This window comes from Pantherophis guttatus, chromosome 3, assembly GCF_059756535.1.
Source record: "Pantherophis guttatus breed Tessera chromosome 3, ASM5975653v1, whole genome shotgun sequence".
Taxonomy (NCBI): domain Eukaryota; kingdom Metazoa; phylum Chordata; class Lepidosauria; order Squamata; family Colubridae; genus Pantherophis; species Pantherophis guttatus.
The window spans coordinates 48,535,410-48,666,955 of record NC_142065.1 but is presented as its reverse complement, the minus strand read 5'-3'; the positions used below and the strand labels follow the sequence as shown (position 1 = coordinate 48,666,955).

The 131,546-nt window shown below is 39.2% G+C and overlaps 3 protein-coding genes across 7 annotated transcripts; 1 reads left to right on the top strand and 2 right to left on the bottom strand.

The window, feature by feature from the left end:
• Positions 1-16,251: 16,251 nt before the first annotated feature.
• On the bottom strand, positions 16,252-32,072 carry FRS3 (fibroblast growth factor receptor substrate 3). 3 transcript variants are annotated; one of them, XM_034414558.3, is made up of 8 exons: positions 31,957-32,072; positions 28,300-28,414; positions 27,161-27,292; positions 26,539-26,633; positions 25,815-26,001; positions 22,335-22,490; positions 20,669-20,811; positions 16,252-18,966 (listed from the first exon to the last, which is right to left on the bottom strand). In XM_034414558.3, the coding sequence occupies exons 4-8, from the start codon at positions 26,602-26,604 to the stop codon at positions 18,025-18,027; spliced, it is 1,494 nt and encodes a 497-aa protein (XP_034270449.1). In that variant the 5' UTR covers positions 26,605-26,633; positions 27,161-27,292; positions 28,300-28,414; positions 31,957-32,072; the 3' UTR covers positions 16,252-18,024. The 3 variants fall into 3 exon arrangements, with proteins under 3 accessions (XP_034270449.1, XP_034270448.1, XP_087745654.1); XM_034414557.3 differs by lacking the exon at positions 31,957-32,072 and adding an exon at positions 30,501-30,613 and having other exon boundaries at positions 17,593-18,966; XM_087889528.1 differs by lacking the exon at positions 31,957-32,072 and having other exon boundaries at positions 17,593-18,966; positions 26,539-26,627; positions 28,321-29,595.
• A 17,465-nt stretch (positions 32,073-49,537) lies between these two features.
• Positions 49,538-76,589, top strand: PRICKLE4 (prickle planar cell polarity protein 4). The gene is made up of 9 exons (XM_034414556.3): positions 49,538-50,079; positions 63,257-63,347; positions 65,021-65,192; positions 67,006-67,113; positions 68,918-69,055; positions 69,579-69,782; positions 70,853-71,039; positions 72,994-73,317; positions 75,132-76,589. Exons 3-9 carry the CDS (start codon positions 65,037-65,039, stop codon positions 75,695-75,697), a joined length of 1,683 nt encoding a protein of 560 aa, XP_034270447.1. The 5' UTR covers positions 49,538-50,079; positions 63,257-63,347; positions 65,021-65,036; the 3' UTR covers positions 75,698-76,589.
• A 2,632-nt stretch (positions 76,590-79,221) lies between these two features.
• LOC117663936 (uncharacterized) lies at positions 79,222-120,851 on the bottom strand. Of its 3 annotated transcripts, none has more exons than XM_060689815.2 (25): positions 120,648-120,851; positions 119,878-120,071; positions 113,143-113,224; positions 109,017-109,123; positions 106,880-106,980; positions 105,639-105,688; positions 102,254-102,361; positions 101,388-101,531; positions 96,820-96,963; positions 93,438-93,578; positions 93,125-93,268; positions 92,812-92,955; positions 92,499-92,639; positions 92,184-92,327; positions 91,871-92,011; positions 91,559-91,699; positions 91,246-91,386; positions 90,934-91,074; positions 90,435-90,539; positions 89,659-90,128; positions 89,036-89,187; positions 85,574-85,629; positions 83,268-83,372; positions 81,521-81,655; positions 79,222-79,980 (listed from the first exon to the last, which is right to left on the bottom strand). In XM_060689815.2, the coding sequence occupies exons 3-25, from the start codon at positions 113,212-113,214 to the stop codon at positions 79,807-79,809; spliced, it is 3,201 nt and encodes a 1,066-aa protein (XP_060545798.1). In that variant the 5' UTR covers positions 113,215-113,224; positions 119,878-120,071; positions 120,648-120,851; the 3' UTR covers positions 79,222-79,806. The 3 variants fall into 3 exon arrangements, with proteins under 3 accessions (XP_060545798.1, XP_060545799.1, XP_087745653.1); XM_060689816.2 differs by having other exon boundaries at positions 119,743-120,071; positions 120,648-120,833; XM_087889527.1 differs by lacking the exon at positions 119,878-120,071 and having other exon boundaries at positions 120,648-120,837.
• Between the last annotated feature and the right edge of the window lie 10,695 nt (positions 120,852-131,546).

The following is a 131,546-nucleotide window of genomic DNA, read 5'->3' as shown; positions in this document are numbered from 1 at the left end:
GAGGCCAGGCCAGTTGGTGGTCCATCAAAAGAAATAACCTGTATCCTAAGAACCTTCATTTAACCAATGGTGTGGAACAGGAGCTATTTTTTGGCTGTCACCTCGGTTCTAACTTCTGATTTCTGACCTAAGAAAGCTTGTTTGCTGCAACTTGTGGCAAACCCAGTTGGGTTACATCAGTGCCTCCAGACCCAAAAGTGCTTTTTCAAATGACAACTGGACTTTCAAGGACTTTCAAGAAAGTCCAGTCCGGTCATGGGACAACCATGACCTGGATGACTGAGAATCTCCACAGACAGTGCCTCCAGAGGATGGAGAGTTGAGGACTGGATTAATGACTTCAAGTTAAGATGGTTTGGGAAGTGGACCTAGAGGGAGCAGTAATTGCTTTCATTCTTGGGTGGGAAGCTAGGGGTGAGGTGAAGCTTACCTGGCACATTGAAAGTGGAGCTTGTTTTCTTTTGGCTATCCTGGTGAGAGTGGGATGTCCAGGGGACGATGTTGAGTGGGTGATGAATATGTTCCTTATATCACAGCTGCTAAATACTAGGTAGAAGCACTCAAGTTCCGCAGTTTGTTAGCCAAAGGGCTCTTAGTAAAATTGTAGCTGGTCCCTTTGACATGGGCAGAAAGGAAAGTAAGTGATTGTACACTGCTAGGGGGAAGAGAGCAGTAGGAACACCAGGGCAAAGGGAGATATGTCAAGAATGAGAATTCATCAGAATTCCGGAGGGAAATTGGTATAGTTCCTGAAGTGTTTCCTGGCCCAATTGAAAACTTAATTTCAGCTTCTATTGAGTAGGTGATAATGGCCTTGGATCAAATTGTTCCTATGCAGATTTTCTGTTTGTGAATCCCAGGTATTTCCCTGGTTTTCTTCGTAGGATTTGTGTTCTGGCAAAAACAGGCTTATGTCTCCATGCTTAACACATCCATAAATAGCCAGCTGGCAACCATATTTTGGGTGACCATGTCCCTTTTTTGGTGGGGTTCTTTGAGTTTCTTTCTCATACTTCCTTCTATCCCCAGACTATTTAATCTTTTCTGCAAGCACTTCCTCCACTCCCCACTTTTATGGCTTTCTCATATTTCCCCAAGATCAGTTCTACATTCTTTTATACTATGTTCAGGTTTACATGTAAATAAATGATAATGACAAACTGCCTTTGAAAGGAAAGGCTTCAAGTAATGTTTTTGGTTGCCAAATAGGTGGGACAATGCAACATGAATTTAGGAATGGTTTGTGAACCTGGGAAGTCCAAAACATTTCAAGAGAAGACAGTGACAGCCTACTTCCCTAATGCTGATCAAAAAACTGCAATGGGTGAAGACACTAGGAATCAATTGACTTAAGAGTATGTTTGCATAATGTAGTGCTTCTAAGATGGTTTTCATTTGTTTCTCACCTCCAAATGAAGAAAATCTCGGCCTACCTTTTCAGCAGTTGATGACCGGAGCCCTGGAAACCTGAAACAGGACACTAAGGCCTAAAGATTATCTACCTCCAAATAAAGTGAATGTGTAATCATACCACTTTTCTAGAAAGTATTCATGCTCCTAAATGTACCTAGAGAGATCTTTTGTTCTTTAAACCTCTTTCTCTCAGGAAACTATATGTTCCCCTTTTCTGTAGGTAGGACAAAGGCTGTTTATGGCCCAGTTAGGTTCTGCCTTATTTCTGAAAATGTACTTGTCAGTTTTAGTATATGATTAGTTTTTAATTCAGCTATTTGATCAAAGAGCCATTTTCCATCATATACTTAAGTTTTATTAACCTTCATGAAAATTAGAAATCTTATCGTGGTGGATAACAAATCACATTCTGACCATGTAAAGCCAGCCAAAAGCAGGGACTGAGTGATCCGCCAAAAGCAGGGACTGATAAGCAACTAGAGGTACCCAATTCATCTCGACAGAATGTGACATTCAATTCACCAATAAATGTCATGTAGCAAATCAGATGCCCTTTACAGTTTTAATTACATAAAAGAGGGCATTTAACAACTTTTTGCTTAGCAGAGATTTATCAAACTGGATAAACAGTGGAAAGAGGCCCAACAAGGTTCTTAGTTACGGAATATAAAATAGAAATTAAATGGGAAAACTGTCATGTATGCTTTGATTTTATTGACACTTGCAAGATTTTCAGTATAACCAAAGGAACATTCACTCTTTTCTTAAACGTATAAATTGGCCATTTAGGCCATCTGGTCTAATTCCCTTCGGAATGTTTAGCCTTGAATGCATTCAGTGAAGAGGAACTCATTATCTTTCACTGCTTTTACTACTGAGGAATGTTCTTTTTCTAGAAAATGAAATTGGTCTTCCTGTGTTTTAAAACTAATTTGCTTTTTTGTATCTTAAATCATGTATTTATGTGGGTTACACTCTGAAACAATGCAGAATAAATTTAAATCATCTTCTGGGTAACACCATTTCCAGAATGCCTTGGTATCCTCTTTCAGTCAAGGCTAAACATTCTCAACTCCTTCAGTCTCTCTATTTACAACTTAAGGGGTTATCCAAAATGCCCCATTGCTTAGCCACCAGAAGGCATTCATATCTGCAGGGTTTAAATCAGTGGTGAAATCCAATTTTTTCTACTACCAGTTCTGTGGGCTTGGCTTGGTGGGCGTGGTGTGGCTTGCTGGGCGTGGCAGGGGAAGGGTACTGCAAAATCTCCATTTCCACCCCACTCTGGGGCCAGCCAGAGGTGGTATTTGCTGGTTCTCCAGAACCTGTCAGAACCTGCTGGATTTCACCCCTGGTTCAAACAGATGGCACATTTTTCTGCTCTGCTTCAAAAGCACACATTTCCATGTTACGCCACTCTGAGTACTCTTATTCATCTCAGGTAGCACACTTGTTGCAAATTCACCCAGCAATTCCTTTGCTACTTTGCTACTTTGAAGAGGAAGTCAAAGGTTATTATATAATATGTGACAGTCTTTTAAAACTGCCTTTTACCATCAGTGCTATAACACTACAATAAGTAGAATTCTTGCTTTCAAAATAGTAAGTTGTTGGTTTGAAACCTGGCAGAAATGTGTGTGTGTATGTGTGTGTGTGTGTGTGAGAGAGAGAGAGAGAGAGAGAGAGAGCCTCCTTTAACACCCCCCTCCAAAAAACCCTCCAAAACTCTAGCAGTGTACTTTGTTTCTTTTATTTTTCTTTCACCCAAGACACATGTTTTTGTAGGAGAAAAAAAATCGTGTTAGTCTATGGTGACAAGAATCAGAAATCTAGTAACACCTTTTCTGACTAACATATTTTATTAAAAGATTTTGTGAGCTTTAGTTTATTTCATCATAGTGGCAGTGTGGCTAGGCTGATGGGGGATTTAAATTGGAGTAAGGTGGAAAGAAAGGAGGGTGGAAGGAAGGGAAAGATAGATTGGTTAAGTAAGGTAAAGGTTCCCCTCGCACTTATGTGCTAGTTGTTCCCGACTCTAGGGGGCAGTGCTCATCTCCATTTCAAAGCCAAAGAGCCAAAGCTGTCCGAAGATGTCTCCGTCCGCCAAAGGCGCACGGAACGTTGTTACCTTCCCACCAAAGGTGGTCCCTATTTTTCTACTTATTATTAATTAATAATATGTTAAATATCCATCATATATCTTGAGACCTTCAGATATTGCCTGAAATGTTTTGATATGTGTTCAACAATTTTTTTCTGTAATGATGCTGTTAAAGTCATGCTCTTTTGAAACATTCACTCTGAGGTCTGCTCTGAAGTATTCTGGAAAGATGAAATGCTCTGATATTACTTTCTCCTTGATTTGAGTCGTGATATTAAACTTATGTTCATTAAGTCTTTTGTTCAAAGTTTGCCCCATGTGTCCTATATAGAATCCAGTAGGGCACTGACCACAGATGACAGCACAGATCATGTGAAGGTGCATCTTATTTATTTTATTTATTATTTATTATTTCAATTTGTATACCGCCCTACTCCCGAAGGACTCAGGGCAGTGAACAGCCATAGAATAAAACATATGAGTACAAAATTTAAAATAAAATAAAACGAATTAAATAATTTGGCTGAAAATTTAAAACCCCAATAATTTAAGACCAAATTTAAAATTTCCATTTAAAAAGGGGAGAAACTTAGGTCAGGCCAGCTTGATGAAATAAGAACGTCTTGAGTGCACGACAGAAGGTACGCAGATCTGGGATCCTCCGTATCTCCGGGGGGAGCTCGTTCCAGAAAGTAGGTGCCCCCACAGAGAAGGCTCTCCCCCTGGGGGCCGCCAGTCGACATTGTTTGGCCAACGGCACCCGGAGGAGCCCCTCTCTATGGGTGCGTACTGGTCGGTGGGAGGCTATTGGTGGTAGCAGGCGGTCCCGCAAATAACCAGGTCCTAAGCCATGGAGCGCTCTAAAGGTGATAACCAAGACCTTGAAGCTCACTCGGAAGACCACCGGGAGCCAGTGCAGCTCGCGCAGGAGAGGTGTTACATGGGAGCGCCACGTTGCTCCCATTACCACCCGCGCGGCCGCACTCTGCACCAGTTGGAGCCTCCAAGTGCTCCTCAAGGGGAGCCCCATGTAGAGAGCATTACAATAGTCCAGACGGGAGGTGACGAGGGCATGAGTGACCGTGCGTAGGGAGTCCCGATCTAGAAAGGGACGCAACTGGCGGATCAGGCGAACCTGATGAAAAATCCTCCCGGTCAGGGCCGTCAAGTGCTCTTCTAAAGACAGCCGTGAATCCAGGAGGACACCCAAGTTGCGAGCCCTTTCCGTGGGGGCCAATGATTCGCCCCCAATAGTCAGCGATGGCACCAGCTGACTATATCGGGACGTCGGAAACCACAGCCACTCGGTGTTGGATGGGTTGAGTCTGAGCCTGTTTCTCCCCATCCAGATCCGTATGGCCTCCAGGCACCGGGACATCACATCAAGGGCATCGTTGGGGTGGTCTGGGGTGGAGATGTACAGATGGGTGTCGTCAGCGTACTGGTGGTACTCCACCCCAAAACCACGGATGATCTCGCCCAGCGGCTTTACATAAATGTTGAACAAAAGGGGCGAGAGGACCGATCCTTGTGGCACCCCACATATAAGGGGCCTCGGGGTCGACCTCTGCCCCCCTGTCAACACAGACTGCGACCAGTCGGAGAGAAAGGAGAAGAACCACCGTAGTACGGTGCCTCCCACCCCCAACTCATCCAACCAGTGCAGCATGATACCATGTTCGATGGTATCAAAAGCCGCTGAGAGATCTAACCAGGACAGAGGAGCACCCCCTGTCCCGAGCCCTCCAGAGATCATCCACCAACGTGACCAATGCCGTTTCTGTGCTGTACCCAGGCCTGAAGCCCGACTGGAACGGATCTAGATGCGTCGTTTCATCCAGGTACTGGGGAAGCTGTCGCGCAACCACGCTCTCAACAACCTTCGCCACAAAGCGAAGGTTGGAGACTGGACGATAATTAGCCAATACTGCCGGGTCCAGGGAAGGCTTCTTGAGGAGAGGTCTCACCACCACCTCTTTCAAGGTGGCGGGAAAGACACCCTCACCCAATGAAGCATTTATAATCCCCTGGAGCCAGCCTCGCGTCACCTCCCGGGAAGCCAGCACTAATCAGGAGGGGCATGGTTCCAACAAACATGTGGTTGCGTTCAGTCTACCCAGAGTCCTGTCCACGTCCTCAGGGGTCACAGGATCAAACTCATCCCAGATAACATTCCCAGGACCTGCCTCCGTCATCCCCGCTGGATCTATCCAGTCGGAGTCCAAATCTTCCCGAATCTGAGTGATTTTGTCATACAGATACTGAACAAAATCCTCGGCTCTTCCCTCCAAGGGGTCCTCCCTCGCTTCCTGGTGGAGCAGGGAGCGGGTCACCCTAAACAGGGCGGCCGGGCGATTATCTGATGACGCAATAAGAGCAGCGAAATGAGTACATTTTGCTGCTTTTATCGCCACTAGGTAATTCTTAATATGAGATCTTACCAGTGTCCGGTCAGATTCAGCACGACTGGCCCTCCAACTACTCTCTAGGCATCTTTTCCGGCGCTTCATCTCCCTCAGCTCCTCGGTGAACCAAGGAGCCAGGTGAGATCGGCGCCGGGTCAGAGGCCGCAAAGGCACAATTCGATCCAGAGCTCCAGTGGCCGCCCTATCCCAGGCGGCCACTAGGTCCCCAGTCGAGGCGTGAGCCAGAACCTCAGGGATTGGCCCAAGCTCCACCTGGAACCTATCAGGTTCCATCAGGCACCTGGGGCGGTACCATCTTATTGGTTCCGCCTCCCTGCGGCAGGGTGCAGCAGTTCGAAGGTCAAGGCGAAGGAGAGAGTGATCCGACCATGACAAGGGCTCGATGACTATATCCCCTATCTCAAGATCACTCAACCACTGTCCAGAGACAAAAACCAAGTCCAGTGTGTTTCCCCCCATGTGCGTAGGGCCATGAATTAGCTGGGTCAGGTCCATAGCCGTCATGGAAGCCATGAACTCCCGAGCCACCTCAGACGCCTCACCCACGGACGGCAGGTTAAAATCCCCCATGACCATAAGTCTGGGGGTATCAACCGCCACCACGGTGATAACGTTGAGTAGCTCGGGCAGGGCTGCTGCCACGTGGCAGGGAGCCAGGTACGTGATCAGCAAACCCATCTGAACCCCATGACCCCACTTCACAAGGAGGGTCTCACAACCGGCCGTCTGAGGAACAGTGGCCTCCCTCGGCCTAAAACCTTCTCTAATAATAACTGCTACTCCCCCGCCCCTCCCCTGTGACCTCTAATATGTATCACTGTCTGTACTTGTTGTATCCATAATGATTTCACCCTCAGCTTCCAAACAACTGAAAAACTAAGAGTGCTTTGGAACTTGGGGAAAAATATTTAGATAACAGTAACAGAGTTGGAAGGGACCTGGAAGGTCATCTGGTCCAACCCTCTGCTCACGCAGGAGACCTGTACTACGGATTTGAACCGCCAAAGTGCCAACTAGAGGAGATGAAAAGTGGTGCACCACTGTTGTTTTGTTTTGTTTTGTTTTGCTTTTGCTTTTTTAAAGCACAAAGAAAATTAGCAAGTAATGAAAAAATAGTAATATTTTACTATTGGGTTTCAAACCTTCCATTTACAAGGCAGCAGTTATGCTCATGGTAAGGATAAGTGTCAAAGGCATTTCAAAGAAAAAATGCAATAAGAATGAGGTGAATTGTTTTAAAGCAAGATGGGCCTATATATTTGTGCATTTTGACAGTTTAATGTTGCATATATAAATCCAATATAAATTTATATGTGTTTAACTTACAAAGGCATGAAAAGAAAAGTAACTGCTTTCCTGGAACAGAAAAATGGGGAGGGCACAGCATCAGGGGGAAAGTCTAATGGGAGGATTTGGTAGCATACAATTTGAACAGAATACATTGCAAACTGTTGCTAAATTGTCTCGGTCAGAATAGGAATTTTTGAACAGGCTCAGAATCAAGCTGGCATTGGCAGAGGTCAGGAGCAACATACAGTAAGTGGTAAGCACAGATATGCTCTTTCTTTCTAAGTGCTTAATCATCTTTGCTACCCTTCACTGAACCTGTTCTATTTGCCTGAATCCTCCTTAAAATAAGGCACACAGATGTGGATACAACATTCAAAGTATCTCCTGACCACTGCAGGATAAAGTTGAATTGAATAATCTGAAAACTCTACTTCTATTAACAAAGTCTAAATTTGTATTTGTATTTGTCTTTCTTTTTGATTATGTATCACAGTTCTTATAGTCTTCTACCTGAAGTAGCCTATCCTATACAGTTATCCTAAAAGAGTCTAGCAGGTCCTTCCTGTTTCCATGACGAAGGCAGAAAAACCCTTAAACATTGTTTCTTGATTTTGGTCCCAGTGTTATGGAAGTGTCCCTTACAGTGAACCTTTACAAGTAAGATTAGCCCTTTCCTGTTAATGTTAATGTTTCAGAAGATCACAAAGATGAAGTTTTATGGGGCATATATGATGATGAAATTTTGCCATCATAGTTTTATTGTTATGATTGTTATGATTGCTTTGGACTATTTAATCATGTAGTGTTAAATTATTGTAACTATGCTTAGATTTAAATATTTTGTGTTTATGGATATTTTAATTGCAATTATATTGTGAATGTTTCATGGATCAATTATCAACTGTCATTGGTAGATTTTGCAGTTTAGAAATGATAACCAACTGCAGTTCTAAGATTGTTTTCATAAATATTATAGATCAGTCAGCTATCTTCATCCTATCATATCAAGGCACACGTTTAACTGGGTGTATTACTTAGAATACTACGGGCCACTTTATCAACATTAGTTGAAATAAGATATTTTGCTGAGCAATTGGTATACCAGTTATTTTCTCTTCTATTTGTTATGTTGTATGTTTTTTAGAATTTCCAGATTGGGAAAAGTTACTAAAATTGTAAAATAACCAAATAAGTATACCTACAGAAGGCATTTTTGTTGTATGTCACATCTTTCTTCAATCAGAGATTCTGAGCTCTAGTTTTTCTAGCAGTATCTTTATTGAACTGAGCTTCCACTTCAGTACTGTATGTACATTATTCATCCTGGTGACATATCCTTCTTGTATTTCTCACATGAATTCTTGTTTTGAAATGGGTGGAGAGGAATTAAAATTGTTTGCAAAGTTGTTTTTGATGGGGATTTTTCAGGAACTTTTAACTATCTTGAGCTCCTGTTTACATTAGCTTCACCTGCTGTAAAATCCCATTTGCCTCTGCTCAGATTTTTATTTATTAAAATGTGTCTTTTTCAGTTACATTCAGAATAAATTGCAATATGTCACCTTCCTTCAGTGCTCTTACTATCACCACTCCCTCAGCCACATTTTCTTCTTTGATTTCTTTCTATCCAGAAGCTGTTGACAATATTGTCAAATCCATTGGGTTTCCAACTTTGTGGAGATATTTTAACACACAGTGCAATTTCATCTTCCTCTCCGTTGCTTTTCTTAAAAGAATTACCGGTACCTTTCTTACCAAATGCAGTTGTATAGAGTTCTAAGTCAATTCTTTTCATTTCCCTCTTGGACCATAACATTTATTTTTTGGTAATTTCTGAGCTGTGCTAGTTTGCAATTATCTAACTCTGTGCAACAGCCAAAGAACCTAGTAGTTCTTTTCTGATACTTTTAAGCATTCTCATCCAATCTTCCCCCCATAACCCGCCCCCCCCCCACACAAACATTTACTTCTTGCATATTTCTGGACTCATCTAGTATACTGCAAAACAAATATTTTCTTTAGTGGTTCAGAAATATTTTTTACAGTATATAACTATTACTTTAATACTGAAGTAGAGGGATTTTTTAAAAAACAAACAACCTAGTATATGGAGTTTTTCTTTTGCAGCTCATATATCTGTCTGGACCTGTCTCGTTGTTGCTATTATTATTTTATTTTCCTGCCTTCTCTTATATATTTTATCCTTCCTGAATGAAGTGACTGCAGCTATGTTGCCATATAACATACATTATCTTATTATGACAGTTTGGGTTCAATTGAAAAATAGCTTATATAACCAGCAGGTATGCCTGCTCTTAGATTGTAGCAAAGTTCTCAGCTTTCTACCCCAACAAGACTTTGTGTCACTAACAAGTATATGGTAATGGTATTTTCTCCCCATGAGTTCAGTTCAATGTTGATATAGTTGGGCTTTTGTAATTACATTCAAGTTTCATACGTATTGATTTACCATCCCAGTCTTGAGACTCTGGGTGGCTATTAGTATTCGAGGAACTGTTACTAAACTAAATCCAGAATTAAACTAAGAGTTTCTATAAAGTCTAATTTCTGGATTTGGGGATATAGGACTGAAAGAACTCCTTACTTGACCCTTCTCTCTTTAGAAGTGTCTGGTTGCAAAGAGAGCTTTAAGAAATCTTATATATGCAAACACCTATAAATGAGGGCTGGGGATCAATTTAGAGACCAGATGAGAAACCTCAGCAACCTGAATTAGCTTGACAAGTTCTCCATTCCTGTTTCAGAACCAATTTAAATCAGGAAGCAGGAGGGCAGGCTTAGGAAATAAGATCTTGGATGCTAATGCATTGAACTCCATTAGCTAGTCAAAGAACTCATTTGGAACTAACAAGGGCTCAGCTATTCAGATCTTAATCAACATTACTAATGAAGCTTACGCAATTAAAAATATATTAAGGTAACACAAGGTGGTTCCACAGGGCTCAGTCCGCTCCCGCATGTTGTATAATCAACATTGTCTGATTAGAGGCACTGTGTAAAAAAAATGAAGTTTAGACAGGTAAAGAGTATTTCATTGTGGTTCCACACTACTCAGTTCTTTCTCCCAGGTTGATTAATATCTACATGAAGCTGCTGGGGAAACCATCTGTAAATCTGTATTTACATCTGTATCATCAATACAAAAAAAATTAATTGTCTGAAGATTGCAAAGTTCTTCTTCTACCAAGCTTTTGATCATTAATGCTACTTAGGCTGCCTGGTTAGTTTAGGCTGGATGGTTGTTCATTTATTATTATGTTTGGTGACAATCAGCCAGATGTTTAGGCTTAACTTTATTCACCAATCAAGTCCTTCTCAAGGATCTGGGATAGGCAAATGTCGATGGCATAAGAGGAATCATTGCAGAATGTAAACTGTTTCAAGTGAAGTGCCTTTTGGAATTGACTGACAGTGATTATGTCAATGCTGATGGTGTTTTAAAGGTGCTCCAGATGTTTTAGGATTGCACCCAAGGTACCTGTTACTAATCTTTGCTTTCTTTTGCCACAGTGATTCTACTTCTATTCACAGGTCTTTCTATTTTATGATTTTATCTGGCTCTTTAGCTTCTATTCTGCTGTCTCCAGAAACTGCAACATTCACCATCAAGACTTCTGTATTTCTTACTAACAATTAAGTCTGGGGTATTACCAAGCAGGTGTTTGCATGTTTAAGTCTAAAGTCTCAGAGCACCTTAGTTCCTTCATTTTTGATTATTACACTTATTAACAACCTCAAGTTTTTGTAAAGTGTTTGATCAATGTATGCATGTATGAACACAATGTTGTTTTGTTAAAGTCTGGAATCCATTTAGAGGGACCAGAACAGACAAGAGTAGTACTTCAAACTTCAGAGACACTCTGCCAAATTCCCTTCCTTTTTCCCCCCTGATCAAAATAAAATAAAATAAAATACCTTTTGTAGCATGATTTTTTTATAGTCACTTTCATGCATCAGATAAGTAAGCCTAGAGTGTTTTCATTAAATAACAGATAATAGTTGATTCTCACACCTTATCTGATGGGGTTCTAAAAATTTCAAATTGCTTTAATTTAAAGCTAAAAAGCCGATACCTTTTTCAGTAAACTGTTCAACATTGAATAATAGCTTGCCAGAATCAAGACTGAATTTTGTTTTTTATAAACATTTAGCCATTGTCTCCTTCATTACAATGAACTCATGCTCTCTAGGACTATTGTTAACTACTTCTTAATATGGGAAAAAAATCTCCCATTAGAAGTTTCTATTTCTGACTTTAAAAATACTTTTTATATTATTGACACCACCACCCCACCACTATTTTATGAAATAAAACACTAACTTTATGGCCTGGAAAACTTTCTGTGATTTTATCTTGGCATCTTCCAGGTACCTTAATTAATTTCTCAGCATTACCATCAAAATCATGGTAGCTACACATTATGAGGGCTGAAGCTCAAGACATCTGGAGGATCTTACATTGGAAATTAATATAGGTATTATACAGAAAATCCAGGATTGCCAAGCAAACAAAATTGCCCGAGATCAGAGTACCTTGGTAATTATAGTTTTTGTTTACAAGTTACCAAATAAGCCACACTTTCCAAAACATAAGCATCAGAATTAATTTATTTTGGATACATTCTTTGTGCACATTCACGTAAGATATTAGTGCTCCTCAGTCACATGGCACTGCTAATGCTCTTCACTTTGAAGGCTACACAGGATAAGATACAAATAGGAATTAACAGAGATACACAGCAGAAACCACTGAATAAAAATCACAAAGCAACTTCTGTGGCCAGAGCAACTGAGCATCCCCATGCCCTTGTTTTTCTGCCAGGTCAGAAACAATCAGCAAAATCATCAGTACAAATAACGATGAAGAAAACTGCACAATGTAAGACATTGAGATCTACCTAGCTAGAGCCAGGCTTTTCAAAATGAATTACAGAAAGAAAGAAAAAAACAACTACCCACTGAAAGTTGTTGTCTCACAATCCCAGACTCCAATTTGGTTACTTTTTAATATTAATTCAAGAACAGGACCATTTGCAACATTTCAAGTATTTCATATATCTGAGGACTGAAAGTTCCAGGAAAATAAAACTATCATCATAAGCGGGTTACATTTTACTATATAGAGTTCTCTCTTCCCTACCTCCCCTAATGGGAAAATGGGGGCAGATTCACATTCTTCTATCGCTAGGCAAAGAGGCAACCGTTCCCTGCTGTTACAGAATCCAAAATGCTTGAAAAGATGAACTCTCATGGAAGGACTTAAAACTATGAAAACTTTTAAAGAAATATTAAAACATAAATAAAACCTATTATCTTATGTACAACAAGATTCCCCAGAGACCAATCAGAAGATGCAGATAACCATTATGAGATAAGGAATTGGGGAATTGGATTAGAGATAATGCCCTTTCACACAAAACACAATAGCAATTAATATGGGATTCTATTTGATGTGCAAAATAAGTTCAGTACAGTACTAATGTTTCTTGGCATTTATGATACTCAAACCTTAATCTTCATAATGTTCTTGAGAGACGAGTAGGTATTTCATTATCATTATTCCATTCATTGAGTTTACAGTACCTGCTCTAACCTTTAAAAGCTGCTGGTTGCAGTGTAGCTGTAAATAGACATACTCATTGGCAATGTTTTTAAAAGCGGCTATGAAGTACATACTGATCTATTTTACTTTAACTATCCAAGAGAACTAAATACTCCATTTTGACACTGAAGCCTAAAGAAAATTAGGCTACAACAGTCCCTTGGCTGCAAACAAAATATATTTAATGTGCTGATCCTAAAAGATGGCTAACATGGAAATGTTATTAAGGATGCAATGAAACAAGAGTCTTCTTTAAGTTCACATTATTTTTTTTCTCTAGAAAGGCTCAATATGTAGCTACTACTGCAGTAACAGTACAGCTATGCTTAGAAATGTGCTAGATTTTTGACTGTGACGGTCGTTAATGGCTTGGAGTTTTCATGAAGGGAAAAAAGGGTGGTATCCAAATTAGTTTGGAGGTAGTGGTTGTTTTGAATAGCAATTTATTATGGAACTTGTTGAATTATTCTTTCCAATAACACCAGATTCTTTCCAATTGCACAATTAAAAGCAGATAAATAACTTTATGAAGTGCTGAGCACGAATATATTCAGAGATAGGAAAGCATAATGTTTATCAACTCTCCAACTCTGTGAGGCTTGTGACTTATTGCCAGAAAAGTCACATTTTTACTTTTGCTTGCTTGGCCGTGTTAAATATAATGTTACACACGTAGCAGGTGAGAATAAGAGCAAACTTCTATTGAGAATATCAGAAATCGTTTTTGTACACCATCCTCACCCCAAGGAATTCAATGTCCTGAAATTCACTGCCAGCATTCTGGCAATGGTCTTCCTCACCAATAGGAGAGGGCAAAAAAATATATATGTAGCCAGACAATGCACTTACCCCTTCACTCAAACTTTACACTGTTTCTGTTGACATACAAAAATAAAATCAGCTACAAGGACAGCGGCTACAAAACTGCCTCTTTATGTATTTTAAGACTGATTTAAAAGGCACTGTAGTGCCATAGTTCCTTAACCCAAGAAGGGAGAATGGAAAACTCAGGAACCAGGATGAGGCAAGAATTCCCATTAAAGGAAAATTTCCCACCTCTCAGCTCTATCACTTCAGTTTCAGCATCTGCAGCACTTCCTCCTGCCCTGCTGCTGAGCTCAGAATTAATCAGCTCTGTTTCCCCCAGTAATGTCAAGGTGCAATCATATGGGTGCAGAGCTGATGAAGAAACAGCACAAGCACCACCTGTAAAGGAGACACTGGATTGCTGAACGATTATCTATTTATTTAACACTATTAGTATGCTGCCTTATTTTTACAACTCTAGGCATCTTACAACAAACACAATAAAACACCTATAAAATACTCAAAAAAATCCAAGCCATTAAAACGAATAAATACTATTAACAAAATTATTAATTAAAAAACTGTTACTACCATTAGACAGATTTGAACAAATGCCACACAGAGCTAGCTGCCTGTTAGGTCTCTACCCAAACACCATTAGAAACCAAAAAGAGTTCATCAGGTGCTTGCAGCAGACCAATTCAATCAGCCTGTTCCCCTGAAGGTTGATGGAGGCTATCAGTCTGACTCAATGAGAGGCTAGTACACCAACTGCATGTCTGCTTTTCATCTGCCTATTAAGAATGTCTTCTAGTTGGAATTTTTCTAACCTTCACAAAGGCTTGGCAAAAGCACCATTCTTGGCACATAGAAAATGCTCCTTAAAGATCTCTGAAAAATAACAGTAATAAATAGTAATAAAATAAGGTACAGTGCATTGAACATATTTAGCGATTAAATGAGGAATGGATGTAAACTGCAGAAAGACATTAGCAGGCAACCAGTTTCATATGTTTCATCACTTTTCATTCAATGGATAGATCCACATAACACAATAAGTTACTGTTTAAATATGGCTTAGTAACTAAGCCGAAAGTGGTTGAATTCATAAAGTACACTAAGCCATAAACCTGATTTAAAAATCAAAATGGCTATATCCAAAAACTAAACCAAAGTCAAACAGTGAAACCATATAGTGGCTCAATTAGATAAAACACTTATTTTTGGCACTGATTTAATTGTACCATGGTAAACACATTTCTTAGCACTTAAAACTAAACCATACTTCTAGGGCATCAGGGTACAAAAGTGTAATTTTAGCTGACTCTGAGACAATAGCAACCGGAAAGTATTCTAAGTTTTTTAAAAATACCTCTCAGAATAAACATAATCCTTGAACGAGAGCTCCCTATTTTATCCCACATCCTCCTTTCTAATCAATGCTGTTTAATTAATTACCCTTTAAGTTCCATTACACCTAAAAAGTAAACCATTTTTTTCCATTTTAACTGAATGTTTAAGATACATAGCTTTGTGATCAATACTGAGTGATGACAAAAAGCTGCTTGAGTCCTCTGGACTCCAGCCTTCCCATCATCAGTTATATAGAAGCCTTCATTTGATGTTCTAGAATGAACAACATGTGGATTTGTGAAGTAAAACTGATGGCAAGGCAAATGATGACACTGGAAGAATTCTGCATACTGAAACTCCCCATAATGGCTCAAGAGCTAGTCTGGTGTAGTGGTTAAGGTACTGGGCTAGAAAATAGAATTCTAGTCTTCCCTTAGGCATGAATGCCAGCTGGGTGTTTTGGGGCCGGTTACTCCCTCTCAGCCCAATCCACCTCACAGGTGTGTTGTGAGGAAAATTAGAAGCCAGGAGCATCAGTTCACCACCTTGAGCTATATATAAAAATTGAAGAATAAAAATCTGATGATGATGATGATGATGTATTTGGACTGAGTTGATCTAAAGTACAAACAGAGGACAGAGAAACTCTTCTATTAATTCTAACAGATTTTGATTAGACACTGGAACACCACAAAGGTCAATGGTCATAAAAGACCACCTAATTTTAACGTCTACTAATAAATTACAACATATTATGCACAACAATTAAAAAGGCAGTGCTGAATAAGCAAAATGATTTTATAGTAACTGGTTAAAATCAGAAATAGCCCAATTTATACAGCAAGAATACAAAATCACTCATCAAAGCAATGCCTTCATGACAATCCTAACTATATGACAACGGGCCACAGTGAGGAAATCTTGATGTCTACCCAAATCTGTCTATCTTCCCCTTACAGCTATGAATTTTAGAACATGGTCTATAAGACTGCAGTGAAAGGAATAGAGGGAAAAATGCTGAAATTTGACATTTTTATACCTGCTTGTGATACTGAAACCATATAAAATAGCAGCCACTTTCAAAACCTTCCAGATCACATCCTATATACAGTTATCATATAAAAGTCAGTCCTAAATCTAAATGCATTAATTGATAAACTCCTCTTTGACATGAAATATATGTAATGGAAGCAAGATTCTCTATGAAACCATTTCTTCTCTTGTTCCTTTTCTCTCTCTTTTAGTTATGAGTTTACAGTAGAACTGCAGAGGAATAGTGGAAGGTAAGCAGAAGCTGAAAGATAAAGGACATGCTGGAGCATGATATTCATTATTTAAGTCTTCTTACTCCTGCTTAAATCTGGGATATTCTACAAATATCAAAGCATTTGCTTCATGACAATATGGTGAGCAATAATTAATAATAAACATAATTTCAAGCAGTTTTTAAAACTTTTTCTGCACTATGTTGTTTGGGTAAGGTTTTAATGGTGTAAATCTATATGTAAAAGTTAGAATTAATATTTATCCAAATTATGAATACTTTAGATTGGTTTTGCTGAGCTTATCACTTGAAATACTAGTATTAATTTGGACTCGAGATGGAATTACATGAGAAATTCAAAACCAAACAGATAAACATTCTATTTTCCAAAAATAAATAAATAACAAAAAGCATTTTGCAAAACTGTTAGACAAGGACAGTTCTTAAGAGATTTGGAAAGGAAAGCAAAGAAATTATAACTTTCTACCAAATCTTAATCCCCAATTCTATAATGCTTGTTTCGCATACAGTGAATTTTAAAAACGGCTTCAGTGGAACAGGTTTTCAGAATAAACTGACTGAACTTTAGATCAAATACAGTTATTCCTGGAAGGGCCATCTCTGAGAAGGCCAACAGCTGCACAAAATAAATAATGGCCACCAGATGTATACTCCCTATTGTAGGTTTATTACTAACCGTAACATAAATGTGAAAGTCCCAAATAAGCAAAACTTTGCTTGTCCTTAAGGTTGCTCAAAATGTTCCCCCCTCCCCGCCCCCCCAAAATCAATTATTTGCAAATAATGGCCTGGATTTCACTGATATATTGAAGTATGTCTGGGACAATATTAGAGTGTTGGATTTGAGGCAATAAAGTAAAATGGAAGAAGGAAAGCTTTTATGTGATTCTAGCGAACTATTGTAGTACCATAACATCAGAATATTAACTTCTTAGAGACGATCCCAAACTGTTAGGCAAACAGCAACAGTTAAAAACATTCACCAAGGATTTGTTAGGGAAATTTATAGTTCCACGGTTTTTCCTACTCTGAGGGTGGAGAGAGGCATATTATGAGATATACCACCAGTCAGAAATCGGAGCTAGGAAGGTCAGCTTTGTCAGCATGTTGAATCACCCCTGGGACCACAATGGTTTTAGAACCATTCTTGCATGGGTTACTTTTTCTGACAGTCTGAATCTCCTCCTCTGTTCTGCCTTTTGATGGCTAGCCTTGTATTTGTTTTAAAAAATGATACAACTCCTCCCCTCTTAGAGCTTTTCTGATTCTCATGGAGAAAAGAATTAATTGCAAAGCAATTCAATGTTACATTTACTGGGCACTTTAACTTGAATAAATAAACAAACAGACAAACAAATACCAGCATCTCTGAAAAATAAGTTAATGCAAAATTTGAAAATAAATATATTTTGTGTATGTTCAAAAATAAAAATTAAACAAGAGTTTCCTTAGCCTTCACACTCCAACTGTACTATTACCCACCCTGCCATCAGCCCCGTCAAGTAATCAAGCACATGGCAGGGCTTCAGAAAGTACATGGTAGAGGAATAGGAGGCTCGGAAGAGGCACAGATAGGCTACATTTCTTAAATTAGCTTGATGAAACTATTCCAGTGACTCACACTGAGTAACAGGGGGGCACAATGGGAAAATGGCAGTTATGTAACATGATTTGTTGAAGAGCAGATACAAAAGCCACAATGAGGTGCTTGGGTTGAATGTTCTTCTTACAGAGGCAGGTCAGTGCTGTTATGTCGTGTTTTCCTGGAAGTCCCATCATCCTTAGGCAGTGCTCTCTGTAAGCTGGACATGGCTGCTGTCTTTTTATGGTCAATGACCGCATAGGAATTGGTCCTGTGGGCTGGATGGGCAACCGCACATGGGACATGGGGGACTGGTATGCTTTGGCGCCCTTTACAAGGATCATCTTGCAGTTCTACCTGGATATAATTGAGCTGCCTTGGCTGCTCCAAATAGGGCCGGCAGAAGTCGAAATTGAAAACGCTCGGGGTACAACTGCGGCGCCGTTGCAAGCAACCTCCTCTACGCATGCCTCCATGTAGGGCAACCCTTTCTGAGTTCATGTAATTTCGTAAAGGGTCATCTTCTTCAATTTCTGGATAACCAGTGGAGGAAGGTGTCATTGCATCACCAGAGTCCTCATCATCCTGGCCCCGTCTTAGGGGCTGGCACTCCCACACAGGAGGCAGTGACGGTAGGTTCTCATAGTGCAGCAGGGTGGTCCGGCGATGGGAGCAACTGGCAGGATTCAGGTCCTCACGAGGAATTTTCAAGCGCCCGCTACCGTGACGAAGTAAGGTTCCTCGAGAAGGCAGCAGACCGTTGAGGTTTTCATAAACACACTTGGGGGCGAGGCACTCATCTTTGTAATCGTTGTTGTTGTTGTTGTGAGGGGTGCAGAAATGCCTTGAGCACTCCCAGTGGGGTCGACAGTAGCCATCACATTTCATCCTGTGCCTATAACCCAGGTTTGGGCCCAAAACAAACTTCACTTCTCCTGGCTGAAGGTAAACCTGGGGATTCCGATCCTCCAGGGAGCAGCTATGGTTGGAATGAGCAATCGCAGGATGAACTTCAGGTAAGGAGTGCATACAATGGTGGCCCCTTATATCATCTTCACCACTGGCTGTGTTTACATAGGTGTGGGACTGCAAAAAAAAAATATATATATATATATTAGCAGGTGCTGAGAATATATGTTGTCTAGAAATCCTGCACAGGATTAATAAGTATCTGCACAGCATTTAAAAATGCTTAAACAGTTTAACAGTAACAAGAGTTGGAAGGGATCTTGGAGGTCATCTAGTCCAACCCCCTGCTCATGCTAGGGGATTTGAACTGCCGACCTTTCTGATCAACAAGCTCAGTATCTTAGCCACTGAGCCACCTAGTCAGGCCATAAACAGGATGTTCTTTAACAGCAACAATATTAAAAAGAAAGAGTTCCATCTTAACCTTGGGTTCTGTTATTAATAATTCTAACAATGTTCCCGGACTGAAAATACTTTTTAAAATCATTATCAGATCACACCTGTCCTGTCACACGATATTATGTTACCTAATCAAATCTTATACAAGTAGTCCTTGACTTAAAACCATTTGTTTAGTGACTGTTTGAAGTTACAATGGCACTGAAGAAAGTGATTTATGACAGCTTTTCACACAACCATTGGAGCATCCCTGTGGTCACATGATCAAAATTCAGATTGGGGTGGGTTCTACTTACCTTTACTACCGGTTCGCAACGGGATTGCGAACCGATCCGAACCGGGGGCAACCCACCGATTCAGATGCTTGGCAACGGACATGTATTTATGATGGCTGCGGTGTCCCAGGGTCATGTGATCACTTTTGTGACCTCCTGACAAGCAAAATCAATCCAGATTCACTTAACAGCCATGTTCCTAACTTAACAATTGCAGTGATTCATTAAAAACCACACCAAGGTTGTAAAATGGGGCAAAATTCACTTAATAACTGTCTCACTTAGCAGTGGAAGTTTGAGGCTCAATTGTGGCCTTAAAACAAGGACTACCTGTATGCAGGGGGGTGGGGGGAAGACAATATCACCCCAATTCTTGATTAATCAAGAAAACAATGTACACAGTCATGGAAGACCCATCCTAGCTTTTTTTATTTGAGGGTGGATGGAGGTCAAATGATCAATACCCTGTGCAATGAGAAGGTATTATTATTATTGTGACTTTCTCATAACTGGGAATGAATACATCTTCTCAATAAACAATTTTTCCTGAAAATCAAAGTTAGAAACTTAGTGCTGCGTAAGTGAAAAAAGAACAGGTACCTATTTTCCTATACCAGGGGTTGGCAACCTTAAACATTCAAAGAGCCACAGAAGTCCTAACCGGAAGTCCCCTCTTCAATTCTGGAGCTGGCCGGAAGTCCAGCTCCCCCACCATAGAATCTCCTCCTAGTGCGGCGTACTTTATCCTCTGCCGACTGGATGCCTGATTCCCCCACCATGGAGTCTCCTCCTAGCGCGGCATCCTTTTCCCTCTGCCAAACGGAAGTCTGGTTCCCGCACCATAGAGCCTCTTCCTAGTATAGCATCCTTTTTCCCCTGCCAATTGGAAGTCTGTTTCCCCCACCATAGAGTCCCCTACTAGCATTGCTTCCTTTTTCCTCTACCTGTCCTAACCGAAAGCCCTATCAATTGTGGAGCCGACTGGCAACAGGGAGCCGCAGCAGAGGGATGAAAGAGCCACATGCGGCTCCAGAACTGCAGGTTGCTGACCCCTGTCCTATACCAACATTAATTGGCATAGTTAAAATTAATTGGCAGAGTTAGTATTAATTGATGCAGTGTTCTATTTCATATATAATACTTACTTGCCCATCAGGGATAATAAGAGCATGTGTAGCGTCCTCCCCAAGGGAAGAATGCCTTAGACCACTCATGGGGGCATGGCAGGCTGCAGGGTAAGATGAGGGGTCCATAGAGAAGTTGTGGAACCCATTAGGAAAGCCTGGGACTATATATTCAAAAAATGAAGAAATGGGAGCACAATTAGCTTTACACAAAACTCTATACACATTTACCAAAAATACCCCCAAATACTTTGCTAATAGGCCAATGGACCCAGATTGTATGATGAAGTTCTCTACTGTATTGAGACAAAACAATTATAAAAACTAGGCTAAAGTACCTATCTCAAATCTAAGTGCAAAATAAATCAAAGATCAAGATAACCAAGTCAAATAATAATATTTTACTGGAAACTTAAACATATCTGATCATTGTGTTTGGTTGCCTTAGAAATAAAGCAAAAAGCTCACATAAAACTTTAAACCTTACAATAAGCAAAAGACATGAATGAAGAGTAGAGTTGATTTTATGAGACCAGATGATTAAGTAATTAACAATACCTATCTGGAGATGAAACAGGTTGATACAACTGTTGCAAATGTGCTGAGCCTTACAAGTAGCCCCAATTCAGAAAAAATGTATATGAAAACAAGGCATGACTCTCTTGCATAAATTAGAAATGCCCAATACTATAAACATATTACAACTGCATTATAAAAGTGGATTGACATTATGGCTTCAACTGTGAATTGGCAATAGAAAGAATGAGCAACTCAACACTGACTCAAAACAGGGCCAAATCCCTATAACATTTTATATAAAGTAGGGTGTAAATGTTTGGCACATGCTTAAAGAACGGTTTCACCCCATACAAATATCCAAATTCCTATCAAAACAAAATATTCTAACCAAGAAGAAATGTCTGTGGAGATTCTCAGTCATCCAGGTCATAATTATCTCAAAGACGTGTTTTTCTTCAAAAGACAACTGGACTGTTTTTTCCTTGAGGAAGATGTTTGCTTCTCATCCAAGAAGCTTCATCAGTTCTGATGGCAGGGGGATAGAAGGTTCCACAGCCAATTGTACCCTGATTCAGGTGACCCTGAGGGCACACATAAATTCCCAAGTGGCCCCAACAGCTCTCAGAGAGTGCTAAAGACCAGATGACTGCAAAGAAATACAATCCTTCCATCCTCCACCATCCTATCAGAACCTATCCTTCCATCCCCCCGCCATCAGAACTGATGAAGCTTCTTGAATGAAAAGCAAAAGGTTTCTCTTCTTCCACAAGGAAAAAACAGTCCAGTTGTCTTTTGAAGAAAAAAGAACCTTTGAGACACCAAGAAGTAATTGTCTAGAGCAGGGGTGTCAAACTCAATTTCATTGAGGGCCACTTCAGGGCTGTGGTTGACCTCGGGGGGCTGGGGGGCATGGCTGACTGGGTGGGTGTGGCCAGTTTTGACGCCACTCCCCAAACTGCTGACATGTTTCCTCTTTGCACTGGGTAGTCCGGGCCAAAGAGACACAGGCCAGCCCCTTACATTTTCCAGGATGGCCCCATGGGCCGGATCTGACCACATCACAGGCCGGATACAGCCTGCGGGCCTTGAGTTTGACACCTGTGGTCTAGAGTAAAAGTTAACATAGGCCTCATTCCCCTATCTCTTCCAGTTTGTAAGAGGGTCTCACTATCGGGTGTCTGAGGAGTCCGGGATAGTTCCAGTTCAGCTGCATTTCTTGTAATGACAACAGGTTCCTCCACCACACTGATACTATTACACTGCATCAGATCCTGCAGCAGATTAAATATCTCTTCAGCTCTTGAGCACTTGAATGCAAAAATTCCTAGGCGAAGAAGAGAAAGTCTATTTTAATGCTAGCATGTTCACACTATCTAAAACAAGAAATGCATATCAAAAAAACATAAAGCGGTGCTAACAAAATGCACCATTACTCCAGCCATATACTTCTATTCCAAACATTAGCAGATTACTAAATACAATGAAAGCAATATGACTGCATAGACATTTGGACAAATCGAAAAGATAGGATTAAGATGTAACATGTGATTAATGCACACTGAAACTAAAGGTCTGGTCCTGAGATTACAATTTAATTTAGGAGACTCTTAGAAATATGTTGACTACTTGCCAACTTAATTTGTATCTTTGGACATGAAGACAAGTCTTCAAAATTATAAATATTATACAATATTATTTGTATAATTAGTTACACTAATAAAATTACTAATAAGGGAAGCAGCAAAAAATGAATCCGAATATGACATTTTCATGATACACTTATAGAAAGAGATTGCTTCTTTAGAGAAGAGCTTCAGCACTACTGAAATTTCAAGCCCACCATTTGCAAGAAGCTGGGGAGAAGAAACTGATCTGTGAAGCACCCTGAGCTCAAACTATTTAGGACTTCAAAATCAAAACACAGATATCTGGTTATCAAACAAGTCTCTCAGTCAGGCAGCTATCCTCAGCCACTAGGTTATACATAAAATGGAATTATGATTTCATTTGTGCAACATTCTGGCCAAGAATTAAAGTGTTCTATAATTTGAATGCATTTCAACATACCCAGGTGGTATAAATAAAGAGTGTCAAAACATAACTTGTTCTGGTCAGAACTGCTGACCATGAAATAGTACATTTAAATCCATATTCCAGTGAAAGTAAGAAACAGAATAGGAAAGGAAAAAGAAAAAGCACGAAGTTAATATTATTGTTACTAGTATTACTTGGTAAATTTTCAACTGTGCTGCCCATGAAAAATTTGAGCAAAACATTATCTGTACCTTATTTGGGCAAAGTAAGCCTGCAACAGCATGAGCCTGCACAAAGAATCTAACAAGCTGTTTCCATTTAAATTTGCCAGCTCAATGTTGAGGTTAGACCGTTTTTTGCAAATCACCAGTGATTAACAGGATTGTACTGGTACATGTCTGCGAAGCATAGTAACTCGCGTTTGTATTAAACTGCAACACCTGCCCACTACCCATAAATACTTTTATCAATTGACTCTCTATTCTGAACTAACCAATCAGATGCCGGCATGCACAGGCATGAACCAAAAATCCATAGCAACAAGGACAAGAACATGGCAACAACAGCTGCAATTCTGAATAAAAATATTCTAAGACACAGACACACACACACACGTCAATAGATCCTACACATTTTCTGTCTTATCTTCCTGATATTAAGAATGATCATTCAAGTGAAATAAGCTTTAAAATCCAACCATGAGAGAAAGGAATGTGAAAAGAATCAGAGAACATTCATATAATGCAAGGGAAATAATGAATCTCAACCACTGAATATCAAACCTGCCTTTTTTATCCACACTGCTTTGATTCAAGGCCTTTTGGATTTTTTTACTATTTCATCTCTAGCATAAAGATTACACTGCTGGCACAAACTAATGCCAGTGGTGAACAAACCATGGGTTATAAATAGGCAGCCAGCTAGGTACATTCCTACCAAAGTCAAAATATTGCTTAACGCATTGTAAGCCGCCCTGAGTCTCCGGAGAGGGCGGCATATAAATTAAAACAAAAACAAACAAAAAAACCCACATTATAGGTAGTCCTCAACTTATGACCATATGTTCAACAACCATGGCATTACAGTGGCGCTGAACAAATGGTATTTATGCCTGGTTCCTGAAATTATGGCTGTGGCAGCATCCCTGCAGTCACACCAGGGATGAAATGCTCCTGGTTCAGACCGGCTCGGGCGAATAGGTAGCGATGATAGCCGGTGGTTCGGAGAACCGGTAGCAATGGCAGCTGGAGGCTCCGCCCACCCGCCACCCTCCCCATTCCCCAGACTCAGGGAATGCATCATTCCCCGGACTCCTATTGCTCACCTTTCTCCCGCGGCTGGCTGTCAGGGAAGGCAAGCGCCCGAAAGGTACCGGAGTCGCTCACTCTCCTTCTTGAATGAGCCACTCTGGTCCACGCGCCAGCTGCACAAGCGCACACCGTTTATTTAATTCAGCAGCAGGTTGGGTGTGCGCTTGCGCAGCTGGCGCGTGGACCAGAGCGGCTCATTCAAGGAGGAGAGTGAGCGACTCCGGTACCTTTTGGGCGCTTGTCTTCCCTGACAGCCAGCCGCGGGAGAAAGGTGAGCAGTAGGAATCGGGGAATGCACCACTCCCTGACTCCGGGGAATGGGGCGGGTGGGCGGAGCCGCGTGGCAAAGGGCGAGCAGGCAGTGGCTCCGCGGCAAGGCCAGAGTTGAGGAATGATGCATTCCTTGATTGGAAGAACAAAAGGTTGGAGCTGGGAGGGACCAAGCTGGGAATGGCTTGGATTGGGGTAGGCCCTTGGCTAACAAGTGGTTGTTAACAATGACAATAGGGAGTGCTAGAACTGCCATTGCAAAGCAATGGGGCCACACTTTACAGCTCCATTACTTAGAGCTTGAGCTTTACAACTGTATCTCTAGCGAAATAAATTCTGGTCCTAACTGCCATCTTAACTTGAGGACTATCTACACATGTGAAATGATGCATAGCATAGATAATGCAAAAGTGGCATTAAAATGTTGTAAGAGAAAGTTGATGCTACATCGTTCCACAAGATGCAGCAGTACCTAAATTTAATAACAAACAAGAAAATGTAAAATTATCTTGTTATACTGTATCGGTTCAGAGGTCTAGATAGTGCTTTAATTCCAACCCTGCTAGATTTAGATTGGAATTTTAATCTGGATTAGATATACTTGTTTTTTAAAAAATGTTACTATTCTTAATATAGTCTAACTATTCTTAATGTAACAAAGATTTAAATTATCTCAAAGTTATCCCCAACCTTGCACATCTCACCGTTGACAAAATAATATGGATTTTAAAAACTATCAGAGTATTGGCCAGAACATTCCTTCAATGCTGTTAATGTGAGAGGCGCTAGAAACCTGAATACAAGATATTTAGAATTTCCATTAATATATGGTTGGCCTTTATGAAGCAGAATACTAAACTAAATAAGGCTTTTAAAGTGTTCTCTCACCAATATTTATCTGAAAACAAAAATGTGAATTTCCTTAAGTGTCATATTAGAATATTGTTTCTATTTCTGAATCTCCTATGAGGAGAGAAATTAGATGTTATCCCAAGTTAACAGCTGTCCTGCTACTTGGGGAGAAATTTACATACCTTGTCCAGTCAGGCAGCGACGTCCACTTTCAAAGGAGAAGAGGTTGGAATCATAGCCATAACGACGCAAGCAAAGGTATGGCCACCGAACAGCATCACGTTTATGAGTGTGCAAAACAAGCTCCCTCTGTGTCAATTCCATAATCCCTGAGCCCAGCTCATTGCCCTCATCATCAACATTTGTCACCTGTAGAAACCAAAGCCAGCTGTTAGGAGCTACTAGTATAAACACTAAACACCATATAAATAGACACAGTGGAGTTATAAACTAGTAGTGCGGTTTATTCAGGAAGGTACACCAGCCCAACCACATCTCCATGAGGCAGTCATTTTTTTTCAGTGGTGAAATGCTTTGGAGCAATGATATTCAGCCTTGGCAATTTTAACATGTGTGGACATCAGCTCCCAGAATTGCCCAGCCAGTGGACTCAGAGTGGAAGTCCACACATCTTAAAATGCCAAGAGATTGAGAAACATTGCATAACAGAAGTGCTTCCTTACCAGAAAAATATTTCAGGCAGGTATACCTAGAGTCAGTGCTAGTCCATCAACAAGAAGGCCTCAGCTATTCAGGAAATTGCTCCCTCTGGTGACATAAGGAATGTTTTCTTAGCCTTAGCATATAGTAAATACTAAGAATGCATTTATTAATCGTTGTGCTTCTACTTTGGGAATGCTATCTAAGATTCCCTGAATAATAAAAGACAAAAAACATATAACTTACCTTAAACTTGGTAGGGTGGTTATCTGGAACCCTGTCTCGGCATGGGCCACTGCAGCACGTTCCCATGGTGTCAAAACAATAGGCAAACCCTGGAACTTAAGGAAAACCAGAATGCTGAAGACCAAAGTGTAAACTGCATCTTTCTGACAAAGTATTTTCAATGTTTCAGAAACTCAGTGGCAGATGGAGAAAAAAGTCAAAGGTCTACACCATACATTTGTGCAGTACTTCAGATCTGATAGGAAATAGGTGCATGGAAGCAATCATGTATCATCTGTCAGCAACTTTTTAAAGTAGTATTTGTGCTCCAGTGCGAGAGTGTCCTGTGCCAAGAGTACAGAGAGTTACTTGATGTTACAAGTATAACACAGTGACTTGATTTATTTATTTATGATCCCAGACCAATCAACAAGTGTAATAATTTTCAAAATGATATTAGATCATTTTCAGGCAGCACTGTGGAAACATGGTAAGACCAGTATCTTCAAATCCACACTATTAAAAACCCACAATATGGAACAACTATTGTCTGCTGTATTAGAATTACAAACAAAAAACATTTTTTATCATCCCATAAGGACAGGATTTCAGACAAAGCATCATACTCCTGCTTAAACCTTACCTAGCCATGGCTGACAGCAGTTTTTTAAGGGGAGGATTCCCACATTCTTCACATAATCCTGTGCTGGGTGTCATGGCAATCAAGATGCCAAGAAGTCATTTATGGTTTCATAGAAACTATGTCTACTTTCACCTATGAAGAAGAGAGAAAAATAAAAACACTTGAAGCCCCCCAAATTATCGACCTGTATTTGACAGTCTTTTTGTACTCATATAGGTCAAGTATTATGAACAAATCATTTTAAACTTCTTTACTCTCTGACAGAAATATAGCAGAAAGTTTTTTGTTCATCTATGTCGCAAGGAGAATTAGAAATTTACTTTAAAATAAAAGCTTCAATTTATAAAAGTTTAATTAAAATATTATTTTACAGCCTTCTAGGATAATTTGGTACTCCATTTTACAAAATAAGAAAAGTAAAAAAAAGTTAACATAATTCATCAACAAAGAAACAATGTTAATAATTTATATATCCCTATGCTGGATAATAAAGGTTTCTTAACTTAAAATAAATAAGTTTTCTATTTTGGAGAACTGTGGGTACTCCTCTGTTACTTAGTGAGAAAACAAGTTAATGACAACCATCATTGAAAGGCATCTTGCTTACTAGTACTGTATACGTTGGTGTCCAAAAGGGAGATCCAGATGTTTAAGACATGCACTCATTGCACATGAATTTAAATGTGAGGGCTTAAACAGGCATTTCTGAAATTGTTTGTCTTGTAACACATCCAAGGAATCAGTGCAGGGATTCCTTCAGAGAAATTGGTGCAGAAAATGATTGCCCAAGACAGGAATTTTGACAACATCTGTTTTAAAAGGATATTGATTATATTTGAGAGATAGAAAATGTCCACTTCCCAGATTGTTATAGGATTTGGTAATAAAACTAATGAACAATGGAGTTGTATTGAGCTTGTAAAAAGTTAAATGAGGGGATTACTAGAGACTATCTTTAAGAGCTAAATAGTCCTTTAGCTATTTATCAACTATCATTGTTTTAAAACATTCTGAATTCCAGATATTCCTAGAGTAAACTGTTTCTCTCCCTGGCAGTGAATGAAAAATCCTACTTCTCCTGCACAAAGATTAATTTAACCATTTTAATTAATCAAAAAGTTATTAGAAATCTAACATACTTCAGTTCTCAGGAAGTTCACCTGTCTTCCATGTTGTATTTGGCTGTTTTGCTGGCTGTTTCCAGCTTGGCTGTAAATCACACTTAGTTTCTGCAGACCTGGAGTGCCAAACATTCTGCAATTAATCAACAAACAATAATTTACAGGGGGGAAAACTTGCAGTTGCACCCTAATATAGTTTTACAGGCATAACCTATACAAAACAAACTTTGTTCATTGTTAATGCAGAATGAAAAAAGAATCCTACATACGAAAGTCATTTCAATGTATTAGCAATTTTTCTGAATAGGAATATCTCATTCATTTCTATAAACATTATGCTGCTGCAAAATAACCATAAAAGATAATCAAGAGCTATTCAAATGAACTTTTATTTAAGCTTTTAAGGTGCTTCTACACAAAATGTGTACTACCACTAAATTTCCTAAAGTGGGTCTGCTGTTTCTTCTCACAAAAACAGTATAGAAGAAAACTGCAACTGTACCAATGAAGCAATAACTATTAACCTAGGCAACAGGAAGTCTCTCCTTCATGATACAATTCCTGATTCCCTGATATACAATTAAAGAATAGCTTGCCCCAAAGCTGAAAGCCCATTCTAAATTAAATTAAAATAAATGCAATGTATTATTTCTGTAAGGAGCATCAAGACTCAATCAATTCTAAAATAAATTACAACTGTTCCCAATGATAATGTTTCTCATTATTTTGAGCATGTTTCTTGCATGAAGCAATAAATATGACTACAACAAATGAGCAGGCAAAAAAACAGTCAAGACTGATGAAATCCATATTATGATTTCAATATACATATACTATGCATTCCATGGATTTTAACTTGCTGCTTTGTATGAGCAATAATGCATAGTGAAGGTATGGATTAGGGGAAAAGGCTGAATAACATAAGCAAACAGGCCTCAAGCAGAAGATTACAAAACATTTATCCAACACTGATGAATTTTTGTTCTGAGGATACACCACAGATATTGATTGTTTTTGCCTTCAAACACTTCAACCCAATACAATAAGAATTACCGTACTGCAAACCACTGCAGACTGCAAACAACTGTTCGCAAATCAGAAACATTCATTTCAGAACAATTTCTTCTTTTCCTTACATGCATTTAATTATGGTCATTTATCAAACAAAGCAAAAGCACAAGTTCTCTTAACTATTGTTTGTACAGAAATTTCAAACTATGATATTTCTGGAACTAAGACAGTACAGATGCCAGTGCAAAATCATAGCTGATATAGGAAAAGGAAGAAGTCATTCAAAATATAAAGGTGGAAACATACAGTATTTATAACATTAAACATTATTTGCAAACTTTTGTTTCCAGAGAGCTAGCATTATCTGTCCTTCAATTTAGAAAACCTTACTATTGCTTACTAATATTTAATAAACATTGTCTTTTAAGAGTTGTTCTTCATTTGCATCAAACTATCATAAACATTTTTCAAAAACCTTTATCTGGCATTGCCTTTATCTGGTTTCTAAACCTGAAGCAGCCGAGTTGTCCTTAACTTGTATTAAAATAGTTTCCTCTTTATCCCAACATACTGTAGGTTTTGTTGAAGATACAACTGGTACACTCAGGTAATCCCTTGGGGAGGCAGTAGATTAGACTGACCCAACTGGCCCATTGAAAGTAGTACAAATATAGCCCTGGGCATTGTCCTCCAATCCACTTTGGGCAGGAGAGTCTGGTTCTTTACAATCAGACTCTTCTCTTATACTTGACAGATCTCTGAGCTGACAGTAGTGGTGACTGTCAGTAAAGCAAGAGAAAAAGAGCAACTTTCCCCATGCTTTGTCTGTTACTGTCTAATCAGCTTTTGAGCACAAGTTCAGTGCTCTTCTGGAATAGCACTAAACCAATGCCTCAAATGAGTCCATTTACCAACTGACATCAGCTGATAGCCAGACTCCCTCCACAAAACACCTGTGCAAAACCACAGCAAATTCTGCCAGATGGCTAAATCTGCACCAAGCTCACATTAAGAACAGCAGCATTTGTTGCTATCTTGCCTGTAGCAGGGTAAGAAAGGCCACAGAGGAAAGCCAATTTTATTGTGGTATAGTTTTCTGCGAGCTCATGGATCCCTGTATAGCCCTTTAATCCAGGTATTAGGAAGACTCTTCTGAAACATGCTATCCAACATCAGCACCCTCCATTATGATCTATATTATTACATACCTAAAACTGAAGCAATTTCACTTAGGACATCTTCATTTTTCTATCTGGCAGCAAATAATTTCATATATTGTTGGTCTAACATGGCTTAGGCCCGGGGTACTTGCAGGACCATCTCCAGCCGCTCTCCCATCGTCCTGTGCGCTCTCACAGAGTGGGCCTCCTCAGGGTACCGTCGGCCAAACAATGTCGGTTGACGGTCCCCAGGAGGAGAGCGTTCTCTGTGGGAGCCCCGACCCTCTGGAATGGATTGCCCACCGAGGACAGCCCCCGACCTTCTTTCCTTCCGTCGCGAGCTGAAGACGTGGATCTTCCGTCAACTTAACTGATCCGTTTGGGGGTACACTGTTATAATTTTAAATTGTTTTAATAGGGTTGCTGATTTTAATTTTTATTTCATTGTGATTTGTATTGGAAATTGTCATTTTGTAAGCCGCCTTGAGTCCCCAGGGAGAAAGGTGGCATATAAATCGCAATAATAAATAATAAATAAATAACATAATTTTCATTCACTGTGGTTAAAACCAAGATGTTAGGGACTACATCATGCTCAAAATGGTTGAAAAATATTAGGTTCAGAAAAGATGCTCAGTTCTAATATATTCCTATTCTTTCTACACCTCTATTACTGGCCAGCAAAACCCTACACTTAAGGCAAAGATACAAACACTACATAAAACATGAACAAATCCACCAATTTTCTATAAGTGACAAATGAAGAAAATGCAAAATATTCTAATTAAGCATCTGTTTGGACCAAGTAAAGCTCTCACACACAAAAAGGGCTACACTGCAGTTCTGTACAGTATGATTCTTAAGGCATTTACTACTATTCGGAAGACAAGAAGCCTACAGAGAATTAAAGCTAATCATAAAGCATACAAATTATGTTCGCTTACTGACACATGAACAAAATTAGATTTGCCAAAAAGGTGTGTGACAGCACTGTCATCTGGTAGTCACGGCTACCTAATGAAGGTAATAATATCCGAATAAATAATTTTAGTCTTTAGTGCCACCAAAACCCCTTGCAATAGATTCAAACGGCTACTACTTCTGCAAAACTATTGCCAGAAAAGGAAAATCGCGACTTTAATTGCTCTCCCCTCCACCACCACCCGGGAGGGGTTTTGCAGATTAAAATACAAGAAAACAATTTTCAAGTTATACAATAGGAAGGGGACGAAACTGCTGAGGAATCGGATGGGTAACAAGCGAACGACAACGGCAATAAATACGAGGGTGCAAAGGGACTGGGAGAAAAGCGCCGTCCTTGGCCGGGGAAAAGGGTGGGAGCGGGTTGCGCTTGCAAGCGCCGGCGCCACGGGGAGACAGCCAGGAGGAGGAGGAGGAGGCCGGAGGACGGCTTAAAGCACCGTCAGGATAAGAGATAAACTGGCCGCCGTGACTTAGGAAGACGGCGCGGGCTTGGATAGGGGGAAGCCTGAGAGGTCAATACTTGCGGCACCGTCCAGGCGCGGCGCGGGACAGAAATGACGGAAGCCGCCGCCGCCGCGTCCCTTTGCCCAAGTCCAGCCCGGGTCGGAGACCGCCGGGAGCAGCGAGGAGCAACACAAGGCAGCCTAGAGCGTCGCTCGCCTTTCGACGGGCGAGGAGCGAAGTGGCGGCGGACCACAAACCACAGACTTTGCGATTGGTAGATAGTCACCCGGTGGTCGAGCGAGAGGGACTTTCAATGGCTTCCCCCCTCCTCCGCCCCCCCCACCTCGTTAAGCGGCCAAAGGGACTGTTTTTTTTTTTCTTCTTCTTCTTCTTCTTCTTCCGAAGAGGGGTGGTCATTTTAGATTCTAACAGAGTTCTGATTGGGCAGCGGCGGATCCAGCCAGCCAGCCAGCCGTCCCTCGCCTCCAGTAGAATCGTCTAATTCATCCTAATTTTCGTGCCTCTGAAAGGATTTTGAAAACGTTGAGAGGTTTAAAAAAAATCGCCATGCCAACACCAATTCAGTCCACGGATGCAGATGAAGCATGGGCCACAATTTGCTAACGCCAGAGGTCTTCAAACTTGGCCGCTTTAAGACTTGTGGACTTCAACTCCCAGAATTCTCCAGCCAGCTTTGCTGGCTGGAGAATTCTGGGAGTTGAAGTCCACAAGTCTTAAAGCGGCCAAGTTTGAAGACCTCTGTGCTAACCGCTTCCATCGGGGTGGGTATCCTTTTCCAGGCTGGAGACGCCGCAGTTTGTCTTGTGCCCCACCTGTGGGTCGCAGAGACGTTTCCCTGCATCTGCTGAGCTTCTGCAGGTGGCGGAACGTTATGACCGGTGATACGTCAAGCGCTGATGGCTTTTCTAAGACGCCGTTTAGCCTGGGCGCAACTGCGAATGTTATTCTACAACAAATGTCGCAACCTCAATTCCCATCACCACAAGGTCGGGGTTTAGCTGAATGCTTCACATCCTTGCACCTACTAGATGCGTTGTTCCCAGTGTAGGTGCAAAAAACAAAAACAAAACCGCATTAGACGTGGCTGTTCACGGCATAACCACTAGGTGGAGCTACGCGCCTCTGGCTTGGCCCGCTACGGTTCGAGCCGATGGGTCCCGGCGCGCGGGGTGCTTCCCCCCCCCCCAAAAAAAGGAACCCATCCCAACTACTGCAGAACCTCAGCAACGCTTTAAAGGCCAGCGGGTTGCACATCCCATATCCCCAATGCAGGGTTTAATAATTTCAGTGTGGTGTCACCAGCAGAATGACTCAGAATTCCAGAATTTGGTGCTAGAATGGATCAAAGTACTGTAGTAGAACTGGACCAATTCCTCCCATCTAAGCCAGCATTTCCTAATCCAACTGCATAGAAAAATAGATTGCAAACATCTTCCTGAAAACATCAATCCAAAGAATGGGGACAACTAATCTTATTGCATTCTTTGATAAAGTGACAAAATTAGCGGACCAGAAGAATGCTGTCAATATAATTTACTTGGACTTCAGTAAGGCATATGATAAAGTAGACCATAACGTACTACTTGATAAAATAGAAAAATGTGGGTTAGACATTATCACCACCAGATGGATTCATAACTGGCTGACCAACCGCACTCAATGTGTAGTCTTCAATGGAACTGCGCATCTACATGGAGGGAAGTATGCAGTGGAGTACCCCAAGGCTGTTTTAGGCCCAGTACTCTTCAACATCTTCAATGATTTGGATGAGGGGAACTCATCAAATTTACAGATGACACCAAGCTAGCAGAAATAGCCAAAACGCCAGAAGATAGGCTTAAGATACAGAAGGATCTTGACAGACTTAAACATTGGGCATTATCTAACAAAATAAAATTCAATGTGAAAAAAGTAAGGCAAGAAAAACAAAATGCACAGGTACAGTATATGTGGTACCTTGCTCAATAGTACTGGTAGTAACTGTGAGAGGGATCTTGGAATCCTAGTGGACAATCATTTAAATATGAACCAGCAGTGTGCTGCAGCTGCCAAAAAAAGCAGACATAGAGGGATAGAATCAAGATCACGTGAAGTGTTAATACCACTTTATAATGCCTTGGAAAGGCCACACTTGGATTACTGCATCCAGTTTTGGTTGCCACAATGTAAAAAAGATGTTGAGACTCTAGAAAGAATGCAGAGACGAGCAACAAAGATTACTAGGGGACTGGAGGCTAAAACATATGAAGAACAGTTACAAGAACTGAGTATGTCTAGTTTAATGAAAAGAAGGACTAGGGGAGACATGATAGCAATGTTCCAATCTCTCAGGGGCTGCCACGAAGAAGAGGGAGTCAAGCTATTCTCCAAAGCACCTGAGGGCAGGACAAGAAGCAATGGGTGGAAACTAATCAAGGAGAGAAGCAACTTAGAACTAAGGAGAAATTTCCTGACAGAACAATTAATCAGTGGAACGACTTGCCTCCAGAGGTTGTGAATGCTCCAACATTGGACATTTTAAAGAAGAGATTGGATAACTATTTGTCTAGTGGTGTAGGGTTTCCTGCCTAAGCAGGGAGTTAGACTAGAAGGTCTCAACTCTGTTATTCTATTCTATTCTAAGTATCTGCCCATTTTCCTCAAATATCTTCTCTTTTTTCTGCTTTCAGAGTGACCTGTGTATATCTATGTGTATATCTGAAAGATCATACACTCAATTGCATTTAGTTTTCCTTTCTGAGGCCAAAGAATGTCTTTTCCTTTCCCCTTTCATACATGGATACTGAGACCATGCATGACAATCCTCAGAAGATGGGTTAGGGTTAGTATTCTCTCCATATATTATTGAACGGCAGAGCATCTGTGTTAACTGCAAATAAACACACTCTTGCGTTTAGCAATGGCCATCACATTTCAGTGATTATATGAAGATCTGCAAAACACAGATCACCCTATAATGATCTTTTGAATTCCAAACTAGTTTTTCTGGGGTCACACCCTGATATCTTATCATCAAGGAATAAGATTAAACCCTAAACAATCCTTTCTTAAGTGTTTGGCTTTAGATCAAAGAACATTTCTAGAGCAAAACATGTAACATGACATTTATGAGGCAAGTTGTTAAATACATTTGTAGTGTCTCACATTTTCTTGTGTTGAAAACTTTCCACCTAAGCATCCTAGACAGATTGCCTAGGAAAGATACTCTTCTGCTTACATTCCAAAGCACTATCAAATGACTAGTAGGATACCTGACAGAAATGTGTCTTATCCCGGAAGTTGATTGGGCAACCAACACCAGGGAGGAGTACAATGAGGCCCTGCCTACACCAAGCTGGCCCTTCCTGTTACCTCTAAGAAACAACCCCAAATTATTTTGAAGGAAAGTATTGTAATCTTTATGGTTAAAAGACAGCATTAAAGAATGCATTCCTCAGAAAAGAAGAGAGGTTATCAGCAAAAACCTATTGGACTTTAACTCCCAGGTGCATATATAGTCAGTAGATTGGAAGAGATCATTATACTGTATTTGCAAACATCAGTGGCATTTTCTATGTTGCAAGAAAATCTCATTAAGACTCCAAGTTAAAACACCTGTCCCTAGCAAAAACCGGATGGCTCATATGAATACCATTTTAATTCTGTGTGATGACAAAAAGATTCTTGGAAGCTTCATCAGGATTCATAGCATAATACATTTAGTTCCAACCAAAACATTTGTTAAATAATTGACATGAATTCTTCCAACACAGATGGAGCGCCACATGAACACAACACAAACAATACTATTTTGCCAATTGCTACATTGGGCTGTCACTTAAATCAATTTGTCCAGGCAAAATATTTATTTTTCCTTTTAAGGGGGAGGGGGGGCTCCACATCCTTGAATTCTGTTAAAATAAGGTGTGCCCTTGTTTTCCTGCTCCATGTGTGTTTTTAGCACTACTGTAATTAAAGTTACAAGCGATACACAGTGTTTCACTTACATGCTCCAGAAAGTGGCTAGGCAGATTATACAAAACTGTTTCTGAGGCCAACTCTACAGAGACTTTTCCAATGCTCTACATGTGCCAAATGTTACAGATAAATGTGGAGGCCTTTTTAAATAAATAATTCAGATCTCATCATAGCCCAAGAATTAATTTTTTCTCTAAAGTAAGTATACGGCCTCATTTTAGCCCAAACTCACTACACAGAACATGCTTATTATTTTCTTAAATGTAAATTTGAAATAAACTCTTTCAATGTAGCAGGTGCAAGTTAGCCAGACAATTCCCAGTAAGATTTTTTTATAGCTAGAGACCAGGCCAGTGGTGGAATTCAATTTTTTTTTACTACCAGTTCCGTGGGCGTGCCTTGGTAGGCGTGGTGTGGCTTGGTGGGTGTGGCAGGGGAAGGATACTGCAAAATCTCCATTCCCACCCCACTCCAGGGGAAGGATACTGCAAAATCCCCATTCCCTCCCACTCCTGGGGGAAGGATATTGCAAAATCTCCATTCCCATCCCACTCTGGGGCCAGCCAGAGGTGGTATTTGCCAGTTCTCCGAACTACTCAAAAATTCCGCTACTGGTTCTCCAGAACTTGTCAGAAACTGCTGAATAGCACCCCTGGACCAGGCACTCTGATACACTGACAGAAAAATACACACACATAAAAAAAACACCCTTGGATTTGTCAATCCAAGACATTCTGTATATACTTTTGAATTATATAGTTTGGTATCATGACTCTCTCAGCTTAATCTTCACAGTATAGTGATGTTGAACTTATAAAGAAAGAATTTAGAACTTGGTAATATAAATCATAAAAGATAAAACATCTTAATTTCCATGTTTGTGCACTGACTAGTAAAGTGGATTCGAGTTAGTAGTCTTCTGGAGCTGCTAAGCTTATTGTAAATTTTACAAACATTTTGTGGGCATTCAACATAAAAATAAGCAAAGTTATCCCTTGTCACCAACTCCTTTAGACAATCCTTTCAAACTTACCTTTGTCTTCTTTCTAGGTGGTTTGCATACTTCCAAACAAAGCAAGGTGCTACAACTACTTTCTGATGTTATATACTAAAAATGTCTGTGGGCAAGCAGCATCACAATTTCCCACACTTTTAGAAACAATTAAAATATGTTTTTTAAAAATTGATAGATGGGACATGGAGCCTGGCAGTCATCAAACAAATTGTTCATGGGCACTTTGATGCCTGCCGACATTATGTTCCCTTAACCTGACCTTCTGCAACAAGAAAACCTTCTAATATGTGGGTGGAAAGGGGGAGTTTTAAACTCCCCCCCCAAACACATCAACAACCCAATTTTGTCCAAAGATACAAATCCCCACAAATATTAAGTGGACACATCTAAACCTATAGTAATAAGAATATTTCCTTATGGTTGAGTAATGACATGTTCTGTTTGAATGAAGGTAAAATACATACTTTTAGTCTAATAATAATGTTTAGTTAATACACATAATGCAATTTACTGCTTGTATGAAGTAAAAGAATAAAAAGAAAGAAAACTTATCTATAACAAGTACAACAGCCCTACTGATACATAAAATATATTGAGAGAAAGAGGTCCACCAACAGCAAGAGCAAAGTCCATAATTGAGATAATAATGCTGAGTCTCCAGCAGCACATATTATTTAAACAACAAGTAGTAGTTAGTGGGCAAGGCTCTATTAAGAACTTGTCTTTAGAATGCTACCATGGCATCCTTAAAATGACAAGTGATTTTATTGTCCTCAGCATGTTGAGGACTCTATTTAAAGTTTCTGACCTTTTATTTAATGACATACATTCATTAAAGTTGACTGATCATTTAGATTTCTAGCCCTGACTTCCCAAATGAGGCCACCAAGATTCTATCCCAGTGTTTGAAAGCTGTGGGAGTCAGAATGGGGAAGAACTTCACTGAGTGACTGTAGGGTCCCCCCAGTTCCAGAACTGGATATTATATTGTTGAATTTGAGAGAGTTGCACTGCCTCACTCAGATTCTATGTGCAATCTGGGGCCTACTACACATATAATTCCTGCTTGAAGAGCAGGTGAAAACTGTAACAAAGGCAGTCTTTGCACAACATCTTCTTGTGTGCCAGTTGCACATGTTCCTGGATTGGGGCATCCTGCCCATGGCCACTTGTGCCTTACTGTTGATTGGTTATTGTGATGCACTCTTCCTTGGTGACCATAATGAATCTGAAACAATTAATGGATATTGAGGAGTTTTTATTGGTTATTCTTTCATTTTTCCCACAAGCTTTAATAGCTGCTCCTTGAGTACCTTATTAGCAATAAGAATGCTGGTAAACATGAGATAGGAGAGTTTGAAAGTGAGTCGAAGGATGAAAGGATGAATTGCAAATAATAGAAATCTTCATGGCATAGCAGGCATTTGTGTTTCAGATGTACATTACTACTTCAAACTAAAATGAAATGGTTTTTATAGCTTCAGAAAAAAAAAAGAAGGGAATGACATCCATTATCTAGTTACATTCACAGTTGCTGTATATGTAGCTATACGTGTATCAGCAAAATGTAGGATCGACCTCTTCTGCTAAACATGGAGATAACTCACTGCAAAGTTATATTATGGGATGTTCCACAGGTTTACTATGGCATGCAAATATGCTTTTTAGTTTACATCATTTAGAAAATTAAACAATATGTCTACAAATCTAAGTGCCAGGAAAGAGTCATATTGCATGTTGCCCTAACTGATGCAGAGCACTTTCAGAACAGAGTCCCAGTAACAAATCTACATTCACAGTAGTACCAGTGACAATAATATTATACTATCAGGCATACAATGGCTGGTTTGGCAGATAAACATAATTGGAAATTGGAAAGAGAGATCAGTGGAAGAGTATGAATCTAAACAAAGAATTCCAACTTCTGGAGGAGGTATGATGAACAGAAGATGACTCTGAAAGGAGAGTCGACCACATGGCAAAGACCAAGGAATTGAAGAGTAGATCCAAGAGGATGGGAGATTGCCCTCGTGTCCTCTGGACAGCTATTCCTCACGAGGAGATAGTAGGCCAGTGATTTTCTATGGGTTCGAGCACCGTAAAATGACAAGATTAACCATCTTGCAATTGTTACAATTTTTAATAAACTTTTACATATATACATAAGCATGTTTATAAAAGCATATGCATACACATACACATATACATAAATGAAGAGTTTGTAAAAACATGGGAGAGATGCCAGGAACCCTACCCCACTAATACATTTCGGCCCAGGAGCTAAACTACAAAACCTTACTTAATCAGTGTGGTGAAAGGAAAATGCCAGCTTCCTTGGGAGTAAGCTTCATTATCACGGAGGGAGTAGTTTCATACTTTGTATGAATGAGCCTGAACAGCTGAAAGGCTTGGAGAAAAGGGCTTTTGAAGTTGCAGGAAAAGAAAGGATTAGAGAAACAGTAATCTTAAACTGATTACAGAGAGAAAGTAAAAGGCAAGAAGAAACTGCTGCTGGACTTCATACCAAACCCTTCAAGAAATCTGGCCTTGGAAGAGTTCACTTCCATGGCAGAGGTATGAGGAACACCAAGTAAGAAGCAAAAGAACTAGTTACTTAAAAGAAAAGATTCCCAAAACCTTTTCACAGCTTATTTTCTCAGCTGATACTGGCATTTCCAATGTTCCTATTACTGTTGTCACAATGACTTATCTCTTTAGTTGGACATTATAGCTGAACATTACAGTTTGATTAATAGTTTAACAGTAACTGAAGCTTTCAAAGGAGTCAATACTTGCTTTTAAACTCTGACCCTAATAGTTTAAAGAGACAATTGTGGATAAATTAATGAGTTTTCATACTCCTTTGGTGCCTCCAGAGACTCCCAACACTTGTTCTCTGTATGAAGGGGTCAGTCCAGTGGTGGGTTTCAAAAATGTTTGCTACCGGTTCTGTGGGTGTGGCATTGCTTGGTGGGCATGGCTTGGTGGGTGAGGCAGGGGAAGGATACTGTAAAATCTTCATTCCCACCCCACTCCAGGGGAAGATTACTGCAAAATTCCCATTTCCTCCCGATCAACTGGGACTTGGGAGGCAGAGAATTGATGGGTGCGGCGGGGCCAGTCAGAATTTTTACTACCGGTTCTCCGAACTACTCAAAATTTCCGCTGACCAGAACTGGTCAGAACCTGCAGAAACCCACCTCTGGATCAGTCCCACAGACAGCACATCTGAAAAAGGCAATCTGGTTGCCCTTCAAAGCTGTAATATTCTTTGGGAGCCTTATACATATGAGCAGAAGTCCAGGACTTCATGGACTTTGAAAAAAGAGTATAGGAAAAGTATTGATGCTTTTTAACTTTCGTGTTGCAGAAAATTCTTGAGAATATCATCGATGGGCAACAGAACCAACAAATGTATCTGTTGCAATATTTTCAGGATCAGACTCAATAATAATAATAAGAGTTAGAGGTTTAAATATATTTCTCTTTAATTATAATAGGCATTCTATATTCACTGAATATTCACAGATAGAAGCAAAGAAAATGGTGAAGGTGGCTCCTTATATATACAAAGGGTGGAGCCAAGAGTGGGAGTGGTGAATTATGAATACATTAAGAGTCAAAGAATAAGTTAACCCCTGATATCCCATATATACATTATTTACACATTAGGGAATAAGGCATTTACATCTGACAAATCCCCCTCTAAATGCCGGTTCGCTATACAACACCAATTACATTCAGATTCAGGACAATATAAGACATACAATTTGGAAGTTAAGTATTTGTGCTGTTTAGAAGGTAAAGGCTTCGTCAATATGTCAGCTAATTGTTCAGAGGTATCACAATGCACTGCTTTGATAAATCCATCTTGAGACAATTGTCTCACATGCTTAAATTTTATATCTATATGCCTGGATCTTTGTCCAATGGCATCGGATCTAGATATTTCAATGGCTGCTTTGTTGTCTTCATGCATAACAAAAGGCAAAGTAGGTTTTTTCCAAACATCTGAAATTAAATCATTAAACCATACAAGGTTATTTGCAGCTTTGGATAAACAAACATATTCCGCTTCTGTGGTTGAAGTGGCTACCAGTTCTTGTTTACCAGTGTACCAGTAAACTGGACAGTCATTTAACAGAAAAATATAACCAGAAGTGCTTTTTCTGCATGATATATCTCCAGCCCAATCCGCATCTGCGTAACATGTAAGTTTTGGTTCTTTATTATCACTAGGTTCTAATACTAGGCAAAAGTCTAATGTACTTTTCAGATATCTTAAGATTCTTTTGACAGCTTCCCAGTGATACATTGTTGGTTTGCTAACATGCCTTGATAATAAATTAAGTGGTAATGCAATATCTGGCCTAGTCCAATTAGATATATAAAGAAGTGAACCTATGACTGATCTATAAAATGTATTATCCTTGAATTCAGGGGAAGATTCATCAGTATTTCTAAGGAAATCAGTTTGCATAGGAGTGTCACAGGGTTTGGCATTGTTTAAATTGCATTTGTTTAGAAGTTCAATAATCTTATCTTTCTGAGTAAGTTTGAATCCCCTTCTAGTTTTGTTAATTTGTACACCAAGGTATTTGTTTACTTTACCTAGAGATTTCAACGAGAAATGTTCATTTAGCTTGTTTACAAAGATTTCTCTTCTCTCTTTGTGTTTTCCTATATATAAAATATCATCTACATAAATCAATACAAATTCAATGTAATCATCACTCTTTTTGACAAAGAAACAGTTATCAGCAGTGGTAGCGTTGAAATCCATGGTCTTAAGTACTTTTACCAAGCAATCGTACCATCTTTTGCCAGATTGCTTTAATCCGTATAAACTCTTGTTCAATAGCCAAATTTCATTTTTATTAGTGTATTGACTGTGAGGTGCTCTTACATATATTTCCTTATCTAGTTTTGCGTGTAGATACGCAGTCTGTATGTCATATTGAAATACATCAAGATTGAGTGCGGATGCTACTACTAGAGCTGTTTTAACACTCTCTGTTCTTACTGTGGGGGAGTACGTGTCAGTATAGTCCTCCGGATATTTTTGTGCATAACCTTGTGCAACCAATCTAGCTTTGTATAGGGTATTGCCTCCTTCTAGGTTCTTAATTTTATAAATCCACCTGGTACCAATAATTGTTTTATCTTTAGGTGCAATCGCAGGTGTGAATACATTTAATCCTTGTAAACTTTCCATCTCTTTTTTCATAGCTAGTTCCCATTTTTCCTTTTCTTCACGAGGGAGTTTTAATACTTCCTCATATGTATTAGGTGTTATTTGTTCACCATCCATATGCATTATGTAATCTCTGTATTTATTTGGTATTTGATTTCTGTTGTTCCTAATAGCTCTTTCAGGTTTGCTATGGTAGTCATGCAAATATCTTGCTTCCTTTTTTGTTAATGTGTCTGTCTTTATTTTGTGTTGACTATTTGTCCATGTTTTGGTTTTGTTTTTATTCTTGTTGATATTTTGATTTTCTATTGTCCCTTCCTCACGAGATTTTGTATCTTTGCATTTATTTGGAAATATTTCATTAAGATGTAATTTAGACCAGTTGGCCTGTTCATGGAACACAGCTGTTCTGGAAACTATAAATTTGTTATTATTATCAATGAATCTGTACCCTTTGGTGCCAGTTTCATATCCCATAAATCTTAGTCTTCTGGATACGTTTTCTCCCTTTCTTCTCAACTGTTTAGGTATGTGTACGTCTGCAGTGACCCCAAATATGTGCATGTGTGCTAATTTTGGTTTCCTATTATACATCACCTCATATGGTGTCTTATTCACAATACTGGACCAGGTTCTATTTTGAGTGTAATTTGAATAATGTAGGGCTTCTGACCAAAATTGTTTGCCTAAACCAGCATCCTCTAATGTGCACCTAATCATGGTTTGTAATGTGGAATTCTTTCTCTCTGCAATCCCGTTCTGGAACGCAGAAAATGGACTAGACGTGTAATGTAGCATTCCTCTATCCTTTAACCATTGGGAGAATTCTTTAGACATGAATTCACATCCCCTATCTGTCATAATTTGTTTTATTCTGATATTATGTTGTGTTTCTATGCGTTTGTAAAATTCCTTAAATTTTTGAAAGGTTTCATCCTTGTGTTTTAATGTGTAAACAAAACCATAGCGACTGTAATCGTCTACTATTGTTAGGAAGTAACGTTTTCTATAAGTGATTGATGGAGTTAATGGGCCAACTAAGTCCATGTGAACTAAGTCAAAAATTTTGTTAGTTGATCTGGTGGATTTTTTTGGCCTGGGACTAGTTTTTAGTTTAGTAGATTTACATACTGAGCATTCCAAATAATTTTCACAATTTTTTATTTTGACACCTTCTGCGTGTTCAGTCATTTTTTGTACTACAGGAAAACTTGCATGTCCTAACTTCCTATGTAAGATATGAGCACACTCGTCATGAATTGGTTTACCTATTTTTGGTTTCTTCTCATTGTGTGTATCTGTGTGATCATGAGATATTTTACATTCATCATTGTCACTGTTACTAATATTTTCATCATCTGCCTCAATACAATCTTCCATATTTGAATCAATGTTATGTAACCATCTTTCTTTTGTTATCAGATAGGGTAGGCCTCCTTTAATCATCACAGTGCCTACATTTGTTTTATTCTTCTCTAAAGTTGCTTTTCCCTTTGAGAAAACTATATTGATGTCAGAATCTCTGCTTAGTTTTATGGCACTTAGTATGTTATGAGGTATTTCTGGTATTAACAATACCCCCTCTATTTTTCCTAGACCAGGCAAGGTCACATTCCCTCTGCCTAATACTTGAACTTTTTCTTGATTGGCTACCTTTATTACAAACTTATCTTCTGTAAATGAAGACAATATATTTTTGTTATTAGTGGTGTGATTAGTTGCCCCAGAATCAATAAGCCAATTATTGTTCTCATTTTGTTGCGTTTTAGTGCTGTCTTGTTTATTTAGTCCATTCAGTGAACCAGATTTTCTCTCTTTTGAATTTTCTCTGCCCCCTCTACTTTCTCTGTAATTTGGTGGGCTTCTATATTTATGTCTATCTGTGGAAGACTGTCTATAATTGTATTTATTCCTATATTCTGACCTATGTCTTTCCTTTGAAATTTTGGGACAATCTCTTCTATTGTGTTCCCTGGACCCACAATTGTGGCATTTAAAAGTTTCATTATATTTTTCTTGGAAATCTACCTTCCTAAAAGATTTGTGTTCTGTGTGATTGCTATAACGATTTTTTCTTGAATTGTCTTCTGCTATCAATTTGTTAGACAGACTTTCTATTGATAAATATCCTAGATTGATGGTGTCTAAGTGTGACATAAAACTATCCCATGATGAATCAAGTGAGTTGATAATAACACTTTTCATTGTTTGATCTGAAATCACTTCCCCCCTCAAATGCAGTTCAGCTCTTATTTTGTTTAAGGATATTAAATGCTCACTTATGGAAACCCCTGGTTTTACTCTGGAAGAAAAGAAGTCCTTAGACATTCTTGTGGTGGTAGCTACACTATCGCTGTGAAACAAATTAAACATGCATTGAATTATTTCTGAAACAGTTAGATTTGGTTTGATGCTATGATACATTGCAGGAGACACGCTAGATATTATTAAGAAAAATGCCTTATGGTGTAAACAATCTATTTTTAAAGTCCAAGGTCTTCTTGGGGGACTAGTGATAAAAAATAGTAAATTTTCTTTCATAAAGACAACCTGGAGCTGTTGATACCATTCTTGTAAATTAATGCCATCAACCCTAAGTTTTGGGAAGTCACTGGGTAAGTTACCCACATTATTTTGTCCATTACTTACAACCTGAGGTAGTCCGTGGTCTCGCAAGTGTAGGAAATTGCAAAACGGCATGGGGATGCTCGCAACGAGTCTGCGCGGTTCTCTGGCCAGTTCAAGTCTTTCCGGACCGTCTACGTAGTTTCGCACATGCGCGTTGTTCATTTCTTCTTTGGCATCGTCGTGGAAGGTTCTCTCCATTGTAGCTCGCTCGCTCCGCTCCTCTTCAGACGAGTCGATCTCTGGCTCGGTCTTAGGAGTTCTGATGGCGGCGACTGTTCTTCTCTTTCTTTTGGGTGCGTTGGCACTTGCTTCGGTCTGCGGTGTAGGGCGGAATCGACATGGCTCTCTGGGCTCGGGCGTCGTCGCTCTCGAAGTCAGGATGGGAGCGTGCAGGTCTTGAAGTATCGGCTTGTTCGCTTGCTTCTTCGTTGGCGCTTTGGAAATTTTTAATTTTGGCCCAAATGCAGCAAAAAGCGTCTTCATTGCTGACTTTACTTGGGATTTCGTTAAGTCGTCTTCACTTTCTGATTCTGGCTCTTCCGAAGAGTTTGAATCCTCCCTTTTACTTTCGTAGTCTGATAACGTTTTTCGCGCCAGAAATTTTGAACTGAGCATTTTGATTGGCTCTGCTTCGCTCACTTTGGAGGCTTGTTGAAACCAAGATGGCTGCCATTCAAAATTTCGCGCGGGATCACATTTTTTCTTTTTCATAACGACTTTCTCTGTAGTCATATCACTCACAGTTTTTTGGTCTTTGGGTTTCTCTTTAGCGATGTTTTTCTCTCTCGCTGCTCCGCTGTTCTTCAGCATTTCTTGGAGGTTCGCGATGAGGCTTTCATCATTCTTCTGGCTTTTTAATAACTTCAATATCTCTGACCTGAGTTCGTTATTTTCTATTTCGGTTTCCTCCTGGCCATCATTTTCATTTATTAATTCTTCTTCTTCAGTGGTGTATTCTTCGGATTCTCTCGAAATCGCGTTTGTGGATTCGTTGATTATTTCTTGTTCAGTTTCTATTTCTTTGCTGTAGGCCCTGGTGTTGGGCCTATCTTTCTTAGACATTTTTAGGTATTTATTGAGTCAATTAACCATCCTCTGCTACCAGCTTGTTGCAATATTTTCAGGATCAGACTCAATAATAATAATAAGAGTTAGAGGTTTAAATATATTTCTCTTTAATTATAATAGGCATTCTATATTCACTGAATATTCACAGATAGAAGCAAAGAAAATGGTGAAGGTGGCTCCTTATATATACAAAGGGTGGAGCCAAGAGTGGGAGTGGTGAATTATGAATACATTAAGAGTCAAAGAATAAGTTAACCCCTGATATCCCATATATACATTATTTACACATTAGGGAATAAGGCATTTACATCTGACAGTATCATTGAATAAATTGACTCAGGATTCTCACTCAAGGCACAAATGAACAGAAACAAATTACCCTACTTTGGACACATCCTGGGAAGATCTAACTTTCTCCCTTTAGTGCTAGGAAAGGTGAAAAGAAAGAGAAAAGAAGATGATCACCAGCAAGATAGATGGACTCAGTTACAGTGCTGATGGCTACCCCATTAAAAGACCAGATTAGGGAGTGATCATTATAGAGAAAATCTATGTATGTAATTGCTAAGAGAAAGCACCAACTAGATAGCACATAATTGAATAACACCAGGACATCATATTTAGCCAGATAGGGTATGCATTCATAAACTTACTTGCAAATAACTAATATCCCAAGAAAGGAAAATTGTTGAATTCATATACAAGGCCAACATATGAATATGCAAACTTTCATGTTCTGCAGAATTCTTCATTTATCCCAGTGAGCTCTGAAATCTCTGAAACTTGACATGATATACAGTATAATATGATGATCTTAATTCAGCAAAGCAAAAAAATATTTCCACGAACCAGTTCATTGTAGTGGTTAAGACATCAGGCTAGAAATTAGAAGACCATGAATTCTATCCCACCTTAGGCACAAAACCCACTGAGTGACCATGGACCAGTCTCTTCTTAGCCCTAGGAAGGAGGTAATGGCAAACAAAAAAACCTTGCCAAGAAAGCTGCAGAAAATATTCTGATTGTGGATCTTTCTTTATGGCCAACATACCCACACTTGCCTTTATTAAGAAAGTGAAAATATATGATAACTTTTGTACCATCAGGTATTTACTTTTTTCTTTTATTAGTTGCATAAAAGTAGTTATTTTTAAATAAAATGTACACTTCTGTTAATATATATCAAAAATTTATTTTAGCAAGTCTATGTGATGCCAAAATATAACAAATGTTGTATGACAGTAGATCTAATTTGGTAAAAATCACAAGGATAAAAGAAAACACTGGGGGGAGTACATGGATTTAGAAATATACATATTAGTGTTGGTTAGGGAATTTTAATTTAAAAAGTATTTATTTGGCAGAACAATAAGTGCATAGTAACTTCTGCAATCTGCATTCTATAAACACTAAGTCGCTTTGAACTTATTTAACCTCACAGTATTCAGGTGTTCTTACTTGAGAACTCTTACAGTGAGCGATTTCCAGGAATGCCTCAATCTCCATTGATTCCTTATTAGATGAAGATCTCCTTCGGACATTCATACAAATGCCTACAACAGAGAAGCCTTTGTACCAATGACTACACATTTACTCTGTTTGAGCCAAGAGCTTGCAATATCATGGCACTTTTGTCAAGTAGAAGCAACATAGTTTTTCTCCTGCAAACTTTCTTATTGAGTAGAGGAGTTTATAGAGGGGTCAAAAAGTCAATATGATAGCTACCATCATGTAATTGAAGCTCTACCATTTTGCTAAAAAACAGGGACAGGAGTACTTTCCAGAAAGCAATGGTAGACTGAAGATAGAACGCAAATACACACATAGTACAGATTTTGGATCCTTGTTTATGGCCAACATGATTTCATTTGCTTTTACTGGTTGTTGGTTGTCTTCTGAATGCAATTCAAATTGTTGGTTCTCACCTTGCTGGACCAGTTTATTTATGAAACTACTTTCTCCTGAATTCATTGGCCTGTCCAATCAGATCAGACAAGATTACCTCCCTTCAGGTCATGTCTCTTCAAGAGTACCATCTGACAAGACTTAAGAAATGAGTACCGATAGTCCTTGATTTACGACCACAATTGAGCCCAAAATTTCTGTTGCTCAGTGAGACATTTGTTAAGTGAATTTTGCTCTTTTTTACAACTTTCCTTGCTTCGGTTGTTAAGTGAATCACTGCAGTTGATACATTAATTACCCAGTTGTTAAGTGAATCTGCCTTCCCTGTTGATTTTGCTTGTCAGAAGGTCACAAAAGGGGATCACATGACCTTGGGACACAGCAAGGTCATAAGTATGAACCAATTTCCCAAGCCTCTGAATTTTGATCGCATGATCCTGGAGAAAGGTCATAACTGTGAAAAACAGTCATAAGTCACTATATGCCATTGTAACTTTGAATCATCACTAAATGAACTTGTAAATCGAGGATTAGCTGTATTTTCAATCCCACTGTATAGAAATCCTACGTACTCTTTCTCTCATGGGTTTCAGGAAAGCTTTTGAGACTTGGCTTTTCTAACTAGCCCTGAAAGGAGGCATATTATGAACATTGGCCATACATTTTTGATATTTTAATGCTTTTTTTTTTAGAAGGGTCATTTTAATGACTTAAAAAAAATAAGTTATTCCTTCAGAGATTTGGGGATGGACAGCATACAAATAAAGAAATCCACCACTAACTGAACCAGGGGTGAAATCCAAAATTTTTCCCTACCGGTTCTGTAGGCATGGCTTGGTGGGCATGGCAGGGGAAGGATACTACAAAATCTCCATTCCCTCCCCTCCTGGGGAAAGGATATTGCAAAATCTCCATTTCCTCCCCACTCTCGGGCCAGCCAGAGGTGGTATTTGCCGGTTCTCCGAACAACTCATAATTTCCGCTACTGGTCTCCAGAACCTGTTAAAACCTGCTGGATTTCACCCCTGAACTGAACCCAACTGAACCCAATTTTGCCTCATTACGCAAGTCTGTTAGTTACCCAACAGGCTTAAACTAAAATGCCATTGGTCGGATTTAGGTCTCGGTTGTGTGAACTTGCAGCCTTTGTTATTGCACAAGCCCATTTCACATCAGAGAGCGATATTAAGGAGCCAAGCATCTGCTAAAATGGAGCCCACAAAAGCACATGCCGGAATACCATTCCCAGGCTAATTACTGAGCAGTTAATACAGCCTGGCCCCAAACCATCCCTGCGACTAGGGGTCTCCAACCTTGGCAACGTTAAGCCTGGTGGACTTCAACTCCCAGAATTCCCCAGCTAGCAAAGCTTGCTGGGGAGCCTGGATAGCTCTGCAGACTAAGCACAGTAATTTAACACCAGCTGTCTGCAATTAAAGTAAGTTCGAATCTTGCCAGGCTCAAGGTTGACTCAGCCTTCCATCCTTTCTAAGGTAGGTAAATTGAGGACCCAGTTTGTGGGGGCAATAAGCTGACTTCGTATAAAATATACAAAAGTATGAAGGCTATTGCTTAACGCACTGTAAGCCGCCCTGAGTCTCCGGAGAAGGGCGGCATATAAATCAAAATTAAATAAAAATAAAAATAAAAACGTTGCCAAGATTGAAGACCCCTGCCTGCGACGGCATGCCTGGCTTCATTCGTGATGTATTACGGCACCGGCTGGGTGACATTAAACGTTATAACGTCCCTAATGTGGAAACGGCCTTATTCTTTAAGGCGGCCTGAGGCTCCCTACAGTCCCTTCGCGGTTTCCATAACAGCTCGAGATAACAAAAGGGAGGGAAAGGGTCAGCCAGAGCCTCCCCTGCAGGGTTAACCTTCACCTCCCCGCAGCGCCGCGGTTCTCTCCCCTCCCCGCCTTCTCTTTTTGCTTCCCTTCCATTGGCTGCCTGGAGTCTTTAAGGCAAGTAAGCTCTCTAATTAGGACCCGGGCGGACACGGATCCCGTTTCCTGGGCAAAGCAGATAGGTGTGGCGGGGGGAAAAAGACGGGGAGCCAGAAAGCAAAGTCCAAGCGACGACGGTCGCCGCCAGCCTCGCCGCCTCAAAACAGAGCTGATTTGGTTTCGCTTCGCGGGCTTTTTTTCTTCTCGGGCCAGAGCCAGGAGTTTAATTTGCACTCGAGGCAGGTGGTGGAGGACACCGTGGAGGAAGAGAGAAAAGCCCTAGGCAGAGGCGGAAAAAAACGCGCCTCATTGGCTGCAAAGTTTCTCGTTAAGCGAAGGAAAGTTGGCCGCGGAATTCCTGACCGTTCCGCCGCGGGCAGAGCCGGACTCGGGGGGGGAGGCGGGGGGGAAAAAAAGAAGAAGAAGAAGAAGAAAAAAAAAAAGGCAGGAGCACCAACCGCAGGTATGTGACTTTCGGGTGGCTTTCAAGCGAAGGGCGGGGGTGGCTCCTTGAGTGGACGGCTCATCGCAACCCAAAAATGGTGAGGAAAGCTGTGGGTCCCGATGTTTTTTTTTCCGTGCAGCAAGAGGAGGGGAAATATTTTTTAAAAATCACCTTTCCCCTTGCAGTCATCTCAACCCCGCACGTACTTCGCTGTGCAGGAATAAGGTATAAATTAGTTGCGTTCAAATCAGTTGTTGTTGACTTGGCGGAATCTTGAGTCGCTCCAGTCATCTGGAGCAGGGGTCTCCAACTTTGGCAACTTTAAGCCTGGCGGACTTCAACTCCCAGAATTCCCCAGCCAGCTTTGCTTTGCTGGCTGGGGAATTCTGGGAGTTGAAGTCCGCCAGGCTTAAAGTTGCCAAAGTTGGAGACCCCCGCTCTGGAGTTGTTATGGGTACGGAAGAAAGGCAAAGAGAGTGTGATAATCCTTTAAAATAAAATAAAAAAAACCTGCCAGTAGTTCTTAAATTCTACAAGCGATTATCTCTCGCTTTAATTTTGTAGTTGCAATCCCCGATGAGGATAAAACGGCGCTTTCGTGTAGATAACAATAACCTGTTAAAAACGGGAAGCTCCTCTTTAGGTCATAGGATCGATTATACAAGCAGCCTTAGTCCGTTGGCAATCTTTCGTAGATTAAAATAGGGATAGTACATTGCATTAAGGACCTTTCTGACTTGTGAGTTGAGAGAGTGTTTGTCTTAGATGTTTTGCTAAATTGGAATCAGTTAATGATAGTTTGGATGAGAGCAAAATATTTCTTAATGATACATCCTCTGAATAAATAAAAATGTAAAAAAAAAACCCTTCTTTTTCATGTTCCGCTACGTTTCTTCTATGAATTTGCAAAACGGTGCACACCTATTCTAACTGAACTGTATTTGTTTCATCACCTGAACAATTAGGGACCTGCTTCTACATTCATTAGTGAGATGAGTAGTGCCTAAATTTGATAAATAAAAATAAATCTTATATGTAATTCTGTATAGAGACCATCTTTACAATTACAGGCTGTTTAATTGGTAACTTCAAATTATTGCTGCTCTAAACATTTCCTAGGTCATTAATTATGTGAACCATATGTTAGGTTATCAGATCTGGACTGCAAAATCCAGACATTTGCTAGACAATTGCAACAATTAGAATTTTCTATATTTTGTGTTTTTTATATCTATATAGAATTTTCTATATATCTTCTTATCTTATTTGCTGGTGTGTGGGAATTTCCTGAATTTTTGCAGCCCACAACTGGTATCTCTAATATATTTGATTTTTCATGTGAATATTTGTGCTTTGTGAAATTTGCCTACAGCAAGAACACTTTAAAAGAGTGCTGGTGAAAGTTTTTTATGCATTTTCTCTTTCATACCCTCATGGTATGTCTTCTGATGCTTTGGAAAATAAGCTCACCTTCTCCTCTTTGTGGCAACCTCTCAAATACTGGAATACTGCTATCATATCCCCCCTAGTCCTTCTTTTCTCTAGACTAGCCAAACCCAAATCCTAAAACTGTTCTTCATATGTTTTACTCTCCAGGCCTTTAATCATCTTAGTTGCCCTTCTTTGCACTTTTCCCACAGTCTCAACATCTTTTTTGTAATGCGGTAACCAAAATTGGATGCAGTATTTCAGATGTGGCTACTAAAGATTTATAAAGCGGTACTAATACTTCACGTGATTTTGATTCTATGCCTTTGTTTATACAACCAAGGATTGTATTAGCTTTTTTGGATTCCAAGGTCTATCTCACAGTTACTTTTTTTAAGACAGGTTTCACTTAATCTGTACTTATACCTTTGGTTTTTCCTGCCTAAGTGTAAAACCTTGCTTTTCTCCACATTCAATTTCATTTTGTTGTTCAAGTCTGTCAAGATCTTTTTGGATCCTGAGCTTGTCTTCTGGGATGTTGGCTATTCTTGTCAGTTTAGTATCATCTGCAAATTTGATGAGTTCTCCTTCTATGCCCTCATCTAAGTCATTTATGAAGAGTACTGGGCCTAAGACGAAACCTTGTGGTACCCCACTGCTTACTTCTCTCCATGTAGATCACGGGTGTCAAACTCAAGGCCCATGGATCTGGCTCATGGGGTGCTTAGATTTGGCCTGCAGAGCTGCCCTGGAAACAGCAAAGGACCGGCCCATGGTGCCTCTGCCAGTGAAAATGGAGCTTGGAAGGGCTGTGCTCAGCCCGCCTGGGCTCCGTTTTTGGCCACAACGGCCTCCTGCAGCCCTCTGCCAGCGAAAACGGAGCTTGGGGAGGCTGTGTGCTAGTGAAAATGGAACCTCGACGAGTGACGTCAAGCTGGCCACGCCCACCCTAGCCATGCCCACACTGGGCATGCTCTCCGCTCCCCCCCCAGATCAAACACAACCCTGATGTGGCCCTCAATGAAATCGAGTTTGACACCCCTGATGTAGATGTAGTACCGTTAAGAACAACTCGTTGAGTATAGTTTGTCATTCGAGTACAAATCCATCTGGTGATGATGCTGTCTATCCCACATTTTTCTAACTTACGAAGAAGTAAGTTGTGGTCTACTTTGTCGAATGCCTTGCTGAAATCTAAGTATACCATGACCATAGCATTTCGCAGGGCTACTAATTTAGTCACTTTGTCAAAGAATGAAATAAGATTGGTTTGGCATGATCTGTTTTTAACAAATTCATGCTGGCTTTTAGTTATAACTTTATTTGTTTCTTGATGTTCGTAGATTTGTTTGTTTGTTTTTTTATTATCTTTTCCAGTATCTTCCCAGGTATTGATGTCAGGCTGATTGGTCTGTAGTTTCCTGGGTTTGTTTCCCCTCTCCTTTTTTTTTGAAGATGGGAACCACATCAGTTCTTTTCCAGTCCTCAAGTAATTCCCTGGTGTTCCAGGATTTTGAAAGATACCTTATCTCTTGATGTGCTTGCCAATAGGGAGGTTTTAACAAGAAAAAGAGAGACTCTTAGCTCATGTTTTCTGAATCTATTCTCTAAGTCAACTTTTAATAGTACTGTATATTCAAACACTGTGGTTAATTAGTAGCAGACATACAATGCTTCACTATTGGTTGTTAACAGAATTAGAATTAAAAGATAATAATTCCCAGCCTTCCTCATGTTACGTACTTCGGATACAGAATTACAAGTCCATCTGCTTCTGCAGCCTATTTGATTGTTTATTAATTAATTAATTACATTTATTTGCTGCCTATCTCTTCCTGGGGTTACTCTGGGTAGTTTACAACAGTAAAATGTAAAATTACAAAAATATCAACATAACAATAGTAAAACAATGAAACAAATTACATTTCATTTCATTTTCATTTTATTAAATTTGTATACCGCCCTACTCCCGAAGGACTCAGGGTGGTGAACAGGCACGAAATAAAACACATAAATACAAAAGTTAAGACATGATTAAAACCCAATTAAATAATTTTTGCCCGAGACAATTTAAAACTCCCAATAATTTAAAACGAATTAAAATTTGAGTTTAAAAATTTAAAAGAAGGGGAAAAAAATTAGGCCAGGTCGGCCTGCTGGAATAGGAGTGTCTTCAAAGCACGGCGGAAAGTGCGCAGATCCGGGATCCTCCGTATCTCTGGGGGGAGCTCGTTCCAGATAGTAGGTGCCCCCACAGAGAAGGCCCTCCCCCTAGGGGCCGCCAGTCAACATTGTTTGGCTGACGGCACCTGGAGGAGCCCCTCTCTATGAGAGCGTACCAGCCGGCGGGAGGCTGTTTGTGGTAGTAGGCGGTCCCGTAAGTAGCCAGGTCCTAAGCCATGCAGCGCTCTAAAGGTGGTAACCAAAACCTTGAAGCGCACCCGGAAGACCACCGGGAGCCAGTGCAGCTCGCGCAGGAGAGGTGTCACACGGGAGCGCCATGTTGCTCCCATAACCACCCACGCGGCCGCACTCTGCGCCAGTTGGAGCCTCCGGGTGCTCCTCAAGGGGAGCCCCATGTAGAGAGCGTTACAATAGTCCAGGCGGGAGGTAACGAGGGCATGAGTGACTGTGTGTAGGGAGTCCCGATCCAGAAAGGGACGCAACTGGCGAATCAGGCGAACCTGATGAAAGATCCTCCCGGTCACGGCCGTCAAGTGCTCTTCTAAAGACAGCCATGAGTCCAGGAGGACGCCCAAGTTGCGAGCCCTCTCCGTGGGGGCCAGCGATTCGCCCCCAATAGTCAGCGATGGCGTCAACTGACTATATCGGGACGTCGGAAACCACAGCCACTCGGTCTTGGATGGGTTGAGCCTGAGCCTGTTTCTCCCCATCCAGATCCACACGGCCTCCAGACACCAAGACATCACTTCAAGGGCATCGTTGGGGTGAAATGCTGAAAATTCAGTAATATGATTAAAAAATGGGTGGGGAGGGAGAAAGTTGTATGGTGGGAGATTATGTACTGCTATTCAAGGAATAATTTAAAAATTGATATTCCTTTTTTTTGTAACTGTGAGCTCCCAAAAGACATAATCTTGCTTTCTTTTTGTTAGCAGTGGAGTAGATGGTGGGGAAAAAAATCCACTTGAAATGGAAAGGAATCAATAAGCCTTTTATTAGCAGGACTTACATCTTCTCTTTCATCAAAATAATTTCATCTGATCTATTGCCTAAGTAAGTATCCCTCCCCCTGAAAATAAATGTTAGAATGTGGTCAGAGGTTATTCTCACGAAACAGCTGTGAGTGTAGAAAAGTCCCTGAAGGTATAATTATTCTTATAGTCGCAACTTCATAATCTCATGGAAATGTAGATTCCCTCCCCTCCCCTGCCTCATGGCTCCAGTTTCACTCCTTGGTAGCAGATGAGCTGCCAGATGTTGTAGTTTGTTGTGTAAAAAATTTCAACAGCCCTTGTTTGATGTAAATTCCTGTTTCCTTCTACTACAACATCACTCTACTTTTATTTTTAATTGCAGACATCACTGTTTCTGATTTATACAAATATGTTCCATGTGCCTTGGGAAAAGTTCGTTCCTCTTTGAAGAGGTACAGTTTGGCATGAGATAAGACTATCTCAATACCACACCTAGGCTAATTGCAGCTGTAACTGTGTGGATCTTTTTGGAATGATGCATGAGAAATGGGAAAATACAACACTGCTGGTCCTAAGTCAGATGCAGGTTATGGCGGATATTACCTTTGCTTTCCACACTGTCAAGCCAGAAGCTTAATCTTAGGTTCATGATTCCACAAGAATAAAGTTGAAAGCAGCTGTTTCAGCTCTAAAGTACCCTTATTTCATTTAAATGTTTATGTTGCAAGTGACAATGGGCATAACATAAAGCCTCCAGTGCATGTCGTTACAAGTAGTTTCTACTTTTCTTATTTCCCTTGACCCAGCAAATAACAACTCTTATATGGCTCTTCAGTGATCCACAATGAATAAAGACAAGGACAATCCACTCTCATAGTATCTCCAGTAATACAGCATTTTACTGAGCCATCCATGGTTACACAAATGAGGACAGTCATTATATGGCTTCAGTAATAGCCAAAGATGTAGGAAAATGCTACAAACATTCCTGCTTTCTCTGAGGGTTTTCTCTTCATGTTTAAGTCTGAGGTCTCTTCCACCCACGGGTTAGTATCAATCTAACCTTGGAGCTGTTTCCTGCACCCTTACTACAGGGCTTCTACAGGGCTGTAACATCTAATTCAAGTGTGGTTCACAGTTCAACACTGTGGACTTCTGGAACTGTGATATGGACAGATTCCCTAATGGCAGACATGGTTGCCTCATTCTCCCTCCCAGATTTCCAATCTGATGCCAGGAGTCAAGCCATTATGGAGAGCTTTTGTCTCTACCCCTAGATAACTGTCTTCTTTTTCTTTGACTGCTAAAAAAGCAGATGAGGAAATGAGAACAGGACCCTGGCTGGAACACTGACTTTTCCATTTCCCTACTGTCTAACTGCCTGGCCTTTATTCATTTGATATCTACACCATCTTCCCTTCACAGTAGTCCTTTTTTACCAATTTCCTGCAACAATTGTGTTTGGGATACATTGGGCAGAGAGAATGACAGATGTAGTGAATTTTTGAGGCTGAGTCTAGGTCTCCCCAGTCCTATGCACATTGCCATTCTTTGTTCCTCATTCATGGAAGCCCTAGGAAGCAGAATCAGAAACCTGGCACAAGTGTAGCAGATAGTCAGTTGGGTGAGGCTAGTGGCTCTGTAGGAATGTCTTTGTTTGGGGCCTGCCTTCTGATAGGATGTTGGGAAAATACTGTAGAAGAGGCAATGGGGAACTACTTAAAATTGCTAAGAGAACTGCATGGATGCATTCACCGGGAGCCAACTTGACTTGAGGGCACAGTTAGCGATTGGAAGGACAGTGATTTTTATCTCAGCTGCTCTACTCCAGAGACCACAAGTTCCAGAATTCTATACTGATAGCTAGGAATTATGGGAGATGAAACCCCCTGCACATTTAGAGAATAACTAAACTGAGGAGAACTTCCTATATTGTAAAGAATTGATTCTTCATACCTGATGTGGAGGCACAAAAAGCCATCTCTCTTCAAGAGCAAATCATTTGGAAAAGGAGTCTGGCCAGAACAGTATATCGTGGAAGGAAACAGCTAATAGTTTTTGGGGTGGGGCTTTTAAAATGTCTTGTTAATCTAAATAGCTTCATTTTCATAGTGTTTGTATGTGCAGAGTTTTGAGAAAGCTTGTTTTTAAAGAGAGCAGCCATACAGTAGCTAATTTGACAGGGCTGCTGACAGAGTCTTTAATGAAGGCAGTGATATGAACAGATTGCTGCTTTTCATCTGGAAGAGACAGTTTTTGTGTTATTCAATCAACACCTCTGGCTTGAGTCATCTGATGGGTGGTTACCTGTTCTGATGAAATAATTTGTGATATAACTGGCTTCCTGAAAACATGCATTTTTCAGTGCTATAGGTAGGGGTTATGAGGTCCTCTTGCCTGGAAATTTCCATTAAAAATGTTCTAAGGAAACCACAAGTAGATTACTGGATACTGCTATCCAGATTATTGCTTATGGACTGTTGTTTAATTTGTATGTTGGCTTTCGAACCTAAATCTACTGGTGAAAATTAAAGCCAGAGTACTACTGCATGTAGTCTACCTGCCATGTGAAAGTGAAGGCTCGCCATAGAGGTCTCACAGCAACTTGTGTGAAAAGTTATACAGTATGGAATTTTTGACACTCTTGCAACAACTCATTTGAGAAACTGTTTTTCATTACAAACGTTGCTTTAAAAGCAAGACATCTGAAAACTGATTCAAGTCATTTGTATCCAAGTAGGTCTTTTAATTTCATTGAAATAGGTATCTTCAGCATTTCATTTTGATCAAAGTCACTTTTCTATAAAGATTTTGTTTCCAGAGAAAAATGCAATAGATTAGATCCAGTTTACGTGGAATTGGAAATACACTCAATGCAATTTAAATTAGTCTTAACCATGGTTTGTTGAATAGATTACAATTGATTAGGGTTTTGAAAGCCACAAGTTATGATTCGTACAAATTGTTAAGGATTCGCTAGAACCTAGTTAAGATTTACTGCCTTCATTTGGTCTGTGCTAATATGCAAATAAACAATATCAATTATTGTGAAATTCAATTAAAACAGTGATAACATGCGTTTTGACCATATGTATAGTATGAGGTTTCACCTAGTCCTCCTGAATCCCCACTAAATAGAAGTTTTCTGGTGCTGGATTTGTCTCACTTGCATGATCTATTTCATCTGTTTTAAATGATAGTGAGTTTGCTCCAGTTAGATATCACTGATAAAGTTGAACTTAATTCAACTTCTTAATTTGTACAGGCCCTAAAGAAACATTTTTTCCTGCCCACCCCTCTGCTGTTACACAATTAAATATTTTTTTCCACATGGCCATTTGTTCTTTGGAGTCCTCTCCTCCAATGCTTATCTATACTACCCTATTTCCCCCAAAATAAGACACCCCCTGATAATAAGCCCAATCGCGCTTGGCAATAAGGCCAAGCGCTTATTTCAGGGTTCAAAAAAATATAAGATAGGGTCTTATTTTCAGAGAAACAAGGCAGTTATCTATATTAGTCCTGCATTTGGGAGGTAAGATATTGGAATCTGGTAAAATCAACTATAGGTAATTCTCAAATTATGACAGTTCACTTAGTGACCATTCGAAGTTATGACATTACCCTCCCTCCCCCATGTATTTACAACACAGTACTGAAGTTATGAATGTTGCAGCACCACAGCAGTTGTTCACACTTATGAACGACCCACAAAGGCACTGCAATATTTACCCTGCCTACTCCCCCACCCTGTTGGGTCTCCACAGGAACTGGGCCTGTGGAGAGTCATTTATTTTGTGACGATCTAGCGAGCCATCAGTTTCTTTGCCTGTTTTGGTGCATATGCAGAGAACAGAGACCTAAAGTAGTGCGAGATCACTACTCACACAGTAGTGTGAAATCAGTAGTGTGAGATCTTGCGCTACTGATCTTGCATGATCTCGCACTACAGTACTTTAGGCCTCTGTTCTCTCTGCACTGAGGCCTGCAAGAGATCTGTGGCAAAAGGCATTGCAAAGCCTTTTGCCATGGGTCTGCTATAGACCTCTGTAGAGAACAGGGGCCTAAAGTACTATAGTGCGAGATCACGCAAGATTAGTAGCGCAAGATCACGGCCCCCAGAAGCTTCCAGTCTCGGTACGAAAAGCATTTGCAAGCCAATGGGAGGCTTGAAGCAATGCAATTTTGCTGCCCCAAAGTCTTGTCAGTTTGCAAACACTTTTTTGCACCAAGAGTGCAAGCAGGCAAAGAAACGGCAGCAGAGAGGCTGGAGAGGAGACAGCTTGCTAGATCTTCACAAGGTAAATGACCTGGCAGGGCAGGATGGGGGGGGGAGCAATTGTGGGGACTCCAGGGGAGGGATCATGAGGGTGGGTCCTTGGGTGGATCTGAAGCAGGTGGCCCGTTCCATCGCTAGCCCCCCTCCCCATGGCCTTTCCCACCTGGAGATACCTCATGTGCACTTAATGACTAGTGCATTTGATTAGCGAATGCGTGGGTGAAAGCAGGGAGTGATTACGTTTGTTTGATGTGATTCACTCCAATGAATCCTCCGGTTACAAATGTAAGCATTACATTCGTAACTTGAGGATTACTTGTATTATTTTTATTTTTCCTCCTGCTCACCAGTTAATTTGCTCAGTTAATTATTGATCCAGATGCAAATGAAACAATTTGAGCTCTCTTTGCTAATTATATTTAAGAAGAGTGCACTGTACCAAAAATGAGGCATGCTTCTGAAGCACTTGAAAATAATTAGTTGGTTGTTAAACTCTATAGTTGGTTGCTGATCTTTACAGTTTCCAGTTGTCTTGCCTTCTTTCTGCTGAAGATTTTTAATTGTGTAATTGCCATTTTGTAGTGAGGTACCAATAATATCCAACAATGTGTGTTGAAAATCAGAAATCGGGGAAGAGAAAGTTGGATGTGGGGATAGCTGTTTGCAATCTAATGGCAATATATAGAAGTGCCATTCCTTCTCCCAACCTAAAAAATAAGTAGTTGAAGCTAGAGTAATGTATGCTATATTTGTCTTTGACTATATATGTCCCTCTACATTAGTACTATTCTGAGGTGAATTTCAGAAATTGTGAAACGTCCCAAATGAATCAGGTAGAACTTGGTTACTTGCTCTCTGGCTACCTGCCAGTTGGACAGAAAAGCTTTTTATAACTACATGCTTAAACAGCATCTGATCCGATCACCTCCTCACCACTAAAGCTATAACCATTCATGGTTCCTGATAGAGTCAGGCTGTTGCATCTTCATTCTTCCTCAGTCCCATTCTGCCTCTTTTTCTCTGCTCCCTTTGGTATTGGGAAAGGAAAGTTAGCTAGAGAGAGCCGCTCTCTGGGAAAGTATCCAAGTCGTCACAGAAGTTGAACTGAGACATCAAACTGCCATCAAAACCCCTTTTGTTTTGGAAACGGAGAAGAGGAAGGAAGTCAGCAAGCAAGAGCTGGAAAAGGGAGTTATAAAATCAACTTGTTTCTTTCCATAACCATTAACCAGGAAAGTTGCCCAGTATATGAACCCCCTGCCCAAGCATCTGGGAATGATTAACACTGCAGGCTTATGAAGGCATGAAGGGAAAAATCAATTCCCACAGCCAGAGTAGATCGAGTCTAACACCAGAACCAAAAGATTGCCATATCCCTGAAAATAAACTGTTTGAACTTTGAACAGTACCTGCATCCTTGCCATGTAAATATATGGCTGCGTGAATGGAAAACGTTTTTGGAAAATGGAGTTGACTCATAGGTTTTTTAGGAAGTTGGACTCAATACATCAACTCAGTTTGAATTAAGTCTGGGATAGTGTTGATAGGTTTGCCACACACCCAAGTGCCAGCTTATGTATCAGTAACTGTATAACAGTTTGCACACAATGGCAGCGGATTTGCTGCTAATCTGGGCACATGCCAAGCCTATTAATTCAACTAGTCATAGCACGAACAATCCCAGTGTGTTGAATGAAATGTCTGTTCTGCTTTTTAAAGCTGTGAAGCCTAGCAACATTTTTTTAAAAAAAGTTACAAGAAACAGCATTAAACAACATAATTATATTTAAACTCAGTAAAGTATCAAAAATAAAAGGGTGACATTTTGAAAGAAAAATGGCAAATCTCCACAATGCTTTCAGGAGAGTCAAGGAAAGAAATGAAGCCCAAGGCAACTCTATAAGGCCATTGTCAGGGCTTTCTCACAGACAGGATGTGTGAGTCCTCAATTGTGTAGTGGCAAAGTTGGGCATATGCCAGGGTTCCAAGACTAGAAAAGGGCTCCCCTAAAAACAATGCCACCATTTTTGCTTTGCGCAAGGTATTTAAGAGGATCCAATGAATGTTCTGCTTTTTATAGTTTGCAGGCGTGTGTGTGTTGTGTTATAACTGACGAATCCATAGTTAAGACTCCCCAAATCTGAAATTGAAATTCAAGCAACATGCAAGATGGTAGTTTCTGGATTCATTTTTATCAGTTATTTTTATGTTATCAGTTATGTTTATATTTATCAGTTATGTTGATTATATACTTGCACAATTAATCCACCTTTTACATAATGTAGTAATAATACCTACCTTAACTTATAACTAGTACCTGATAAGTGTTTCCCTCCTGGATTGGACTGATTAAAGTTGAAGTTCAACCTATCAGAAGGAACCAAGTTAGGGAGGACTATAACAATGCAGCCATAGAATTTGGAATGTGTGTAGACAGGTCCACGGAATATGGGATGGTATCAGCAGAGCCATTGGATTCTGATTCTGTCCATTTCTCACATAGACATTTACTGTGGTCTCATTCACAGCATAATTTCTGAGAGATTCCCATTGCTACTTTCAATGATACAAAAGATGATTCACTTTTGAATGTGAATGCTTTATCTGAATGAAGCAGTGGTGCAGTGCTACAAGTGCTTTAATTCCATGGTCCATTCTGGTTTTGTGCAACAAGGGAAAGATAGGCCCAAACTGTCCTGTTGCCTCCCAAACAGAACCCAGAGTAATCTGAAAGTTGGTTTTTGGAGGTTGGAGGAATTGTCAATCACACACTGTATTCCATGCATTACACAGAGATAATCAGGACAACATCATTAAGCAGTGATTCAGAACAAATACAGTAGAGCTCTGGCTCTGGCTAGGGGGTCAGAAATTGGGACAGTAGACAGCAGTTTTCTGCCAACTCAAGCTTGGGTAGGTAGCGCTGTGACTTGCCAATGGAGAAAGATCCATATAGTTGTTCATTCTTGAGTGGCCATAGTTGCTATTCAACTTTAAATGCAGGTATGTTTATTTGCATATATAGTAGTATGTGGCCTACAAGGTCATTAACTGAAGCAATGGCCTTCCCCACCCCCACCCTCCCGGAGGTCCTCCGGAGGCCGAAAATGGCCCATTTGAAATTGAAAATGGCCCGTTTGAAATTGCCAAACGGGCTGTTTTCGGCCTCCGGAGGACCTCCAGGAGGGGGGAGGCCGTTTTCGCCCTCTCCAGACTCCTAGAGAGGCCCTGGAAGCTGAGGACAGCAAAAGGGCCTTCCAGTCCCACCGGAAGTTGTCGAACAGACTGTTTTTGACCTCCAGGGGGTGGGGAAGGCTGTTTTTGCCCTCCCCAGACTCCTAGAGAGGCCCTGGAGCCAGATGAGAAAGAAAAATGGGCCTACTGGGCCATCACATGCCAGGAGTGGGGAGAGCAGGGGGGGTCGCATGCGCAGGGGCGGGGCACATAGAATTATGGGTGTGGGCATGCGGGCGTGTGACTCCGCCCCTCCCTCCTGGCATGTGATGGCAAAAGGATTAGCCATCACTGGGTTAGGGTGATCAATTAATAGTTAATAGTTACTGCTGTCAATCTATGTATTCACACCACAATCACAAGAAGTATTATGGATTACACTAGCTGATTATGTTTGTGGCTGGCAAAAACTTTTTGGATATGAGATTTTAATACTAGTGGTAGGCATAAAAGGAACAAGAACCAAAATTTATATTAATAACCATGACTTTAAATCTGTATTATGTCAACCATTTATGAAATAGTCATGGCCTCAAGAAGGAGGAAAAAATGAATGCTCTTCCAGTTAACAAGCACCTGTGGGCAATTTGTAACAAATTAGGGATTATGTGAAATCATCTACTAGTCTCTTTAATAAAGCATATGTCTGGTATGGTTCCTTGTTTATTTGCATATCTTTGCCACTGTGTTTCATCCAAGCTTTATGTGACTCACAATAAAAAATAAAGGCAGTTTGAGTGAATAAATAATATTTATCTGTGTGTCTAGATCTGATGGTAAGGAAAAATGTGGTTTCAATGCATTTTAGTAATAATATTGGAAGGACTGTAGAAGCAGGAAAACGAGAAAAGTAAGACAAAATATCTTTATAAAATACACAACAAGCTTGGAAAGACATGTTTTGTTTGTAAGAATGAACTTTCACATAATATGTATTTCCCCAAATACAAGTATCAAGAGCTTATCAATGAGAAGGCTATTCTATAATTGTGAATTGTTATATTAAATAAATGATCAATGGGTTTCACAGAGCAATTTATTCCATTCAAATTACAATCACTTGTAATCAATGAAATATCCCTTATTTCTTGTTTAGAGGGGATTCTGCCACTCCTTAATCCTGATACCGAGAAGGCCTTCTGGAGAGAAACCATACATCTAACGTGGTTGTGAGAAGATAGGATTCTGTAAGTATAATGGAGCCAAATACAAGGGGGATAAATTCAGTTTAGCCAATAATGAAAATATTGTGATCGAGACCTAACACTTTTGTCTCCAGAAATCCAGGCTCACAAAATAAAGTTAGGAATTAGAAAGACTGCACTTAGATATTTTGAGTGAAGTAATTTCCAGAGGTATAAATTGGGATATATCCCAGTACTATATGGAAGAATTATGCTATGGTTTTCGCTTTAAAAAGTTGGAATACAAATGTGCATCTTTGGAATGAAAGAAAAAAGCTCTCACAAAAAAACTGACTTAGCTATTCACAAAATAGCCATATCAGAAAGGAATTTGGTGTGAGTGTTCCTTGCCATTTCAGCTAACTCCATAGGATGCTACTTATCTTTTCCTGTTTTTTGTTAGAGCAGGAAGACATACCTCAAGTAAAGATTTGGCTACATCAACCATTTTTAAAATAACTTTCTAAGAACACCTTTGGGACCTAGAAGCATTCAGGGAATAAAATTTACACTGGAGGGTTGTGCTTTATTTTGTGACATGTCCATTTTCCATTTACAGTTAACATAGTATTTAAGAAAATTCATTGGAGTAGCAATCTTGATATATTCTAAGGGCATATTGGCTGCCATTTTGGAGACCAAAAGTTAGATCAGAACTTCAGGAATACAGCATTCTTAGACAAATGCTAAAGCCACCATACCCCAGTTTAGCTAAACATTGACGCTTGGGTTAGGTCTCTCTCTATGTGTCATCCTTAGTACAGTGCTTACATTTTTCACCCTAACTTGAATTCATTATAAGAATACCTATAATGGGCAGCCAACTTGTGCTATTGTCATTGAAAGAGAGTAGTCCACCAGCATTCCATCAGGCTTGAAGCTATTCCTGATGAACTGGATAAAAATATACATTGATATGAGAAAATTCAACTATATATAATTGGCTGATTGAGGATTGGGGAGAGTGATAGGTACATTCCAGTACCAAGGGTACTGAATTTCAAATAGTGAAATTCAAATGCAAAAATAGCCAAAGACTAGTGCTACTTCAAACTTGTAATACATCGATTCTTCTGACTATGGCACCAGCATTTGGGGAAAATATCAGCTTTGCAAAAGTTAAAAATTGTAACAGGGTTTCTTGTGAATATAAGGCATTCAATATAAAGAGTGCAATAGGGCAGAATGAAACCTGTACCCCTTAGCCATATGTGAATGAGAAATTAGTCATATTCAAAGTGATTAGCTGTATAACTTATGTCTATAGAACATGACTCTGCTTGTTCTTTTAACAAAAACTCTTAATTTGATTAACTAATATATGTAGGGCCAAAGGAAAATCCCCCACAGTATCCCTTTTGGTTTAAAAGGCTACATGACTACAAGTCTCACTTACCACCCCCCCCCCCAAATTGCAATGATCCTGTGAAATACTTTGCTTCTGTTTCTCCTCTGTCTCACAGATATAATAGAAAATCTTAGTAATCCATGTTAAATATATATATCAGTAATCCTGTATAAGTGAGACATTGATAGCCAAAGGGTATCTCATCTGAGAGGTGTAATGTTGGGAAAGAGTCAAGGTCCCTTCCAACTCTGTTATCCTTATTCTGAGACTGTAAGGGGAAAGGAAATAATTGGTCTTTTTTTATAGACTCTTGTTTTGTTTTTTTCAGCACTTCCTTTCTGCGGATGTCCCAGCCAAGCCATATTTGGTCCCAGAGAGAGAGGTCTCCATGTAGTAGAATTGTAACTTCTCTACCACCTGCTTCATCTTCAGACAGTGATTCTGGCTGTGCCCTGGAAGATTATCCAGGTCCAACCACTGAATTTCCTCCATCAGATCCAGTAAGATGCTTTCAGGTCTACATCTTTGTGTGATATATTATTTTTGGTATAAGGTAAAAATTTTCCTCAGGTCAGACTTCTTGATGACTATACACAGAAGATCATTTTTGTCTTCTTCAAACAATATGGCTTGCCACTGCCTTACTCCAGGATGTTTCCCCCCCTCAATTTCACAGACAAGTTTAAAGTTCTGGGATTTTATTTTGATTTCCTGTTTAAATATTCACAAGGTTTAACCCTGCTGAGATTTTTTTCCCCAGATCGGCTAGTGAACAGTGTTTTCATTTGACAATCACTTGGAGTTGTGACAGTAGCAAGGTTGGCTATTGCCTCTGGATCTGGGACCAAGCCCACATCACATGAATCTGTGTAAATACAAGTACCGCACACATGACCTTTTGTCAAGCTTGATTCCAGGAAAGAAAAGAATTTGAAAACAGGTGGATTGTAATCAGGGGTGGATTCTAATTTTTTTTTACTACCGGTTCTGTGGGCGTGCCTTATTTTGTGGGTGTCGCTTGATGGTCATGTGATAATTATTTAGGATTTAGCAGAGGGACTGGTCTACCAGGCTTTTAACTGCTTGCAGAGCTGTACCGATCTACCCATTTATTTTTGCAGGTACTGATCTACTCATGTATTTTTGCAGGCACTGGTCTACCCATTTATTTTTGCAGGCAACTGTCTACTCATTTGTTTTCTTTTAACACTGATCAGCTGTAGGGCGGCCCTTTGAAGCCCTGTGGCAAGAGTTTAAACAGTTTTTTTTCCCTCTAGCCATCAGCTGGGACACAGGAGGCAGCAATAGATTGGGGGTGGGCCAAAATAAAGGTAAGAATAACGTGGGGGGTGGGTGGGTGGGTGGGTGGGTGGGCCCAGAACCGGTTCGGTGACATCATATTGTCACCGCTACCGGCTTGGTGGAACCAGGCCGAACCGGGAGGAACCCACCACTGATTGTAATCAGTAGATGATTACAACTTGAAAATGTAAAATCACTTGAAGATGTAAACTTTCTGGCAGTTTTGAAGCAGTGGGTTCAAATGGAAAGATCCCGTTTCCATTTTGGGGAGCAAAAACTAATGGGAGGAAATTTGAAATATGTGTAATACTTATGGCTGAGTAAGGCTGAGAAAAACTACTCATAATTTTCAGAATTATGAAATGTTGTTTAATCAGTATTCTATTCTGAATTTGAAATTATCAGTATTTTCTTTGTTTGATCATTTATCATTTTCATACTAAAACTATACTGAGGAAAGCTTCACTCTACCCTTGTATCTTCACTTATTTCTTAATTTACTGTATTTCCAAAAAATGTTTTTCTTCCTTTCTTTATAAATTTATTTCTGTTCATTTCAACAATTTTATTGTATAATATAAATAAATGTATTAGGAAATATATTTTTCAGTATTTTTAATTTTCAGGAAAAAGGCTATGGAAAAGTACAGAAAACAAAGGAACTTTTTTAAAAAATCATTTTTGCCCAACTTTTCTGTTCTTTTGGTGAGGAGACTTCCCATCTCAAGTCTTAACTGCTTGATCAAATTCATATGCAGGAGGATAAGTCTAGCTTTTGCCAAACTCTTTTTTCCTAGTTTATGTGCTATACAATAAATGGAAAGTAAATTAGCTCTCCTCCTTCTGTTGGTTTGTTTTAATTATCCCTTCATCTCTTAATGTGGGAAGGACTTCAGATTCTTTTATCAAGCTTAGAGAAGATGACCTGTAAGACAGAGGATAGTGCAGAAAACTCTTTCCCCAATACATAGAAATATCACTGTTTCATTTCCATCTCATTTACTTTTACAGGTATTACAAAGCAGTAGCTCATTTTCATCAGCTGTGGTACCTGCTGCTATTCACAATCAGCTCCGTATTAAAATTCTCCTCTACCAGCTGCCTCCACAAGACTGTGATGTAAGCTTCTTAAAGCCTTATCCAGGGTTTGCCGGGTCTTTTTTACTCCTGCATCACTTGATTGAAGAGTCCTGCTAAAACTATTTTCTTCTGCCCCTTGTTTGCACTGAAAAAATTATTTGGGCTGTCCTTTCTTTTCAAATTCTAGTCATGCAGCTCCATCATCTTTCTAAAAAACAGCAGTAGGAGCAGTTTTCTTTCTCTTTCTTTATATGGTAACAAGGAGAAAAGGTAACCAAACAAATGTTACAAACAGGCCAGTGTCACTTAGGTGAGATGGGTGGTATAGAAATTTAATAAATAATAATAATGCACTAACTTGGTGATTGAAATGCCTGTGGGGGAAAAGAGGGGACGTGTGATGAATTGTGCACAGTAACACAATTTTATTCTTCATGTTCTTACATGCAATGCAAAGTTGCATTGCAGATCATGACACGGTTTGCCATTTTGACATCACTGTGATTGGGAAGATACGTTTGTACGGCCTCTTGTGCCAGAATCCCACTGCTATATGGATCACCAAACTTACTTGCAACTAATGTTCTCATGAAGATCCTCTAGGACAGTGGTCCCCAACCTTTTGGGGCACCAGGGACCGGTTCCTTGAAGAGAGGTTTTTCCGCAGACCAGACAGGATGTGGTTTCATGTGCTACTTGTAATCCGCGGATGGGGCTTCACTTATTTGTGTGGCCTGGTTTCTGGCATGCTGCGGACTGGTGTCGGTCCACGGACTGGGGGTTGGGAACCCCTGCTCTAGGATATTCCGGTCAGAAAGCTAACTCAGGATTTTATTGCTGTTTCCAAGAACTAAACAACTGAAAGGTTTTTGGCTCACTGAAGTAAAGATAGATTCAGTGTCTCTTTCTGTCTACACGGAATGTGCTATCTTTACAAATAAACTCTTTGGGTTCAAATCCACTAGGTAGTAACCAGCTTTGATTAAAGCTATTGTTGCAATGCTGTTCTAATGACTTAGCCAACCCCTAGCACTTTCTTCTTCAATTTGGTACCCTCCATACAGGCAGGACTGACTCCAACATTAATGTCAAAATTAGCACTCAAATATTAAAGAGATCACTAAATTGGGACATACTGCCCAGTGCCCACCGTGTAAATTTTTTCCTTCCAAATAATGTGTATTGGACAAAAATAGGATATAGAGAAAAGCCAAGATGTAATCCTGTATCTATTAATTTAGGAATAAGTCACATTTGACATAGTAGGATTTCTTCTGAGTAGATATGTATAGAATTTCAGAATCGTGTTAGAGAAAAAGAGCTAAGAGTGTAGAGAAATGAGCTGCCAACTAAATATAGCTTTGGAGTTTATTGTTAACATATACATGATACGTCTTGACTAATAAGATAACTATATGCAGCAAGATCTTCATTTAAATATTTACAAGCCAATTTTTTTTAACCAAGCCGACCAAAGTCATCGAATAAAACACAAATGTGAAAATAAAATTACGTCATTATAATAAATGCCTATGCAGATTCTCAATCATCTAGGCCATGGTTGTTCCAAAGTTGCTTTTCAAAAGGCAACTGGACTTTCTTGGATTTTTTTTTTCCTTCAAAACATTTCACTTCTCATCTAAGAAGCTGAATGAGAAGCAAAATGTTGTCAAGGAAAAAAAAACACAAGTCTGAAAAGAATCTTTGGGTATTACAATAAAACTTCAAAAATATTTGCAACTTGATCAACATATGTCTGTTTTGTTCCTGCATCTCAAATACACATTTTTATCTAAATGCTTTTTTTGGATCTTGGCACCATTTTTGCTTTTTTTAATTTAAGGAGAGATATTGTCCATTCATCGGTGAAGAGGAAAGAAAGCAACTCCGTACCTTTGCTGCATGGCGGCGACAGGAATCGCTGGGACAGGGAGTTTTACGTCATCTGCCTTTCACAGCTCAAGAGTACCTATGCAGAAATGTGAGCTATTCTTACCATGATATTGGACATATTATCAAGTTGTCTGGACTGATCTCTAGCCCTGTTTTCCTTACTTAGTGTGATCTTTGCAGTTACACTAACTTTGGATATGGTAACAGGTGCAGGTGGAAGTTGTAGGTCCTTATGTCAGAGAAGGTATATTTGAAAAAGATATAGGCAGTGTTTACTGAAATCTTAGAAATGCAAGAAATGACTATATAATAATTGTACTGGTTGGAGGAACACTGAGTGGTTGTCTCCTCTGTTATAAAAACCAATATATATTAGACAAAACAGCAAACACTATAGAACTATATGCAGAAAAAACAGCTAGGCAAACAAGTGCAATTTGCTAACATTGCATTATACATGTTCCTTTCACTCACAATTTAAATTGCCTGGGTAAAATAATTTGATTTTAATTGTTGAATGAAAGCATGCATAGCAGTCTTAATAGTTTACAGATGGAAGAAAGTTATAATTAAGGCTAAAGATAAAGAAATTATTTCTGCTTGATTTTTAGTGTGATATGAATATAATCAGAGGAGACCAAGGTGTATTTGCCTCTAAGCTGGGCGAACAGTGCTGGTGGCATCCTACCTGCTTTGTCTGCCACATTTGCCAGCAACCACTCATAGATCTAATTTACTTCCATCGAGATGAGAAGATTTTTTGTGGTCGGCACCATGCAGAATTTTTCCGCCCTCGCTGTGCTTCATGTGATCAGGTAGGTATGTTTGTGCTTTTGTAACTAAATCAACTGATATATCTAGCCTGGCCATTTCCAAATCCAGATTGATAAGACTGGAGCTACAATCCGGTTACCCATAGGAGAGCATTCATGATATAGTGGGATTTTTAATTTTTCCCCATCATAATTGGAGAGATTTTATTTTGGAGATCTAACCATATGTGTGTGTATGTGTGTCAGTGGTGGGTTGCCCCTGGTTCACACCGGTTCTATAGAACCGGTAGTAAAACCAGCGGGAAGCTCCGCCCACCAACCCCAATGTCATCAAAACGCTTCTGCGCATGTGCAGAAGAGCGCATGCGAAGCAAGTGTGTGCTGCCCCCCTGCAAACCGGTAGTAAAGGTAAGTAGAACCCACCCCTGGTGTGTGTGTGTGTGTGTGTGTGTGTATGTATGTATATATATATATATAATAGTATACGTATGTAGAAATTCCTAAATTTGCTTTCCTTAACTTTTTTGATTATATATATAGTCCCCTGTAGAAATTCCTAAATTTGCTTCCCTTAATTTTTTTGATCTTGTAATTAGGAATAGGGAAGAAATTAGAATATACAGAGATCAATGTGTTATTAGTGGAGTTTCAGAATTCTTTATTCTGCTGAGAAACATCAAAACAGGCAAAAGTAAACTAAGTGTACATATTTAACATGGTTTCAAGCCTGATAACTTTGGAGATATATCTAAAGAATAGATTATGACCTATTTGATATATATTAGATATTATATTTTAGCACTTGGATTGTTGTTGTGTTTTTATTTTGTGAGCCGCCCCGAGTCTTACGGGAGAAGTGCGGCATATAAATTTGAAAAATAAATAAATAAATAAATAAATATCAAGAGAACATTATCAATTGGATAAATATGGTGTATTTTTAAGCAGAAAGCTTGATTTATAGGATAGGGTCATTGCAAAGAGTTGAGTAAATAATAGTTCCGTAGCCTGTGCTCTTACCTTAGGAAGATAACTGAACTTGGTACACTGTGTACTTCATCTTAATATGTAGTTCATAGCAATATGAGTTTTCATCTCTTATGTCTCTTCAGCTGATATTCACCTCCGAGTGCGTGGAGGCAGAAGGCATGCGCTGGCATGAAGAACACTTTTGCTGTCTCGAGTGTGACTTGCCCCTGAGCATTCAGCAATATGTGATGAAGGGTGGACAACCCTGCTGTTGTGCTTGCTTTGAGAGTCTTTATGCAGATATCTGTCAAGCCTGTGGAGAGATTGTTGGTAGGTCCAGAATCCTTCTGTAGACTTGAGGAAAGTATGAACCTGCCTCAGATCATCACTCCATCTAGATCAGTGCTGCCTATTAAGGAGTGAATCTGGCATGTTCTTGCAAGCCAAGCATGTGCACAGAATTTACGGCCCTTCCCGTTTTTCAGAAGTATCAACTTGCCTAAAGATTGCCTGAATGTTACTCAAAGGTTACTTGGGACTACGTGATTGTAAAGATACACATGGGCATTTACTGGAGAAGATAATGGGAGGGGGAAGTGACATGATCAAGATACAACATGATACAAAATGTGCTATTTATAGATTTGCACCCCAGCTACCATATGCAAATACGTAACAATATAATTCATTTTATGCCATCACTATTGGCATTTGTGCATGCCCATGACTCAGAGTTTGGTCTGGTATATATTTTAATTATTATGTATTTGGCATCCATAGTGTTATGAGAAAAACGCTCACCTAAAAGGAGAACCAAAGCATTTGAAGATAGAAGCAACAAAGCATACTTTATTGGACATAACTTTTAGTGATCACTGGGCTCCCTGCCAACAAACTGAGGTTCTGCAGTAACCCTACTCTCCAGATTATATCAGTATTGAGATGAGATAAATACATTAATACAATTATACAGCATCTTTTCCTGTGGAATGTTTTGATAAGCTATTAGATTGACCTTACTATTACTTTTCACACGTCTAATATTCTTCATGATGTTATCAATATGTACCATAAACATCAGTGTTTCAATGATGATCTCTTGTGATTTGCCTCTAGGTGTGTAGCATCTGTGTAACATTAGCTGTCTCCATTTTAAGGCCATACCACTAGGTGTTAGGTTCTAAATTCAAATTATTGCTACCAAGCTACACAAAAAGCTAAACGTTTGCAAAGGAAATTGACAACAAGCTTTAATATGCTCTTTATCACCACAATAGATAGTTTGTGTCTAATTTAATAATTAGGCCAACTTCTCCTTACAATTCTTATTGTTGCAAATATAAAAGTCTGTTATACAGTTTACTACAACTAGATCTTCCATTCTGCTATTTGCAACTCAAGGTGTTACCTTCAGTTACAGCTGCTAGGATCAGGTCATATTGTTTAAAAGCAATAACCGTAGTAGTAAGCTAAACAGAATTACATATATATTGTAAGTATTTTACATAATGTGATAGTTGCAATGCTAAATATGTATTTTGCTTTGCTTTGCTTTGCTGAATCAAATGAAAATCTCAGTACAAACTCGTATCACTGAGGAGCTTTCAAATAGTGTAATAGGTGTCAAGCATATAGTAATTTTAGATTTATTATACCTCTGAATAATATGGTTAACTGCTTATGATGACTATAAATTATAGTTCATAAACTAGCTTTCTCTGGCTTTGACAGATGCTGATACTGGGGTTCATTCAGTGGATTTTGTGGCTGTTAGCCATTGGTTTGTGGCTGGAATCCTATATTTACTGTCTAGGAATAAGTTCCATTGAAATCTGTGGTTCTGAGTGAGTGGTTGTTACTGAGTGAGATAGTGTTATAATAGGGATTTAATCTGTTTTCAAAGCCACCTGATAATACAAAATTCTGGAAGTTGTGATTCAACAACAGCTGGAAGGCCAGAGGTTCCTCTCCCAAGATATGAACCAAGAAAAGTAAAAAGCAAAAGAGTAATATAGTGCTGCTATATAGATTTGTGAAGTTTGGACAAGATTCACAATGTTAAAACTTAATTTAGGATGCAATGCCGCTTCATGTTTATAAAACATTCTGATTTAATATTAATCTTGTGTTGTCTTTTGTTTACACATTTTGAAACTTGAATTTTTATTCTATCTTTTAAAAGTCTGCAAAATAATGGATAGATTGTTCTTAACCAAGTTAGGACATAGTTTTCCAGCAACACTGCAGGAGGTAAAATGCTTTGTCAATTACTCTCTTCGCACAGGTGTCAACAGTAAACAGATCGTACTACAAGGTCAACACTGGCACAGCAAAGACTCGTGTTTCTGTTGCAGCCTTTGCCGTAAAGCACTGCTGGGTCAGCCCATCACCATTCACAATGGTCTTCTCTTCTGCTCTGAGGCCTGTAGTTTGGAAAAGGAATCAGCTTTGTCTTCCAGTGGCTCGGATTCCTCTGACTCTGCTTTCATCTCTGCCCCATCCCCGGACTCCACCCCAATTTCAAGAGCTAGAAACAGCAGCCCTGACGGCTCCTCTGAAACTACAAGACCGCAAAGAAATGGCCGTGAAGAAAGGGCAGGTGCAGTTGGTAAGGCTTTTGCATATCATCCTCTAGAATTTTGGGTGGAACAGATGCTATTTGATCCTGCCCAAATGAAGCTTTTCTCTTATTGAATCTTTCTTCAGTTTTGTTTAAGATTCTGTAGGTAATATAACCTCAATATACTTCCACTGAGTTTCCAACTAACCTCTATCATCACTGCACATTTGAAGGCAATCTATGCCAGAGTACTGTAGGAAGAAGGCAGCTGACAACTATTATCTGTCTGTTCTCACTACTCAAGAGATTACAGATGAACTTGTGCTAAGAGGCAGGAAATTATAGGAGGTTCTAGGGCAGGGGTGTCAAACTGGCGGCCCATGGGCCGGATGTGTCACAACCAGCCCACGTCCATCCCAGGTCCGTGAAGGGTAAAAACATTGCAAAATGTCATGTGACATGGCAAGTTTGACACCCGTGGTCTAGGGCTTCAGAAATAGCCAACCAATCATTGGCTTGATGGTAGTTTCCAATACAGACAACAATGGCAATAATAGTAGAAATTGTACCTTTGGATGAAAATGACCATATAATACTGGAATTCTTGAAATTAGTGGAAGCTAACACTGGGTGTACTTGATTACATATCTTGGATGTCAAAAAAGCAGATTTTAATGAATTCAGAACAATAAATATTAGGAGAAACTGGGAAAGATAAGTAATTTATAGAACACAAGTTCTTAAAAGCACAATTGCAAAGAATTCCAATGAAGAAAAAAATATAGATAGCAGAAAAAGCCAATATAATTTCCCAAAAAACTTAATGAAGGTCTGAAAAGTTAAAAAAGACACTCATTAAGAGAGAAGGAAGAGGCTTGCAAACGGGGACATATAGACATGTTGATGAGAAAACCATAATTAAAGATGCTAAGAACAATCAATCAGTTATATTTAAACGCAGTGTTCCAGTTGTTCCATGAATAGCACATAAAACTAAGAGAATAACACAAAAAGGGCAGAATTAATTGACTCCTCTTTTCAGTCAGTCTCTTCTTCAGCCAATTATGAAGAACTGTTTGGAGAAACAGATTTCCAGTTCTAGTTTGATAAAAAATATAAGGAATTGCCTACTGAATTTGAATGAATTCAACTGGAATATAAAAGCAATTTGCTGATGGTCTGATCAACATAAGTGGTGGATTATATATGATTATACATTCTCTTTGAGAAATCCTGCAGAACTAGTTTAGCAAATGTGGTTACAGAAGGACAGTTATCTCTATCTTCAAAAACTGAAGAAAGAAGAATCCAGGGAACTACAGACCAGGCCAAATTCTAGGGCAGATTATACAGTCACATTAGTAGACTCTAACTGAAATGGTAATCAAAATTTAAGACCAGTTTAAACTAGAGAAATGAAAAAATTTCTCTGAGTTTTCCTTTGACTGGGTTTCAAACACAGGCTTTAAATTGGATTCCCACAATGAACGGGACTCTGTAACTTAAATGACTTCAACTCAATGAATCTATGAAATGGCTTCAAAGAATAACTGGAACCTTTAGCTGAGTTATAAAATGCAAATCCATAACGTCTGATTTTGATTCTGTGTGGTACATGAGTTTAGACGTAGTTTCTAAGGCATGATATATGTCTTAGCAAATTCTGTGAATCAAGCTTTTATAGTTTATTCAACAAACCAGGATTAAAAAAGTAATGCGTGAACACACCTGTATGGAAATTTCAACCTCTTGCTAATTCATCGATACCAGCAAATGGTTATTGGAATGTTTTCTAGGAATAAATTCAGTAATCAGGATCACCCCCACTTCTCATAAATGCTAACATTTAATTCCTTTTGCAGTGACTGAAAGGCTTCACTCATGTGGGAATTCCTCAGTGTATGCAGAGTTTAACAGCCAGGAGGAATCAGTTTCTTTCAGAAATAGAATTATCACCCCACAGCTTCATATATTTGAGTCATTGACTGTTTCACCTCAAGAGGATGTACAAATCTCCATCTCTCATCCTATGGACACAGCTTGGAGCACCACAGTTGTGAGGGATAATCGCAACTTGGAAACATATTTTCAAGAAACATCTCAGCCACAAGCGGACTTCCACTTCAAAAGCAGGCACTCTGTAGCCTCACAGGCATCTGTATTAATTATGGATTTTCCAGACAGAATACATGAAGGCAGCACTGGGGAACAGGAAGCTACTGTGGAACAAGATGATTCCAAGTACCTCACTTGCTCATCCTCATCCTCTTCTGACTCTGAGCCAGAAGGTTTCTTCTTTGGGAAGCCAATTCCAAAGCCTGGTTCCAGATGTGGAACTTTTGCCAACATGGAGCAGGAAACACTTGGGAAAGGAATGGGGTGGGCTGCCAGAGCAAGAGTCAACAGCAAACACTGTAGTATATCCTAGCAGACAGGCAATGATCAGCCATCTGAAGAAGTAAAGCAAATGGGGAAGACACAGTAATGAAAGCAGATCACCTTCTGCAATGAATAAATTAAAATTAGTATCAGAAACCTGCTCAAAGATGCACGCGTGCATGCATAAATATTCCATTCTCTTCCTGCTGCAAGGCTGATAATTCTAAGTCCAAAAAGCAGATTAAAAAATCAGCATTTGTTTTATAATTTTGGATGCCAGATAATTATTTCTAACGAGTCAGCACATTTTTATTAAATCAAAGTTAGTTACCATCTTGGCTAGAAGAAGACCTCTAAACCACTTTTATTTGGCTCACTCAAGAGTTTAAAATTAATTCTTAAATTTTCTTCATCACATAAGATAGCTGCTGAAGAAAGAAAAAAAATACTACCTGCTTCTCAGACTATAATCTATATTACTGTATTTAGTTTTGATGATATTGGGGAAAAGTTACGGTATTCAACCTTGGCTCTGACAAGTACCAGGAATATTTCAGGTTGACAAGATGATTATTCCAAGTTTGCTCCGAAGAAACAAACCACTTAATGCTCTTTCACCTGTCAAGGAAACAGGCTTGATCTTATACTTGTTTTCTGTACTTAAGATGTTTTTCCAAAACATTCTGCTACAGGACTTATTTTCATGCTGACTCAGATTTCCTATCTCAGCATCACATACAGCCTCATTTGAATGTCTGCAGCTGACTCCCACACTCCATCAAGACTGTTAATTAAACACACACTTGTGGTCGGAACATTAAGTCAATGTAACAAACGGGGGCCTCCTATAGCAGCAGTACTGATTGGATGTTGCTTACTATATGTTATTACACAGATTTGTATGTTCTGGAAGTTAATGAAATAAAATACAATTTCTCAAATAAGATTTGAGGTTAATGTCATACAATGAAATTAGTGGGTCGGGAATTGAAGCAACAGCCTCCAGAGATTTTAATATTTTCAATTCAATGACAGGCTAAGAGCGAGTTCAAAGAAAAGTGGGCGAGGTAAGTGGTTTGGAGATGTGATTCACTTTTGGTGGAGCATACAGAGAGTTTGACTATAGACAAGAAAAATAGAAAAATAACATCAGATGTGGCATTGAGGCCTCTTGTCAAGACCATAAGAGGCGAAATGTATTAAGGGTGATAGTTACAACAATGAAGGCAAAGGTTTACATTCATACACATCACATACGCATTCATGCTGCTAAAAGGGAGACCCTTTTGCATAGTTACACTTTGCTTGGGAAAGATTAATATGAGAAGATGATGTTCTTAACTGAAAAAAAAGAGGCAGAAATTAGGAAAATAATTACCTTTCCTTTGGAAGTCTAGGCTGAGGTATGGGCCCTGATGTACTGGAAGCTGGTGCAGCTTCTTGGAATTTATTTTTAAAAAAGCAAGCAGTGTTTTCCTCTGACTCAACTGTTGACAGCCATTTTTATACTTCTCTTGTGGAATTAAGTCAATTAAATCAAAACCAGATTCTCATTTCAGGATTTGAGAAGTGGTCAGGAGTCAAAAAGAAGGAATGTTGTTTTCCTTCAATTTTGCTAGGCTGAAGGAAATCAAAAGGATGGTGATTTTGTAGCATAATGATCAATGTTTTCATTATTTTAAGAAAATGCTTTCTTAAAGTGAAGGCTTGATAAATTTGGATACAAAGTCGAGATAGATTCAATCTTTTTATGTCAAGTTCAGTATCAGAAAATTAACTTCTGCATAAATACTGTACGTAGCCTATCTGATGAATCTTTATAGCTATTTATAAAACTTCTCCCCTTGGACAGGCTCTGCAATATAAATGTTAATTGGAGGATGGAAAATGTTAACATTTGTGGTAATGTTTCTGGAAGCTCATATATCAGATCTTGGAGCATCTTCATTGGGTTTTAATAGAAATAGAAAACATTTTTCCAATGCTTTTGCCAAATTAGAAATTACACTGTAGTCATTTACATAGCCAATTATTTCAACAGTGAGTTAGATGGCAAATCAAGAGTGCAGTCAACCAAAAAAGGATCAGAAACTGATTCTCCTTGAGCTAAATTATGGTCGGTATATGATCAATTTTTAATACTGCTTCAAACTAGTGGTAAGACAAAATTTTAAGGGAAGGTGGAGAACAATTGTTATGGGTTAGACAGCAGGCAGTGAGATCTGCTCCTCTTACCGGTAGTGGTGCTATTATTGGATGCTGCCTGCCCATAAGGGAAGTGCTCAACTGAACATAGACCAAACCAATGTGAGGCCCAGGCAACAAGCCAGTCAGGTAGAGGTTTTTGTTGCAACCAGTAGATTTACAGTCATCTCCATCGAAATGCAGACATTACCCAGCTGCACTTGGTAGTGCAAGATACTGTAAGTTCGAATCTCACCAGGCTCAAGGTTGACTCAGCCTTCCATCCTTTCTAAGGTAGGTTAAATGAGGAGCCAGTTTGTGGGGGCAATAAGCTGACTTTGTATAAATATACAAAAGTATGAAGGCTATTGCTTAATGCATTGTAAGCCGCCCTGAGTCTCCGGAGAAGGGCAGCATATAAATAAAATTAAAAATAAATAAAAATGTTGTTTGTTGATCTGAAAAGCAGACCCTGCTTCTGTGGGAATAATGGTAGGAAGATGATAAAATGGGTTAGACAGCAATTGTTGCTTATATTGGATCTTGCTAAGAAGCTGTATATGCTAAGAGCCTTGATGGTACAGTGGTCTAAGCACCCTGTTATTAACACAGCTGCCTGCAATTACTGCTGGTTCGAATCTCTCCAAGGCTCAAGGTTGACTCAGCCTTCCATCCTTTCTAAGGTAGGTGAAATGAGGACCCAGTTTGTGGGGGCAATAATCTGACTTTGTATAAATATACAAAAGTATGAAGGCTATTGCTTAACGCATTGTAAGCCGCCCTGAGTCTCCGGAGAAGGGCGGCATATAAATCAAATTTTTTAAAAAAATGGATTCAATGCTATTCCATTTTGGGGGGTTGTCCTATTGTCTCACCTATCATCCATACATTTATTTTTGCTATCTTTCTTTGTGTGAAAGGTCCCTTAGCTGATCTGTCAAAATCAGGGCAGGGGGCTCTTGTAGGCCATTCAATTTTCTTCCAAAAATAAGATACAGAAATTTTCTAGTTCTAAGCCATGCTGCAAGCCCAACATAGCTTGCAAATGCAAGTTTGCAGAAGGTCATTTGTACCACATGAAATTAAAGAAGGAGCAACATACTTTATGTATTCTAATGCAGATAATGAGATAACATGATCTAAATAAGCCCTTTTATTTGGTCTACATAAAATCTTAAAACCCTATGGTGGACCTTTATTTACTGTCCAAAGTTCCAGATAGAGATATATTGAAAAGATGCCGAGATAAAGAAAAATTGAGCCTGCCTTCATTATCTTATTTGACTGCTTAACTTGGTAATCTCAACCAGAAGTTTAAGAAATATATGTTTGAATAGGGACAACAACTTGAAGTCAAACTCACCAATAAAGGCAGCTCTAAGAGATAAATTGTCTCAAAATGATTTTATTTTTTCTTTAAAAATACTACTTCATAGATTTAAAAGAAGCAAATACTATTTTCACCAGGGCTTCTCTTGAGTATTACTGGACCATCACAGAACAGAGACCTCTAGCTTGCTTCTGCACAAAGTCCAACATTCAAAACTGCTCAACAGTATTTTTAATAAGCTAAAATAAGAACTTCTTCCACATTACCAAGAACGTGAAGCTTCCATATAACTCAAAGTATAAATCTTAGTAGATTCTACTTCTATTCCAGTTACCACCTGACCTGAGTTACCTGAGCCATTCAGAATTCATTAGGCATCACACTCATCTTTTTACCCTTTTTGCCTCCCATTTTTCTCTTCCAAAGTCCTTGGATTGATATTACAATAATACATTCAAGTCTTCTAGCTGTCACTTCTGCACCCTGTAGCTGTTGCAGGAGAAAGTGGTTTCTCAGCTCTACTGCCAAAAGGCGTCCTTCTCCAAGGCCATAGTTTATCCCGGGCTTGAAGAACAGAAAGCTTCCTCCTGTTTATTGTCTTAGAAAAAGCTTCAGGTACATTAGGTAGATTTGCCAATGTCTTCTCAGCTGGCTTCAGTTAAGCTGTCAATGTAGTTCTTTAGCAGACATTCATAGTAGTCTCCAATCTTTCTCAGGTTAGCTCGTAGTGCTGAGCTCATTGCTTCTATCATGCAGGGTTCCTTTTCCACCAGCATGATGGCTATTACTCCAAAGTTGAGAAGGACCTGCAGGTAGGCCTAAAGTGAAAGACCAAGTTCCATCAGGCCAATGAACAAGCAATGTATTTTTAAGACCACCCTACTGAATACCCTGTCTATAATTATTGGGGCAGTGGCAATGATCAGAAGCGCATAAAACGGGGTGAAACCAGTGGTGAAATCAATTTTTTTTACTATCGGTTCTGTGGGCAAGACTTGGTAGGCGTGGCTTGGTACGCGTGGCAGGGGAAGGATACTGCAAAATCTCCATTTCCACCCCACTCCAGGGGGAAGGATACTGCAAAATCTCCACTCCCACCCCACTCCAGGGAGGATATTGCAAAATCTCCATTCCCACCCCACTCTGGGGCCAGCCAGAGGTGGTATTTGCCAGTTCTCCAAACTGCTCAAAATTTTTGCTACCCATTCTCCAGAACCTGCTGGATTTCACCTCTGGGGGAAACAGACCTAATAATAGATGAAAGTAAATATGTATTATTTGTTTTTAAAAGCTTCAAAGTAGAGAATGCACAAAGCATCCATGTTTGCAAATTTTTGTCCTTGTTTTTTTCGCTGGAATAAACTGGATATGATATGCATTTGGATAGTAGCAGTATTATTTCAAATGATTAGCATTCAGATGAATCTGCTGAACCACAATGAATTCAGTATATAGGTAACACATGGGGTGTCACAGCCCCATCCACATTTGGAACATCACTGAGCTCACCTATGGATGTAACACTGAAAATATATGCTGATTGGGCAGAAAAGATAAATTCTTTGAAACAAAGGTTGTCAACTAGATTCTGAAAGTTATTCTTTTAAAGCAGGGGTGGCAGAGCTGGGCCTTCTGAAAAACCTCTTCTAGGAGCCACAGTTCATGGCCAACTGTGGAAATGTTGATGATCATTGTTCAGCAACTTCTGGAGTATTAAAGGCAGGTGTATTGAGTAAGAAAGATGACCTTGAATGAAACATGCAATATCACCTGCATATTTTCATCAGGGTCATCTTCCTTTCCTATTCACTATAAACAAACCATGAATTCTCAGAATCTAATTTACAAATTAGGATTTAGGGTTCGTAACATGTGCTTATGTTCCCTGATTCTGTAGTTCTTGTTTATAGTCTCAGCTACAGTACAAATGGCTTGAAAATAAATAAACAAATGCAAAGAAGCCCAATCTTTAAGCAGGCAGTTGAAATGCACAAGCTAAGTCCTCCGACTCCAAAACTAGTTTTCTGAGGTCGTCTTCTTTCTTTCCTCTCTACCATTTCTTTTTGTTATCTTCATCCAGTGGTGGGTTTCAAAATTTTTTACTACCGGTTCTGTGGGTGTGGCTTGGTGGGCATGGCAGGGGAAGGATACTGCAAAATCCTCATTTCCTCCCGATCAGCTGTGACTCGGGAGGCAGAGAATAGATGGGGGTGGGGCCAGTCAGAGGTGGTATTTATCAATTTTCCGAACTACTCAAAATTTTTGCTACTGGTTCTCCAGAACTGGTCAGAACCTGCTGAAACTCACCTCTGTCTTCATCAGTCATGTTTGGGAACCAGTGGGGAAGCTTCTCCTTACCTGTTCAAGCTCTTCTTTTCTTGCCAGCACTGCTGCAGATCGGTCTTTAGGAGTCCAGGATGGGACTGAAGAATTAGTTTCTTCTTCAGCATTAAGGTGGCAAGGAGAGCTTGTTTTCTTCTTTTTTGTTGATGACTGTATCAATAAATTTCCCAATGAGATTTGTAGTTAACAAGGCTAACAACAGCCTCCCCAATTTAAAGAAACTCCTGCTGCAAAGCGTTGCGTAAAAGTATGTAAAAAATATTCATATTTTGTATACTTAGGAAAAAGGTGGTCTATAATAAGGAGGTCTATAGTAAGGAGATATAGTAATCTGAGGGGTCCTTAATCTTCAGACCAACAATCAAGTAAGCAATACCCCAATCAAGAAACTGCCAAAGAGCCATCAGTAAACCGCCAAATCACAAAGAATCCCTAAGGCCACCCCCACCCACACAGACAGGCAAGACATCAGAATATAAACTGACAATAAGCAGCCCTCCTTACTAGAACTGGTGATGTTACCTAGTTAGGGTAATGAAATGTTTGCAAGAAAACAAGCAAGCTCAGGGAGCACCAAGAGTCCCCCGTTTCAACTATAAGCTACAAATAGTCTCCTTTGTCGATATAATAATTTTGCTGCAAAATAGATCTAACTTTCTAGTATAAGTGGTCCTTGAGTTATGACTGTAAGAAAGCCTGCACATTAGGGTTGAAAGTCAGGACAAATGTTAAATGAACTGCCTCAAGTAATGACCAGCCATCTCTGCTCTTTCCAATGCATTTGTTAAATGAACAGACAGTTCTCTAAGTGCAGCATGGGATGCCGGGGGAGATCCAGGAAGGCCTAGTGCAGGCAGAAACTGACTTGCCTTGGGCCTCCCAAGGCTTCCCCCATCTCAAGATACCCTGTGTTCTGCTTCCCATCTCTCAAGTGGCTCTCACTGAACAGTAAACAGCTGTTTTGCCAGCAAGAAACAAGGGGGAAGGAAAACACTGGGCTCCCCTGTCTTTCTTGGTCCTGCCACTGCCCTTCGTCCTGCCAAGTTGCCCCTGCCTTTCTGGTGCCCAAAAAGAACCAGTTCCCTAGCCTTTGAGAGCTTGCTGCGGGTTAGAGAAATGAAGCTCAGATCTTTGGAATCTGAGCTTTGTTTCTCCAGCCCAGCACAAGAATTCTGTTCCATGCATGGAGGGGAAATCCTTTTGCTGATGGCAGCAGCTTGCAACCTTCCCTGCTGGCTTCCCCACTGACTTTCTGGGGAATTCAATAGAGAAGACTGTTAAATGGAGATCACATGATTGTGGGGCGCTTGACAACCGATTGTGAATGGTTGCCAAGCATCCGGATCACAATCATGTGACTAGGGGAGGGAGCAGCAGGATGTTTTATGAGAACTGGAAATGCTTTATGGACTGTAAAGGATCCTTTCTGAGATGTTTTAACTTTGAATAGTCGTTAAATGACCAGTTATAAGTCAAGGACCTGTATTGGGAGAAACTAAATGTAAATTAAAGGGAATTTTTGGATGTTAACTTTCACTGACAATTGTGCAAATGAACTAATTTGTGTCAGTTGCATGATGAGAATGATGTACAATACTTAATCTCATCATTCCTGTGATGACGTTATGACATGTGACAACATTCTCCTTTACTCCCCACAGATGTCTTGCATACATATGAATGTTCACACAATCAAAAACATGTATATAATTAAGATATGGCTTATTTCACATAACATCTGGAAATATGTATTATAAATTACCTTCAAAGCCTTTCTTCCAGTCTTTGATGTTGCTCTTTTTTTCTTTTTAATTACTGGTATCTTAGGTTCCACCACTTGTCTGCTCTCTATTATTTCCTTTTCATTCTATAGGCCCAGAAGGAGAAAAGATTGTGTCAGGATCCAAAAGGGAAGTACTGAGATAATACCAGAAAGCCACTTGTCTTAAAAAAAAATGGAGCAGTGTATTTTCCACTGACATTTATTGCCCAGTCAAGATAAGTAAATAAAATTAAAAAGATATTTAGCTGTATGAAAAAATTTAGATATCACTGGTTAAATTATATGCTTCAGAGAAAGGTTTTGGAATGGACTTCATAGTCTCCAGATTTGAATATTACTGCAACTTGTGGGAGGATTTCAAACATGCAGCAGACATGAGGAGTCCTAAGCATATTTCTGAGCTAGAAGAGTTTCTTGTTCTGTAAGGAAGAATAGTAAAAAAACCAAAAACACACAAAACAAATGAAAATAAACATAAACCTTTCAAAGGCAGAATAAAAAGACACTTAACTGCTTATAAGAAATGTTTAGAAGCTAATACTTCTCCCAAAAAAGATGTTATAAAGGGTGTTCAGACTTTTACACCTACAAATTCTCTCTTTTCTAAACAACTGCACATAAATAGCAAGATTGCATTTAGATTCGCAGAAAAATATGTTCACTATGCACCATATGGAAATTTGTCAGCATATGTTCACCTACAGATTTATTGAAATGACAAATTTAACTTAATTATTTGCATACAAGTGTAAGGATATGTGAAGAAAGGCAGCTAGGTTGCTGTGGCTGGCAATTATAGGAGTTGCAATACTACTAAAGTATAAATTATTCACCCTGTTGTCCCAACCCAATACTGGTGTAAGCTATCCCATCCCTTGATGTCCCTAGACAGCATGCCTGCAGCCCGGAACCAACTTTAACAACTTGCACATTTGTTTAATGATTGCATTAGGGAGAGCAGGGATGGGGATCGTTAAGTGAAGTGTTTCATTTAATGGCCATCCTGCCCAACCTTAATGGACAGACTCCATTATTGTTGTAAATCAAAGACTACCTGTTTTCAGCAAAACTATTCCTAACCTGTACATAAGGCTAACCACAATATTTCTATATATTCCATAACTTCTTCCAGTGAGTGTCCATTTCTGGGATCCATATTTAGCTATAATATATGCAAACATTTCCTGTTTGTGCCTTATGCCTTGTCTCATAGTAGATTTGGAGTTACATTTTCACAAGCTAAACACTATGCCTTGTTCTAAAATTTAAGTTTTGTTGAATTTTTATTGATGATTTTTATTGAAGTTTTTGGCAGGATTTGAGCTCCCTCTACCAGTCCTATAATAATTTACATGGCCAATTGTATGGATGTGGATGTGGAATGTAACGAAAAAATTATATACATTTTGGGATCATGTAATTGTCTTAATATGTGAGTGAAGAATGAATAGACATTTGTAGCAAGTGGTTGTAAGGAACCAATTGGCCCGGGCAGACTAAACAGCACTTGTACAGTACAGATATTGTACAAATGCTACAGCTGAACAGCAGAATCACTCTGTCCTGTTTGTTAATCAAACAAACTATGGTTACAACAATGCACTCCAAAGACATCTGGATAGCATTGGGACGCAGGTAATTCCACTGGGAGATATGTTTAGTTAATAACAGCAAACTATAACAATATTAAACCTAGTGTTTATCTATACTAATTATCCAGTACATAATGAATAATTAAGTATCCAGTTTCCCAGAATGATTTTTATGGTGAGATAATTTCCTGGAAGGGTAAATTAATAACAATTTACAAGCATGCGGAATGAATGTAGGAAAAAAAAGAATACTTAATATTAAATGTATTAGTAATCATGCAATAGACACATGAAAATTGGTAATAGAACTCAAATGTCAAAAGATAAATCAAAATATAAACAATGTATGTGATTGTTATCAAATAAATTTCCAGGAGATTCCTGAATTAGATAAGTGAAATATTAATTGCACCCTAGTAGCTTTCTCCTACACCAGGGTCTCCTACCAACTTTGCCTCTCCTAGGGGCAAGAGAGAAGAAAATGAGAAAAATTGGGCTGGATACCCAAGAATTAATATAATCTCTATATGAATTCCTAAAGAAGACAGTCTGAATTTCCTTTCATCGTAACGGAAGAGATGGGAATACACTTTCATTTTTGCATCATCTCTTCTGGTATGATATAATTTACTAGTTTCTCTTCACCCTCTCATCTAGCATGGTCAGTAGCAGAATAAAACCATATTCTCTTACCGCAATAGACCTCTCGGGAGAAAGGTGGTATGGCATTCCATAGACGTTTCTTATATCTGTGAAATAAAAACAAAATCAGAAACAGATTATTATTTTCTCCATAGAGATGCTTGGTTTTCTGTTCCAAGACCAAAACAATACAAATGCAAACAATGAAGGAGAAAACAATATGAGTGATATAAAATAAAAAATAAAATAAAATAAAATACTGGTTGGTCTAGTAGTTAAGGCACTGGGCTAGAAAACAGGAGATTGTGAATTCAAATCCCACCTTAGCCATGAAAGTCAGCTGGGTGACTTTGGGTCAGTCGCTCTCTCCCAGCCCAACCCAACTCACAGGGTTGTTGTTGTGGGGGAAATAGGAGGAAGGTGTGTTGTATATGTTCACCACCTTGAGTTATTTCAGGGGCGAAATGCTCCCGGTTCGGACCGGTTCAGGAGAGTAGGTAGCGATGGCGGCGGGCAGTTCGGAGAACTGGTAGAAAAAATCCCTGCCCCCGCCCCCCTAAACCCAGCTGAGCCGCGTGATCATCAGAGGCTTTTTTTCTTTTAAATGCCTCTGACGAGCCAACCTTTGATGATCCCAGATGAGTTGCCTGCCAATCAGGCAACTCAGCTTGGATCGTCAGAGCCATTTAAAAGAAAAGAAGTTTTTTTCTTTAAAATGGCTCTGACCATCCAAGCTCTGACGATCCCAGCTGAGTTGCCTGATCAGCAGAGGGTTTTTTAAAAACCCTCTGATGATCAGGCAACTCAGCTGGGATCGTCAGAGCCTTTTGAAAGCATTTTTTTACATGGTTTTACATGTAAAAAATGGTTTTAAAAGTAAAAAAAAAATTGGCCACACCCACCCAGTCACATTACCCCCCCCAAGCCACGCCCACAGAACCAGTAGTAACAAATTTTAGATCTCACCACTGAGTTATTTGTAAAAATTATAAAGGCACAGTATAAATCAGTGGTGAAATCCCAATTTTTTTACTACTGGTTCTGTGGGCGTGGCTTGGTGGGCATGGTGTGGCTTGGTGGGCATGGCAGGGGAAGGATACTGCAAAATCTCTATTCCCACTCCACCTGGGGCCAGCCAAAGGTGGTATTTGCCGGCTCTCCGAACTACTCAAAATTTCCGCTACCAGTTCTCCAAACTGCTCAAAATTTCTGCTCCCGGTTCTCTAGAACCTGTTGGAACCTGCTGGATTTCACCCTTGGTATAAATTAAATTAAATTAAATTAAAGTCATATATCCTTCCATATAATTTTGGAAATCTCTATCCAAAAAGATATTCAACAGGGGCCAACTATTAGCTTTGTTCTTCATTTACCCTGTTTCCCCAAAATAAGGCATCCCCTGATAAAGCCCAATCGAGCTTTTGAGCGCATGGCAATAAGGCCAAGAGCTTATTTCAGGGTTCAAAAAAATACACTGCTCAAAAAAATAAAGGGAACACAAAAATAAGACATCCTAGATCTGAATGAATGAAATATTCTTAGTAAATACTTTGTTCATTACATAGTTGAATGTGCTGACAACAAAATCACACGAAAATTATCATTGGAAATCAAATTTATCAACCCATGGAGGTCTGGATGTGGAGTTACACTCAAAATTAAAGTGGAAAAAAACACTACAGGCTAATCCAACTTTGATGTAATGTCCTTAAAACAAGTCAAAATGAGGCTCAGTAGTGTGTGTGGCCTCCACCTGCCTGTATGACCTCCCTACAACACCTGGGCATGCTCCTGATGAGGTGGCGGATGGTCTCCTGAGGGATCTCCTCCCACACCTGGACTAAAGCATCCCTCAACTCCTGGACAGTCTGTGGTGCAATGTGGCGTTGGTGGATGGAGCGAGACATGATGTCCCAGATGTGCTCAATTGGATTCAGGTCGGGGAAACAGGCGGGCCAGTCCATAGCACCAATGCCTTCGTCTTGCAGGAACTGCTGACACACTCCAGCCACATGAGGTCTAGCATTTGCATGCATTAGGTGGAACCCAGGGCCAACCACACCAGCATATGGTCTCACCAGGGGTCTGAGGATCTCCTCTCAGTACCTAATGGCAGTCAGGCTACCTCTGGAGAGCACATGGAGGGCTGTGCGGCCCCCCAAAGAAATGCCACCCCACACCATTACTGACCCACTGCCAAACCGGTCATGCTGGAGGACGTTGCAGGCAGCAGCATGCTCTCCACGGCATCTCCAGACCCTGTCACGTCTGTCATATGTGCTCAGTGTGAACCTGCTTTCATCTGTGAAGAGCACAGGGCGCCAGTGGCGAAGTTGCCAGTCTTGGTGTTCTCTGGCAAATGCCAAACGTCCTGCATGGTGTTGGGTTGTAAGCACAACCCCCACCTGTGGACGTTGGGCCCTCATACCACCCTCATGGAGTCTGTTCCTGACCGTTTGAGCAGCCACATGCACATTTGTGGCCCGCTGGAGATCATTTTGCAGGGCTCTGGCAGTGGTCCTCCTGTCCCTCCTTGCACAAAGGCGGAGGTAGCGGTCCTGATGCTGGGTTGTTGCCCTCCTACAGCCTCCTCCTACAGTCTCCTGATGTACTGGCCTGTCTCCTGGTAGCGCCTCCATGTTCTGGACACTACGCTGACAGACACAGCAAACCTTCTTGCCACAGCTCGCATTGATGTGCCATCCTGGATGAGCTGCACTACCTGAGCCACTTGTGTGGATTGTAGACTCCATCTCATGCTACCACTAGAGTGACAGCACCGCCGACATTCAAAAGTGACCAAACCATCAGCCAGAAAGCATAGGAACTGAGAAGTGGTCTGTGGTCACCACCTGCAGAACCATTCCTTTATTGGGGATGTCTTGCTAACTGCCTATGCTTTCCACCTGTTGTCTATTCCATTTGCACAACAGCATGTGAAATTGATTGTCAATCAGTGTTGCTACCTAAGTGGACAGTTTGATTTCACAGAAGTGTGATTGACTTGGAGTTACATTGTGTTGTTTAAGTGTTCCCTTTATTTTTTTGAGCAGTGTATAAGACAGGGTCTTATTTTCGGGGAAACATGGTACAAAGTTCTTTTCCAAAATATAATCATATCCCCATGGAAGGAAGCATTTCTTCATAAAAAGTTCAGTCAATCTAAAGAATTCATTACAAGATGTAGTTATTCCTGCTAACATAGAAAGGCATTTCAATAAACTCATGGCACATGCCTTTCAGTTTGCTTGATAATTTTTGGGCTTCCTATGGGCATCTCATTGGCCACTTCTATTAACTTAATATTAAGCTCCACCATAGTTTTCCTTTTGGAGATCACATTATCACAAAAAAAGCAATTATAACCTCTGTTTGAAGTTTAGAGAAAAAGCTAACCCACAATAATTTGTTAAGTAACTATCCTAAAGGTGCTAAAACTCAGTCCCTTCAAGGAGAACAGATTAGGTCACATTCAGAGCTATTTCTGACATAAAATTCTCAGGAAAAGCAAACCTTTGGAAACATTGAGGTGCTCTGTTTTACAAGTTAAGTAAGCAGGAGAGCCACTTCTGTGCCACAAACTCTCTTGGGGTGGACTGCAGCTCTGTTGACAGTGGTAATAGCAATGGCAGCAACAACTTCTTCCCAACTTTTTCTCTTTCCACCTGAAGCAGGAGAAAAGGACTCGCTTGAGCAGCAGAAACCTTCTGCCTCAATTCAACCTCAGGAATCTGACTCAACTAATATATCACATTTAAAACTCAATGTACTGATTAAGAATGTAAGATTAAGTCTTACTCTCACAAACTAAAAACAAACATATTCACTGGTTAAAGACATATGCCACCTGAATGAAGTACTAATGGCTCAATGGGGAGGACAAAATGCAGTGAAGAAATGAAGTAAAAAAGTCTGAGGGCAAAGTTGGTGCTTATGTGGAAATGTCTGTATCTCAGTCTGATGCCCACTAGAACATTCTTTAAGAGCTGAATATATCCACCTATTATTTCCTTTTTGTTATGAGAATTCCTGCTTTTTCATGGTCCTTTTCTTAATTTGTCCTATCCATGTGGCCTTACTTTTTCTTACTTGCCTGATTCCTTAAAAAAATATACACAATTAGCTATCCAAAGTACCTATCCAGCTTCTGAGATTTTGAATTTTGTTTCCTTTTTGGAGGAGAATTTGAACTACGCTTTCGCTTGCATGTTGACTTCACACCATGTTCTTGCATGAGAGAGGTTTTTGGGCTACAGTCTCGTTTCTGAGAAGACTGTTCTTGTCTGTAAGGAGATTTTGATGTATGCTTTTCTCTTTGAGGAGAGTCTTCTTGTTTGTGGGAAGATCCTGAACGATGTCCTTGCCTACAGGATAATTTTGAACTTCTGCCCTGTCTTTCAGTGGACAGGTCTTGCTTGCCAGAAGATCTTGAGTTACACTCTTGCCTGACGTAGGATCTTGGACTTTGGCAACATAAGTCTCTTGAGGTCTGATTTGTACTAGAATGTTTGGAATTGATGCTGTGATAAATATTTGGAGAACTAGACGTGGATTTTACCAAGCTTTCAATATTATGTTTTCCATTAGAAGAAATAGAAGTAGACACCTGAAAAGAGAATGAAACCATACAATAAAGAAAACAATTCTCTCTTTTTCTATTCTGAAATATACTGAGATCATCCTCTCATTTTTTCCAAATAACAGACTCTGCAAACTATAGGAGTTGTATATATATCTAGAGGGGGCCAAGTTGGAGATGCTTTAAAGTGTCAAGGTAGGTCTTTCTTTTTCTTGGAAGCAACTTTTTCCCCTCCTCTCTATAACCCTCATTCGCTCTTCACTCATATCCCACACCCAGTTTCCCCCCTCCCCATACTAACAATTATTTTCATTATGATCAGAATCAACTTACTGAGTCTTTGTAACATTCAGACACTTTAAGATATTGGTCAGCTTGGTTCACATTCCAGGGTGGCTCCTGATAATCTTCAGGTGCCCATGCTCCCTGATTTTCAGCCTGTTGTTGTGGGGAAAATAGGAAGAAGTTGTGTTGGATATGTTCACTACCTTGAGTTATTTGTATTTGACGGGGAATGAATGAATGATTGAACGAATGAATGAATGAAAAGGAACAGCTTCCCAAGTGTATGACTAGAGATAAATGAAATAAAACACATGAATTAGGACAACAAATGGAGGTGGAGGACACACCGAATAATCTTTTATCGCTTTCTGCCTTCCATATATGTTTAAACTTCAACTAATTCCCGGGGAATTAGCTTTCTTGGAGACTTTCTGACATAAAAGTAACTGAACAGCCAACATTCCTATAGTCAAACATAAATTCAAAATTCAAAATTGAACCTACCTATATTTTCAAGGAAAATGTATGCAAATATTCCCATTCTTACCAATCCAGTAACATTTCTTCTCACTAGCACAGGTACACAGTGAATATCATTCAGGGTACTTGGAAGGCTGGAAGAATCGAGAGCTGGAACAACATCAGCTTGAGAATCATCTGTATCATTCTGCTTAGATGAAGTTTCAGTCTACATCAATTTAAAATAAAATGGAGATTAGAACATTTTGGGAAGCAGATTTTCAGACATAAGAGGAACTGAACAACCAAAATTCCTGTACTCAAAAATAAATTCCAGATTCCAAATTGAACGTACTTAATTTCCATGGAAAATATATACAAAGAGCTTTCCCTTTCTTACCAATCCAATAACGTTTCTTCTCACTAGCACAGGTACACAGTGAATATCATTGAGGGTACTTGGAAGGCTGGAAGAATCAAGAGCTGGGGCAATATCAGCTTGAGAATCATCTGTATCATTCTGCTTAGTTGAAGTTTCAGTCTACATCAATTTAAAACAAAATGGAGATTAGAACATTTTGGGAAACAGATTTTCAGACATAAGAGGAACTGAACAACCAAAATTCCTGTAATCACAAATAAATTCCAGATTCCAAATTGAATGTACTTATATTTCCAAGGAAAATATATACAAACAGCTTTCCCATTCTTACCAGTCCAGTATCTTTTCCTCTCACTGGGACAGGCTCACAGTGAACATCATTAAAGGTACTTGGAAGGCTGGAAGAATCGAGATCTGGAGCAACATAAGCTTGAGAATCATCTGCATAATTCTGCTTGGCTGAAGTTTCAGTCTACATCAATTTAAAACAAAATAGAGATTAGAAAATTTTCGAAAGCAGATTTTCAGATATAAGAGGAATTGAACAACCAAAATTCCTGTACTCAAAAATAAATTCCAGATTCCAAATTGAACGTACTTAATTTCCATGGAAAATATATACAAAGAGCTTTCCCTTTCTTACCAATCCAATAACGTTTCTTCTCACTAGCACAGGTACACAGTGAATATCATTGAGGGTACTTGGAAGGCTGGAAGAATCGAGAGCTGGAGCAACATCAGCTTGAGAATCATCTGTATCATTCTGCTTAGTTGAAGTTTCAGTCTACATCAATTTAAAACAAAATGGAGATTAGAAGATTTCGGGAAACAGATTTTCAGACATAAGAGGAACTGAACAACCAAAATTCCTGTAATCACAAATAAATTCCAGATTCCAAATTGAATGTACTTATATTTCCAAGGAAAATATATACAAACAGCTTTCCCATTCTTACCAGTCCAGTATCTTTTCCTCTCACTGGGACAGGCTCACAGTGAACATCATTAAAGGTACTTGGAAGGCTGGAAGAATTGAGATCTGGAGCAACAACATAAACTTGAGAATCATCTGCATAATTCTGCTTGGCTGAAGTTTCAGTCTACATCAATTTAAAACAAAATAGAGATTAGAAAATTTTCGAAAGCAGATTTTCAGATATAAGAGGAATTGAACAACCAAAATTCCTGTACTCAAAAATAAATTCCAGATTCCAAATTGAACGTACTTAATTTCCATGGAAAATATATACAAAGAGTTTTCCCTTTCTTACCAATCCAATAACGTTTCTTCTCACTAGCACAGGTACACAGTGAATATCATTGAGGGTACTTGGAAGGCTGGAAGAATCGAGAGCTGGAGCAACATCAGCTTGAGAATCATCTGTATCATTCTGCTTAGTTGAAGTTTCAGTCTACATCAATTTAAAACAAAATGGAGATTAGAACATTTTGGGAAACAGATTTTCAGATATTAGTTGAATTGAACAACCAAAATTCCTGTAGTTACAACTAACTGCCAGATTCCAAATTGAACGTACTTATATTTCCAAGAAAAATATAAACAAAGGTTTTTCCCATTCTTACCAATTCGTTATCTTTCTCTCTCACTAGCACAGGCTCACAGTGAACATCATTGAGGGTATTTAGAAGGTTGGAAGAATCAAGAGCTGGAGCAACAACATAAACTTGAGAATCATCTGCATCATTCTGCTTGGCTGAAGTTTCAGACTACAATTTAAAATAAAATGGAGATTAGAACATTCTGGGAAGCAGATTTTCAGACATAAGAGGAATTGAACAACCAAAATTCCTGTAGTCACAAATAAATTCCAGATTCCAAATTGAATGTACTTATATTTCCAAGGAAAATATAAACAAAAGTTTTTCCCATTCTTACCAATTCATTATCTTTTCCTCTCACTAGGATAGGGTCACAGTGAACATCATTGAAGGTATTTAGAAGGTTGGAAGAATCAAGAGCTGGAGCAACAACGTAAGTTTGAGAATCATCTGTATCATTTTGCTTGGCTGAAGTTTCAGACTACAATTTAAAACAAAATGGAGATTAGAACATTCTGGGAAGCAGATTTTCAGACATAAGAGGAATTGAACAACCAAAATTCCTGTAGTCATAACTAACTTTCAGATTTTAAATTGAGCGTACTTATATTTCCTAGGAAAATATGTACAAAGATTTTTCCCATTCTTACCAATTCATTATCTTTTTCTCTCACTAGGACAGGCTCATAGTGAACATCAGTGAGGGTACTTGGAAGGCTGGAAGAATCAAGAATTGGAGCAACACAAGTTTGATAGTGATCTGTATCATTCTGCTTGGCTGAAGTTTCAGTCTACGTCAATTTAAAACAAAAGCGGAATTAGAATATTTTGGGAAGCAAAATGAATGGATCTGTTACTACACAGACCTGGATCATCGATTTGCTCAGTTTGAGGATCATTGTTCATCCCCTTTAAGAATTTACTTCTTTGTATGTCCTTTCAATTCCTGCATGTTTTCAATCTCAATGACATACATTTCTTCTCTAGAGTGAAACATTTGGTTCAGGTGTATTCTGCAGAGGCCAACTGAAATGCAAAGCTGTGTTACAGGTATGACTTTCATAATAAAATAATCAGCTGGTCTACAAACTAATTGTTTGAGTCTTCTCTGATCAAGTAACTTCTGCAAAAGCCTTATAATGTTTGTAAAAACAGTACACTGCTTTCATGATGAAAAATATGGATCAGGAGGGAATGGGCAACAGGCTTAAATAGTAGAAATACCACTTAATTTATCCAGGTATATTAATAAATCAGTTACATACAGCATCTAATTAATCATTTTTCTATATTAGTTTTACAAGATAAATCATAAGCCTTTTGTCTAAGGAAGACATGGATGATTTATTCTAACCAGGGACATACTTTTCAATAAAATCAGATTCCAGGATGCAATTTCCGTCAATCTTTTTCTTTTTAATAAAGTTTTTTATTATAAATTAGAAACAAAAAACAGAAAGAAGACTATAACGAAACACAATCACATACGTACGACTGAGGTTGATTCAACCCCCATATATATACAGTTTCTAAATAACTTCACATATCATCATACTACATATTCAATTTGGTTTTTCATACTGCATCTTGCATTTGTTAATCTTCTTATATCTAATATAACCTTATTTATATTTAACTTGCTATTTACATATCTATGCTACATGCTTCCCTAACATCTGCCTCATGACATTTTTACTTCTATCCATTGGTACCATTTATCGCAGCTTTGATTGAAAGTTGATTCTTGTCCATCTTAAAGAATATACGTTAGTCTATCACATTCTGCACACCACAAAATTTTGTTGATAATCATCTGATCCGATGGTACTTCTTTCCCTTTCCAAAGTTGCGCATATGCAATTCTAGCCGCAGTGCAATTTCCGTCAATCTTTTGAGAAGTAGTGAGGAAATATTTTAAAACAGTCTTTCTCAACCTTTGCAAGTTGAAGATGGGTGGACTTCAACTCCTAGAATTCCCCTGCAGCAAAGCAAGGGAACTAAAGTCCACCCATCTTCAACTGGCCAAAGTTGAGAAACTCTGTTTTAAAATACAAAATATTTTACTGGTATTTAACTGGTATATTTCACAAATTAAAATATATTTTATAACTGGTAAGATAATAACTTAATAATAAGCCAAATATGATCTTCTTGATGTTGTCTAACCCACATAAATCCTATTCAATGTGACCAAAGACAAGGAAATATCTGCATTAAAGATTGTGAGTTAAGAGTGGTAGCAAGAGCTTTAATATTTTAAGTGAATCTTAATTTTCTGTCTTCAAGTTGGAAGGCATGAAGATAAAATTTCAACAACTTGAGTGCAGAATGAATGCTGTTCTTGCTGGGTTGTCTTCATCATTCTGAAGGCTTCTATTTATGTTGCATTTTACCTGCCATAATTCACAGCCATTGATCCTAAACTCTTTAATCAAACACATCTGGAGAGCATAGGCTTGTGGAAGAGGTACAGGTAGTCCTCAACCTACAACCATTTGTTTAGTGACCATTTGTTTACAGCAGCACTGAAAAAAGCAGACTTAGAACTGCTTTTCACACTTATGACCGTTGCAGCATCCCTATGGTCATGTGGTCAAAATTCAAACACTTTGCAACTGCCATATATTTATGACAGTTGCACTGTCCTATGTCAGGTGATCACAGTTTGTAACCTTCCCAACTTTGCTTAAAGAAGCAAATTTAATGGAGTAAGCCAGACCTGCTTAACAACTGGAGTGATTCATTTAATAACTGTGGCAAAAATATCGTGAAATGGGGCGCAACTCACTTAACAACATCTTGCTTAGCAATGAAAATTTTGGACACAATTGTAGTTTTAAATCAACACCTACCTGTAGTCTCAAAACAAAGATATTTGACATGTTTAATTTGCCAATTACAGAGATATTGAAAGATGAATGAGAAGTCAAGCATATTTTATATCAATTCTTGTCCAAATCTGTGCAAAAGATTTTTCTCTGAGTTTGAGAACATAAACTGGCTCCAAAACAGTAACTGTGAGAGGGACCTTGGAGTTTTTAGGGGACGATCACTTAAACATGAGTCAGCAGTTTATAAAGCCTTGGTAAGACCACATCTGGAATACTGCATCCAGTTTTGGTCACCATATTACAAAAAAGATGTTGAGAACTTTGGAAACAGTGCAAAGAAGAGCAACAAAGATGATTAAAGGCCCGAAGGCTAAAACATATGAAGAACAGTTGAAGGATTTGGCTTCGGCTAGTCTAGAAAAAAGAAGAACTAGGGGAGATATGATAGCAGTATTCCAGTATTTGAGAGGCTGCCACAAAGAAAAGGGGGTCAATTTATTTTCCAGAGGGCAGGACAAGAAACAATAGATGGAAACTAATCAAGGAGAGAAGCAACCTGGAATTGAGGAGAAACTTCCTAACAGTGAGGACAATTAGCCAATGGAACAGCTTGCCTTCAGACCTTGTGGGTGCTTCATCACTGGAAGTTTTTAAGAAGAGACTGGACACCCACTTGTCTGAAATGGTATAGGCGGAGGGTTGAACTAGAAACCTCCAAGGTCCCTTCCAGCTCTATTCTGATTCAACAAATACAGTATTCATTGGTATAGTTCAAGGGAGATCTCTCACTTAGAAATCTAGGTACAAGTGATGCAGAAACACAGCAGCAGAATGTAATTTAAAATGCTTTAAAATGGACCCTGCAATGTGTTCTTCAATATGATTAGAGCAACTTGTTGTTTAAACTTGTCCAGTAAAGTTAGCTCTTCATTAAAAATCTGTATTAAGACTGCCCACCCAGGGATTACTTCAAGTCATGGCAACCTGTACTCATAGAAGGGAACAAACAAAATAACCAGCCTCACAAACATAGACCAGTGAAAAACAAAAAGTGCAAACTTATGAAAGTACTCCCTGATTCTTTAGCAAATAAGTAACTGAATGTAAACATCTCTGACAACAAAGAAAAGTTATGTTACTTATTTAGACTAACATGTCATGAAAAAACAATTCCTTAACAAAATAAAGGAAGCATTCATACCAATACAGAATCTTTCTCCTCAATGTCTTGAAGGACTTCTGTGCTACAAGATGATGTTTTATCTTCTGTGGATACTCCAGGAGACAAAATAGAGACAGTCTGACTGAGAAGATCTTCAGTGGCCTCACAATCTTCCAGTTTATCCTGAAGTTGGTTTTTTTTTTTAAGGAAAAAAAATAAGAACCAGTTTAATGCTAACCAAGCTTAACAAAGAAGACTTGAAGAAAAACTATTTCTATATCACAAGATACGGTACATTACTATTTGGAAATACTTTTTTTTCCTTTTTACCCTTTAATACAGACTTGGAGGCCCTCCTGGATGTGGAACTCTTGCTTGAACAGTAGCTAGAAGTTGTGGTTAAGGGAAACTTTTGCTCAGCTTTAAGTGATATTTTAATTATGACCCCACTTGGATCAGAATGCTTTACTCCAGTGATGGCTAACCTTTTTGCCATCGCGTACCAGGAGGGGGGGCGAGGGAGGGTCACGCGTGCACGTGCCCATGTACGCAACAACCCCCCCCCGCTCCTGGCACATGATGGCCTGGTAGGCCCGTTTTTCTTTCTTACCTGGTTCCAGATCCTCTCTATTTATCTGGGAAGGGCGAAAACAGCCTTTTTCACTCTCTTGGAGGCCGTCCAAAGGCCTGAAACGGCCCATTTCCCAACTCCCGGTGGGACAGGAAGTGACATTTTTTGCTGACCTCAGCCTCCAGAGCCTCTCTAGGAGTCTCTAGGAGCCTCTCTAGGAGTCTCTGGAGGCTGGGGACAGCAAAAAACATCACTTCCTGCCCCACCGGGAGTCAGGAAATGGGCCCTTTCAGCCTCTGTAGGGCCTCCAAAGGAGTGGGAAAGGCTGTTTTCGCCCTTCTCAGATGCATAGAGAGGATCTGGAGCCAGGTAGGAAAGAAAAATGGGACTCCCCCCCACACCGGCCCTCCAGAGGCAGGAAACAGCCTGTTTCTCTACTTCTGGTGGGCCCAGAAGGCCCGAAAATCAGCTGGCCGGTACGCGCATGCACCCCAGAGCTGAGCTGGCGTGCCCACTAATATGGCTCCATGCGCCACCTGTGGCACGTGTGCCATAGGTTCGCCATCATGGTTCTACTCTATATGGAGCTAAAGTGTTGGTTGTTTCTTTAAAGCCCTAAATGTCACAGCACCAGTCCATGATATAATGCTTTGTCAGAATACAAGCAGCCTGTTTAAGATCCATGATCAGAAGCAAGTATGCTGAAAGATGTCTCCTTTAATGAGATTCATAGGGTTTAGGTGAGTCAGCAGGTCTTCCTTTGTGGCAACCCACACCTTGCAGAATACAAGGACTCACTGATTTATGACCAGTTTTTTTAGTGACCATTCAAAGTTATGACATGACCACCATCCCAGAAGGGACTTACGTAACCCAGTAACAAAGTTCTGGTTCTGGTGTCAACTCCTCCTGTGGTCCCATGACCGCATTTTGGCACTTGGCAACTGGCTCACATTTATGCAGCGACCCATAGTCATGTAACCACAATTTACAACAGTTTTGCTGAAAACTGGTATTTACTTCTGGTTTCTGGCAAAAATCAGGCCATAGTAATGTGAATAAAATAGGAATCATACAGAGTCAGCTACATGAACTCTAAAGGACCCTCTCTATTCACATTATTATAAGGGAAAAACGTGCTTAGCTACATGAACTCTAAGAGACCCTCTCTATTCACATTATTATAAGGGAGAAACGTGCTTGATGGAGATTACATTAAAAACAGCTAAACCCCATTAGTGGTAATAAATCTTCTGATGAGGCCTAGCTGTCACAGAAGGACAGCCATATGGAAAACATCTGAGGGGGGCCTTTCTGTCAAATACACAAAGACAGACACAGGAAACAAAGAGTCACTTATTACTTCTTATTACCCAAGGACAACAGTAAATCTCCCATTAGCAACCACAGCACTTAAGGAAAAGTTGTGTAGCTAAGATAACCTTATAAACTAGCAAGTTATGGTTTAGTAATTAGGAAGTGTGTCAATTATCATATAACAAGTGTATGTTAACCATATATGGAAAACTGCATGAGCTCACCGAATCCTTTGTCTTAGAAACATATATAAACTGTCTATCAGAGCTCTTTCATTGTTCAAAGTTTCAGGTACAAATCTGGCTCTGAACCTTGCGCAATAAACTGACTCTGGCTGACCCAGGAATGTTGTTCAGTCTCAATTTTTCCACAACAATAGTGAACAATGGGTTCACTAAATGACTGCCACAAAAAAGGTTGTAAAATTGAGTTCGGTTAGACAGTGGCCTGCTTTACGACCATCACGATTTACAATCATAATTGCCAAGCTCAATTACATTTGTAACTTGAGGACAACCTGTACTCTCCTCTCCAGAAATGTGTGCCGCTCCCACCTTGCTGCAATTCTGTAAGCAAGTGGGCGAGTGTTTTGGATTGTATATTGGCATTTCTTTTGTGTTTAGTTTTTGTTTTTAATATTGACTTGTACTACTTATTACTCAGAATTATATATACATTTATATTTAGTTATCAGGATTGTAGGTATGTATTTTACCTTTAAGAGTTTCCTCAGAAATGTTACTTTTCTAGGTTATTTCTAGGATAAGAGTGGGGGAGGGAAAGGGGAGAAGAGACAATTTGTGAGATAGAGGTTGGCATGCATGAACAATTAGCCTCCTCCCTCCTTCCTAGTGTGGGGTACAATATAAGAAGTTGTAATTTTCCATAATATAGACTAGCATATAGCTTATGAAAGACATATACACTTTATATAAGGTTTATTCTTTGTTCCAATTACCTAGAGTTAGTATCTTAACATATAGCCAGACTCCAGCCATGTTTACAATTTTCTTACTGATAATTTCCTATAAGCCTTAAAAGGCCTCTCTCTCTCTCTCTCCCCTTGAGACCATGACTGACAGGAGAGTGTTTAATATATTGTAGCGTTTTTAGCTGTTCTCGAGTCTCCATAAACAAAGAGAATAGTCAAGTCTGACCTTGGGAAGGCTAAGAATGCATTTAATCCAAACTTGCTTTGACAGCTTTCTCTCTCAAATGTTTATTTTACTTGAGTGATGTTCTTTTTTTATGGCTATGTTATAATTCTTGTGAAACAAGGTAACTGATAAGGGAATATCAAAGAAGTAAGAGATGAGGGTGTGTGTGAATGTTTAGCAAGCTTGGGTGACAATAAGGGCTTAACTAACTTTAAACATTTAGGGGTGATAATAGATTCTAGGGCAGCTGTCGGAAAGCATGTGACCAGACTAGGGCTATCAACTTGGCCTGGAAAGGAATGATGTGGCATAAGCTGATGGGGGTAGGATGATTATAAAAGTGCTTTTTCATTACTTGGGTATGGTCTCTTGCCTATGTGTATTGAGGACCACTAGCTTTTGCAAAAGCTTCAATTAAACTGTTTTGTATTCCAACAACTTTGAGTGAGTTTTACTCCTCACACTAGTGTTGCCATTAGCATTAGAGAAAACATAAATTAGAGGAGCCTGTGGAATTCCCATTTGCCAGCAGTCGCTTATCTCATGATCACTATGTTAGCTTTCCCCGCCCCACAAAAGGATTAATGAGATAGAAGTAAGAAAGAAGATAGGCTCATTATATATCCTCATTAGTTAAAAATCATAACTTAATAAGGAATATTTTTCCTGAATGAGATGCTCATAATCTAAAGAACAGTATAATAGCATCTCCCTAATAAAAGAAATATACAACTCAGTTTGGTATATTATTGTAAGAAAAGATAAAAACGTACTCTTTTATAGAATGTATTAATTGCATAAAAGAAATTATAAAGGCTCTATTGCAAAGCTTCAGTAACAAGGCAAAGGAAAAGCCACAAATGGAAAAAGATTAATTATTGTGTCAGCTTGACCAAAATGTTCAAGAAAGCTCACCCACAAAGGGTGAGAGAGATAAGATGCATCCTCTTGTAAATCAGCAAAATCAATCACTGCAAAGCACAGGAAATTGGAAATCAGTAAATAAAAGAAGCCATAACCAAAAGGAATCATGTTGGACACGTACGCAGGATGTAAACAGGCAGGAACTGGGGGGCGGGGGGAAGGAGGTGTGATGTATACTGGGGAAAAGGTATAAAAGTATTGTTTGAAATTTTGAAAAGCACACTTCACAATTTCAATCCAATTTGGAAGTGACATGTATATGCTTAATACAAATTAAACAATGACTAATCCAATATTAATGAATATTGTTGTTTAAATTCTACACACAGTTTATGCTTAACTAAACTACACCTGCAGATCAGAAATCTTCTTCTAAAGAAAATGAAGATGTATACCACAGTAGCAGCTGCTAAAAATCAAATAGGTTTTTGGGAATCAGAAAGTTCTAGAGTTTATTCTGCTCCATATCTGCAAGAAGTTAAATAACTTTGTCAGAAAAACTGAGCAAATAAAGCAAAATACAAATACTCATAGCACAAAATCAAAGAAACATGCAACCAGAGTTAATGAGACGTAATGACAGTATTATCACAGGGAATCACATTAAAAGAACATATAAAAGGAAGAAATATTCATACCACTACAATATCTTCATTCTGGGTGTGAGGAGGGATTTTTGTAATTCCAGATGGTGTTTCTTCTTCTGCAACAACTTCAGGAGATGTAACAGAGTCAGTCTGGCTAGGAGACTCTTCATCAGGCTGACTATCTTTTGGTTTGACCTGCAGCATTTATATAGATTAGAACTTGGAAAAGATTTTAAAAGCAAATCTTTTTTCCCTAAATAACAAAATATTGTCTTTTTACTAGGAAAAGAGAGTCCCTCTAAATTAAAACTTCAAGATGTATGATCAATTTTTGAGAAATTTTCTATGGAAATTACATTATCGACCAGTCACTAATATGTTAAAAGTGTTCAAAAATTGAAACTGATCAACTTTACATATCTTTGAATATGAATTATGGTTTGAACTGAATCCCCTTCCCCCTCCCCTCTCCCTCCCCCTCCTTCATCGTGTTATTCCTATGCTATGACTATTCCTGAAAATCCCAGAAGCTTATAATATGCACAGAAGTGTATGCAGTAACTAAACCTCTAGTCACACAGACAAGAAGAATCAGGGTGGACCAGTTTTAAAAGACAGCACTGATTAGCTACTTGCTTTCAAGCCCAGTTCAAGATACAAGAACTTACTTTTAAAGAATTGAAGAATTTTAAAACTAAATGCCTTAAGGAATATCTCTCCCTATATTTTTATGCATCCAATTAAAATCTACTTTACCCAGGCATTTAAAATGTGAAGTCCACACATCTTAAATTGCTAAGGTTGAGAAACACTGTTTTAGGACAAAGTATAGAAGTTAGCATTGCCAACATCCTTTTTATGGTTTGGAAGCTCATCATCTTATTATACAAATATTCTAAATCTTTTCCTATTATTACCTTGGATGGGACATCTTTTTTCACTGATGCTGCAGTATTTCCCTTGTCCTGTTCGAATTTCTTAGAATCTTCTGGCTGTTTTTTCACTTTCTCAAACTTTTTCTTTGGCTGCAACAGAGGAGTCTCACATGATGGACATTTATTATATATAGACATTCTGCTTTTATTGTTCTGGCACCTAATGACCAGACAGGTTATTTAAGATTCAAGACAATAAACATAGTCGTAGAATAAAGTGCTCGCCTAAATCTTCTCCCTTTTAAGTGTAAATTTTATATTTTTAATGTATTTTAAAATATGGGTATCTTAAATTATGGGTATTAATTCAGCCAAATTTATTTAATTCATTTTATTCGATTTTAAATTTTGTATATCTATGTGTTTTATTTCATGGCTGTGCACCGCCCTGAGTCCTTCGGGAGTAGGGCGGTATAGAAATTCAATAAAATAAAATAAATAAATAAATAAAATTAAAGAGAATGTACCCATATGTTCTTTCTGTTAACAGGAATTGTGAAAGGGATCTCTTCGCATACCAGCTGGAACACTGCACCTTCCCAGGTAGTTCTACAATGGTGTTCCCATCCCATCCTACCTTGTCTTGGCTTACATATATTTTTGTAAGTGAGGGAAATTAATCTGATTTAGCATCTGGAAATGCCTGCCAAGGATATTCCATGTTTTTTCTTGGCATCTATCAACTCATCCTTCCTTTTGGAGTCATACATTTGTTCATAATAATAAGGACAAGATAAACAACTTAAGCGAGCTGCACTGGCTCCCGGTGGTCTTCTGGGTGCACTTCAAGGTTTTAGTTATCACCTTTAGAGCGCTCCATGGCTTAGGACCTGGTTACGGGACTGCCTGCTACCACCAATAGCCTCCCACCGGCCAGTACGCTCCCATACAGAGGTGCTCTTCCGGGTGCCGTCGGCCAAATAATGTCGACTGGCAGCCCCTAGAGGGAGAGCCTTCTCTGTGGGGGCAGCTACGATCTGGAACAAGCTCCCCCCGGAGATACGGAGGATCCCGGATCTGCGCACCTTCCGTCGCATGCTTAAGACTTTCTTATTTCATCAAGGTGGCCTGGCCTAAATCTTTTTCCCTTTTAAATGTAAATTTTAATTTGTTTTTAAATTATTGGGTATTTTAAATTTGTCTCAGCCAAATTATTTAATTTGTTTTTATTCTATTTTAAATTTTTGTATTTATGTGTTTTATTCTGTGGCTGTTCACCGCCCTGAGTCCTTCGGGAGTAGGGCAGTATATAAATCCAATAAAATAAATAAATAAATAAATAAATAAGTCTAGGACATAAAATGTGTGTCAACTCTGCAGCTGGCCTGATTACGGCAACTGTGTGTATGTATCAAGGTCAGTATAAGATAAGGCTGGTAGTAGGGGTAGGCAAAGGAAATACAGCGTGCAAAGGCAAACAATAATGGGTGATTTAGAGGAAAAGAATTATTCCTGTAAAGAATATAGCCTGAGTGACTCCATATTTATCCTTTATATAACCTGAGTTAATCCTCTCTGACATTAAGCTGAGTAAAATATGGGAAATGTTTATGACATCTGTTTTGAGGAAATAAATGTTCTGGTACATTCTAAGTTGGGTCAAGCTGAACCAAACTCCACTGAAAAGGAAGAAGAGACTAATTATCCAATTAATAAGAACAATAACAAACAATTAAGAATACATGTTTAGAGGGTATTTTTGGAGGCGAACTCCAGGGTGGAACATGTGAGAAAGCCAAAATGAAAAACAATGACAGATGGGGGCGTTTTAATTGTTTTGCTGATTGCCTGAAAATGTATTTAACCATGTATTTGGAGTGGTAAAACGTTCTCTCTCTTTCATGGGAGAACCCTTTTGCAAAAGTTTATGGGATACATATATCCTTACAATAAATCTGCTTTTTACTTGTTCATGGCCTCTGTTTCACTTTTTATGAGGTTTGCTGTTTTTTTTAAATCTCACAGTGATATAGGATAATACAGAGTTTATATAAGGTATCAGAGAAAAAGTAGTTCACACCACTATGTGCCTCCACACCATTACTTTCTTGTAAACACTACAACTATATAGGTAGTCTTTGACTTATGACCACAATTGGGACTAGAATTTCCATTACTAAACCAGGGTAAGTGAAGCTCACCTGATTTTATAATCTTTTTTTGCCATGGTTGTTAAATGAATCCCATTGAGTCTGCTTGTTGGAAGCCAGCTGGGAAGGTCACAAATGGCAACCACATGACCCATTAAGGATACAACTGTCATAAATCTTTGCCAGTTGCCAAGTGCTCAAATTTTGATCACTTGTCTATAGGGATGTTGCAATGTCGTAAGTACAAGGACTGATCATAGGTCGCTTTTTTTTCAATATCATTATAACTTGCAACAGTCATTAAATGAATGGCTGTATGTCTTATGACCACAACTGAGCCCAAAATTTCCATTGTTAAGACAGTTGTTAAAAGAATTTTGTCCCATTTTACCACCTTTCTTGCTACGGTTGTTAAGTGAATCACTGCAGTTGTTAAGTTAGTAACATGATTGTTAAATGAATCTGGCTTCCCCATTGACTTTTGACTTTGCTTGTCAGAAGGTTGCAAAAGGTGATCACACAACCCTGAGACACCGCAAACATCATACATACATGCTAGTTGCCAAGTGTCTGAATTCTGATCATGTGACCACAGGGCTACTGCAACAATTGTAAGAGTGAGAATCAGGTGAGAAAAGGAAGTAAGCAAAAGACTGATCTAAGTCACCTTTTTCAGTGCCATTGTAACTTTGAACGGTCACTAAGTGAATGGTTGTAAGTCAAGGACTACCTGTAGTCTATTTTGCTTAGGCCTTTATGTCTAGCTTCATTAAGGGAAATAGTTATTTGGCTTTGCTTGTAATTTCCAAACATTAAGATACATAATTATTTGGAGCACAGAAACAGAGAAGTAGTTAAGAAAGCAATAGTAACTGCTCTAAACAATTATTTAATGGTCACAAGCTGCCACTGTATGTATCTTTAAGCTGCATTTGTCTTCATTTGTATCTTTTTGAGTATTCCCCACTGAGATACCAGCATTATATTTTCCTTCATGTAAGAGCAAAAGATTGCATGTGTTTTCCAATTGGCATACGATGTCCACAACAAACTGCACTATATCAAAATGAGGTGCAAATACTGCAATTATATAATTGCATAATGAGACTTGAGACATATACTTAAATCATGTCAAAAGTGTGGTATTATCATGCATATCTCAGTATTTCCTCCCCTTACCTTCCCAGATATCCACGAACATACACATGAGAAATTGTCTGAATATATTTGGTGCAAAAATATACACTGTTCCTGAAGAATTATTATTTATTTCTTACCGCCACATTGCTTAAAGGAGAACTTGACTGGTTTTGAAAATTACCTCTTCCTGCAGAAAGAGAAACAGTTAAATGAAATTAAGAAGTTTCCAATGAATTCCATGAGGTAAGAGACAAACATTTGGAAAAGCTTTGTTTCACAGTATTATTCTTTTCAGAGTACCTGAAAGAATATTGGGGTCTCAGTCATGCACACGTATATTGTTGTGCTGAAAGTTAAATATAATAGAGGAGAGAAACCATCCAAAGAGTTAAAAGAAACAGATTTAAATTCTGCTGTTTGTTTTGGCTACTATACTGGAACCAGGAAAAGGAAGGTTCCTCCCTTAAAACGTAAATGCTGCTTTCCTGAACAGGAGATTGCTGACATTTTTTTAAAAATTGAATCCTAGATTGAGAAATCATGGAAATAATAGTAATAATGGACAGTCCATTAGAGCACGTGCTGTAACACCTATCAGTTTTAAGGCAATATCTGCTACATATTTGGTAAATATATTTCTATAAAGATCAATTTATGTTTTCATTTATCCTCTTTGGCAATGACTACAGATTCTTCTCTATTTCCATTACATTCTTATCCATGGTTAAATGAGTCATGGTTGACTCAGTTAATAGAGACAGAGAGAGAGACAGAGACGTAGATAGATAGATAGATAGATAGATAGATAGATAGATAGATAGATAGATAGATAGATAGATAGATAGATAGATAGATAGATAGATAGAATACACACACACACACATACACTAATATTTTGTTACATGATTACACTTATTTAGAAGCTACTTTTCTTCTGTACTATTTGGAGGCTTCCTCCTCTTTCATTCTCTTTTGCTTGGAGTACATAAGGTAAAGGTAAAGGTTCCCCTCGCACATATATGCTAGTCGTTCCCAACTCTAGGGAGCAGTGCTCATCTCCGTTTCAAAGCCGAAAAGCCAGCGCTGTCCGAAGATGTCTCCATGGTCATGTGGCTGGCATGACGAAACGCCAAAGGCGCATGGAACGCTGTTACCTTCCCACCAAAGGTGGTCCCTATTTTTCTACTTGCATTTTTACATGCTTTCGAACTGCTAGGTTGGCAGAAGCTGGGACAAGTAACGGGAGCTCACCCCATCATGCGGCACTAGGGATTCGAACCGATGAACTGCCGACCTTTCGATCAACAAGCTCGGTGTCTTAGCCACTGAGCCACCGTATCCCTTTGGAGTACATACCAGTATTTTAACTCTCACAAACCTCTTGAGAAGGTCTTTTTAGATCTTGTATTAAAACGATCTCGGTAAGGACGCCTATGGTAGGAACCTCGGGTGTAATCATCAAAACCGATGTTGTAGGGCCTGCAGAAGTACAAACAAACATAGGCTTCATTCTACAGTACTTGCCTTCATTTCTGTTGAAAATACAGGTAGTCCTTGACTTATAACCAGTCACTTAGCAACCGTTTGAAATTATGACAGCTCTGCCAAGAGCGACTTATAAACCAGTTTCAAAGTTATGACCACTGAAGTTCTTCTGCAGTTGTTCACTCGTATGACTGACCTCAGGGATACTGCATCTATCTCGGCCACCCATCCCACCAGATTCCTTGGTCTGTTGCCTTCAAAGCACCCAAGGGAGACCAAATTTGGGCAGCAGATGCTTCCAGCACACAAAGGGCAGTTGTAGCTCACAGGCCTCGGCGTACCTCCCATCCAGTCACCCAAGGGCCTCCCTCTGTCCCTCAGGTTCCCACAGGCTTCAGGCTGCTCCCAACCTGGGCACTCAGCCTCCAAGGGACCCTAAAGCCAGGCAGCAGACTCTACTGAAACACACAGGGCAGTTGCAGCTCATAAACTTCAGTCTACTTTCCATCCATCCAGCCAAATACTTGCAGGACTCGGTCTGCTGCTCAGCTAGCTCCATGGACCAGCAGCAACTTATCTTTCTGTTTTTTACAGAGGTGCCCAGCTGATGTGATGCAAAGCTCAGCTTTATCACAGATGCTGCCTGCCTCATGGTAACTCTGTGCTATTCTGCAAGGAGGTACTTTGGTTGTAAGCCTCTAGACTAGAGGACTCCTTTTTTAGGGAGTCCTCTAGTCCTCCAGGGAGTCTCCTGTTTGTGGAGTTTGTGAAGCCTCTGAACTACAGGATCTTCTTTGTGTAGATGACTTTGTTCACAGTTCCTCTCATATTAATTATTAAAAATCTTTACAATTTCTCTTTTACCATTTTCATAATTTGTTCCCAAACTTTTACTGCTATTCCCAATTTTGTATGCTATTAAGTAAAAACCAGAAGTTGTTCAAAAAATTTTTCTAAACGTCTTTTTCTGGGAGACTCACTAAATGATGCCTTTCAACTTCACACATAAAGGTATTTATACCAGATTGATGGTATTCTCTCTATATTGTAGAGATTATGTTTCTTGAACTATGATACCATGTTGCTTAGTTTCTGTCTGGGTGTTTGAGCAAAGTGGTATATGCAGTACAATGCAGTGAGCCATGTGCAGATCTGTACATTGGGAAAATGAAACAACCACTTCATAATGCATGGCACAACATAGGAGACCAAACACATCAGGACTAGGTTCAGCTGTCCAACTGCATTTAAAAGACACAGGCCACTCTTTTGAAGACAACAAGGTCCATATTTTGGACAGAGAGGATCACTGGTTTGAAAGAGGGGTTAAAGGGCCATCTATGTCAAAATTGAGCAGCCCTCTCTCAACAGAGGAGGAGGAATAGGACATCATGTATCTCCAATCTACAACACAGTCCTTTTAACAGTTCCAACAAGGCTCCACACCCATTTGCATCACTCGGGTGACCCTGATGACACAGATAAACCTCCAGATGACCTTAATGACCTGCTAAAAGAATGCAAATAACCAGCTGTCTGCAAGGAGTATAAATCCTTCCATTCCCCACCATCCAGTCAGAGTTTAAGAAACCTCTTGGATGAGAAGCAAAATGTCTTCAAAGAAAAACCAGAAAGTCCAATTGCCTCTTGAAAAAACACCTTTGGGACAACCATGACTGAGAATCTTCATAGACACTCTCTGGTGAAAAATTATTTGCCCATGCTTGTTAAATAAATAGCATTATGTGGCTTTTATTTATTTATGCTTTATTGCTTTTTATTCTGCTAATTTAAGCAATTGAAAGTAGCTTCATACTTTTTTTAAAAACAATAACCCAAACTACCGTTTCCCCCAAAATAAGACATCCCCTGATAATAAGCCCAAAAGCCCAATTGAGCGCATGGCAATAAGGCCAAGCACTTATTTCAGGATTCAAATAAATATAAAACAGAGTCTTATTTTTGGGGAAATATGGTACCTAGAAAATAAAAGATGTTACTAAATAATGTAAGATGAGGAAGTAACATACCTCTGTTCCTCTGGATGGTGTTGGTTCCACCATGGAGGGGGTCTCTCTGGAAACTGATTCTGTGGCATGTTCCAAGTATCCATCCAAAAGTTTTCATTGGGTATATTCTGGGCAATTAAAAAATAAGTATTATTCACAATTGTGACTAATCTAGAAATCCTTTAACAGGTAACAAAAGTCATATTATTGACAGAAAGGCAGATTATTATTTCTGGTTGTGCAACAAAGTCATCTTTGCATGACAATATTATGGCACAATGCAAATATTCAATAAGCAAAGCTGATTTCTGTTCAACATTGTTTGGTCAGACTCTGCATTTTTGTAAAACCAAGGAAAACCTGCCTAGAAAACTTTGGTAATTCCGAATTGATATAGGAAATGGCTTTCCTCTCCACTTATCACAGCACAAGTAAAAAAAATTCTTAACCCTAGAAAACTCCACAATGCCTTAATATGGCCTCCAATCAAACATCTAGTCACTACAGAGCTGAGGTGGCACAGTGATTAGTCAGTGGTGGGTTTCAAATTTTTATACTACCGGTTCTGTGGGCGTGGCTTGGTGGGCATGGCAGGGGAAGGCTACTGTAAAATCTCCATCCCACCCCACTCTAGGGGAAGGATACTGTAAAATCTCCATTCCCTCCCCAATCCAAGGGAGGGTTACTGCAAAATCCCCATTTCTTCCCGATCAGCTGGGACTTGGGAGGCAGAGAATAGATGGGGGTGGGGCCAGTCAGAATTTTTACTACCGGTTCTCCAAACTACTCAAAATTTCTGCTACCGGTTCTCCAGAATTGGTCAGAACCTGCTGAAACCCACCTCTGATTAGAGTGCAGTACTGCAGGCTACTTCAGCTGACTGCTAGCTGCAGTTCGGCAGTTCAAGTCTCACCAGGCTCAAGGTTGGACTCATCCTTTCATCCTTCTGAGGGGGGTAAAATGAGGACCCAAATTGTTGGGGGCATTATGGTGACTCTGTAAACCACTTAGAGAGGGCTGTAAAAGCACTATGAAGCTGTATACAAGTCTAAATGCTATTGCTATTGCTATAAGCAAAAAGTCCATAGTTTAAGCAATTAAACTAAGTTATCTGTGAAAACCTAGTTTGAATTTTTAAAATTTTCCCAGAACTTTAATCATATAGATCTGTTGATGAATTTGAAATAAATTGATCCAGAAGACATTTATTGATCCAATAAATTGTTCAGAAGACATTGTAATTATGCATCATTTGCTGGGAAAAATTGCCAGAAGATTCTCTAGTTATGTGTATATAAGAACATAACTGAAATTCCATTTCATATCTGAAGCCTATGTGGCATAACAAGAAGCATATTCTCTACTCCCACTATTTCAAAAAGATAGGAGAAGACCACATAAAAGAGAGGAATGTATAGTACAACTGTATTCATATTAATATAAAAGCAAGTTGAATTCCAGAAACAATTTTCTCTTTGCTAAGCAGAGAGAAAACAGCAGTGGAGCTGTTGTGGCTATAGTTTTTATCAACAGCACAGCTTGACACAGGGTGGTACACCCACATATTTTATCTAAATCTGAAACAACCTTGAGAAGAGGTAATGTTTATCTTATGTTGCTGTCTCCTCCCACAGTGTTTTTAAAAGGAGCCAGAAGCACTCCAAAACATTAAATAAAAAAGCACTTGCTATTACAAAATAGCAGTATTATTACAGATTTATACTGTACATGACCTTTAATTTGTAGAACTCAAGTGGATACATTGTATATAATATTGCCATCTCACTCTTTTCTCTATTATACAACCTATGAAGTGGGTTGGGCTGGAGAGAGTGACTGGCCCAAAGTTATCCAGCTGTTTTATATATAAGACCGCTGGATAACTTTGGGCTAGTCACTCTCTCCAGCCCAATCCACTTCATAGGTTGTATAATAAGCCAGAATTGCTGAAAATAATTTCTTGGAACTACTGAACTATCATGCAGATGCATTCTACGAAAATTGGTACACACCTGTAGTAAATTACAACATATAAAAAATACAGAGTTTTCATACTATATCTCAGCTTAGATTCTGAGAGCTTTCTCCTCTAATAGGTTGAATTTCAGAAGCCAAATCAACAAAATATGTCAGATTCAAAATAAATGGATTTGACGTTATTTTCATGACTATTCTGAATCTCTGATATGATGTTGAAAATCTGCTCAAAACATTCTCTATAGGAAAACTCAAAGTGGTGGGGAGGAGAGAAAGCATCTTAAAATGTTGAACAAATCCCTTGTTCCACCAAATGTTAGAATAGTGATAGAGAGTGTAAGAAAAGATAAAAAGTTACTCTTTTATAGAATGTATTAATTGCATAAAAGAAATTATAAAGGCTCTATTGCAAAGCCTCAGTAACAAGGCAAAGGAAAAGCCACAAATGGAAAAAGGTTAATTATTATGTGGCAGCTTGACCAAAATGTTCAAGAAAGCTCACCCACAAAGGGTGAGAGAAATAATATGCATCCTGTTGTAAATTAGCAAAAGCAATCACTGCAAAACACAGGAAATTGGAAATCAGTAAATAAAAGAAGCCATAACCAAAAGGAATCATGTTGGACACGTACGCAGGATGTAAACAGGCAGGAACTGGGGGGAAGGAGGTATGATGTATACTGGGGGGAAAGGTATAAAAGTATTGTTTGAAACTTTGAAAAGCTCGCTTCATGATCTCAATCCAACTTGGGAAGTGACATGGAGGCCTGCCTTTGCAAACGCATTCCAATAAATTCTCTTGGTTTGTACATCAGAGTTGTCTATCGAATTAGTGAGTATAAATTTTTTTTTAGTGTTTAAATCTCACAGGAGTCTCTGAGCCTCAACTAAATCCTCTCCTCTCCTCTCCCCACTCTCTTCTCTACCAGCTGTCCCTCTCTGTTTCCTTTACTTTCTCCCCTCCCTCTTAAAGAAAAAAGTTGAAGCCCAAGAAAATAATGCATTCATCTCTGACTTCTGCCATTTCAAATAGCAGAGGCCTTCTCCATGGCAGAACAACCAGTTTCATATATTTTGACACTGACTGCTCTCACATACAAGTAATCCTCAACTTATGACCACAATTGAGACTAGAATGTCCATTTTGTCCATTTCTAAGCAAGGCGGTTGTTAAATCAGTCATGCCCAATTTTACAACCTTTTTTGCCTTAATTGTTAAGCAAATGGTTGCAGTTGTTAAGTGATCATATGGTCACTAAACAAATTCAGATTCTCCAAATTATTTTGCTTGTCAGAAGCTGGCTGGAAAAGTTTCAAACGGCCATCATATGACCGGGGATGCTGCAACCCTGGTAAATACATGGCTGGTTGCCAAGTGTCCAAATGGGAAAGCTGCAATGCTTGTAAGTGAAAGACCAGTTGTAAGTCATTTCTTTTCAATGCTCTTGTAACTTCAAAAGGTCACTAAACAAAAGGTTGTAAATCGAGGATAATCTGTATAGGCTCTTTCTCCTCTTTGCCTTTGATCTCTCTATCACACACCTATTCTCCTCTTCTGGTGTTGATCTTCTTCTCTTATGCATTCATCCATTCCTCTCTTGACCACAGTTCATTTACACCTGCAGCATGTTCCCTTTCTTCTTCTGTTTTATAGATGGCATTTAGCACCAGTGAGATTGGCAAAAACGTATTCCAGCCTATCATCTAAATGTTGGAGATGTGGCCATAAATTAGGAACATACTACCACATGTGGTGGATGTGCCCCAGTATTAAAAATTTTTGGTATAAAATCAGAAGGGGGTTAGAAGAGATTACACTTGAAACTCTGATTTCAAACCAGAGTTGTTTCTTCTAGGAATGATTGATAAGAAAATGGAGAAAAGTTTGTGCTACATACCTTTGCATATCCAGCATCACATTAATTTCCTCAAATTTTCAGCCACAGTATTGAGGTTCTAGACATCATTCTTTTCATTTTGTTCATAAAAAATAATTTTATAAAACAGTACACTTTTTGAACCAGATTATTTTCTGAAGAAAAATAACCTTTATTCTCCAAGAATTATTTTTGTGTTTTTGTGTGTATCCATGTGTGTGTGTGTGTGTGTGTTTCTCTGATGTCTGTAATAAGAAACTAGAGCTGAGAGTTGGGAACAGAAAAAAACTTACATTTTGGTGAAACCACTGATCATGGCATCTTCTGGGGAAGCTCTGCCTTCGTGGGAAAAAACCACTGCCCATATTTCAAGGCCTGTGTGGAATTAAAAATAATAAAGTATATCGGCATTATATTTAGATACATTCTGTTTAGAAATCTTCTAAACAGAAATGCACAGAAATTTATGGCTAATGTCACTATGCAAATCTCTTTCCACAGCAGTGTTTCTCAAACATTCTGTAATGGTCCAATAAACATTCAAAAAATAGGGGACACCCTCCCCCCGATTACACAATTATCCATCTCCCCACATATTGTCCTTAAGAGCAGGGATCATACTTTTTGGCAAATAATGTATGCCCTGACATCTTCTCCATCTTAAGAGGCTTTTTTAAATTAAATTTTATACCAAAACAATCAATTCAAAATTAAATTATAATCAAATTACTATTATTTATCATTGTGCGATACCTTGAGCTCATTATATACACATACCCATGCATTTAATGTGTTTAGTATTTTGTGCTCAAATACCACCACACTTAGACAGTACTCATGATAGTGTGGGAAGTCCTCGCTCCAAGAAGAATGAAATATTTTGGGAAATATTTAAAAAGGCAGAATATTATATTTCCCTAAAGAAGAAATGGAGAAACTTGTTTTTAGAGGCAGAAAGCAGCCCCCAGTCTTTCTTAATAGCCCACAGCAGATGCCAGCAATTAAAGAGATAAAGAGCTTATTGAAAGAGGAAGCAAACTATCTAGATGGTTCCATTCATAAGGAAAGCAAATATTGCAGGCAGAAATCCATTCAAGACAGGATATTTCAAAACTCCTTGCAGCAAAGTTTGACAGCTAACATAAGCAGAATGGTAGGATTAGAACGAGCAGCCCCTCGCCCAAGATCCAACACAGCCATTAGCCGCAATAGGAATTGCCCAACACCCTTTCAGAACACAAACTCCTTCATTGCACAATCTCCAGAACAGTTCAAACTTCAAAGTCCAGAAACCTATAATGATCCATCCACTAATTATTCAACCATTTGGTCTGCTGCCCCAGAACCACAAACTCTGGTGGTTCTGTTCATCAATAAACAAGTAGAAAAACATGATAAAAACAGAAAAAAATAAAAATGCAAAGCCATCATAACTACCACATATACATTTTGGATTATTAAGATGGCCCCACTATTAGCATCCCAAAGAATCTAAGAGTTTTCCAGTTGTGTAATCAATTTTGACTGGGGATTGCCAAATACAGATTATTATAATTATTTGCAGAGAAGGTGGAAATATATGCAGGAAATGATGCTGTTTGTCTAATGGATATATGTATCCCTGAATGGAGCAACCCATTTCACATTTTACAATTTTGGTAAATAAGGTATGAGAATGAAGATACAACTACAAACAGCCTTCAATGAGAACTACTAAAACTCCAGCACATAGCCACACTGAATTGTTGTCCATAGAGTTTCAATGTATAAAATGGCCACAACTGAGCTTATGCTTAAGAAAATCACAGCAGCAATACCATTTTTTCTATGGATTTCATGGTAGTGCATATTGCTGGTCATTTTTCATTTGATTATGTAATTAAAAAGCTGTATACATACATGCACCCTGGTATGCAGCAATTCATCAATTTTACATGAAGATGAATCAGGGTTTTGGTGGAAATCAAAATACAGGCAGTCCACATTTAGTGACCACAATTTAGGCCAGCAACTCAATTATTAAGCAAAGAGGTCACTAAATGAAACCACTACTTACAATCTTGATTCAGCTTTCCTTTGCTTTACAGATTTGCAAAGGTTATAAATGCAAGAACTGGAGGCAAGGTTATTTTTTCATCAAAGCTCACTTTTTGTTGTAATTGTGAATAGTTGTTATATGAGGTATTCATTAAGCAAGACTATTTGTGTAGATTTATAAAACTTGCCTTGAAACTTAATGTGTACAGGTAGAAGGAATTTATAAAATCTTATGCGCAAAGGGAAAACGGACTTTATTATTTTACTTCTTTGCCATTTCTTTGAAGTAACTGTATTTTCACAGACCCTTTTCATAGACAGTCTATCTATCCACAGGTAGTCAAATATCATTATATTGCACCCTGCTGCAAGTTCTCATTTACATGTATGCTAACGGTAACAGAATTATGGTCACTGGTTCTTAATAGTTCCCCAAGCCTTGCAACTTGTTCACCATTTAAGAATAAATCTAGAGTCCCTTCTTCCCTGCTCAGTTCCAACAAAAAATGTTTAAAGCACAGTCACTTAGGATGCATAGAAATTTGGCTTCTTTTTGTATTCTTTGCATGAAAATACCTACTGGTAGTTTACATGAAGATAAGTGATGACTACCCCATTATTAAAGTAACATTTCCTTTCCATTCTCTATTTCACTGTGTCAAGATCACTATTATCATTTTAATCAAGTGGACAATAGAACTTCCTTAAATCTATTTTACATTTGTGGCAGAATGAAGGAATTTGGTCTTCCAAAGTTTCTAATGAGTTAGATCTTATAATCTCTTTGATATAAATAACAAACCTTCTTCAGTGCATACAAGACTTTTCTTTACATTCCACAATTCCCTCCCTTGCATTCCAAATCTACCCATCCCCCTCCGTTTCTGTTGTCTGCTTGTGAGGGGTGTGTGTGTGTGTGTGTGTGTAATGAGTCAAAGCATGACACAATGCTTGTATCCAAGAATGATTATGTCCTACTGGTTATTTCCATTCCATCAGTTTTCCATCATATATTCCTGCTCATAGCCAAACACTGTAATTACTTAGCAACGATGCTGTCACACATGTACATGGTGCACATTCAAATATTGCTGGTGTTTTATTCACAGCCTTTCTTACATTGTCATAGACACTGAAAACCAATTGTTTTCTGTACTGAATACTTAGTGAAACACTTAACAACTGATCAAGTTCAAGGTTACCAGGGAAAGAAACAGATACTTCTATGCTCACACTCAACTATTACGTTTGGCATCATTTTTATTTGTTGAAACATTATCTAGCAGCTAGATAATACATTATAGTGCTAGTCAAAGCTATCTCTGTGAATATTTTGCCAAATCCTGTCTTCAGACTTGTATAAAATCAGGTCTGAGTTTTTCTGATAATTTCTGGCATCCATTAACCTACTTCCAATATTAGCCTTCTCCCTTATGGTACTTTCCAAAATATCTACACAACCGAAACTGGATGCTGCCTAGCACTTTTGATGTTATGCACCAGCAACTGTTTGTATTTAAGTTCAGGTGGACACCATATAAATGGCTTCCTGGCTGGCTTCTGACAAGCAAAGTCAACGAGGGAAGCTGGATTCGTTTAATGACTGTGTGATTCACTTAATGACTGCAGTGATTTTCTTACCAACTATGTCAGAAAATGGTCATAGCAGTGAAAACTCTGGTCCCAATTGTGGTTGTAAATTGAGGATTACTTGTACTATTTCTTCAATGTCTTGAAACCTCTAAGATCTGTCTGTCCATCTAACCAGTTGAGATTAAGGAAAATGCAGCATTTCTGAAAATACCACCTACTTGCATTTGGGTTTCAGAACTAATTTTCCAAATGTCTCTGATGCCAACATACACCAGAATTGATGCTCCTCCCTGATACTATCAAGCTATTTTCCTAGTTAATAAACCAAACTGTAACTATATAAATATTCCTGCCTATGGAGGAAGCTTTATGTCAGAAGGACCAACACTGAAAAGATGACATGCCTGAGTGAATGTGCAGACTTTAGACAATCTAAGTAAAAACTATTTGCAAAAGTAATTATTATTCTACAGTATGCAGTAGGAAATATAAAGCTTACTTAAGCATTCCATGAACAAGTTTTATCACTCTGCTGAAACTGATTTGACTATTTAGGAGGGCACTGGAAGGCTTGCCTAAATGGACTAGAAATATTTTAAAAAAGACTACATTGGGGAGTTAAATGCTTAAATTTGAAATTACAAATAGAAATATAGAACCGACTTAGAACAGATAGCTTGTTTTCATATATTCTACAACAGCAAGGATTCTTAAAACAATTCAAAAAACTTTTCATCCAGATTAGAAAATCCATAATAATGTGAATAAAATAGGAATCATACAGAGTCAGCTACATGAACTCTAAAGGACCCTCTCTATTCACATTATTGTAAGAGAGAAAAGTGCTTGCTTGGAGATTATATTAAAAATCAGCTAAACTCCATTAAGTGGTAATGTATCTTCTGATGAGGCCTAGCTGTCACGGAAGGACAGCCATATGGAAAACATTTGAGGGGCCTCACTGTCAAAGACAAGGACATATATGTTACAAAGAGTTACTTAATCCAATAAATTTACCTAAGAACAGCAATAAATCTCCCATTAGCAACCATAGCACTTAAGGAAAAGTTGTGTAGCTAAAATAATCTTATAAACTAGCAAGTAATGGTTTAGTAATTAGGATGTACAAATTATCAAATGTATGTTAATCATATATGGAAAATGCATGAGCTCAGCGAATCCTTTGTCTTGGATATGTATAAAAACAGTTCTATCAGAGCTCTTTCTTGGTTCAAAGTTTCAGATACAAATCTGGCTCTGAATCTGCGCAATAAACTGACTCTGGCTGACCCAGGAATGTTGTTCAGTCTCAATTTTTCCACAACAATTAAAAATGAATATAATTTAGTAACTCTACTTGGTATTATATCTAATTATATCTAATAATACCAAATATAAGCAAAATAAAAAGTGACAAAAGGTGAGAGAAGTCCTTTAGGGAAAAAAAGTCACTACTATAGGCTAACAGCTATAGAAATCAAGTAGATTACCATACATCTCATTTATAAAAGAAAAAAAATGTGATATGCCACCATCTGGTGAAGATCTTGGAAATAAAACTGAAGCAATTCACACTTTCACTTAAGAGGAACTTCGATAGGATAAGAAAAGCAAATATAATCTAAACATGTTAACACAATACTTATGTGAGATTTAAATTTATCAGTTTGAATCAACAGAAGACTCTGTGAACAACACAACAGCTTTATTTGAACTTTTGCAAAAGTTGGCCTTCTGTGCTCATGTGGGTAGAGCCACAGAAGAGCAATGATACAAATGAATACAGGAATAAATACAGTTCCAATAAAAACCCACCCATCACTGCCCTTTATCACTATTGGTCAATTTAGGTCAGTTGAGTTTGGGCTGCACAATCCTGACAGATGGTTTCCGGGACATGCTATTCCCCCTGACAGTTGTTATATCTTGATCATAACAACACGTAATTTTAGCATGACAACTTGCTTTCCTGCCAATGTTAGCATGACCTGACCTGGAATGTACTAATAAATGTATGGCTTTGGTATTTTCCTAAAACTCTCATTCTTATGTCTCACAGCTGGTGTCCCATACAGAGGATAAATATGGCGTTACTATTGCTCTCTTCTTTACAGAAATAATTCTCATTTCTCTCACTCGGGAGTGGAAATATCCAATATTAACGTTTCAGCACAAAAGTTACTCAGTTATCTTTCTAAATGCACATTGTTTCTCAAGACCTTTTTTTTAAAAAAAGGATTCGTGCTAGAAGGCTAAAAGTGTATTTTCAAAAGCAAGAGCCAGGCAGTCAGTCTTTAAAGGGAAGGAAATGGTGTAAAAATACAAAGATAATGTTATATACTTTCTTCTTTCTTTATATTTTTTTTACCTGTCCCCCTTTTTTTTCCTCTGCATTTCTTTTTTTTTTTAAAGTTTGTATTAGGTTTTTATTTTCATTTTAAACTTTTAATAAAAATTATTTTAAAAGCGAGGCAAATTGTAAGGAGAAAAGGGGTGAGGGAGCTAATAACGCTAAAACTCAAAGAAAACTAACAGCGGAAACATAGAGACAGACCATCTCTAACACACTTTTTCTCAAGATTATGCTCTGAGGATGACTAAATAGTTTTCTCCACCGCGGTGTCCTGAAACCTCTAGTAGCTAACAACTAGGAATTTACATTCACACCTTCCACTTTAAGGACTCTAAATAATGGAAGCTGTTTACAAACTAGTTCTTAAAACCTATTATAGGAGGCAGCCCCTTATTCCCAAGAAGTGACAGGGTAGCCACGAGCTGCCTGCTTAAAAATAGTCGCCATCCACGCGTGAACTGTTGCATCGACCTCACGGTGCGCAGAAGGCACAACTCAGCATGGTTCCGGATTCACCGTCCGCGACACAACAGAGGCGTAAACAAATATCAATCTTTCCCCCCTCTCCCCACCCCAGACTATGGTGTTTCTCAACTCATTCTGAAATAGGGCCGAAGCAATAAGCAACACTTCTCGTGCACAAGTAGACCCGTAATTTATACTCTTTCTGATCGCCAAAGTGAAAATCTGTTTTAAGAGTATCTTCAAAATAGTCGGAAGAAGGAAAAGAGAAATCAAGAAATAATTACAGTAATAACAAGGCTATTACAGCAACTCCTAAAAATTATACGACATTCTAGAACATGTGTTTAATTATAAATATAATTAAACCACTCTTGAGAAAGCCTGCTCTTCCCCCTACCCTCATTCTCCCCTACCGGCTTATATTACACAAAGTCAACAGACTGACCTTGCTTCAGAATCTTGTATAGTCATGGTTTTAAATAATGCGCAATATTCCACAGCAGTTACTTTGGTTTCAGGTCAGTCTTGCTTCCTCATCGTTTGCCCAGATACCTAAGAAAACCAGTCTTGGAAAACTTACCAAGCCAGCATCTACTTCGGCTTTGCTTTAAAACAGGGATCCAGTCCAATTTGACCGCTCACCAGAAACGTTGAGGGCTGACTGGAGTTTTATTAAAGATCAGACTTGAGGTGCGGGCTGATAACCTTGAAGTCTCCACCCACAGGCTCAGAGGGAAAGCGCAGTCGAGTAACGCGGAAAATAAAGATATTGGACTGTTGGAAGATATGAGAAACTCAATATTAAAAGAGCAGGGAAATTCCCCTAAAAGAAATAAGCAGAAACCCAGGCAGAGTTTCAGCCCCCACCTTTATCAATGGGCCATTAAGAAACTGAAGCCACCCTATTTTCCACAACAAAGGAAGGACAACATTCCAGGGGCCTGCAACATCCAAACAGATATATGGGACACAGGAAAGAAAAACAAATACCCAAAAAGGAAAAGAAATCAAGCCAAAGTAATTTAAACACATGAGAAAAAGGAGAAAACACAGAAATAGCAAGCTGAATAATTATAGGGAACGAACAACTACAAAGGGCTGGGAAAAACAGAGAGTGGACTATAAAACAATTATTTATTTGCCAGATCCAGGACGGAAGAACCCAATCACAAACAAAAACAGGATTTCAACACCATAAAACAATCACACACACAAATCAAAGGATTCACACGCCAAATCAAAAGAATTTCAAAAGACTTTAAAGGGTCACATAGAAAACGCTCTGCTTGTATTTGTTTCTTGCCTGCCTTCCTATAAACAATAAACTAATTCTGCTCTCAAGCAGCTGACCTCCAATCATTGGCGAAGTAATCTCCCAGCCGGAGTTTTGAATTTAAGAAGGGAAAGCTCTGCCTTCTGACAATCCTTAAAGGGAAAGGCTACTTTTTCCTTCCAACAGGACCAAGCAACAACCTCTCTTAAGACGCGCTTCTTTTCGCCTTTGCACTGGCAGGCAGGAAAGCGGCGCACAAGAACGCCCGCATTTTCGAGAGCAAGGAGGGACCAAACGTTCATGCAGACGTTTCCTTTGGCAATTGGCCAGGAAAATGAGACCTATGAGTTAACAGGATAGGATGAAAAAGAACCGGAGGGGCCAAATGTATTTTTCTCTCTCTTATAACAAAAATGCATGTAGAATGTTAGCCCATTAATTCACATAGAGTGTAGTATTAGCATTATGCCAAATGCATGAAGGGTTGTGGGGGTATAAGATAATAAGTTGTAATTTTCCATTTAATACTGTATTTTATAATTTATATGGGGTTTCTCCTTTGGTCAAATTATCTAGAGTTAGTACCTTAACATACAGCCACACTGCTACATATCCAAAGTACAATCATGATTAAATTTTCTTTTCAATTGTATACATTGTAGATACCACCTTATCTTTAGCTGTTCTTAAATTCCCAGTAACAAAGAAAATAGTTAAGTCTAACCTTGAGAAGGCTGAGAAGGTATCTAACCCAAACCCACTTTGATATTTTTCTTCCTCAAATGTTTCTTTCATTTGAGCAATGTTATTTTCTATTGCTATGTTGCAATTCTTATGAAATGTATGAAAAAAGTGAGGCATGTGATGTGGGGAGGTGTGAATGCTTAGCAAGTTTAGGTGACAATAAGAGCTTAACTAATGTTGAAGAAAAATCCATCTGGTTCAGTTCCAAGCGGGGAGAAAGGCACTTGAAACAAAATGGAAGCCGGAGGCTGATTGAAAAGAAGGTCCATTTATTGGTGAACAGAACCACCAGGGTTTGTGGTTCTGGTGCAGCTGACAAAATGTAGTTGACAGTGGGGGTTTTTTATACCTTCTTTGGGCTTTGTATTTGAGCTTCTTGTTCCTGTGCAAGAACATGTCCTTTAATATTCTATTGGCTGTTGTCAGATTCCTATGGGGTCATGTAGGGGTCATAGCTGGCTCTATAAGCAAAAGAGGAAATGCAAATCCTATGTGTTTGTCTGAGCTAATCTGGTCAACCTCTGGCTTATTGTTTATCTGAGCACCCAGGTTTCTGTGACTTTGAAGTTTGGACTGCTCTGGGGGTGGTGCAATAAGGGGTTTGTATTCTGAAAGGGTGTTGGGCAATACCTATTGTGGCTAATGGCTTTTGTCCTGTGTTGGATCTTGGGTGAGGGGCTGCTTTCTAATCCTACCATTCTGCTTTTATTAGCTGTCAAACTTTGCTGCAAGCAGTTTTGAAATATCCTGTCTTGAATGGATTTATGCCTGCAGTATTTGCTTTGCTTATGAATTGAGCCATCTAGATAGTTGGCTTAGTCTTTCAATAAGTTCTTTATCTCTTAAGTGTTGGCATCTGCAGTGGGCTATTAAGAAAGACTTGGGGACTGCTTCCTGACCCTAAAAACATGTTTCTCTATTTCTCCTTCAGGTAAATATAATATTCTGCCTTTTTAAATATTTCCCAAAATATGTCACTCTTCTGGAAGGGGGGGGGGAGGCTTCCCACACTAACTTTAAACATTTAGGTGTGATAGTAATTTATAGGTGGTCGGAAGGCATGTGACCAAACTGGGCCTGCAAAGGAATGATGTGGAGTAAGCTGACAGGCATAGGATGATTATAAAAGTATGCTTTTTCATTACTTGGGGTGGTCTCTTACCTGTGCGTATTGAGATCCACCAGCCTTTGCAAACAGTTCAATAAAATTGTTTTGTATGCCAATAACTTCAAAGTTGAGTTTTACTAAAATAAGATATTGAATTTAGCAGTTGGAACAGGTAAAATGTGTAATAGGCCAGAACACACAGTTGTAGCTGATTAGTTAGTGTGAGAAACACACTCTCTCGGCTTGTCCACCCAACCGCTCTGGAAGCTGAGGTAGGCAAATCCTTGGTTCGAACCAATGTTTGATACTAATGGGCCTGAAACCGGAGCTGGTTCCCCTTTGTCAGCTAGATAAATTGCTGTATTAGCAAGAATGTATTTTTGTCTTCATGACCCAGACAGATGCATCCTGTTGTTCTCTGGGAACTGCTGTCTCAAGATGTCACATGCCAGACTTAGATAATGTATGTTACTCCCTTGCTGTATTATCTCAACTCCCATGTCTGGAAGGAACAGTTTAATTCCTTATATTACCTTATATGTCTATATAGAAACTGTTACGCATTAAACACTATATAAGCCCCACTTTGTACAACCCTTCGGGGTTCAGACATTTTGCTTGCTTTTGCAATTTGAACCTGCGCAAATAAACTTTCCTACAATGAAGAGTTTGGCCTAGTCTTGTCTTTCCTACAACAAAGCAAACAGTAACCAGTCACAAATTTGACAATCATTAAGTGAAGCAACAAGCAGTTTTGTGCAAAATACGTTCTTGCAAGAGCGGGTGGCTAGTAGGCACATCCAAGAACAGATTCCAGCAACTTTTATTCCCTCCACCCAAAGCATAAGGCCCTCCCTTGCAGCCCCCTTGACCACAAGTTCACACTCTTCCCAGAACACCTAATTTTGTTGCGAACTTCCCCATTTTTATCTGTCTCCCCACCAGGGATGAAATCTAAATTTTTTTGCTACCGGTTCTGTGGGTGGGGCTTAATTAGTGGGCGGGGCTTGGTGGTAAGGTAACTGGGAGGGCGTGGCTTGTTGGTCAGGTGGACGTGGCCAAGTCAATGTCACTTCTTTGCCCTTTTTTAACCTACAAAACACAACACAACACAACACAACAGGCTCACCCACAATATAAAAGCAGCTGTGCTAGACCCAAAATGGCCCCTGCAACAAGCAGGAACCTCACACAGCCACAAAAAGCCCAAAAAACCAACTTTCACACTTTACACACACAAAATTCCACATACAGCTTTGTGAGATTTTTTGTGTTTGTGTAGTTAGAGTGAAACACTACAGAAACACACTAAATCTCAGATAGCTGCACAAATATTATTTTATTTTAATTTATTTTTATTTTTATATAAAAGCAGCTAAATTTAAAACTTCCTAAACTTTAAATGGCTAGGTCTAAAAAAAGAACAACTAAAAAAAACCCCAATTAACTATTTTTTTAAAACTCCCAAAGGGGGAAAAAACTTACCCAATAGAACATGGGTTTCCAACCTTGGCAACTTTAAGACTTGTAGACTTCAACTCCCAGAATTCCTCAGCCAGCTTTGCTTTGCTGGCTGAGGAATTCTGGGAGTTGAAGTCCACAACTCCCTGCCTGCTTGATTGCAGGCAGGGAGATTCAGTTGCTTGCTGATGCAATGGATTGCAGCAGGGATTACAGCAATGCGTTGCGACCAGCAGCTAAGGTAAGCAAGCAGAGGGGGGGAGTGGGAGGGATTTTTGCTACTGATTAGCAGTAAAAGAAAAGTTTTTTTTCTTTTACATAGCTCTGGCGATCCAAGCTGAGTTGCCTGATTAGCAGGCAACTCAGCTGGGATCGTCAGAGTTTGGTTCCTCAGAGCCATTTTAAAGAAAAAAAAAGGTTCTGATGATCACGCAGCTCAGCTGGGCATGAGGGGCGGGGGCAGGGATTTTTGCTACCAGTTCTCCGAACTGCCTGCCGCCATTGCTACCTACTCGCCCGAGCCGGTCCGAACCGGGAGCATTTCACCCCTGCTCCCCACCTTTTGTCCAGTTCCCCCCTTTTCCTTTAAACTACCTTTTGCCCTTTCAACTATAAGTTGGTTTCTTCATGCCTATGCATTTTGCTTTGTTACAGAAAAGAGACCACACCAGCTCTTTATCGAAAGGAAAGGTTTATTGCGCAAGGTTCAGCAGCGATAGCTCAAGCAAAGTCTGAACCCCAAGGGGTTTTTGCATACAGGTTTATATATTCTTTTCAGTCAGTATATTCATTTCCGGATGTATACATGATTACCATATATGGGTATGACATGCCCAGTTCCTTGGTCCTGCTGGGGTAGCCCAACAAAGGTGAGATGTCACGTATACAAAGAGCGGGGACTTAATCCCATCAGTCCTCTCATTCAACAATGTCATGTAGGCATTGAGAGCGGGGACTTAATCCCATCAGTCCACTTTATCTTAACCCACAATTCCTGTTTCTTTAGGATTTTAGTGGCATACACATAATAAATTGAGACAAGCAATTAATTTCTTCATTATGTGTAAGGTTATGTGGTTAAAACTGTTGGCTAGTCTATTTTTACAAGCTGACTTTCTTTTTAGGACCGCAGACATTTTCTGTTTTCCACTCTTGGCTTGACCTTTTTTCCTTAGTGTACCAAGACCCTATTGAACTTCTAAACATACATTCTCAAAAGGTACATCCTTTTTGCAAAAACAACACGATCTCCATTTTACATTAGAGAGTGCTAATGTAGTGCTAACATTATGCATGATGCAATCTATGCTGTGATTGGTTGCTCAAAGTATAAAGGGGGAGTTTCCCTTTTCCCCCTTCTTTTTCTGTATATTCTGTATACTGTTTTAGATTTACCTCATGGTATTCCTGTGTTCATGATATCTTATATTCTTCCATTTCTGGATGATGTCAAAGACTGCTGTAAATTTGAATATTAAATATATTTATATAAAAGACTACAAGTTTATGCCAGTGTCTCCGACTTCATCTGGAGAGCTGCTCCACAATTCTTTGACAAGAAGTATTAGTATAGCTGCTTGCTAACTGAAGCTGAGGGGACTGACCACATATAGAAAATGTTATTTTAGTGGAGGGATGTGGCTAAGGAACATTGCTAAGAAACTTTGCAAGCAAGTCTGTACCTGGAATAAAGGAAGGTGACATGATATTTACCTTAAGCTGTAGGAAAGAGGTCTGGACAAGGGTCTGGAGGTGAACAAAGTTTGTCATTAGCATGCTAGAAGCACAGCCCCCTAAATATTTAGATGAGCATTATAGAGATCATGCTAAGAATATTATGAGATGGAACATGTTACATGTGATTGCATGTGCAGTAGGTAAAACTAGGAAGTTGCAAATAACCAATGAATGAAGTTATATCCTTATGCTTCCCTGTGCAAAAGTATAACATGTATAAAAAGCTTGCTGTAAATAAGCCTTGGAGCTGTTTTGCTGAAACTATCAGCAATATGCCCCTTCGCTTCTGCGCAGAAATAAACTGTTCGAATTCTATTTTCCTCGATTCCACATGATTCCTTGGCTCATCACACCAGATGAATGAACCCAGTGTTGGCACTGGCCAAAACATTCATACTTCACAATTCAACAACTGAGCCATAAAATATAATTTTCAAATCACAATGGAAGGATGATAGCAGACACTTTCTGATATTTTGCTGCCATTAATACAGCTTTCCTGCTACAAAGTCATTGATTTTAACCCATAACTGAGCATTAAGACTTAACAAGACATGTGAATCCAATTGTTTTATTGTTCTTAAGGAGGGTTGACCAAAAGGAGGAAGGAGATGTATGTTTCACCTACAATAAAAATGACTAAATATCTCTTCTCTTTCTTAAGTATTTAGAATTCCTTAAGTCTTAAATATTGCTCCTTTAGGGAGAAGTATTGCCCTTGGCCTCTGAAATGCCTTTCTTAAGGATTGTTCATCTTATGACCTCTTTTCTCATTCAAAAACTATTCTGATTTTCTTTGGAAAGCTTTTTAAATTGTGGGTCAATTTTTAAGCTTCACACTGTTATGTTTGGGTTTTGTATTTCCTTTGTTATTTGGCTATTCTATGTTTTATAACATTACTTCTATCAGTTAACTTTTACCTATACCAGATATTTTAAAAGACATTATATGTATTTAATTTAACAAAACATGCTTTATATTTCTTTTGTCCTATATCTTAAACATTGTAGAGCATTAAATGGTTTTACATGTTTTGGAAATCCAATTCCCCCATAATTGTTAATCAATTAATACCCATTTATTAAATAGTATTTAGGTTAATGACAGATGAGATTCAAATATCACTTGATAGTCAAAGTTACAGTTAGAATTTTCTAAGATAACAATGGCCTTAAAACAGTTAGTCACTAAAGTTTAAAAATTTACATAGGTGACAAACCCAAACAAATAGATCTTAATCTACATATCTTTAGGTCTCTTCCCCCTTATGTGTTATAAAGGAATAAAAGTAGTTGTATTCCACTGCACTTTTGAACAAGGTGACTAAAGGCTTTCATCTTGGGTATGCACTGCAAATACTGAATAACATCCCTCACCACTGACCATGTTGACTGCAATTGCTAGTCATTGTAATGCAGTGGCTTTAGGATCTCACTTTTAATCTAGGAACCAAACCCTTCTCTCTTTCTCTTTTAAGATGATCACTAGATTGGTAGATTATTTCAGAAAATTGATGTTTGAAAATTGCCTTCACAAATGTATTTAAGCTTGCAAACTGCAGCATACTGACCTTATCATTGGTAATCAAATTATTATTAATGGCTCACTGCCAATATGAAGGGACAATTCAAGAAGAGTACTATACTACTAGTATCTGAACTGAGTCCTAGGACCTCACTTCTGTAAATGCCTTGAATGTAAAAAAAGGATAAATTATCAGATCTATAAATGTTAACTTGTTGGAAAGGTAGCCAACAGTATTAATATTTTGTCCCAATTTAGTTGTTAAGGTTCCACTGAGCCTTCTCCAATTATTGTATGAGAAAATCTGACCCACAACGTATGATTTATATGAAGTATTTTGATAGAAGGGGCTATTTGTAGTTCATAGTTCAACTCTGGGATCCTTGGTACTCTCTTGAGCATGATTGTTTTCTTGAAGATGTTTCATTACTAAACTAGATAACATCATCAGTGCTAGTAGTGCTCTCATTTTATATACTAGTGGTTTGCCCTGTTAGTGTTGTTGGGAATGGTCTTGGTAATTCTTTGATTTGGGCTGTTGTTTTGATTTGGGTTCTTTGCTCATCTGAGTATTGATTGCTGGTGAGGAAGTGGCTTGGTTTTTTTTGTTTCCTTTTGGAGTTTTTGATTGCCTCTTTTGAATGATATGTAGATGTTGTTTATGTCTGTTTGCTTATTGATGGCTGATTTTTCTGCCAGGCTTCCAGGAACGTAAAATTTTTTGGTCTTGACTTGGTCTAGGATTCTCATACAGGTAGTCCTCAACTTACAACAGTTCATTTAATGACCATTCAAAGTTAACGGCTGTTAAAAAATTACTTATGACTGTTTTTCACACTTATGACCATTGGAGCATCTCCGTGGTCATGTGACCAAATTTAGATGATTGGCAAGGGTTTCATATTTATGACAGTTGCAGTGTCTTAGGATCACATGATCTCTTCTTGCAAGCAAAGTCAATGGAGAATCCAGATTCACTTAACCATGTTACTGACTTAACAAATGCAATGATTCACTTAACAACTGTGGCAAGAAAAGTTGTAAAATGGGGGAAACTCAATTAACAAATGTTTCATTTAGCAACATAAATTTTGGGCTCAATTGTAGTCATAACTTGAGGACTACCTGTAGTTTCCCAGCTGGAACAGTAGTTAAATCTGTCCATGTGTTGTGAAATTAAGAAGGCTTCTTCGTATTTTCTGACTGCTAGTTGGTATACATCAGGGGTGTCAAACTCGATTTCATTGAGGGCTGCATCAGCATTGTTTGACCTTGGGGGGATGGGAGGGCATGGCCAGGGTGGGCATGGCCAGCTCAACGTCACTTGTGTTGGGGGTACCAATGGTAACCTGAGCACTCTGCCAATGAAAATGGGCTCCCGAGCTCCGTTTTCACTTGCGACAACCTCCTGCAACCCTCTGCCAGTGAAAACAGAGATCAGGAGGGCCACCCGCAGCCCTCGCGATTTTAGTTTTTGCTGGCAGAGGCACCACGGGCTGGTCCTTCACTGTTTCCAGGATCTAAGCACCCCACGGGCCGGATCCGGGCCCTGGGCCTTGAGTTTGACAACCCTGGTATACATGGATGCATTCTACTAGTCTTCTGCCTGTTTGTCCTACATAGTGGCCATTGCAGTCCTTACGCTGTATGCTGTAGATGAGTTTTCTGGTGCTGCTGGATCTTTCTGGTTTACTTAGGATGTTTTGGAGGGCTTTAGTTGGTGTGCATGCTATGATAATGTCATGTGGTTGTAAGCGTCTGATGGTGGTTTCTGAGATGTTTTTGATGTATGGTGCTGTCATCCTTTTAACAGCTTGTGTTGAGTGGTTAAGCACTTTTTGATGAAGTTGTGTGGATACCCATTTTGTTGGAAGAAGTTATAATCTATTAGCTTTTTCTGATGCTCAGGATTGCTATAGTGTGTTTGTGCTTGTCTAAATAGTGTTTACCCAACTTTTCTTATGGGAGGTTGGGTTGTTGCTTTGGCAGTAGAGCAGTGGCAGCAGGAGGCTCCACCCACCCGTCTGGATGCCATCAAATATGCTCTGCACATGTGCAGAAGGTTCTGTGCTTGTGCAGAAGTGGTGCGTGAGCGAGCAAAGCGTGCGCACGTGCGAACCAATAGCAAAGATAAGTGAAACCCACCACTGCAGTAGAGCATTTGGTTGGTTTGGATGGTTTTATGATAGACTTGTGGTTCTAATTTGCCCTCACTGCCTCTGCTGATGAGGATATCCAGGAAAGATACTGTTATTTTCTTCTTCCCTAGTGAGTTTTATTCCTTTGAAGATGTTGATGGTTTCATGTTGGCCCTTTTAATATTTTTATTTATTTATATCCCATCTTTATTTTTTTTTCAAACAACTCTAGGCAGTGAACATATCCAACACACCTTCCTCCTCGTATTTTCCTACACCCTGTGAGATGAGTTGGGCTGAGAATGACTGTCCCAAAATCACCCAGCTGGCTTTCATATATGACCGCCCTGTCAATCTTAAACATTCCTGAAGCTCCCCTCCCCTCCCAGGGATTTCAATTTCTCTCAGTTCATGAAGGGTAAAATCCTTGTGGGTCTGCAGGAACAGAGTTGAAATCCTGGATATTTAACTGCATTCCTGTAGCCCAATAAAATATTTCATTTCCCCCTCCAATCCTCTCCTTTTGCAACTTTCCCTGCCAGCTTCCCAACTGACTTTCTGACAGAAAAGTTCACAAATGACAATAATATGATTTCAGAACACTTGGCAACCAGTGGTAAATGCAAGCCAATTTCCAAGAACCTGAAATGTGATCACATGACTTGGAGGGCAGCATAACATTTTACATTGTTGGCTGAAAGTGCTTTATGAGCCATAAAGCACCCTTTTGGAGGCCATTGTAACTGACTAGTCATTAAACAATCAGTCATAAATTGAGGATTATCTGTAGAGATAAACCCCATTTATGTACCATTTCCAGAATAAAATGAAAAGCCTAGGGAAGAAACAGCCTAGAACATCCCTTCTAGTAGTCTATTTCCAGATAAGCAGGGCAGAGCACCAAATAAACAATCAGAAGAAACACTACCTTATCAAGGAACTATCAAGGAACCATCAAGGTAGAAGTTATACCCTCACCAAGAGTGATAGCACAACAAAAAAACCTTCCGGTTGACGTTGCGGTGATACAGACACAGAGGAATGGGTCTCCGCGTTCCCTGTGCTGAATTCTTCATGTTTGTGAGCTCCAGAGGGAGCCTAAGCCACCCTGTAGGGATAGTGAAGTGAAGAGGAGTACCCTGTGAGGTCGGGGAGAATCACAGTTCCCTTGTCCAGCCCAGGGTCTTTTTTCCCTCTCAGCCATGGCAAGAAGAAGCAGCAGCCTAAAGATGGCCGCTACAAAGCTGGGACAACTGAAGTGTAACAGCTAAGACTGGTGCTAGAGAGAAGAAGATGAGTCGTGGTGGAACTGAGGATTTTTCCCCCCTTTAAATTTAACCACAAGAAATAATTCAGAACCATTTGCCCAGAACTATGTGTTAAAGCGGTGTGTAAGCATTTTGGGGCACTCTGAAGAAACACCTAACCTGAAATGGAAGGCGCAGGAGAATAAATAACAGATTTTGAAATAAACAGAAAATTGACTCCTAAATTGGGAAGAAGCGGTTACTGGGAAGGCATTTTTAACTATTGGAATTATCTGTATACAAAACTTATTCTGCTTTTACATTTGTTGTATAATCAAAATGATAGTGGACTAGTAAACTGAAATCTAAGTGGAGAGTGCCACCTGCAGACAAAAAGGGAAACTACAAGAAAGTGATTCAATCAAAGAGACATTTGAATATTATATTAGAGGACTGAATTTGCAAAGAGGGCATAAAGGGGCTTTGGATAACCTCTGGGACTACTCAAATGAAATTTATTTATTTATTTTATTCAATTTATATCCCGCCCTTCTCCTAGTGGACTCAGGGCGGTGCACAGCCAGAACTAAAACACATACCAATACAAAATTTAAATTTTTTTTAGAAGAATTATATGACTTTGGCCCAAAATTTAAAACATTAAAACTAAAACCCATTGACAATTTAAAAGGGGGGGGGTGTCACGCCAGCCCTGCTTGATGGAAAAGTTTTTAGGGCACAGTGAAAGACCCGGAGATCCGATATCCTTCATATCTCCGGGGGCAAATCGTTCCAGAGGGCAGGAGCTGCCACAGAGAAGGCCCTCCCCCTGGGGGTCGCCAGCCGACATTGCCTGGCTGAAGGCACCCTGAGGAGTGTAAATGGAATGTTAACCTATGATACATAAAGAACTGGGACTAGTGTACTCCTTAAAGGGTAATTCAAAGACTACCGGTATATAAATAGTTCTTGGACTGCTGGAGAAAAATCAACTTTCTTTAAAAAACAAAATAAGA

Excerpts from the sequence above, each read along its gene's own strand:
- FRS3 (XM_034414558.3), bottom strand. The coding sequence starts at position 26,604 with ATGGGAACGTGCTGCAGTGGCCCATGCCGAGACAGGGTTCCAGATAAC. Across the intron at positions 20,812-22,334 it reads GACTCCTCAGACACCCGATA|TCCCAGGCTTTCCTAATGGG; the intron begins GTGAGACCCTCT and ends TTGAATATATAG. Across the intron at positions 18,967-20,668 it reads TTATTATCCCTGATGGGCAA|TCCCACACCTATGTAAACAC; the intron begins GTAAGTATTATA and ends TTTTTTTTGCAG.
- LOC117663936 (XM_060689815.2), bottom strand. The coding sequence starts at position 113,214 with ATGGGCAGTGGTTTTTTCCCACGAAGGCAGAGCTTCCCCAGAAGATGC. Across the intron at positions 91,075-91,245 it reads GAAGAAACGTTATTGGATTG|ACTGAAACTTCATCTAAGCA; the intron begins GTAAGAAAGGGA and ends AAATTGATGTAG. Across the intron at positions 83,373-85,573 it reads CTCCCGAGAGGTCTATTGCG|AATGAAAAGGAAATAATAGA; the intron begins GTAAGAGAATAT and ends CTGGGCCTATAG.
- PRICKLE4 (XM_034414556.3), top strand. The coding sequence starts at position 65,037 with ATGTCCCAGCCAAGCCATATTTGGTCCCAGAGAGAGAGGTCTCCATGT. Across the intron at positions 71,040-72,993 it reads AGCCTGTGGAGAGATTGTTG|GTGTCAACAGTAAACAGATC; the intron begins GTAGGTCCAGAA and ends CTCTTCGCACAG. Across the intron at positions 73,318-75,131 it reads AGAAAGGGCAGGTGCAGTTG|TGACTGAAAGGCTTCACTCA; the intron begins GTAAGGCTTTTG and ends TTCCTTTTGCAG.